The 121267-nt window shown below is 37.4% G+C and overlaps 11 protein-coding genes and 2 long non-coding RNA genes across 32 annotated transcripts; 6 read left to right on the forward strand and 7 right to left on the reverse strand.

The window, feature by feature from the left end:
* Window positions 1-13603: 13603 nt before the first annotated feature.
* On the reverse strand, window positions 13604-15850 carry danr (distal antenna-related). The gene has a single exon (XM_001352344.4). It carries the CDS (start codon window positions 15629-15631, stop codon window positions 14333-14335), a length of 1299 nt encoding a protein of 432 aa, XP_001352380.3. The 5' UTR covers window positions 15632-15850; the 3' UTR covers window positions 13604-14332.
* A 6325-nt stretch (window positions 15851-22175) lies between these two features.
* On the reverse strand, window positions 22176-29860 carry Bili (FERM domain-containing protein 8 Bili). Of its 2 annotated transcripts, none has more exons than XM_001382169.4 (11): window positions 29515-29860; window positions 27643-28007; window positions 26957-27585; window positions 25287-25453; window positions 24875-25221; window positions 24647-24808; window positions 24407-24595; window positions 23807-23936; window positions 23610-23708; window positions 23395-23545; window positions 22176-22530 (listed from the first exon to the last, which is right to left on the reverse strand). In XM_001382169.4, exons 1-11 carry the CDS (start codon window positions 29536-29538, stop codon window positions 22400-22402), a joined length of 2394 nt encoding a protein of 797 aa, XP_001382205.4. In that variant the 5' UTR covers window positions 29539-29860; the 3' UTR covers window positions 22176-22399. The 2 variants fall into 2 exon arrangements, with proteins under 2 accessions (XP_001382205.4, XP_033235647.1); XM_033379756.1 differs by having other exon boundaries at window positions 29448-29860.
* Window positions 29861-29998: 138 nt separating this feature from the next.
* On the reverse strand, window positions 29999-37667 carry Clbn (Nuclear export mediator factor NEMF homolog Clbn). Its single transcript, XM_033379754.1, has 5 exons — window positions 37612-37667; window positions 36800-37541; window positions 34182-35053; window positions 33032-34123; window positions 29999-30291 (listed from the first exon to the last, which is right to left on the reverse strand). The coding sequence occupies exons 1-5, from the start codon at window positions 37665-37667 to the stop codon at window positions 30093-30095; spliced, it is 2961 nt and encodes a 986-aa protein (XP_033235645.1). The 3' UTR covers window positions 29999-30092.
* Window positions 37668-40034: 2367 nt separating this feature from the next.
* Window positions 40035-40474, forward strand: Mocs2A (Molybdenum cofactor synthesis 2A). Its single transcript, XM_003736621.3, has one exon. It carries the CDS (start codon window positions 40060-40062, stop codon window positions 40348-40350), a length of 291 nt encoding a protein of 96 aa, XP_003736669.2. The 5' UTR covers window positions 40035-40059; the 3' UTR covers window positions 40351-40474.
* On the forward strand, window positions 40325-41816 carry Mocs2B (Molybdenum cofactor synthesis 2B). The gene is made up of 5 exons (XM_001359062.4): window positions 40325-40489; window positions 40583-40889; window positions 40967-41248; window positions 41328-41584; window positions 41651-41816. The coding sequence occupies exons 1-5, from the start codon at window positions 40361-40363 to the stop codon at window positions 41759-41761; spliced, it is 1086 nt and encodes a 361-aa protein (XP_001359099.2). The 5' UTR covers window positions 40325-40360; the 3' UTR covers window positions 41762-41816.
* A 2123-nt stretch (window positions 41817-43939) lies between these two features.
* Window positions 43940-46182, reverse strand: vig2. 3 transcript variants are annotated; one of them, XM_015182138.2, is made up of 3 exons: window positions 46056-46182; window positions 45528-45989; window positions 43940-44628 (listed from the first exon to the last, which is right to left on the reverse strand). In XM_015182138.2, exons 2-3 carry the CDS (start codon window positions 45955-45957, stop codon window positions 44057-44059), a joined length of 1002 nt encoding a protein of 333 aa, XP_015037624.2. In that variant the 5' UTR covers window positions 45958-45989; window positions 46056-46182; the 3' UTR covers window positions 43940-44056. The 3 variants fall into 3 exon arrangements, with proteins under 3 accessions (XP_015037624.2, XP_001359100.3, XP_033232516.1); XM_001359063.4 differs by having other exon boundaries at window positions 45528-45984; window positions 46056-46179; XM_033376625.1 differs by lacking the exon at window positions 46056-46182 and having other exon boundaries at window positions 45528-46044.
* Window positions 46183-46939: 757 nt separating this feature from the next.
* On the forward strand, window positions 46940-55159 carry LOC117183270 (uncharacterized). The gene is made up of 2 exons (XM_033376604.1): window positions 46940-47078; window positions 51420-55159. The coding sequence occupies exon 2, from the start codon at window positions 51541-51543 to the stop codon at window positions 54931-54933; it is 3393 nt and encodes a 1130-aa protein (XP_033232495.1). The 5' UTR covers window positions 46940-47078; window positions 51420-51540; the 3' UTR covers window positions 54934-55159.
* Window positions 46940-66990, forward strand: TTLL5 (Tubulin tyrosine ligase-like 5). Its single transcript, XM_033376619.1, has 5 exons — window positions 46940-47078; window positions 60783-60828; window positions 63882-64664; window positions 64731-64944; window positions 65016-66990. The coding sequence occupies exons 2-5, from the start codon at window positions 60791-60793 to the stop codon at window positions 66768-66770; spliced, it is 2790 nt and encodes a 929-aa protein (XP_033232510.1). The 5' UTR covers window positions 46940-47078; window positions 60783-60790; the 3' UTR covers window positions 66771-66990.
* Window positions 66991-72183: 5193 nt separating this feature from the next.
* Nepl16 (Neprilysin-like 16) lies at window positions 72184-77837 on the forward strand. Its single transcript, XM_033376620.1, has 11 exons — window positions 72184-72386; window positions 72460-72767; window positions 73166-73562; window positions 73615-73907; window positions 74384-74551; window positions 74773-74856; window positions 75818-76093; window positions 76157-76413; window positions 76473-76528; window positions 76598-76982; window positions 77711-77837. The coding sequence occupies exons 2-11, from the start codon at window positions 72528-72530 to the stop codon at window positions 77808-77810; spliced, it is 2256 nt and encodes a 751-aa protein (XP_033232511.1). The 5' UTR covers window positions 72184-72386; window positions 72460-72527; the 3' UTR covers window positions 77811-77837.
* Window positions 77838-77932: 95 nt separating this feature from the next.
* Window positions 77933-96108, forward strand: LOC26532036 (uncharacterized). 14 transcript variants are annotated; one of them, XM_033376606.1, is made up of 13 exons: window positions 83226-83979; window positions 84038-84155; window positions 85031-85210; window positions 85278-85459; window positions 86481-86548; window positions 87412-87485; window positions 88027-88552; window positions 89211-89330; window positions 90083-90495; window positions 91226-91537; window positions 92986-93366; window positions 94174-94430; window positions 95784-96108. In XM_033376606.1, exons 1-13 carry the CDS (start codon window positions 83656-83658, stop codon window positions 95991-95993), a joined length of 3165 nt encoding a protein of 1054 aa, XP_033232497.1. In that variant the 5' UTR covers window positions 83226-83655; the 3' UTR covers window positions 95994-96108. The 14 variants fall into 14 exon arrangements, with proteins under 14 accessions (XP_033232499.1, XP_033232500.1, XP_033232507.1 ...); XM_033376605.1 differs by having other exon boundaries at window positions 83228-83979; window positions 84029-84155; XM_033376607.1 differs by having other exon boundaries at window positions 83229-83979; window positions 84029-84155; window positions 87424-87485.
* On the reverse strand, window positions 94172-95790 carry LOC117183272 (uncharacterized). Its single transcript, XR_004468412.1, has 2 exons — window positions 95039-95790; window positions 94172-94984 (listed from the first exon to the last, which is right to left on the reverse strand). It is a non-coding gene; the product is annotated as an uncharacterized lncRNA (long non-coding RNA).
* An 895-nt stretch (window positions 96109-97003) lies between the features above and the next one.
* LOC6903676 (alpha/beta hydrolase domain-containing protein 17B-like) lies at window positions 97004-104200 on the reverse strand. Of its 4 annotated transcripts, XM_033376623.1 has the most exons (6): window positions 104065-104200; window positions 103362-103889; window positions 103115-103294; window positions 102924-103056; window positions 100926-101193; window positions 99041-99195 (listed from the first exon to the last, which is right to left on the reverse strand). In XM_033376623.1, exons 2-5 carry the CDS (start codon window positions 103823-103825, stop codon window positions 101110-101112), a joined length of 861 nt encoding a protein of 286 aa, XP_033232514.1. In that variant the 5' UTR covers window positions 103826-103889; window positions 104065-104200; the 3' UTR covers window positions 99041-99195; window positions 100926-101109. The 4 variants fall into 4 exon arrangements, with proteins under 4 accessions (XP_033232513.1, XP_033232512.1, XP_033232514.1 ...); XM_033376624.1 differs by lacking the exon at window positions 104065-104200 and having other exon boundaries at window positions 103362-104051; XM_033376622.1 differs by lacking the exons at window positions 102924-103056; window positions 103115-103294; window positions 103362-103889 and adding an exon at window positions 97004-98891 and having other exon boundaries at window positions 99007-99195; window positions 104065-104085.
* A 292-nt stretch (window positions 104201-104492) lies between these two features.
* On the reverse strand, window positions 104493-106156 carry LOC117183271 (uncharacterized). The gene is made up of 2 exons (XR_004468411.1): window positions 104916-106156; window positions 104493-104837 (listed from the first exon to the last, which is right to left on the reverse strand). It is a non-coding gene; the product is annotated as an uncharacterized lncRNA (long non-coding RNA).
* Between the last annotated feature and the right edge of the window lie 15111 nt (window positions 106157-121267).

The raw sequence follows: 121267 nt of genomic DNA on the forward strand, positions 1-121267 counted from the left end.
CTTGACATTTGAATGACAAATTAAAAGCTACTGTAAGATGTTGGAAATATAATTTCCACAATACTTGAGCTATAATTAGTTCTACAAAGAAAAACAATTGTCAGAATAGTTACAAAAATAACGGCCGTAGCAAACAATGGATTGAATTAGGCGAAAATTAAAATTAACAAAGTAAAATTGTTGTACTCGAAAAATTGCGTGTTGAGCGAGTCTTGTATAAATTTAGAAGGGGAATAGTTAGGCACATACATACGTACATGGTATACGAAAAATTTGCGTAGTCTAAGCTACATTTTGATATTTTATACATACCTGAAGGCAGAAGCATTTACTTATTTATGTGAATCCAACTTTCCCACAAGCAAACCCACATGCATAAGCACATATGTACATACATGTATGTATGTATGTTTTTATGTACATGCATGTATGAGTGTGAGCTTATCTATGTACGAGTGTGTTTGAGCATAGGCACTTACTAATGTACAAACGAATACATACACCAAAATTCTTAAATGTATGTGTTTGTATCCCAGTAAACGTCTAATTCTCTAAAATGTGAAATTTTACAATCGCCTAGCGTACATCTTTGGGTCCACTCACCAAACATCCACCCACTCCCACAACGCAGCTCGAGAGCCATAGCCGTTGCTCTAGCAAACCTCTACTCTACTCTACTCAACCTTCATTCGAACCAGCAAGTCGTCTATTCCAGTATACTATACGCCAGCGGAGCGTTGCTTGACCAAAGCCCACACTCCACAATCCACACTCCACACTCCACACTCCTACAATGGCCGTGGCAATTGCCCACGACGAGTCCGATGGTCCCCAAACGCGCCGAACTCCCACTCACGTATTTGCTGGCAACGTCCGCTTTCCTATCCGTACTCTTAACTTCACATACATACATATATACACCCCCTACCATATCCATGCCCAGATCTGTACCAGAACACGCATACATTCACTCTTATCCTTTTCACATGTCGCAAGTCGTATGCAAACAACATTTTGCAGAAACAGTTCGTTCCTTGGTCTTCGTTTTATCTTCATACCAGACCCTTACTTTTTGTGGGCTGACCAGCACCGTTGCCATTGCCATTGCTGTTGCTGTTGCCGATGCCGTCCTTCGTCCACCGTCCCCCCGTCCACCATCCCACCGTCCACCGTTCCACCGTCCCACAGTCCACCGTCCCCCGTCACCATTTCCAACTCACTCCCCCCTCCCGCCGCCCATCTCAGCCGACGTTTGTGCTGGCCAGGGCCGACGTCGTCATTGACGTAGATGCTGTGTATGCTGCTACTGCTTCCCAAGCTTGATTCTGGCTCGACGGCAACGACGGCTTCGTGTGTGTCGTCGCTGTAATGTCTAAGAGTGAGCGCAGTGTTCTTGTGTGTGTGTAAGAGTGTCTGTAGGGCGGTGGTGGGGGATTGGGAACAGGTTAAAGGATGGCTCCTTCGTTTGCTTGTGTTTGTGTAGATGTCCGCTTCAAAATTCGCATACACAGCAGTGGTCAACTATGGAAATTATCGATCGACTTGCCTTTGGCGCCAGGTGGTTGGGTGCTATGATGGAAAAGTGGTGACGAAGGCGACGGCAACGGCAACGGCAACGGCAACGGCAACAACGGCAGAAGCCATCTCCACAACTCTGGGCCGCAAGTTGCTGTGCCGTCGTCGTGCGATTTGTGGCGTAACTGGTAGAGCCAGCAGGGGAATGTACTCACATTCAAGCTAAATGGCAAGAACGCAGCGGCAGCTAAGAGATTCCCAAAAAGAAATTGCGGACATTTACATTATGTGTCCATGTATGCCCACCAACTCTAAGTGTGTTCGGGCGATGCTTGGACCGTGTATGTGCAAGGGAACACATACATGCATACTCGTACAGCAGAAAATACGTGAGCTTAGAAGCTGTCGTCGTCGTCGAGATGTCCTCTGTCCTCTGGTTGCTAGTCCAGACGTCGGTGTCCGAGCTGCCCCACCCCTGTTCTGGCCCTTAGTCCGTCCTAGGAGTTGGAAGCGGAGGTTTCTACTTCTGCATCAAAGTGAACAGGCTAATGGAACGAGCCCAAATTCATAGGACGGTGGGAGCCATAACAACAGGGCAGATGTGAGGAAACGAATGACTAACGAAGGAAATTGCTGATATTGTATGGAGCGAAAGTTGGGCATGTCTGGGTCTAGCAACGGCGCGTTTTAGTTTTGACAGGACCTGGAATAGCAAGTCTTGTACGTAGATGAAGCCAAATACAGAGTCACCCCCACCCCCCTCTCCCTCGTCATACAGATGTGATATGTGTATGTACATACATATACGGTGCACAACCAAGAGAAAATTCAAATATATACGCATACAAAATGCGAACAATGCCAGATGTCCCGCAGTGTCCAGCTTCTTTCCTTACTTCAAATTTATATTTCCAATAAGAGCCCTATTCCTTCGTAAACCCTGTACTGGTAGATATTAGACATATGTATGTATTTAGCGGTTTAAAATATGGTAAATGGAAAATCTTAGTTTAATTAAAAAATAACGACTGGAAAAGTTTTTACGAAGTCATGACTTAAAAGCCGCTCGGTGCTTAAGTTAGTCATTCATAATCATTGAATACAATCAATTTAAATTTGAAGAATGCATGATAGAACTTCCATGTAGTCGTACAAATGTATAGTCCTATAGTCTAGTTATGTAGTCTTATAGTCCATGTATAGTCCAACAATTGGATCTTAATACTTAATCTCCAAGTCTCAAATACATTTTCGTACCATGGTCATACCATCCACTACTAGCTCCCTTTTTCTTCTAACCTACCTATACCGCAAATACCTCTCTATATATAACTTAACTTAACTTAAGTATCTTACGCCTGGTTGTACTGAGCTTTACAAATCTGATAAATGCAGCTATAAATCGGACACGAACACTTTGTATCTTCAGCTTACCATATACAAATATTAGGCATTCGAAATCAAAGTTGATCATTTTTTGCAGTACATTATTGACTTCGAAAAGTCAGAAAAAGTCGAAATAGATTAATTTCATGCGTCTTAATTTTTTTTTTTTTTGTATTGTTAGATTGATTGGGCGTCGTTTAGGGTTTCGTTTGTAAAAGTCCATGAATAAACCATGAATAAGCCATTTGACCAAAACTCTGAATTCTGCATTCTATTTCTCGAAATGCAAACGGTTTTTTTTACAAAAATTACCACAATTTTGTATTTGTAACAGTTTTTAACGGTAAAATGGTATTTGGGAAGGAACTCAATGTAATTTAACGGTAAACCTCGGCATTCAGAGGGTGGTTGCTTCGTAAATATAGGGCGGCAAATAGCTCTCTTTACCCAGATATTCTTTTACGCGCCTGTCACGAACACAATCTGAGCTGTTAAGCGTACAGTTGTGCTGCTGTGCGGGCTGCGTCAGCTGTTAGCACGAAATCAGCTGACCAATTATTTCAGAGTCAAATTTATGTTAATGCATCAATAAGCCACCTATTTTTTCGTTTTAGCGATTAAGATTCGTTTCGTTGTATAAGACGAAGAGGGCGAAGAAAATGTTTTCGTTTTAAAGATTTTATACAATATCTATCTACAAGATTGTCGCATCTGGATCAGGTCGGGTTTTTACTTTAGCCAGAAGGAACAAATGAAATTTTAGTGAGCAACCCCATTCCACGCACTCACTTTTCCTCGTCCTGTGTGCGCCGCCTGGCGGAGGTGACCGAAATATTTATGGTAACATCTATTTTATATGTTACATAAATCATCAGAATGCATACATATGTATATAATGATTGAGTACCGGGTATACAAGTAATAGAGGGACCCATGCCGCCGCTCACAACGTTCCCGCTCGATTGTTTTATATTGTAATGTACAAAACTAATATATGAGCTAAGAGTAAATAAATTCTGATATTAACCAGCATATGCAATTTTGCATTTATCAAATTTCAGTTCATATTCGAATAAATATATAATTTCCAAAGCCGTTTACTTGATTTGATTGAGTTTTGTATTCTCCCCACTTAAAATCGGTCCTGCAAGGATTAAGGATTAAGCATTTTACAATAATTTGACTGAAATGGTTGCATCAGTATTTTCACTGATATATGTATGAATGTATACAGAATCAGCAACCGTGAAGCGTGCCAGCTTGTAATTACCACAAATAAACGGAATCTCTGCCTCTCTGAGATTATGCTAGGGCACCCGGATTTTATGTTCCAAATTAAGAATTAAATCTCCTAATACTTTTATCAGATCACCACCAATCCAACCCTATTGCATATAGCTAGCCATTTACCAATTGATATAGACTGATATCGATATTAAATATGGAGTACATGAAGTCAGAAACGCTTCTTTCTGGTTGTTAATATATATACTTATACAACTTATAAGACACTTCTAATAAATAATTAATGAAAATACAAATATTTTTAAAATAAAAGAAACAAATTCGCTCGACAAAAATCGATCTGTAAACACTCGTATAATCTGCATGCGAAATATTATTGCATTTGACTTGATCAGGCGGGCCTAATCAGGCAGAGACTACACAAGTCTATTAGGATGGATCTGAAGCCTGATCTGATACTTTTCTTTCACCTGACGATTTCATCTTTAAAAGATCCTACTATTAATTTGTATACCCGATCCTCAAAATGAGTATAGAGGTATATTAGATTTGTGGTGAAGGTGGGGGTCGTAGCAGAGTCGATTGAGCCATGTCTGTCCATCCGTCTGTCCGTTCCTATGAGCGCCTAGTGTTCAGAGACCATAAGAGCTAGAGCAACGATATTATGTATCCAGACTTCTGTGATATGTAACTGTTACAAGTGTATTTCAAAACTTCGCCCCGCCCTCTTCCGCCCCCGCAAATGACGAAAATCTGTGGCATCCACAATTTTATAGATACGAAAAAACCAAAATCGCCGAATCGTAGAGAATGACTGTATCTGCTAGACGGTAGAATCTGAACCAGATCGTATCATTACTAGAGCTAGACTGAAGAGAACAATTTCATTTTCTCTTGCTCTGTCTCTCTCTAACACACACGTTTCATGGGCGGTTTTACCTATCGGAAAAGAGAGCGCCTAGATCTCAGACTATAAAATCTAGAGAAACCAAACTTTGTATCCACACTCCTCTGATACCGAACCTGCAGAAGTGTATTTCAAAATTTCTCCCCACCCCTTTCCATATGACCATATCCACCAGATTTCCTAATATGGATCAGATCGGATGGCCAAGCAGCGCCCGACGAAACGTTCTGTCTCTCCCGCACTCTTTGTTGCTCAATGTAGCCATCCTGACTAAGTATCGGGTATAAATGTAGAGTTGAGGTCGCAGCAGCAACTCACAACGTTCCCCCTCGTTTAATGCAATTAATGTTTAATGTTCGATTAAAATTTGACATTTGCCAGAATTTTATGAAGCTTAGGAGCTGCTTCTTTTCAGTATATTTTTCCAATAACAGCTTGAGGGTATTTATTTGTTCTTTGCAGTTTAAAATATTCAAAATGACACCCAATCTTTTGATAATGTCAATATCCACCCCAGTTATTTCTGCAACTATTTCGTTTTTTTCAAAGAATGTCCGTGATAAGTTTCCATCGTTTGTCTTTCCAAATCCTTGTTTGGCGCAGTCCACTTTCAGTGATAGTTTGCCGAAGAATTGTTCTTGAATATATTCAATAATTCTTTCCTTTGCTGGCAACATAATTGAGGTAGCGCGAAACGAAAAAGTATTCTAATATTGAATATACCTGTGCATATGGATTCATTAGAACCTAACATTTCATCAGTTTTTCAATTAAGGACTGCACTTTACAAAAATATATCTCGTTTTTGGTGCGAGGTTGTGGCAGGTAAATCGGTATAGAAGCTAAACGAAGCGCAGAAAGGGCTTTTGAACTATACTTTATAATAAATAGTTCAAAGAAAATATACAACAAAAATCTCGGAAAAATTTGGGCACAGTCAAAGTTGAAAAACAGCCTAAATTTGAGATGGTTTGCAAAACAAGATTTTCTAAACAACTTCCTATGCAACTGACCATATCTTTAAAAAGTCCCCCAAAGAATAAAGGAAACTAATAAAAGATACAAAAATGCAGTATTTAAATAAAATTTTTTAAAAATTTGCGACTTGAAGCAACTTTATGTGATCATATCTTCTAAACTACAAATCTGATTAGTTTGAAAAATTTTTATATCAGGAAACGTAATCATTATAAGTTATATAATAAAAATTACTTGGTAGAGATTGTATTTAAATTTTTTACGTTTTTCTTCACTGATAATCATTATTTTTGAGTAATTAATTTTGAATATCAATTTGATATTGATGAACATAATTTGTATATTGATATACTTCTTTTATTTTATAATACATACACACAAATGTACATACATATGTATACACAAATAAAAAAAGCAGCATATTCATTTTTTGCAGTGTGACAATGTGTCCTTGTTTTTTCTCCCCTTGCTTTGTATATTTCTTTTGTCCTGCGAACATCAAAGTCAGATCAGAGTCTTTGTTATCAGCATTCTCTTTACAGTTGTGTTTTACACTTTCTGATTTGCTTTTTATGGCGTATTCTTGCCAAATTTAGTTTTCTTCACCAAAAATCGGTATAACTTTAATATAAAAGCAACATTTTAAACCTGTTCCCTAAAATAGACAACTTCTAGTACCCCCTACTAAATATGCTTTTTTTTGGCTTAGTAAGATAATACATCTATATCTTTCAAACAGGATATTAGACTGACAGCAGGTCTCCCAACGCTACCCATCCAATCATTTATACTTGTTCAATCCTACCAAATCCACCTATGCGATCTAATTCGATCTGGTTAAGATTCTGCAGTCTAGAAGGTTTAGTAATATTTTATAATTCGAGCTTTTGATTTTCTCCTGACTTCAAAAATGTGGATGTTACAGATTTTCCGTCTTTGTGGAGGTGGAAGGGGGTGGGGCATACAAAATGTCATTGCTCTAGTTCTTATAGTCTCTGAGATTTCCTTCTGGACCTTACACACATTAATTTTACCCACAAATCTAATTTACCCCTATATTCATTTTGAGTATCGGGTATACAAATTTATATTACTTTTTCCAATACTAGTTTCCCAGTAAACATCATAGCATGCCTTCATTGCATTCTCTTTCTACTGCGGTTTGCTCACACTAGCAGAGGGAAGCGGGATGAAACAATTGGTGTTGGAGTGCGAATAGAGACAGATATTAATAAAAAATGTATATAAAACTTAAACAGATAAACTCTAATATATTATATAAAAACCTCCCAAATGGTTCCAATAAGTTATGACTTATAAGCCCACATATATACTGACTAAGTACTGGGTATAAAGTATAACCGCGGCCCTTGCCGCTGCTTACAATGCAAGTCAGTAAGATATTGTCTGAATCGAACAATTATACAACTATACTAACTGTTGCTGAAAGAGTAGGAGAGTAGTATAAACTGACAGAGAGATATCCACTCGCCTAGTCTTACATTATTAACAACATATGGGTATTTCAGTCTAAAGGTCCACCATTCCAAAAAACATTAAAAGTTAATAGAAACTGCTTTCCATATAGTTCTGTCTGTAAATTATTTTCAAAATTTATTGAAAGTTAACTTATTTACCCACTTGAAATACATATATGTAATACCATTAACTTTGATCTGAAAACCTATTAAAATAAGCAAAAGTTCTCTTTTTCGGTACATTTTTTGTTAATTTTACAGTCATGTTTTTCTTTACTATTACTATTACTATTACTCAAACAGTATTAAAAGTTCTGTCGCACAAAGAAAATACTTTTCAGAAGAATCTGTTTTGTTTCTGATGACAATCCATCCAAGATGTACAGATATATGGCTAACCCAAAAAGATCGGATATCTAGTCGATATTGCCCTGTTCGTCGTTTCGCTCTTCTGTTTCTATCCAATCAAGTCGCTCAGTTTTGCGAGTGTAACCTTAAAATACCCTTTTTGTTGAAAGATGGGTTAGAGAAATATCCCCTGCTATCATCGGATGTATGCGCCCTACATAATATCCTTCTTTCAGGATATTCATAAGTCTAGCAGGCCAACACAAACCTGATGACCACTACCAACACCAACAAACATATGCATGTACATACATACGTACACATAGGTATATTTTTAATATGTATATAGTTTAGAATATCTAAAATTTACATATCTATACAAGTAAATGGCCCATGTATGTATACCTACATATATATATGTATGTGTATGTACGCATAATATATTCGTGGCAACATTTACCAAAGCCCGCGTAAGCATTTTTCAGCCATTTCATCCCTTTTCTGGACACTTAGGGGTTAAGGATGCAAAAGGTCCATGGTGTGCGGTGCCGTGTCCACTCTATCCAGATCTCTGTGTGTGTGTGTGTGTGTGTGTGTAACACTTAGCGCGCCAGAGTCCAGCCTCCGCAAACCGCATCTATCAGAAATTTCAAATGTCAGAAAACGGGCCAGGCGGCCGGTCCGTTACGGGCCGGGCCGGACCGGACCGGACCGGACCGAAGTTGACCGGTACGACTACGGACTACCCGGACTGACAGGCCTAGCGACACGGCTGATGGTCGAACGACCCAACCCAAGGACCAGGCCGTTTTCCCAAACCACACGCACTTTGAGCAATTATTAAACGAGTCTGTAGAACGTTAAATTCTGTCCACTTTCGAGTTAGAACCATCTGCGCGCTTCTAAATAGTACGAGTATGTGAGTCCATGCTTGTTATGAGAAATAGAAATCGCAGGAGTTTGTTTAACAACAACTGAAGGGGTTTATTTTTTATGGTCCTGTCCTGCCTTTTGCACATGGACGAACCGTAAGCTTATAGACCTTCCATGTTCACAAATACATACATACATATTCGTATATGTATCCGTATAAAACAAGCTAAGGTGGTCTACGCATAAAATTGTAAATATATTTACATACATATATATACTTAAACACATACGCATACACGCATACACGCATATGTATGTGTTTTATGCCACTGATTATAAAATGAGTGAAGAAAAAAGAAAAAATATAGAAGGTAGTTAAAAGACCTCAACACTCATTAGATATGTATGTTAGTTGTACACAAAAATTAAAAAATTAAACTAGCCGTTGAAGATTAAAGACTATTAAATTGGAAGAGGTTCTGAAACTTAATCCACTTTAGTTGTATTTTCCAGATACATAATGTATTTAGCTGTGGCTGACAGTCACACATACGATTGTAAGACCATGTGTATCATTTAAGATTCAGTGACATCCAGTTCCTTCAGCCAGCAGTACTATCTACTTTGTGTTCGCTTCTGAGGTTATATTTACTACCAATACTCCACCTGGCGTCCAGGCTACACCGGAATTCTCCTTCTTCACCTAAGAATGGTCAGCAGCATCTAAATCCAACGTTCTGAATCTATTTAAGTGTATTTCAATCTCCTGATAAGTTATGTCGGAATATTAAGTATGTATGATCTCAGCTGAATTAGGAGTATTCAATATCCAAACTTGGTTAATACGTGTGAAAGTTTTTTTAGAGTTATATTTAAATGATTTCTTGCTTTTTGGTTGATATAAATACTGGTCGGCTTATTTCATTTTTCATTGTCGCTAAGTAGCTAAACGTTTTATGCTTAAATTGATAAAGTTCTTAGGGCCTAAAAATATTAAGTTTCAGTCTGATTCGACAACGTTTAGAGGTGGCGACTCGAGATCAAAGTTCAAAAATACGATATTTAGCCAATGGTTCCTATGGTTCTACTACATTTTTCGGTCGCTTTTATATTGATATATTATATTATATATGTATATATTATATTATATTGATTTTTTAACGACCTTTCAGAATGGCATAGGGGCAGGATTGTATTTTAAAGTTCTAAATCACAAAAAAAAAATGCAATCCGATCAGAGCAATATATAGTATAGCCTCTACACCTCTAAACGTTGTCTAATCGGGCTGAAACTTTATATTTTATTGTTTTATAACAAAAGGACAATTTGTAGACCCTGAGACTTTTGATTGCGACCCATTTTTTTTTCGCCCGTACAAATAAGCGCAAGCCTGATGTACATATGTACATCGATTCATTTGTAATGGTAAAATAAACGCTCTTATATGTAGCTACTCAGCATTCAAATCCAAATACATGTACTTATGTGCATATATAAACATATATGTACATACTGAAACCCGTTTCTATCTTAGTTAAAGTTTTTACACTTTCGAAATAAGAATGAAAACACAACTGGTATTTCACTTATGTATGTTCCCTTGAATCCCACCAGCCAATAAATTGAAAGTTATAGAAATCCCTCGCATAAGAAGAATAGTGAATGTTTTGTGAATTTATCTGTAGAAACAAAGTGAATGGCAGACCTCCAGCTTGTCGTTTCTTTGTTCCCATTGATATGCACATTAAGGTTATGTCAATTTGTACCTTATGAATGAATACAGCTCGTGAAATGTAAACTTCCAAAATGATTAAGGGAGATACACATATGTATCCAGACACATTGGTAGCACACGCAAATACACCGGCGGTGTCGACGACCTAAAAAACAACTGCATCCATGGCAGACCTCCAGAAAGTTGGATGCCTCTTAGTTGGATGCCAGCATTGATCTGCACGATAAGTTTATTTCGTTTGTGAGAATAAAAGAAGAAAGAAACCTACACATTCGTGATTAAGTGCCACATTTTCATTGTCTCATTAATTTTCCATGTACTTACGAGTATGTACATATGTATGTACATACATCTGTATGTATGTACACTAAGTTATTTGAGTTTTATGTAATTTTCTATAAATATTCTTCATATCCGTCAAAGCATTCATTCAGTCTAACAATTCGATGGGAATCTTCGTACCTCAAAATTGTAAATGCCATTGGTTTGGTTTCTCCAGCTCTTATAGTCTCTGAGATATAGGCGCTCCCTTTTAGCGATACGCAAAGATAGAGAGCGAGATAGAATGAAATTGATCTCTTCATTCTGGTTCAGGTTCTGCCGTCTAGAAGATATAATCATTCAGTACGATTTCTGCATTTTGGATGCCACAGATATTCGTTTTTGTGGGGGCGGAAAGGGGCGGGGCGAAGTTTTGATACTGTGACATATCACAGAAGTCTGGATACTGTCGTTGCTCCTTCATCAGGAGCTCATAGGGACGGACGGACGGACGTGGCTTTATAGACTTGGCTATTAATGCTGATATGAAGTATATATACTTTATAGGAACGGAAACGCTGCCTTCTGTGTGTTACACACATTGAGTATCGGGCATAATCATGTCCTGATGTTAAGAGTCTCGGTACACTTGTCGAATTATGTAATTGTTACAATATTTACCTGCTTTCCGTTCATTTATATACCTAGTGATAAATATTCTAGCTGTTACCCGAACGAGTGAATGAGGAAGATTTACATATACATATCTCGAAGACGAGGAAGAAATATGGAGCGGCAGCTTGGAACGGGAGCTTGGAGTGGTAACATTTGTTTTCTTTCTTTTGGTTGAAATAATAAGTCGATTTAATCCAAATTTGGATTGTAATATGTCAAATTGTAAAATTGTAATATGGTAAATGATATCGTTCTCTAACGTTTTATATTTCGATTATCTCGTTTAATCAAAAGTCGCCATGGAAAGTTTCGGTAGAAGTGTGGAAAAACTGGTAGACACACAATACAGTGGATTTAAAAGAGCCTATAAACCCCTATAGAAATACATTTTTCATTTAGGATAGGTAGTTTTGTTATAAAACAGATAAACAAAGCTAAGATCTAAGGACTCCTAATAAATCTACCATAAATGAAAATAACCTTCAACATTTTGCGTGTTCCCAAAGCATCCATGAGCATGAATCAATTAAAATCAGGTTGCATGTCCGCTGAAACCCTTAAATGGACCGCGTTAATTAGACCGCGGAAAGAATAAGTTGAATGACCAGACATTTATACCACTAAATATATTTTTATATTAAGAATGAAAAAAGTATTACCAGTTAAAAGTGGCCCCCTCCGAATTCTTCAACCTTGATAACACGATTTCTATACCCGATACTCAAAATTCGATTTGTGGTGAAAATGGAATGTGTGTAACGTCCAGAAGGAATCGTTTCCGACCCCATAAAGTATATAAACTTTGCCCCGCCCCTTTCCGGTCCGCTCCGCTTCTCTCCCTCCTCCTCCTCCCTCTCGCACGCACTCTTTGTCGTGTCCGGCGTCTGCCATACTGACTAAGTATCGGGTATAAATGTAGAGTTGCAGTCTCCGCAGCAAATCACAACGTTCCCCCTCGTTTTATTGGTTTTTTAAATCATCATAATTTTTCCTGACTGTTGACTGTGGGATAAGTTGCTCCAAAAGTAATAGCAAATAACAAATTGTATTCTTAAATAAAAAGTTATAAGTTGAATTATATAAACAGTTTACTTTGAAGACCAAGCATAGAAAGGATGGTACAGTCGTGCTTTTGATACTACGTAAATATATCATTCAGCTGTCATAAGAACAGTTGGCCTAAAATCAAGTATTTGTGAGGTTTTTTAAAGAGATTTTAGAAAAAATTAGCAGCTTAAAATCTGAATTGAGTGAATCGATCTGCTGCGGTATCAATGGCATCGTCGTCCGAAGCTAGCCTTCGATAATTCTCGTACCAAGCTAAAAGTTGAAAGAAATTTACCTATAGATTGGATTAGATTTCTTGATACTTTCTTTTACCCATAACATTCGCCGTGATGATGTGGTTTTAATACAATACGTGTTTAAACGTTTCTACCGCGTTCTGTTCCGATCATGCTGTTTGGATGCGACACAATATTGACAGCGGCTGACCTGTCCATATGCCCAGAGGTTCAGACTTTTGTAATTTAATTCTCGCCCAGAACCAGAAAGACACGAAGATATCCAAAACACTGCAGAGAACACATGCAATGTGCCCACATGCATACAGATCACGGTTGGCATGCCGGATGGTCGACATGGATGCCTGGAAGCAGTGTCAGTCTCCTAATCATCGTAATAATTCGCCTCAACTTCAGTCGTTGGGAGCGACAACGAGAAGCCAAGCGGAAATTACCAACACGCGATATTTAATTTTTTGCAAAAGGCGAACCAATAATTCGTCTTCATGCCGTTGCTTTGGCAGTTGATATTGGTATTTTTGTACCCTTGAAGAGTGTACTATGATTTTTAGCAGATGTTTGCAACGCCGTCCGCATAGCTATGTTCATCCGCTATCAATGTACATACATTTAATTATAAAATATTATAAATAAGCAGTACAGAAAGGCTAGCGGAGGGAGTGACAGCTGATGTTTGATGTGTCAAATATATCTTGGCTTATTACTTGTTGGTGGAGTATCTTCAGCGATAAAAAACCACAAGCTATAGTCCGTAGGGCTTGTCGTTTAAAAAAACAACAAAAAGCTTGGAGATTAGGAGATTGGAGATTCTCAATTAGGAGTAGTTTTTGAATGATTGTTCCAGTCCCAGCTATCAGATATCTGAACTCGAGATACCCTGAGAAATAAAAAGAAAACTTTATCCTTCAAAATTACACATTTATTGGAGAGAAAATTCTTTATCGATATGTCATCGGCCTTCAACACTTCCGTTAAGATTTACAGACACTCATCACGTTTGAATATGATTCCAGCAGATTGGTTAGTTTTTATGATAAGTTTGAGTGGATTTATGAAAAACACTTGACAAATAAGTCTGCTTGGTTCAATCATAATTTTTTATTCATTATAATAATTTTGTATTCATTTTTGAGGGCCCCGAAGCTACGACTTGTATTCCTATTTTTATTTATTTTGTTTATATGTATGTTTATGTTAGATATATTTATTAAAATTAATTGAGAATACAGCACTTGCAAAACAAATATTGTTTAATTTAATTGTTTACCGAATACTCAAAATGATTAGGCTATTTAACACAATTAATTACATTTTATTTATTATGTAATATAGATTAATTTAATTTGTTACTCGTACTAAAAGTTTTCACACAGTCGATATTTCTACATAATACTATCGGGTATGAAGCTTTATTAAAACCAGTTTCTCTTATATTAATAGTTTTATTTCTCAATAAGCATAAATCATGATAGGGCTTGAATAAACTCGTAAAAAAAATACAAATTTTTATGTATGGCTAGGAATAAATACATATTTGTGTTAATATAACATATAGCTATTGATAATTAACTAAAAACATATTATACTATGTACAAACAAATATTTGTATTAGAGATTGCAAATTTATTACTGCTCTCCGTCGCTCAAGCAGGCTATGCTTGTCGCCGTGCTTTTATCGGGAGTTTGAGATCTACTATTGTTACGGCTGGAGACTGAGGCACAGGAGCGCACAGAAAGATCTTCTGGCTCACTGTCAAAGTAACTTTCATTCGAGGCGTCACTATGTGCCAATGGGCTGAGTCGTTTTACAAGATTATTATTAAATGGATATGTTTCGTCAGCTTCAGTGGCTGGAAGCTGTGTCGTTGTAGACTTCGGGATAGTTCCTCCGGCAGGCTGCATTGAAGCGGCGGCCGCAGCGAATGCCAAAAAATTAAGGCTGGCATTAAATAGTTTGCACCAATCCAGCAGAGCAGCCCCCTGACAATCATTATCCGTCGTAGGAGTTGATGCCGCAGAAGCTAAGTCCGAATAAGTGGAAAATGGTGGTGGTGGTATCGCGGAAACCGTCGTTTCGGGATAAATTGACTTCACTGGCTCCATTATTAGAGGGTATTTCATCGTGGTCAAGTTCGAATAGGATGGGTCAACCGCGTTGTTGTTCTTATCATTATTTGTGTTTAATTGTGTTGCCTGATTGAAATGCGCACGTTTTGCTGGATCTTTTGCCCAATTTTTAACGGTGAGTAGGGGGCAGCTGGTTTTTGTTGAATTTTCTTCTCTTGCTGTATCGGTAATGTCTGTGGTGCTTTGGGAGCTTTTAATATCTGTATCTGCTGATTCGCCCATCTGGTACGATAGTTTTGAGTTTAGCTGCGCTAAAAGGGTTAGCTGATTTATCATGTTGTTTGTTGAATAATCCACACCTGATACGGCATTCGCTGCTGCATTCAGCGAGTGTGTGTCTCCCAATTCTCGAATGGCGCTTGGATGGAGTCCATTTTTTTTCACAAATTCCACCAAACTTAATTTTTCGAATAATGATTCCTTTTGGGTTGGAAATTCAGTTGCCGAAAACAAAAAGTTACTTAAACCAAGATCGTCGTAATTGGGGAGCGTGGCGAGTTTTGGGGGCAGCAACTGTAAATCGAATTTGGCACGTTTCTCGGGAGGTGTGTGTGTGTCAATTCCCAAATGATCTGGACCCAATTGGCGGCACATAAATCTTAATTTTTGTTCGTTCTTACACCAGCCACGCAAGGTTGATTCAGGAACTCCCAAATCTCTGGATACACTTGCTTTTGTTTCACCGTTATGAATGCGTTGAATGGCTCTAACCTTGTCATTTGGTGTGAGATTACGCAACGGTCGCTTTCCACGCGTACTCATTCTGATATTCATGTGCTGGTAGGCTGAGATATCCATTTCAAAACAACAAACTTCCAACAACAAAACTTAGGGACTTCAAGTGTGATATCGTATCGAGTCAACACGACTTAGACGCGGGTGTCTATTTTTGATCCGAGCTCTGCTGTCGCCGTTGTTTACTCCTCAAACTAACAGAAGGATATGATTTTAATACGGCAAACCGTGCCGCATCGGAGCTTCTCATAGCCTGTCCGAAGCCGCTCAGGCCGAAGCCAAGATAACTGCGGCGAAGAGAACTTTAAACATAAGCGTAAACATAGCGAGAAGGCAAACAAACACACAAATACATCTACAACCAATAGAGAATCAGGCTTCGCTCTCTGAGATGCTGTAAGAGGACCTAGGGAGAATAACACAAACAACACTGCCACACCACTTCAACAACTTGTTACTCATGAAAACCCGCTTTGCGCAAACTCTAGGCGAGAGCGAACAACAATAGAAAGGACACGAAGCTCTCATTGACACACGAGTCGTTTCTCTTCGCAGTCTCTCCTAACGAACGGAGAACCCGAGCTTACACTTTTTTTGTTCTCTATTTCCACCAACTATCTTTATACGCAGGTGGATGCAAATTCGAAAATTATATTTTGTAGGCATATTCACTTGTTCATACTACTATGTACATATGTACATGCATGCACATACTACTATGAGCATAAAATACTTAATTATCCAAGTACACATATACATACATATACATACATACATATGTACAAAACATTGTCAATATATATATTTAAACATTTTATATTTAGTTTTTAAAACTTGAATTAGGTATCCATCCTGATTGATTCTCGCCGCCCGTTTACAAAAAAATCGCACATAATTTTGAGAATTGACTAATTGTACATGGGAGTATATACTTACTATATATTACTACTACTACATATAAAAGAGAAGTAGGCCGATCTTGGAAATGCAACCAAAGCAAAAACAAATGCTTATTAGAGAGCCCCCGCCAAAGGAACGGCGAATATATATAGCTACTTCGGAGCGTATTCATTGACATAGACGATGAAATTTTAAAATTTAAACTAAATTCGTGTAAATATATGTAACAGCAAAAAGAAAGTATTTCTGACCCCTTAAAGGTTATACATATCTTGATCAGTGTCAATAGCCGAGTATATATAGCCGTGTCCGTCCGCTTGACTCAGATCCAAGAGTTAGAGCAACCGTAAAGCAACTATAATGTGCAGACTCCTGTGACTCCACTGAATTTATTTAAAAATTTGGGATAACGACTTATCTTCGCGCGGAATTATGTCTCTAAACATTTAAACGCTCCAATCCGGCCTCTCAATTTGCAAAATCTTGTGATATCCACATTATTCGCTTTTTATTATGCCCAGAATAAATTTCCGACTTGTTTAAGTTCTTACTGTCGTTTAAAGGATTCAGATATAGATTTTGCATAATGCAATTAGGGAAAAGAAATCTGACTACTAAATTAATGTATTTTAAGTATCTTGAAGAAATCTTTCAAATTTTTATTAGCATTCATAAGCAAATATTAAGAAATCGATCCCGATTACGATCATATACTGTTTAATGCACGCTCAAATAATTTCGATAATCTTCACGATAAAGTTTTTATTTATAAAATATATTTTATATTTCGTTTGCTGTAGCTGTTCGCAAAGGGACTAATTGATTTATTGATTTATCTCTATTTTTCTTCTCACACAAACACCGTCAGAGGACGTACACTGCATGAGGAAGAGTGGCTGAGAGAGAAAGAGAATCTTCCAAATTGTGGATGCCGCAGGTTTTTGTCCAAAAATTTTGAAGTACACTTCTGACAGTGTGTTATCATAGGACTCTGGATACCAAATTTGGTTGGTTAGCTCTTAGGGCTCGCGCACACTTTAGCTGAAATCGGAGCTGAAAGCGGAGCTTAAAGCGGAGCTTAAAGCGGAGCTGATAGCTCATTTATAAGCTCTGAAAAAACAAACACACGGCACCGGTGCAAGTGCGCACATTGCAGACTGAGCTGAGCTGAAAGCTTAAAAGGCTCCCAGAAATCAGCTCAGCTTAGTTTGATCGATCAAGCATGTTTGCTTTTTTAGCAAGCTGATTGCTGATTATTGGTTCATTAGTGTAAGAAAATGGGCTGCGAAATATTGCTAAGCGAAATTACGGTTAATCCAGCGCTGGGGAATAAGCGGGAATCTTAAAAATCATTCAAATCGTGGGCAAAAAGGTTTTATTATTTACCATTTTCATATGTCAATAATAAATATAATATACTATGTCCCCAAGTACAGTAAATGCTCGAAAGACATCACAAGGTTTTTTATTATACAAAATATTTCATAATTGAAAAATATAATAATTCGTAAAATAAAAGTAATACGAATACAATACACAACGGAAATGTGCTGCCCACTTTTCATCAAATAAAAAACGCGTAAATAATGGTGTTTATACACGGAGCGTTTTCCGCATTAATGTTAATGTATGAAAGTGAAAAGTCGATTGATCCAGTTGAGCATTAGGCAATAACTATTTATTACAAATCTTAGTGCTTGAGCACTAGGCATAAGAGAGAGAATACAGTGGTGAATTTAGTACAATAATGGTGAGAGTAAATACAAAAAGTGAACGTAGGCTCTCTATTTTACGAGGGTCATTTGAGTACTTTGTTCCTTAAAGGAGTTTTACCGAACAAATGGTGTTAACAATTTTGTGTTAAATTAATAAATTAAACTCATCCAGCTCTGAGCGGCTAGCTCTGATTCGCAATCTTACGACATTCATAATTTTTTCCCCCCTTGGTCTACAAAAAAAGGGAGAAAAGAACAAAAGAAAAGAGCGTAGTCGGCAGCACTGTAGGCAATGGCTTTCAGCAATCAGATCAGCAGACAATGTACGCACCTGCAAGCTGATTCTGCAGGAAAAAGGCTCTCAGATAAGCTCAGCTTTCCGCTACAGTGGGCGCGAGCCCTTATGGTTTCTGAGAACTAGGACTCAGACGGACGGTCAGATGGACAGAAAGATATAGCTAAATCGACTCGGCTAATGTTGCTGATCAAGAATATACTGTATAAAATGTTTGGGTTCGGAATCGCATCCCTCTAGTACTGGCGGTGGCGATTGACCGCCCGAACTACTGATTTGGCTGGTTCCTACATGGGTACTTTCCGGACTAACCCTATGGTAAACGAACGCCGAACCCCTCAAAGAAGAGCCAACGCATTTTGCTCTGCATACTCCACAACCCACCGCACACCACCCACCGAACTAGTTCGGTTGGGATGCAGCGTCTCACCAGTAGACGAGGAAACGAAAAAGCATGAGGAGAAAATGAAGAGAGCAGGTAGCTAAAAATGATGCTGATCTGCTCTTCTCCTTCCCTTTTCTGTTGACGGTCATTGCATTGCTGGAATGTTCTTTGCGTTTGGCGTTTGTGCAAATCAAGTGATTATAAGTCAAAGCAAAAAACCCGTGTATACACTTACATACATATATGTTTGTATATCTCTAAGAAGAAACTCAAAAGAAGATATTTACAAGTGTGATAACAAGAAGAAAAAAGAGATGTAGGACTTAATTTCGAATGCAAATTTAACCTTCACAAATGTACACCAGCGGTCGGTAAGGCCCTATCTTATGTTAATGGTATACGTGTATAAAAGTGGTTGGCACCAATTTCGTAATGCCTGAGTATAAAAGTAAAAGTGTGCGTACATACATCATAGAAAACACCAAGTCCAGAGCTCGTATAGTCCATGAGATCTGGGCTTTAAATAATTCAGACGAGTAGACAGACTTGCCTATACGGGCTCGGCTAATCAAGAATTCAAGTTTATGTGGATTTATTATTAATGCAAGTTCGTGGGATAACAGCGAGGACCCGCCTGCCCAAGATCCGGCTTTCGGTAGGCTAAAAGGATCCACCCCACAGACCTGGTTGAGTAAGCCGTGCTAATAAGCCTTTCGGTCCAGGATCGTCACAGACCTAATAAGACAAGCAAAGTCAATTAAAACACTAACCACTTAGCAACAGCCATAATTACAAGACGGTTATATTTTAGTCGAAATCATATGAAATCGATAGCTAAGAACTGTTTGTTAATTGCGGGAATCTGATGATCGTTGCTTAAGTTAATCGTGCATAATCATTGAATGATAGTTCAGTTTTTATAGTCTTATAGTCCTTCTTGCGTACTCATGTACGCGGATAGTGTTCAGCTTTGTGTATATGTAGTATGGGGGCATCTCTAATATAACTATACCGCAAATAATATTAAAATCTGTCGTTTGTATTTTTAGCTCTTTTAGTTAAATTAAATTATAATTTTCCTCGATTATAAGTCTGCCCTCTGTCCTTTCGAGACCTTGACCTCACTTGATCGGTTCGGCTATAAGCGTCACGCGTCAAAAATACCAAAAATTTAAAAAACAATTCCTTATCTTAGCCCTACGCGGACTTAATTGGGACTCTACTAGACATCTTCCTTCTTATGAGAATCCGAACCGTCTCTTTCTCCATAAACTTCTCTCTGGTGAGGTCGAATCCAGGTGAAATCCACGTCCTAGGCCGCCAGTTCTTACTAAATTTAAAACAAAGCTTCTGGTATTCAGTTTAGCTTATTGTACGATAACCTATAAGATCTTTGAATCAGCCATTTCAAGGCAGCTTTCGTGTATTACATTGTCACAGAGCCAGCAGTACTGTAAGATAATATTGCAAATATTTTTGTCTTTTTTTTAACCAAAGTGCTATTAAGGAATAATATTCTGAAACAGTAAAGCGTTATTAACAAGAAGTTAGAATTTATATACAGATAGGTGTTCCAATGTGGCACGAGGGTCAAGTAAATAGTCAATAATAATAATACGTATAAACGAGGGGGAACGTTGTGAGTTGCTGCGGACACCGCAACTCTACGGTTATACCCGATACTAAGTCAGTATGGCTCTCCTCCGGCAGACGCCGCGAATATTAAACGACACGACAAAGAGTGCGTGCGAGAGAGACAGAAAATCAGTCTGAGGGTGACGTCGGGCGCTGCGTAGCCACTGCAAATTGATTTGGTCCTTTTGGCTATAATCTGATCCAGATTCAGAAATCTGATAGATATGGTCATATTGGGTCTACTTACGGTTTTTCCTGGGTCCTTGACTCCGAGAATTAAATATTTTTTTGATAGAGTAATGGTCCTTACTCCCTACTCATCGGACTCAATTTTGTTTTCAGAAATAAAACTTTACGAAACTTTTTCAATCGGCTGCACATTTGCGTGAGCCTGATCTCATGCCTGATCTGATTCTGGGCTTAGCTGTTCTGTGTATTTCTTTCGGTCCGCATCCTCCTCGAGCACCGCACATGGGCGGACTTTGGGAGGCCAGTGTAAAGTCTGCAAAGGGCAGACGGCAGCGCTCTCCTCACCGAAGTGGAGCTGGAGACCGTGCTGGTCGGAAACGAGGCGGTCCGGAAGTCGCGCCCGCTAGGACCTCTAAGCCCAGACCCAAACGACGGAGGCGTGCTGACTACCGGGCACCTGCTGACTTGATTCTTTTTTTCCCTTGACCAGGGTTCAAGGAAATGGCCTGGTTTGGGATACTGGCAGGGTGTGTGGATGGTAGGAGATCGGAAATCTTCTCTCAAAACGGAGTCGAAGAGCACAATGCTTCTATGGTGTTTTGGCTATCGATGTCTTCGCATTCAAAAACATAGACCATACAATTTTTTTTATGTAGACTTTCTACATTTGATACGAGTAAAATATTTAAATCTCTTTTTATAGTCGATAGCTTATACAAAAAATTTGTTATTATTGCACATAAAACGCACACAAAAAAGAAGGGTTTTTTAGAATCTCTCTTAAATTTTCAATGTGTACCTAGTTGTTTCGAAAAACGCATAGCTAATGGTATTTTTCATTGACGACGAAGCTTCGTTATGTGATGTTTTGAGCGACTATACATTCTGGAATTTTATAATTAATGGCGACTTTTGCTGCAAATCCCCATTCCAAAGTCCAGGCGATTTGTATTTGGTGGCAGTCGAAGCCATTGCGTTATCCAATCGACCATTGACACATTGTATTTAAACCATTCTCTACTGCCGCCCGGTTTTTTTCAACACTTTCTCTCACCAATGTGTTCCGGTCGAATCGAATCGAATTCGAATTTGTTGTAACACATTCTCGCTCATCTTGACGCAAAGATCCAGAAACACCAACGGAGAACAAGCACAGCAGCCCAAGCAGTCAGATATAACATATAGATATACACAAATACAGACAGTATTCACGACGGCCGGACAACTTCATGTATAAGTATAGATAATGTATAGTTCTTGGCGACATATGTATACCTATGTTTATACAAAAGTATAGGTAGACTATGGAATCGGGAACGCTTTATTCGTGGTGGCGCTTGCACAAATAATATAATACCGATAAACATGCCAAGCGGATAGAAGATGTTAAAAGAAACTAATATTTTTAAAATTGTTTCGCATTCAGTAAATGCAGTTAATTCAGACTGTTTATCTATTTACTCTTAATAAGAATTCAAAACAAATGTATTAAATTGGAATTTAAGGTAATATATTGATTTGTTTTGCTTAATTTAGATGTATGAGTAATCTTATATGAGTATCCTTATGGATAATTTCAACAGGTTCTCAAAGAACCTGGCAGCCGTCTCTACGTAACGTTCTTATATGAGTTATTAACAATCATGAATATCCTCGTATGCATGAAATTTTATTTAACATTCTTAATGTAATTTGTTTAATAACTATGAATTTTAATAGCTTATAGATAATGATCCCATTTGTCCAATACATCGTCCCCCCTCTTCATCAAAGGTGGCCAAAGTCAATCGAGAAAGCTTATTGCATAACACTCCATTTCCATTACTTTGAATAGGATTTGGCTCTGAAAATAAAAATTGAATTTGAAATTTGGCATATGTTTTGTATATAATCAAGAAAATTTACAATACCAGTAGCAAAACTATATTGCCCAAAGATCAATCCACTATCAATTTCACTAGGTAAATTTTTTTTAAAGGTATAAACTTTCAGCTATGCGAAACTGTTTTCTTCATTTTGGTCCGATCTGATATATGATTTTTTCATAAGATATAAATTGATATGAATAGAAAATGTGATATCTCACAAGACTCTGGTTGCTCCGGCTATCATTAAGGACGAACAGACAGACACGGTCATATCGAATCGATAAAGAATATATATTTACATACCTTACATATATATATCTATGTATATCTACATGTACCTAATATAACTCAATACCCCAAAATATCGCCTATTCCTATATTCATTTCTCTATATTCATTTCTTAGGAGCGACTTTCTGCAAGACCTTGCATCATGATCCGTATTTATAATAGGAAATGATAATATAAATGAGGAAAAAGTCCGAAAAACTGAACTTTGGCTAATTTTAAGATGTTTTCACATAAAATATGCAATATTGTTCCTCAGTTTTCAAGCTACTTTCAGAAATACTTCAAAACAGAATTATCTCATTTCTTGTGAAAAAATATCTACCTATATATTAGGAATATTATATGAATGAATAGTCCGTCTGTATGATACAGATATTAAAATTTTGACCAGAATATCACATAACTGCCATACGAACATCAAATTGAAAAATGTATTTGTAAAAAACACGCACAAGCCCTTTTTCATAGATATTTGTACATCAAACTTTAAATATGACATATGAACGAGTTGCAAACAATCTTTCTTGTTTTACATTGAAATATTCTTACCATCGTGAAATGGCTCTGTTAAGTTTCCCTCTTGTTTTTTATTCCTTATTTGATCCGTAAAATGTGAAATAAGTGCATCAATCATGGCTGCTTGCTTTGAGAACACCTGCACAAGTTTCGATACTTGTATTCCGTTTTCGACAGCATCAAACTGAATAGTGATATATATTAATATGAATGTTCTTATAATTTATAATTGGGGAAAAGCTGTGTACCTGCAAAAATATGCAAGTGAGACATTCCGCATCATCACTGGCACTTGGCTTCGCATAATCCCAAGATAAGTCCTCATATCGCAGACCCAGCAATAACGTCTATAAGATAAAACATTTCGAATTAATATTAGTTATAGTCAGCCCTCATTGACGGTTTGACTTTTTCTTGTTCTTTAATTTCTTAATAGTTTACTTACACTTTCGTATGGGTCTATTATATAAACTCCTCTTTCATTAACAGCAATCAGAACCTTCATATCTTTTTGGTTGACCAACGCCATAATACCTCTTACAGGTTGCTCCATTTGTCCGTGGAAAAATGCAGCCCTGCGAAAAATGTTTATCTTTTAGTGAAGCTGCGAGTCTGATTCAATCCAGTAAAATACGAAATCACGGTTGAAACATACATATGTTAGTAGGCAGAATACCACAAGATCTATAAACCAATGCTTTAATATACTTCAATTATAATTTCACCATTTTTGCGAAACACCTAAACTTTGTTTAGGAAATAGATAGATACTGAAAACTCTTTTGCAACATGAGAACGCTAAGGTATACTAAAAGCTTAGGCAAGAGTGAGATATGACTAGAGTCCGAAAACAAAATCTGGTTACTCTATCTCTCTACGTTAATATGTTTTGAATAAAATTGTATAGCTTTTTACACATTAAGAACTGTAAATCAACCAAAAACTGTTATAAGTATGATCTATAAATGATGACAAAGTGATGTTCGAAGTTAAAAGTTATGGTATCCAGGCTATCCATAATAGAGTACGAAAATATTTAACTTACCCATAAAATGGAAGTGCCCAGCAAAATTCTAAATATTTACGCATCAATTTTCGAGTTGTTGCTGTCTGGGGGACTCGTTTAAATTGTTCTAAAAGTTTAACCTCCGCGGAATTCTTTTGGCTGATTGGTAGCCACAACCAATTCGAATTTTTGGCAACAAGTGCTGGTAAAAACCGAGCTTGGTTCTCGCTAAAATATAAGAGTCAATTTAAGCTGAATTTTTAATGACATTTAACTTACCGAAAAAATCCTACAGTGTGGGTGTGAGAATTGTATGGCCCAAGTTCAATTCGGGCCTGAATACCACCTAACATGAGTGAATGCACTGGCTCCATAATATATCTTCCGGTCAGCACATTATTCCTTGCCTCCTCATAAAGAAGTTCCAAAATTCTATAATCCCTACAAATGATGTATAGATAATATTAGTTTGTTCGGATCCTTTTAAATATTATTAATTCAAATTACTTAATTTTTTCTTCATCTCGTTTAGAAAAGAATACATTTCGCTTTAATACAATCATGGGTTCATCGTATTTTTGATCACTTGGGCTACCGTTACTAAATTTCTGAAGCAGGTTTGGCCATGCCACACGTACAATATAAGGACAGTGATGTGCTTTTAGTTGCATTTCCAATAGAGTACTTGTCATCCACAATCCAAAAACGCTTTGTGCCAGTAATTTATTAGATATTCCTAATTCTTCGCATCCCAAGGCAGCTGCCAGCATCACCTGAGACGGACATTGGGCTGTACCCTCAATCTCCATGTGTACAGCAACTCGGGACATAAGATATACACATGTTGGAATTACCTAGAGTGTGAAAATTTAATTAATTCTGTGAATTATAGTAAAAGGTGGAAAGACCAATCTCTTACGTTTTGTAAGGCACGACCCAAACTTGATGAAGGCTTTCCAGCATTTGATAAATTAGAAGTTGAACTGGTTCCCAGAACTCGTTTTGAAAGTGCAGTCATTGGTTGGGCGTCATTACCATTGTTACATTTTTGGTGTGCTTGTAAAAATGACGAATTGTTAAGCACTCCTGAAAAGTATATTAAATAAAGACATTCAATTTAGGTCGTTAAGTTTTTAGGTCGTTCTCCCACGCATACAAAAACGAGGGGGCTTTTGATGCTGATCAAGAAAATGCCAAATAAGTTTTCAATTTATAGAAATGGTTTTTTTAACTCTGCCATAGGGCCTAAAAGGAAGTACGGGTAGTAATATTCTACTCCTTAGTCCTTCAATGAAGACACACATTCGCTTACAAACAGGCATCACCTAGCCCCACGGGAACGACCTTATACGATGTAGGTTATTACGCCGAACCTAATAGGCACCCAACAGGGGACGGAGACTGCCTTCCTGAGGTCGATCATAAAGAGACTAGCCTGGAGAGCATCCGATGGCACTCCTGCGACAGTTGAAAGTGACGCATCGGAACTGAGGACTTGGAGTTCTTTGCAAATCGTATATATCTTCAGCTCAGCGTGGATTTATAAGGCAAAGATCAACTACCAAAAATATATTAGAGTTCACCGCTTCCATCATAGACCGTATATAATCATCGTATATAGTCCAGAACGGAAGTTAATTAGGATGCAAGTGTTTTTGTCTTTTGGGACACTTAATGGTGAAGTCATTGCATATCAACGTCCTAAGACGTTGGATGGTTAAAAGATGGTCAGAACTAGCTACCAGATGTACCCCCAAATGGTTAAAAGATGGTCAGAACTAGCTACCAGATGAACCCCCAAGACTATACGTTTCTTGGGTCTCATCTACAAAAGTTACAAGCTCCGGCGGTTGGTCTAATCTTTAACCGAACAGATACTAAGATTTATGGTTTTATGTATGCGCCGCCTTCGCATTGGCTTCATCCTTTCTCGGCCACTAAACTTTTCTATGCATAAGCGCTCTCTCTCTGAGTATTTGCTTCTGCAACTTCTCTCATCATTCACTTTCACTGCTAACACTTTGTTTCGAAATAAAAACGATCGGGCATTCAGACAGCATGTATGTTCCTATCTCCTCTCGTCCGCCAGAGCGCGCACACTGGATGAGGAAGAGGTTATGTGATGGTGAGGAGAGGGAGAGGGAGGGTAGGCGCGTGGAAGGCATAGTGCCACTGCAATATCATTTTTTCCTTGTGGCTATAAAAATTATCCGATCTGATCCAGATTCGTCAATCTCTGTAATTCTGTGCTTTCGGTATTCTTAAAAAATTGTGGATGTCCCAGATTTTCGCCATTTGTGAGGGGCGGACTCTGTGTGACCGGAGCCTGCACACAAAATTTTGTTGAAATAGGCGTCAAACAAACAGAAGCACATAGTTATATCGACTCGGCTATTTATATTGAAAACGGAAACGCTTCCTTCTGGGTGTTACACCCATCCACTTCTACCAAAAATCTAATATGCCCTTGATAGCCTATACTTTTTAAGTATCGGGTATAAAAATAATGAAAAATAGAGTTTTTGGGAGAAAAATAACTTCCAAGAGCACAATATTAAGAACGAAATTTGAATCGAACACAATTCTTACCTGAGGGGCTTCGAACATCTGGCATAGGACAAAGAGCACTTGCATTATTGAGTATATTAGCTCCCATGTCAGTTAGCCCACTATGACAAGGACCATGAGATGATGAAGTCATCGCTGAAGCCAGCTGCGCTGATTGCAAACATTCTGTTTCATTTTTTCCTGTGCTTACAACACTTGATACACTTGCAGATGATGCAAATGAACCTCCTATAGCTGTCTGAATTTGAGCTGTAGTCACCACACGATGCACTGTGTACATAATAGGAGGAGCAGGCACATTGACAGAGCCCAAGGACGTTGATGCTTGCGACATTCCCTGCTCGCACATTGCTACACTTGGCTTATTTTGATGACTCTCTGTTGAAGGCGGAAGCAGCCCACAACTATCAAAGTCATTAATTGGGTTTGCTGTCGACGTCGAGAGTGGTGGCAATTGATGAATAGGTTGAGTATGACTTAGGTGATGATTTTGTGCTAAAGCATGCTGTATGTGGAGGCAGTTGGGCTGTTGTGGCTGCTGATTTTGATGATGGGGTATTGTTGACCCGGTGTTTAAGTGTCCAGCATTGTTAGTATTGTAGTAGTTATCACGACACTTAAAATCCGTACTGTTATAATATAAATGCGATCTGGAAAATACAGTTATGATTCAAGATTATGAAATTGTTCTTTTACAGCGTACTTACTCATAGTCCTGAGAAGAAAGCTTTTTTCTGTTATACTGTAATGTTCCCAACGGAACTGTCATTATATTAATATAATTTCCAGCGTTAGCAGCGTTCTTGTTACATTGGCCACCATTGTTACAGCCAGACCCAAAGGGACTTCCCATGCCGCTATTTCCACTAAGTGATTTATTGTGATTGTTTGCATTTCGTTGTGTATCCTTGAAGTTATAACCAGATTGCGATTGATAAGGGCTGCATGCTGTATATTCCTGTCCAGAATTCATTCCATAATTGATTTTGTTTGATGAATTATGTGGAATTGCCGAAGTGGATGGATCCTGCTGCATAGCACTCCGGCAGTAATAATGATTCGGCTCCATATTCTTATAATATAAAGAACATTATATATTATTATTTCCCTTCGGTTAAAACTAATTTAAATTCTTCGTCAGCCGATTCTTTGCACTCTTTGAGTGGAGCCGGTTTGCCCCACTGTTGATTTTGAACAACGGGTAAGTATGTGCCGGCATACAGTATGCGCATATTCTGCTCGTATTTTAGATGTATGATATAGTCCGAAATTTAACAAAGAAAAATAAAAAACAAGATGTCGAAAAAGTTTAATAAAAAAAGATATAAGATGATGACTATTTCCCCTTATATATCAAGACGGTTGTGCGCCGTAATTACTGCCAACTTTGCATTGAAGCAAACCGAAGCACCGAAATACATGGCTATAGCGAGTCGATAGTTATTCCTTATCAAGAATATTCCTTTTAGTATTAGAGCTGCGTATTTCGTGCGTTTCAACCATCGCTTTAAGTTCAAATGCAATGAAATAATAAACAAGAGTGACAGAGAGGAATTTGCTCATGAATATACTTATGGGGCCGGAAACGCTTTCGTCTGGCTATTACATTAATTTCGACGAACTTAATATGCTCCTTTAAAATGTGAGTACGGGTTTAGAAATAATTTGCATCATTAGATCATTTAATCTATCCCAAAATATAGTTTCGTTAATATGGAAAAGAAATTGACTTTTGGAGAGATCCTTATATAGGAGAGATCGGTTCAAAAAACGCCAAAACATACGTACGACGGAGGTAACTTATTTGCTAAGTTTACGGCTAGTTCAGATAAAATTTAAATAAAGGCCGGTTTATTAATCCTCATTAATTCAGGCGTCCTATTTTATCACAAATAGCTACCCACTATATTTATATACATATATATAATATACAAAAGCAACTTATAAAAAACACAATATTAGTGGACATGGGACTGTCGGTGGGAGGGCAAACCTAACGCGGGGCGCGTTATTCGGTACGGCTGCATATATATTTACATATGTGTTTGTGTGTTATGTACATTGGTGTTTGGATTTGTACTGAAAAATTAGGTATTTTTTGACGATTCCGTGTTGAAAATATTGACATGAATTTGCATGTCAATTCCGCCACTGAAAAGCGATTTAATATATTTACCAACTAAATACACATACATAAATATGTACATATATATATACGTTTTGATGTATTTATTTGTTGTGTATGTTTTCATACACTTTTTATGTATACGGAAATAGTTAAAATACCCATATGCATTTAGAATTATTTACATGTTACTACTGCGAATCGAAATAAATAATTGTATTTACAGGCATACAGTGCAATCAAATCAATTCAAGCCTGCAAAAGTAAGCACACATACATATGTACATATGTATATATATTTTTTTGCACACGCACTTTCAAATAATATATATATGTATATTGATATATACAGAGAAATCGTAACTGGGTGGAACTTTGGTGACTAACTTTTGTTGTTTATTCTGATGAACACTTTTACTGTATATTGTTACTGTAATTTACATGTTTTACGTACATAAATGGGTATCTTTGAAAACATGTGTTATATGGATTTCATTCGGAAGATACATTTTTCGCTGACTTGCGCGCTAAAGCTTCTGTAACTTTTTTTCTAAAATTTTCTTTGGAATTTGAGGCTTTATTCATGGAAGACTTTAACTGAAGAAACTAATGTGACGATGACATGAACTTTATAAGCCTTTTTATACACAAAATGCCAACTAAGGCAACTTAGCACCCAAATATCTATGTACTTATACAATTCCTGCCTTAAAGCAGACAAACGAGGTAAACAAACACATGCAAACTTCAGTCTATATTAAGCGCATGCGCACAATTTTCTGTATATATGTATGTTTTTGCTTTGGTCAGAGACTGACTATCGATAATGGTGGGACTCAACAGTTACCAAAATCAATATTACCCCTCTGTATAGCTCTTTGATAATATAGATAGATAGATTTCGCTATTGTGCTTCATGCAATATATATATTTGAAGCTATGAATATTTAAATGTCTGTTTTTAAAACAGACGAGCCCGTTTATTTTTTTTTTTTTACTGTATTAACAAAGTTATATAAATATGTACATATTTTATTTTTTCAACTTTTGTAGTTGTGGAGCCGATATTTTAACTTTTCCTGGAATATTTCTGGCCAGGGACTCCTCCTTTATACTTTTCAGTAAATCTCTTTCCCGACTATTGCAAGTCTTCTCCTTTGCAAAGATATTGAGTGCCAATTTCGCAGCTTTTCCTCGTTTTCCGGTACCTGGTGTGAGCTTCACTTTGAATCTGCAACAAAGAACAAAATGAATTGCCCATTACCGTCAGTTCGCGCACAAATTTGATTAAATATACATATATATGTACTATAATAAAAAAGAAATGGGGCCAACGTCGACAAGAAAAAGTCCAGGATAACTCAGAATCAAATTATCCAAAAGGGAGACCTAATTGGACAGTGTCAAGAGGCTGCGATGGTTGTAGACTGCGAAACAAATGAATCTCAAATGAATACTTATCGTATGGAACCTGAGCCTTTAGAAAAGATTACAGATACAAAATTGGGTTTATCTACTATCAAAACCTCAAAAGATAAAAGCTTCTTCCTTGTTGTTCAAATTTTTACACTTAATAAGGTAGCAGGAAGGACTACTTCGGTTAGGCATAACATTGACACTGAAACTACAGGACCAATTTGGCAGCTACCAAGTAGGGTTCCACTAGCCAAGAGGGAAGAAGCAGGAGAGTAAAATTCAGAAATGGGTCGTAATGGAATAATAAAACCGTCTATTAGCCCATGGAGTTCTATAGTGTACTACTTAAAAAAGAAAGATGGCAGTACACGATTTTGCGTAGATTATCGGAAGTTAAATGATGTATTCATTCAAGAATAGACGATTCCCTGGATTCCCCATCTGTCGCGATATGGCTCCCGACCTTGCACTTACGAAGCGGCTATTGGCAAACGGGGATGGAAGAGAAGAGAGAAAACTGCGTTCAACGCTAAACGGATCGAGAAAGCTGGGCTACAACTAAATCCGAAGAAATGCTCATTTCTCCAAGCGGAAGTTAAATATTTGGGTGACCAAGTAGCTAGAGAAGGAGTCCACATTGGTAGAAATAAAGTAGCGGCAGGTACAAACAGGCATTGTCCACAAAACTTACAAGAGCTTAAAGATTTTTAGGGGCTGTGCACCTATTATCGTAGGGTTGTTCCTGGGTTCGCAAATGTGGCATGCAGCCTACATGAACTGACTAAAAAAAATCAATGCAACAAATGCACAAAGAAGGAAGAAAAAGCTTTTCAACAATTAAAAGTTCTCCTGTGTTCAGCGCAGTTCATATTGGAACTCAAGTAATTGGAGGCCAAGAGAGATTGATGGCCTATCAATCGTGATGAGCGTAAACAAATTCCACAAGTATTTATACGGGCAACAATTTTATCTGTGAATTGATCACGCAGCGTTTTTATGGCTTCTATAGTTCAACGATCCAGAAGGACAGCTCGCTCGATGGATAGAGCGGTTGCAAAACTTTGACTTCACTATCCAGCACAGAAAAGGAGGATTATACGGATATGCTGTCGCACTATCACGTCGTCCTTGTATATCTTAAATATGCTTGAATTTAGACAATATTTACGGTCTGAAGTTAAAGAAAACCTAATTGACATAAAACTAAAGAATGTTCTTCCCATCTTCCCCATCTTCAAAAAGATGATGAGGACGTTGATGATGTTAAAAGGCAGAACATGGTAAAGTGAGGATGGGAAAACCATAAACTATTTTTTGGTATTACCAAAGAAACGAATCATAGAAGGCATACAAAAGTACCATAATGGATTTGGTGGCAGACACCTGGGTATCAACAGAACAATCGAGAAGATAAAAAAATTATTCTTTTGGATTGGTTGCCAGGAGTCAGTAACTGAGTGGATGATTACAATTTAGTGGAAATAGCAGGCCCATTCCCAACCAGCGACAGTGAAAATAAATATGTGCTCGTGGTAATTAATTAATAATGGACGGATGGACTATCGACTCGGCTATTGACGCTGATCAAGAATATACATATATACTTTATGGGGTCGGAAAGTCTTTCTTCTGGACGTTACACAAATCCAATATACCCCTACACTAATTGGAATGCGCTTATTCCAATGTTTTTAATGGCATATCGCTCCGGAAAACATGATACAACAGCGACCACGCCGGTGACAGCAATATTTGAAACGATTTAAGGCTTCTGGTTGATTTGAAATTCGGCATAACCCCAACTTTTAATGGAACAACCAATAAAGGTGATGGAAGGAACAAGTTTAACGAGATTCACAAATTCATAAGCCCCGATATTATCTAAAGGCGAACACTGAAGCGTTTCATGATGGAGATTTGGTGCTGTTTTATAATCCACAAAGGAAGGATTATCCTCGAAGCTACAGACAAATTGGGAGGTTCCCTATACAATCATAAAACGGATCAATGATGTGGTTTGTCGCATTCAAAAGAAAGTCAGCCGAAGATAAAAGTGATACATCTCGATAGACTGGCACTTTACCATGGAGGAGACTAGGAACTTATTCGAGATGAACTAGCTTAGGTGGAGGGCCGTGTAACGAATGAGAAAATCCAGCCGTGTTATTTCAAAACCGTGTAAAAAAAGGAATTAGGTGTAATTCGGAAACTGCCCCTCACTCAACTAATTCAATTCGTGACAAGTCGTTTAAATATTGTATGATGATTTATACTTCATCGTACTCATTTACACAAATTCTATCGCGTATCGTTGGAATTTGTTTATTTCTTGCGCAGGTTAAATTCGAATATTTTTCGGTTAGGAATTCGGTTTTTTCCTATTCATGCAGACCTCTAATACGTTGGAGTTGGGAACATCTCCAACTTTCTTCTACATATGCATGTACATCGAGTACTGAGTATTCTAAAATTTAATTTTTACGTAGTCTTATTCTACGATTGGTAAATTGCAAGGTTTATGCTTTCAAACCTTTGTAAAATATGGACCAACTTACTTATAGTGTTGCAATGCCTGGTATGGAGCAACGACTGGAATGGCAAAGAGTAACTCATCGCCTTCAATCGGCTGTCCAGTTAGACTGTTCAGTATATCCATGTCAACTCCAGCAGGCATATCATCATTTTCGTCCAATTCCATTTGGTTTTTAGGATTGGGAACGACAATTTTCTTAGGCTTTTCTTCTTCATTTGCGGAAACAGATTTTGCAACGTCTTTGCTAGTATTGATGCACACTTTTCCTTTCCCTGACGAGTTAAGTATCATCATACGGATTTCACGTTCCTCGTCATCTTGATCTTTATATTTTGATTTCATCTTTTTTAATTTTCCCTTCTGACCTCGCTTAACTTGGGATGAGACACTTGGTTCTGCATCTAAGGATCCTTTATCTGATAGCTTTATTTCTGGGTGGGACGATCGGGCTTTATTTTCTTTATTTTTTTTGGCATTTTGTTGCTTTTTGCGACTTGGTCCAGCTAATATAATGGATGTTTCCTCATCGGTAAATGGTTTGTCCTCTACATTTAATGAATTCGGTTTTACTGTTATTCGACCAGTGTCATGCTCAATCTTTACTTCAGTATTGGGAAAGTCAGAGTTATCATTTCTGTGATCTTCTTCAGGTATGCTCACAACCTGCGGCGTTTCCAAATCTTCGTTAACTTCATTTAATAACATATCCGTTAAATCGTTTTGTTTGAAACTATTTTCGAAGGGAGCATCATCTATGCTTCGAACCTTACGCTCTCCCAAATGGCGTGTTACAAAACTTTCTTCTAGTTTAAAAAGTAAACTAAGTCCCATCGTGAGGTGGCAAGAGGGTAAGAAGTTCTTTTTGCCTCTGATCATAAAGCTGCCCGTTGCCAAATACTCTCCCGTTGGAGCAGTTTTACTAACTTGGTCGCTGGTTACCCAATAAGAATTTGTAACCACTTTGGCATCCCAAGCAACGCTGTATGAAATGGCCATAGAACCGGCTTCTACTAAAGTTTTAGGAGGTATATCTTCTCCAGTTGAATTCCGTATAACAACGCTGGAAGCGCCTTGAATTTCGGCATGCACATATATGTCTTTCGGACGCATGTATCTAAAATGAAAAGTACACTTAAAAAGTCTGTGTAGAACACTGCCCAGAATCTACTTACCTTTTCACAATCAGTTCATTTTGCTGCGCATCTCTTCCTCCAATTACTAAGAAATTTTCCGAACTTATAAACCAATAAAACTTTTCAAACCAGAACACTTTTCGTGCCTTAACTATGTTCGATATAGTTCTTACTTCTTTAAGCGTTTGTTGCGTTTTACGCTCGGCAGATTTGAGCGCCTTTTGAGAAGCATCAACAGTTTTCTGTTCTTTTTGAGCTGCTGAACGTTTCAAGTCGTAGTAGCGGCGAGCATTAGCCCAGGCTGACAAAGCTAAGTCCACGTCCACAACGGTCAACTCTTGACAGTCTTTTTCGTTTTGACTAACATATGGATCACTGAGGATCAAAGATATATGATTTATTTCTAATTTTAACTGTTTTATCGAACTAGCAACAACATCACCATTTGTCTGAGCCTCTTTGACCAGCTCATGGATATCTGGCCAAGTTAATTGACTTGCAATGGCAGACTGGACGGCCCGAATCGCATTATCTACCAAGCTTTGATTAGAAGTAATTAGTTCGGCTTTCTTTTTGTCATCATCTTGCACCTTAGTTAGCTCCTCCAGTCGCTTTGCATGATCCTTTTTTACATTGGAAAGCTTTTTTAAGGCTTCACGTTCCTGTTGCAGCGTTTTCATATCAATCTTTTGCGATTCTTGAGTCGAATAAAACTCATCGACAGCTTCCAAAAAGGATTCGAACATTGTAAATTCATTATCTTTGAATTGAGCGAAGAGGAACGGTTGAAATTCGATATTTCTTAAAAAATATTCAATTTTTCCGTCTTCTATTGGTTTTTCCTCTTTTACATGAATAATATATCCCTTGGATTCACCATTGTTTCCATCTTTAATAAGATTCAACGCACTCTGTAAATAGATTGAAATGATTAACTTTTATTATGGCACTGAACATATTCGGTTGAGCTAGAATAAAAGGCATTTTTTGTAATGTTCTTGAAAAAATTAATAAATAGCTTTAAAAACGTGTCCTGGAAGCCACAAACTTTGTTGCTTTATTAACAATGAATCAATCTATGCAAAAAAAAATGCATACATACGTATGTAACATTTTCGACCTACTAAATATTTATACTATGAACGAAAATGTATAATTTTAGCCAAATAAAAAATGACTGCAGTGTTCTGGACTCTAAATCTTATTTCTGCCACTTAAACTATTATATTTTCCAGTTATTAGCTTCAACTAAAAAGTGGCGCATCGGATTTGGGGGCCGATAACGAAAACACAGGTTGCACCGTCTCGTATCTTCAAAATTGTAGATGCCACAGATTTTCGTCCTTTGTGGGAACGGAAGGGGGCGAGCAAAATTTTGAAATACACTTGTAAATGTGCGATATTACAGGATTTCGGATACAAAATTTGGTTATAGACATTATGGTTGTACTCATTTTGAATATCGGGTATAAAAAGTTCAACTTGCACTGAGCCGTCTCCTCACACACACGACGAGGCCAAGACCAAAACAAGCTCGCACGTGGAAAATAAGAAGTGAGTTGGTACATCATTTTATAGCGACAGCCGCATTATTTGAGGCTGAGGCAAAACGCAAATTTTTTCATCATCATTAGACAAGTGTTCCTTGCTTCAAAACAAAAATGGATCTACAAAAGCCTGATGAACCATTTAAATAGCCTCCGCAAACAGGAGAAAAAGGCTCTACATCCAAAAAACCTAGGGGCAAAACAAAACCAGGTGAATATAGATGGGTTCACGAACGAAAAAATATTACACAGTAAGCAAGACCATAACGCGGAATACGCTCATGTTCATCGTCATCGTTCATTTACTTTGGGTGTGCTATCCAGATTCGAAAATAGCAAAAGACATTAAAATTGGTCGATCCAAGGTGCCCAAATCCACAGGAAATTGGCACAATATCCCGGAACGGGATTCGTTTTTTCCATATCCGGTTCGTTCTTTTTAACAAATTGAATGCCATTAAAATAGTTACTTGCAACTGACGGCGGAAACACAATAGTTTAAATCAAGCTAAGTGGGGACACAAGCCTATTTCACTAAAAATTTACATGCTATTCCTTGCACCTAATTAGACATAATGTTCCAAGAGAACGCAGGTATTTAAAGAATTCCAGGAAATCTACGAAGTAAAACCTCATGCATTTTAGGGAATAGCCATGACTACATTAAGGTTGTAGCCACCGTAATGATACTCGATGCTCAAAGAGAGTATATGAGAATATGAAATTTGTGGGGATAGTTGATGTAAAAAAGTGTAAGTCCCATAAGGAAACGTTATCGAGCCCATAAACTTTATACTATGCAAATCAATTTGCAGTGGCTACGCAGCGACTGGCTATACTCCATGATACTCCAATTTGAATTATTATTAAATCAGGCAGGCTTCGTTTTTCATTTACTTTTTTAATGCATCAATAGGTCATCTATTTTTTTCCTTTTGCAAAAGGTTCGTTTCGTTGTATAAAAAGTTGTTTACCTTTCATTTTGCCAACTTCCGTTGGGAGCCCCAATTTATGTGTATTCAGAAGTAAATCGAAAAATAAGCTATTGAAAAAGCTCAACTAAACAAACATCAATCCCGCCATTCAGTAGAAAAACCCAAGTGTGCTTACCTTTACAGCCATTTTTAGAGTTGGTAGATCATTTACCAAGTCAAAAACCTTTACTTCCGATTTAGCATTTTGTAGGTTTCGCTCCTTTCGTTGTTTTTTTGTGTTTTGGGCCTTTTTTAAAGGCTCTTCTGGTCTATCTTCGTTTGAAGTGGTCCCCTGCGGCATTACACGATTTTCTAAATCATGTAAAAGAAGAACATGCTCAACGACGGCAGGGCCACAATTTAAAACCGGCATTAATATTTGTCGCAAATGTACGCCAGGAGGGGCTTTTTCCAGTAGGTCTGCCAAAAGGTCCAGTGAAAATTCGTCATCTTGATGCTTAGCACGTTCAACGGGATATTTTTCACGGACAGCAAAGCGTATATTCTCCCCTTCAGTGTGTGGCCGAAGGATGTAAAGTGTTGTTAATTCAAAATCCGTCAAAATCAAATTTCCGCGATCGTATAGTTCAAGTAAAACATGATAGGCTGCATCGCCACTTCCAAATTGAAAATCTACTATTCGATCCACACCCAATTGACTAACTTTTTCCAGGCGCTTATTTTTTAGGTGTTTCCTTAACTTCATACTGAAGCCAGAAGGAGCCACATTTTTGGGCCACTCAAACTTGGTTGTGTGAAAGCGAATACCAGACTCGATCAAAAGCGTGATCTTCTGAACTGCTCCATTTCCTTGCAGGCGGAAAAGGTACGTTTTGTTATCAATGTCGTATATTTGATTTATTCGCCAGCCGACCAACCTATGATAAAAAAATTTAAATTAATAAAATAAAAATAAACATAACGTGTGTACGTTAGTTGTATGCCTACTTTTGAAGTTCAGCGACTCCGCAAATTATATCATAAGTACTGAAACGGGTCTTCATAGCTCCAGAAATGGCTCAGATGTCATATGAATCGAAATATGAATTCTTCGTGAATTTAGGGATTGAATTAAGTGTATTTAATACGGGTAATTCAACAATTTTGACCAAATTCGGTCCCCTATATGATAACAGAGAACACTTTTTCTTTAATGATATTTTACGTGTATTTAGTGACGAACCTATTTTTAATAAATATCGATAGCTGAGACAAGTAACAAAATTGATAACAAGCTAAGAATGTGTTAAATAGCAGATAAAACGTGGAGTGGTAGGAACTTCGGACAGAAGTGAAACAGCTGACAATAACAATAACGAAGTTCTAGTCTGAATTCTAAAATTTTACGAGTTTAGATGAATGAATTGCCGATTTTATTATCTATACAAGAACTAAAAATATCTGTACTCAGAACAGAAAAAAATATGTTTATTCTCCTTTTTAAATTTATTATATATTAATAATTTGAGTATCGATTACTAGATAAGTAAATTCGTATTAATACTAGAAAAACAATCATTGGTATTTCGCGTCACAAGAAGGAAATCAGTCATATTCAATCTTTCGCTGTAGAACAAGCAGGACAGGCACAACAAATATGGAAGGAGGTCAGCGATCAAGCGTAATAGGCTCTGCACACTGAGCCCATCCCGGGGGAATGGTGAGATTTTTTAGACAGATGTGAAACTCCGTTTCACACTGGCACCATCCACCATAGGTCAAAAACAGCTGATAACAATAACAAGTGCAATAAATGCGCGGAAGATTTATTAATTTTTGGTTCTTATACTGGATGATGAAGATGTAGCAATTATTTCGGCCGTGATTAGCAACAAAATATGCGAACAGCCCGATAGCAGCATTAGGTCTGGTGATTTTAATCAGTCAGCAGAACAGATACGATCTGCAATCGCAAAATATTGTGTATTAAGGTCGTCGACCATCTTTTCCTGCCTCATTTCATGTTCTTCCTGTAAAGGTCCTTCAGCGATTCCAGTCGCCCTTTGGCGACCCCTTGTCAGAAAAGGTGCTGGAGCTATACAATCCGTCCAGATCCACCTCGACAATGTCCGAAAAATTCATTATTAAAGAATAAATTATGCATAACATAAAGCATTTAAAGAGCATAGAAATATTTGTTCTATGTTGTCAGTCGTCTGCTATTTATTCGCCACACAATTGCAACTTCAGCCTGGCAGACTCGGCCATGCCGCATTCAATCTCATCGCCAGCCTTGAATGCATCCGAGCCATTGGGCATGATTGTTGTTGTTTTTTTTTAATTTTGTCACAATCATTATTTACGTCTTCGCAGTGAATACCATATTTTCGTTGTGAACGAAAATTATTCATAGTTGAAAACCATCGGATAACTATCTCATAGAAACGTGCGGTTTAGGAACATCCAAATGGTGGACTAACTGGGAAATTTTCGGAACGGCAAAACTTTACGGAGATATTTATACAGATGTGAAACCGCGATACTGGTATCATCATCTAATAATCATCACAAAAACAGTTGATGACAAGAACAATAACGAAGTTTTTTTTGTGAAATAGCGCCACAAAGCAAAAAACAGGAGGAGCACCAAGAAACAAAAACGAGAGATACTCGAGCAATTGCGAGCAGCCAAGGCCAAACCAACTTTCAAACAGAGTCCAAAGAGTAACGTTTATTGTAAATATATGTACATATGTATTGTTTGAATATAGCCAATAAAATTGCCAATTTATTCTGTTTAATTTGTGAAATATCAAAATTCAGGCAAAAACTCTGTCATTGTTATTGTTATCAGCTGTTTTTTGATGGAGTGTAGATATTGGGCGGTGCAAGTGGGAATCGAGGTTTCACATCTGGCGAAAAATCCTAGCGTTCTGCGTAGATGTATTGTGTGGGAGAATGCTAATAGGAACATCCTAGATGTCCAAGATTCATGCCCCCGGTGAATACTTTCGGCCCATGCCAGAAATGGATGGTTGATGGTGCCCTGTGGGAAGATGCTATTATGCATATTTCAGATGGATGGTAAAATTACAGAAATAGGCGATTGCTAAATTTTTTTTTAATTTCATTCCCGCAGGTATGTATTGGCGGCGCTTCGTCTGTTCATCGTTCTCCTTAAGAGCCACAGTAAAAGCCGCCACAATGATTACTTTTATTCTTGCTCTCATAAAAAATACATTTTACCTGCAAAATAATTGACATTTCTGCTTGCATATTTTATCTTTTTAAAAATTGTTCGCTGATGTGGACATAAAAAATTTTTTTAATACGATTTGTGTTAATGGAATAATCTAAAGTAAAGAAATCGTTGTAGTCGGAGGCCTTTAATGTTTCAATCGAAATATACCAGAAGGCATGTAATAATCGGTATTATCCCCTTCCACCAAAAATATTATGGTATTTGTCAACATGAATACGAGCAGACCGGTATCTGTTGATATACACGTGCTGTTTTTTGCTAAGTGCCGTGAATTATCTCAAACTACTCGCTCAGTATTTACAGTCCCATCTGAAATTAGAGCCTCTGATTTACTAGACAAGATCGTTATACAATTTGGCCTAACGACCATACGGCATAATTTGATTATTGCTCATAACGAATCGTTTGTCGAAAACTTAAATGACAGTATATTTTTGAAAGACGGTGACGAATTAGCTGTAATACCGCCTCTAAGTGGAGGCTAAGCCAGTCGAAATGAACCACATTAAATTGATTGACTGCCCAATCGACGTCACTTATGCAATAAATTTAATAAGTGATCCGAGTTGCGGAGCCTCTTCAATTTTTATAGGAACCACACGGGATAGCTTTCAAGGAAAAAAAGTAAGATTTTGAACTGAAACTATTCTACACACGTGCTGTGGACATATGTACATGTATGGTCAAGTAAATTTGTATGTAATCCTAACGTTACAGGTGGTATCATTGGCATATGAAGCATACGAAAATATGGCCCTTAAAGAAATGGATAAAATATGCTCAGACCTCCGTGCAACTTGGCCCGACTTAAAACACATTTTAATATATCACCGATTAGGAACAGTTCCCGAAAACGAGGCAAGCGTAGTTATAGCGGCTTCAGCCCCACATCGTTCCGCAGCATTGAAAGCAGTTACATTTGCTATAGACCAACTAAAATCGCGCGTACCCATATGGAAAAAAGAAATATACGAAGGTAACCACGATGCTGAATGGAAAGAAAATTCCGAGTCAATCAGGCCTAGTAAGACATAAAAAATAACGTTAATCCAGATTATAAATAAAATATAAATATTATATTTCTTGTTATGTAATTTACAGAGAAATCTTTAAGTAGTTTTAATTATTCTGTTTGTAAAGTCGATGAGTCGCGCGTCGTATCTCGAAATTTAGTACAAATTAGAGCTAATGACTGCGAGCTAAAAAATCGTGTAGAATGTTTTTTTAAAAGAAAGAGAGCAGAAATAAATTCTTGTAATGTAATAGACTTCAAGCAGTCAAATTTAAGCTCTAATATTAATTCCGACACAGAAGTAGACGTTTCTTGCGCTAGAACTCAAAGTACGATTTCAAAACAGGAACAGTCGAATTGTCATTTGAAAGGTGTGTATCAATTGCTAATTTTCATGTAATTAATTAATTATGTATGTACATGAATGTATATGAAATCATTTTATCGCAGTGCGGCGTGCTACAAATCGTTGTGGACCACAACAGATGCAGTTCCGGCCCGAATACAAACATGAACTAAGTAGGCTAACGGCATCACGTGTTAGCACTAATGAAGTAGGAGAATCGTTACAAAATTCACGTTTACATTCAATTGAAACATACATGGGCTTGACCAGCAAAAACAATGAAAATATTATTAATCGTATTAAAAATGTTGAGAACAGAATTTTACTATTGGAGTCCACCTCGCCAGAATACCAGCATTTTGTAAGTAACATGATAATCCTTAATTATTTTGATGTTTCCTTATCGAGCTTATTTTATTGTTTTTAGTTCGAGCAGTCGTGTATGGATCAACCGGAGAAAAAAATAAAAACAAATAAAACTTACTCCGCCCATGAGCTGCGTGTATATATCCATAGGAAAAATAAGGAATGTCCATAAACCTGATTAAAATAAATACAGATTTTCGATAAAATTATATTACTGCACATATTAACCCATCCATTTTGTTTTGTAAAAATATTTACCACGCCCGTGACATGTTACCCTGTTATAGTATTTTTCAACTGAAATTGGAAGCTAAGGAAGTACCAGCAATGATCCATTGCAATGCATTGGCAGTAATCAATGATTATAATCACTGAAGTAAGAGACATAATAATAAAGACAACTTTGTTAACTATAGCCAGATCTTTTCATTAGGATCATCCAGAGGTGAGCTAATGCATTAAGGTACGATGACTATTAAAGGAATTTAGTCAGGGCAACTTTGTTGTTCTGGAACCATTTCACCATTAAAGAGTGATTGGGGTCACTAACTTGCTGGAACTCCCCTTTAATGGCATCCAAACAAATTATTCTTAGTTTCATCTCACTACAACACATTTTCCGAATTTGCAAGTGAAAAATACACCTTCGCGAAATTGACTTGGTTTCTGAAATTTTTTTTCTGTTTTTATCGACATCGGGATCTCTGATGTTTCGTTCTTCCGCGTGAATATGGTTATTTTTTGTAGTGAATCGCAGGAAACACTTAAACATTTTAATATTGTGGCTATATCAGAAATTCGCCAGGTTCTGATTTTCCCTCTCACAAAAGTTTTCCGACTTACTTCTGAAATCATATAAATTGCTGTTCCCGTCTTCCCATTATGCAAGATTTCTTCGTTTTCAAACCGAAAACATTTTCCTCAACGAAATGAAAAGTAAACGGCTCTTTATACAACGATTTTATACATTAACATAAATTTGACACCATTACAAGGGCAATTTATCTTGTACCTTCTTTATACAAATTTATTCTTAACCTATCTTCAAATTTTGCTCGGAAATAATTGGTCGTTGCAACAACACTTTTCGTTTTCGTAAAAACAGCTGATTTAGTCCGATTAGGTTATCAGAACGTTGGCAAGAAATACATTTTTTCGCATAACAACACAGATTGTTCCCATAACATGCACGTAACAGAACATCTGGGTAAGGACAGCTGTTATGCAGCAAGCTTAGACGCGAGCGAGAGCGTGGGATTGCCCGAGAGCGTTAGAGCTGCTCGGGGACGCTGTTAAGCCGAGTACGAGAGATTGCGATATAAGGAGACGAAAGAATTCCGCTGCATACGCATACGCATACGCATACGCATTGGAAACGACAACACCAAAATGCATTTCCTTTGGGCCGCAACACTGGCAATAATTTAAAATATTTAAGCTGCTTGACCCGACATACTCCCCCCGTTAGAAGCCTGACTTTCAACAGCATCTTTAAGGGGCAGCAGGAACAGCTTGTTGACGGCGCGCTTGGTGATTCCAGATGACGTCTTCAGCACAGCAACTCGGGAAACGCCATCTCGTCCAGGCAAAAGCTCGACCACTCTCGCCAGTGGCCACTTCATGGGAGGAAGATTCTCATCCTTGACAAGAACCAAATCTGCGACTGATACACTAGGCTTCGCAGTGCGCCACTTTGAGCGCTGCTGCAGTGACGTTATGTACTCCTCCTTCCACCGGGACCAAAAGAGCTGCTGCAGGTACGAAAAAAACAAACCACTGTGAATTTCGCTTCGATCTAATTCCTCAAGCTCGCCGTGAAACATTTCAAATTTGCCGATCAACTTCTCGACTAGCTCTTGCTTTACCACGAGCATGTAGTCATAGTCCGACGACTATCAGATCGGGGAAATCCATACATACAAATATTAGAGGAGACACACGTACAAGAACCAGTACTGAGAACAGCACTAGCATAGATAGAAAAAATTTGCAAAATTCCCGACCCCTGACTTACGTGCCGTTGGAGAGTCCAGAAGCCGACGAACTTACACCGAATCACTTTCTGCAGCAAAGGGCGACAGCAGCGCATAGGAATTACGCATCGTAAGAGTACACAAAGTGCAATTTTTCTTTAGTCGGTATTCAAAAAATAAACTCAAAATTAAATAAATTATAATTTTAAATTCAAATTAATGAAAAGAATAACAAGCGTTCTTTTATTATATAAATCAACTAAAGTTATTTCAAAATTTTTAACTATTCTCAATAGTTCATTTAAATGAGTAAAAAAAAAAAAAATCGAAATTGTAAAAATATGTGGTTTAAACTAAGGAATACGAATAAGCGTGGATGTCGGGTATAAAACTTCAAAGATATCGCCTGATAGTCTAAAGGTTATTCATTATCCGTAGATGCCCAACTGTTGTTTTTGGTGCATTGTTGAAAGTTTATCTTCTCAGGATTTATTTTAAGACAGATTAGGAAATTCAATCTCATCGTCAACTTTCAAAGGTTTTTGATCAGGACGACGTTTTTCTCCAACATTATTTGTTCCAACCCTTTCAAAGCCATTGCCAGCAGCGGCTACAGGTCGAGAGGCTCCGCGTTGTGGGCCACGGAAGCCCACTCTGCGTGCATCATTAAAATTATATTGAATATCAACAACGTGCTGAAGACGGCCGACTCGTTGAGGATACATCGATGGGTCGTATTCAAAATGATCTTCACTGTTTATTTCCCTTTTCTTGCTTAAAATAATCATCTGTTTCCATTCAGAGTTATCAGAGCCTTCCCCAGCCTTTCGCAAATTAAAATTAGGCTTGACACGTTTGTCTCTTAAGGCTTTCCATTCATCAAGCGTCATTTGCTTTGACTCCTCCGCCTCCAGAGTGTTCACAGGTTTGGCCAATTGTTCAGTGCCCGAGTCGTCTTTGTCTTCAAGCAGTGGCAAGTCGCCCGTTTTAATATCCTCAATGTCTTGTTTTGGAGATCCCCAATTATGAGCACCAGCACCCTCGCGCTTATCCACTGACTTTATACCTAAAAAAATTATACAAAATTAATTTTGTCAATTAATAATTCATTTTTTAAACTCTTATCAAATGATCATTGAATAAATTTATATATCTTTAAAAACTCTCCCAAATAGGGAGGGAGAATGATCCTCCCGACGATATGATATTTCATTAGAAACGATAGAAAAACTATGACAAATCGACAAATAGCTTAATTTGTAGCTTTATCCCAGTCCTTCTATTTGATTCTGCGTTTTTGGTTTTCTCGTATTGTAGATGCCACAGATGTTCGTCCTTGGTGAGGGCAGAAGGACAGACCGGGCTCAATCGACTCTACTGATCAAGAATATATATACCTTATGGGGTCGGAAACTCTTCCTTCTGGACGTTACACACATCCATTTTCACCACAAATTTAATATACCCTTATACTCATTTTGAGTATCGGGTATAATGACCGAAACCATTTTTTTGTTAGAATGTTTTTGACCGCCGAAATCGGATTTCAATCCCCAGGAAGCCTCAGATTTTACTTTTAAATATACAAAACGGCACAATGTATTTTTACCAACCAGTGTTACAGATGTGTACATGGGCGGCAGCGAAGCAGCACAACAATATCTTATGAACTGCGCATTGGACACTGCCGGCCCTTTTCTCAGAGGGTACTAGTTAACTTCAGAGTGACAAAGTGGATTCAAAAATTGATTTGAACACTTACATATGTTAGAACCCGAGTTTCTTTGAGAATATTTAAAAAACTTTAAACAAATTTAATAACTTTCTATTATTTTAGCTACCCAATTTTAGCGGTAAGAAAAATTCGAAATTAGTTTTCTGTAAGTCAAAAAAACCCCAATTTATAGATTTCGTGCAAATAAATAAAAACTAATAGCTACATACATAAAAAAAAAATGTATTTACCGGTTTTGCCGGATCCTGACTGACGATCAAATTCACGCTTTGCATATTTTTCTCCGGTACGGAAACGTTGTGGTCCTCTATTATCACGATCCTTAAATTGACGTTGGGGAATATCGTTGCCAAAATCTACTCCACCAAAACGATTATTTTCATTCGAGGGAATGTGCACAATGTTTTTAGCATCACTTAGTCCTTTATTTTCCTTTTTGGTAACATTTCCTACGACTCGTTTTACAATTTTTTCTGTTTTACCAATATTGTTATTGTTTCCAGTCATTGGCTTATTTTCCTTTTCCGGTTTATTTAAGACTGTTTTTTTAATCTGTTTCTTATTGCTAAGGCCGACATTCATTTTTGTAGAGATAGCTTTTGCGACATCCTCGTCATATGTTGACAATAGTTCATAACGATTATATCCTGAATTGTCCATATTTTAAAAAGATTTCCAAAATGCAGTCTACTCTAATGATGGCGAAAATGTTTTAAGATTTAATACTTTGCTTCATTTCCTCCTACAGGGATACTTACAAAAATTCACTAAAGCGAATTAAAAATACTTTCGAAAATGCAAATATTAGTATTAATAAGAAATTAGCCAATATATTTATCGTTCCAATTCAAGGAAGAAACAGATGGTAAATTCCATAGATTTATATGTGTATCAAATTAATGGTACTCCTGCAGTACCAACAAAAAATTCCGATATTGATATAAATGAAAATTGTATAAGAGAATATTGTCTTTGTTGCTTCATATTGCATAAATTAGATTGTATTATCAATTACATATTATTTTACTAAATTCTTTTCAAAAATGTATCCAATTCTCTTAGTTATGGTGTGAAAAAATTGTCTTGCTTCGGCAGTACATATAATAACCTTTTTTCTCAATAGTTAGGCATGGTGCTTCGTTTGTAAAAATCTGACGGTAGTTGAGTGTCCTAATTAAAGTGAAACAAAGAATTTAAAATACGATCGTACAAGATAAAGTTTTATGTAATCCTTAAAGGCGTGAAAATTCCATAAATATAAAAGAATTTAAAGTGCGATTGTACAAGATAAAGTTTTATGTAATCCTTAAACACTTGAAAATTCCATAAATATAAATCAAAACGCTTTTGACTGTAATCAATCCATTTTCAGTAAATACGACTAAGGAATATGGAGTAAATTTGTTAAGATCCAATGTAACTTATCCGATTTCGATACTACTTTCAACTTTTACGGGAATGCCCTTAGTGCTTGTATGCTAATATAAAATATATCGCTTTTAGTCCATCCCTTAATATCAGACAATTATTTGGAATCTGTGAAGTCTAATGTGACATTGTTTTTTTGATGCCCTACCATCAAAATTTTCTGTCCATGTTTGGCCTAATAAAAGCTATAAATTTAAGTAAATCCACTTTTTGCTCATCACCATAAAGAAAATAGAAACGCTTCAATATATGCGTGTATTGAACACAAGTAATATAAAATTGGCGTAGGTTTGGACGTTGGAAAAGGAGGCACTGTTTGCTCTAAGCAATCTCACAGTAAAATTCATTCGCCGGTAAGTTTGAAATACTAAGAATTATTAGAACTAGACAAATTTGTAATTTTGGTCTATAAAATACGTAATATGTGTGCGTATGAATCAGACCCATTACGTTTACTATATGTCTAGAAATAATCAAAAATCAATAGTTATTTCGTGAATATGTTTTCAAATGGTATTTATTGTCCAGTTTTATTTTTGTGCCCTCATTTTTTGTTTCTCATGATACTGCTTTGACCACAAACATCTGTCCGATTTTGAGTCGTAATAACATTTTTCAAACAAATTGACGGTGATTATGCTTTTACTTTTTCGGTTGCTATGCTGCTGGTTATATTTTATAAATTTGATGGACAAATATTGAAGGTGTTTGTACGTTTAAAAACCATTGCTTTTAATAATTTTGAAGGTTGTCTGAGGTTGTATTTTCTTGAGTATTTAATAAAAATAGGAATGTGCATATGTATAGGTCTAAAGTTTTGTTCTCACTCACAAAACTATACTTCTTACCGATCGCTTCTATGGCAGCTATGTTTAACAGTCTTATCCGGCCGATGATATACCTGTTCGTACATATGAATGTACATAGTTACATACATAAACACGCAAATGGATATGGCTAGATCGATTCGGCTTACCATGGTGATAAGGAATAAAACGACATATAGTGGCCGAAAAAAAGTCTACGAAAGCCCCCATTTCTACCTGGCGAGACCAAGAACACGATTCAATAAATGTATAAAACGATGTGTTTCTTTTTATATGACTGTATTTAATGTCTTGTCTATAAAAATGAGTTTTGGATCGTGAACTGCAAAGATTTCTATCTAATAGTGGTAAAGCATTCCACAGAATTCTGACCAAAAATGGTCTAGATATTGCTAACTTGAATCTTTTCCGAAGCCAATAAGTTCTTTTTATATCCTCTTTGGTATCTGAAGATGTGTGAAACGTATTCATGTAGTCTAGCGTTAGTTGGGATACAAACTAAATAGAAATTTGTTTCATTTGATCTTTTCATTTGACCCAGATTGAAAAATGAATATGTTGATTTGAGTGGCAGGTCAAAGCGCTATTGTTGGATGTTTGCCATGGTGACGGCACACGTTTCCCGGTGGAAGAAGTTGTCATATGTTTGACTCGGGGCAAGAATATTTGTGGAAAATGTTTATTTACCAGAAAGTATTGATTGCTCTGGAGACCAAAACCAATTCAAATGTTGATCATTTCTTGCAGAGTTGATTATCTGAATTCTAAGATGCATACAAAATATTTGTACAAAGACGGAGGTAGTTCAGCTTTCGCAATATATAAATATTTTAACTCGCCAGATCACTTCGTTAGTGAACCATGGTGCAAAAGTGTTGGGTAAACATTGCTCATTTTGGTGAACATGTTCACTTGTTCATTTTTATTAAGTGAGTCAACTCACTCATATTGCTCACTTGCTCTCTTAGATTGCTCAGTTACTCACTTGCTCACTTGCTCAGTTGCTCACTCAGTTGTTCACTATTCATGCACAGATGGTTCCAAATTTCAATATACTTTCGAATTAGCGACATACTGAATTTTTGAAAGAGTAAACAGCTTTGCCGGTAATACAAAAAGTGTGAAGTAAACGCAAATATGAGCAACAGCTGCCAGATCGCAATATGCCCTTTGAGGAGCAAAATTGCGCAAAAAGTGAGTAAAGAACAAGTGAACAACAAAGAATAAGTGAGTAAAAAAAAACAAGTGAACAACAAAGAACAGCTTGGAAGGAACATGTTCAGTTGCTCACTTAAGTGAACAACTCTTTTTTGTTCACTCACTCATGAGCAACACAACACTAGAATGGACGTTCTTCTACTGGTCTAGTCGTCAACAGCGTTAAATTCACCAATTCCTCCTTGTTTTTTTTTACAGCTGTTTCCTATTTTTTCTATTCTCAGACTAACATTTGCAGTTTTATCTCGTCAAAGGGCGAACACTGCACGACGAAGAGTGTGTGAGAAAGAGACAGAGAATGAGTAAGCACGTGGAATGCATTGCGTAGCCACTGCAATTAAATTTGTTCCTTCTGTCTAATATTTATGGGGGCGTAGGGGCTCGTGGCAAAATGTTTAAACAAACTTGATCCATTGTGATGTCACAGAAGCCCACACACAAAATTTTGTTGTTCTGGCTCTTGTAGTCTCTTATATCCACTTCATTTTCTCTTGCAGCTTGTTTTTTATGTATAACTGCGCAGATATATGTATTTTAGGCCTTTTTCGTTTGTTAAACTTAGTATTAATTACTTACCTGTCAGTAACAATCACATGTTTTTGGCTTTTCGACTGTTATGTGTTCACCCAGATGGAGAGGATTCCGAGATATTTCGGGAGTGTTTGGCGATAAAAAATAAAATGGCTCGTGCGTATAAATAAGGTGAAATACGAAGTCGCATCCGACATAGTAAAGATAGCAGTACGAGCTTCGTTCAGTCCGTTTAGGGCGAGCGTTCAAGCAGGGCTCTAACAGTCAGTTTAGTTACAGCCTTTTTGCACAGATGCGTCTTTTGGGTTATTGGGTAAGACGTTATTAAAACAACTGTTATGTGTTTTTATGCCAATTTGGGAAGCAAGAAATCAACAAAATTATTAAAAAAAATGTTATCTCAATTTTATAATCGGTTTCGGAATGGAACTGTGCGAATTCTTTTAAGTTTTCTGCTATTTCATTGTATGTTTGTGAGTTCTTCGGCGGAACATGAAAACTATCGTTGTTTTCATCCCATAAATCCTTACAGGTATCCAAAAAAATGTTTAAAAGGTTATATGTTATCTATACCTCCATTTCTTCCCGCGAGAATAGATGTTATTGTTGTTTCTAGTTGTGACAGTTCACATGATAGGCAGAAAAAACATACGTATTAAGAAAAACAAATTAACGCAACTAAAACGTAAGACTTACTTACCTTTTGCCACCACTGCTTACACCTGCGTTTTCGGCACCATGCATCAACTCAAACCTAGTGTAAAAAGCCAATTAAAAAACACTTGTCTTAAAATTGTATGCCAGGCGCTTGGCCATACAGTGGTATTTTACATGCTATAAATTAACTTAGTTTGATTTGTAAAGCTGAGCGTGTTGGCGAGTCCACCAACCATCAAAACCAATTGATGGTTGTCTCTAAACCAATGCTTTCAAATAAGTCTCAAGCCATTTTTGCAACGAGTACTGCTCCCTGAAAAAAAAAAACGAGAGGAACGTTGCGAGTCGCAGCTACGGCCTGGACTCTATTTATACCCGGTACTCAGTCAGTATGGCTCCCCTCCGCCAGAGGGCGTATACTTCACGATAAGAGTTTGTGTGAAAGAGAGGGAATGAGTAAACGCGTGGAATGCGTTGCGTAGTCACTGCAGTTTCATTTGTTCCTTCCAGATATAATAATGATCATATCCTGATTTGGCAATCTGTTAGACACGGTCATTTTTTATAATTCCGGGTGTTAAGCTTTCTCTTATCTTCAAAATTGTGGATGCCACAGATTTTCGTCCTTGTGGGGGCGGAGGTGGTTACACTTGTAACAGTGTAATATCACATGAGTCTGGATACAAAAAGTTGTTACTCTAGCTCTTATAGATTTTGAGATCTAGGCGCTCATCCGGACGGATGGGCAGACAGAGATGGCTCAATCGACTCGGCTATTGATGGTGCGCAAGAATATATTTAGGGATCTGAAGCGCCTTCTTTTGGGTCCACTTTCAACGGAAATCTAATATATATCTAATATACCATATACTTATTCTGAGTATCGGGTATAAAAACCAAGCACAGCCTGTCTCTCGCTGACCCGAACACTCTTTACTCTTTGCTTGGGTTATTGGTTTGAGCCGAGCACACGAATCGGTCTCACAATGAAAAATGTAAGCTTACCAAGAGAAAAAAAACGGTCTGAAAATGAGCAAAGCACAAAAAGGTCGTTTATGTTCGTTGTGTTGCTTTGTGCGAGAGAGATAGAGAGACAAAACTAGAGAGAAATAGCCTATATCATGATCACACTATATCTTGATATATATCTAAGTTCTCGTAGTGGCCAAAGTGAAAATATCACGGCCATCAGTTATTCGCTCATTGTAAATGTTATTGGGCTACTTCATACCCTGTTTAATTAAAACAAATCTTATAAGAAGCGAAAATGAAGAAAGGTACATTACGAGTACTCTTAAAAATCGCAAGTAGTAGTTACAGATTTTGTTGTTACTGAAATATTTATTCTATATTAAATAAATAGATTTATGAACCGAATGAAATATTAATATATAGAAGTTTAAGATTGGTTGTTTATTGTTTAAATTTGATATAAAAGTATTTTTTCCTTCAATTTTATAGCAAATCAATAACTGAAATCTAAGCTGAAGTTAATATCAATAGATATAAAATAAAAAAAAAAACTTGAAAAAAATTTCAACCTTGCTTTGAGCCATATGCAGAAGATCACTTTGTGGTGAAGATGAATACCAATAACATTCGAACACAAAAGCCCATCGATGGGGCAAAATTTCTGGAGATGTTGTCAACCATATCATTGGAAGAAGTATTGATTTTTGAGTTTCGGCGAAGTACAACTGATAAATGGGAAGTCATGGTAGTATGTCCGAACCCATTAAAGAAGATGTATCTCTGCAATGTTTGCAACGTTGTTCAGTACGGGGACAAAAATTTATTCAGTCATCTGTGTGGTAAAAAGCACAACTTACTCCTGACCAACATAAAACAACTCCAAATACGCAATAGATTTTCTACTCAAGAGAAATCAAGCTCTCCGAATTCACTGAATGCAGCAAGCGTCATCGCAAATAACACAGGAAGTGGTAAAGGCTATTCTGCTGCAAACAAAAATCTTCCGACTCGAAACCCTGGCACCCCCACTACTATTAGTCAAAAAATGGCAACAGCGACAGTAAAACCCCAATCTTTTCCAAAAAAAGCCAGTTCCAGCGCGCGGACTTGTTCACAACAACCCGGTCCAAATGAAGAATTAATAAAAATCCCGAGCAATGGCTCTAAAAATGATGCAAACGCCAGAAGTATTCCATGCGAAAATGAAGACCGTACGGATTCATCCAAAGAAATAAAATCTAAAACAAGTCTAATTATAAATGACAATCAAAAAAATAAAAAGGATTCGGGAACGGTAGTAGATACTTTGAAAAAAGTCACAACAGCAAACTCGCCCGCGACTTCATTAAACTCGACAATATTTTGTGATGGGCTGAAACATAAAAACAAGGTAGAAAATTCTGCACTCAAGTCCGTGTCCAAATCCATTTTTGAAGAACTACCACATTTTCAAGGGAGTGCTGAAGTCGAACCCTGTCCGAAAACCACGAGAATGGTGCAAAATATGGTGGTGTCCCAAAATAATCAGGATACTCAAAATATAGTAAAAAATCCGTTATCTACGAAAATTTCATGTGTTCCGCTTGCAAAGCTTCTTGGTTCTGCCGAGTCTAACGAGAGAAGCAAGGGTAACAGCGATGTCATTATTATAGACGAGAAGGAACGCAACCAGAGTAATAAAAGAGAAAATTCAAACAATAATATCAGACAAGTTCAGAACACAAATCCATTCTTTTCGAATATTGAAAGAATGGGAAACAAAAACATTTTGGATAAGACTGATGAAATAATACCGGTTATAGGTGTCGCTTCTCGCGTTAACGAGTCAAAAACATCATCAGGGTCAAGTATTTTTACCTTTGAATCTAAGAAAAATCCAAATAAAATTGTGGGACTTGTAGGCGTCGAATACGTTATAAAAGTAGTAAGAAATATAAACGATAAGAATCCCAGATATCAATGCAGCTTCTGTGACATTACTTCTGACGAGGCTGCGATGCATACACACCTACTTGGCTACAATCACCGTCTTAAATATTTTGAGAAGCATTTTCCTACGGCCATGCGACAGTACCGACAATATATGTCGGAAGTTACAGAAAGTGATGTATGCAAAGTAATGATTCCCATTTTAGATAAACTGGCAATGGCTGTTGAGAAGCATTATGGTCGGGAATCTGCCTACCTTTGCTATGATAACTTTTATAAAAAAAATCGTTCAGCCGTAGTTGCAAAAGTTTATAATAGACGTCATTTTTCTGAAAAAACAGGACCGACGTTTACGCATATCGTTGATTCGAAAGATGTCGAAAAACTATTGGAAAATACTCGTATAAAAAGTAACCAGCCAGTAAATGATGGAAGCTCCATTGTCAATTTATGTGAATCTCAAAACATAAATATATCTCAGGCTGTAAGCTATACAACGAACACCTATTTTAGCTACCCGAAGTTAGCTGAAGCACCTTTTACGGAGACCGTTGATGATGAAACACACAAGCGATTGGTTGAAAACTTTTTAAGAGATACCAGGAAATCTTCGGTCTCATCGAAACCGCCATTTCGAAATTTGAAAAGAGCTCGATCGCGGTCACGCTCATCCGAACGATGGAAGAATCTGCCTAGCCCGGAATTGAAAAAGCAATACAATACAGAACGCAGATCATTATCACTGTCCCCGTTAAGAGATGGTGATATTTGGCAAGCGTACCGGCATATGGTTGATCAAAAAGTGCGCGAGTTGAACGTATCTTTTGAGGTGTACAAATCTGATCCGGAACAGCATCCTCTTTATCAAGTAGAGTGGCAAACCTTCTGGAAGCGACGCAAAGATGAACTTATAATGGCGGGAATTAACCATCGCTCTTATAATTTTCAAAATGAATGGATTATTTTCTTTAACGCGCGACTTGAAGAATTGTACAATCACGATCTGGAGAATATTAAGCTAAAATGTAGAGATAGGTTGTGTTTGCCGCTGACAAATGACAAGTTAATGAATAAAAACTATCATGTTCGTACACCTGAGAAAATTAATATTAATATGGAGCCAATGGGGACTCCGAAGAGCTCTCTGGGAAATGATGTTCATGATGACACCACAAATATTATTCACGTTCTTCGTCTTTTAACTGCACTAGAGGAATTTTTGGGAAGTTTGGGACCCTTTATTACAGAAATGCTAACCAAAGCATTACAGGCGCAGAAGGTTGATCCAGATAATATCCACAATCTATTGCTAACATCGGAGAATTGTGCCATATTAGAAACGACAAAAGAGAAATTTACAGGAATTTTAATTTCCAAAATATATGATCCTGCCAAGGAACGGGCCATTAAAAAAGCGATTAATGACACCGAAGCATTACTTAAAAACGTAGAGAAATCGATAAGCACTATCAACTCCAATTCAAAGGGTAACTCAGCTCATCAAATAACGGAAAAAATGGATAATCAAATGGGTAACAAGGATCTGTTTAATGTTCAAACGCCCATTGATAAGAGAGAACTAGCGGCAAAGCTAGCCTCTTCATTAATTTCTCAAGGCAAAACGTCGATAAACAGGGATGAACTTCAAAAAATCCTGCATGTGTATTCCCTGATTGAGAAAAAGAAACGTTTGGAAGAATTCGAGAACTTGGAAACTGGCCAAATGAACAATACAGCGGAGCCATTTCAACCAGATAATTTAAGTTATAGCTCAAGTCATGATACCGTGTTGACGCAACGCTCTATAAGAAATTTTAATACAATGAATGATTGGAACAGTATGAATACTGGTCAAAGCTCTTTTGCAAGTGCAGCTCACATGAATAATAAAAACTCTAACCCTCCTAACACCAACAACACATTTTCGTTTCGACATGGATTTGGACTGGACGGATACCAGAATAGTCAGTTTGACAGTGCTGCAGTAACGAGGAATCAGAGCAACACTATGCAAAATTCTATGAACTGCTCTTCTTTTTTCCCAAGCGATCTAAATCAGAGGAATAACAGATAGTCTTAAAACGATAGTAATTAATAAACAAACGAGATTTTTCTAAACGAAGCTGATTTAAATCTGTGCATTGTGGAAGTACTACTTAAACTACTTAATAATCAAAAACATGTTATGTATATAATGTAAATACAAATATTAAATGTAAAAAAAAAATAGTTTTTCACTTATGCAGGTGTCGCATAATATGTAAAAGCTTCATTTAAATAATAAAAATATATCTAAAGTACTACTAGTTGTTATGCTTACATATATTGGGATATATACAAAAATGCAGCTGTGCCACTTGCCACTGTTTTTGTTGATATAAAAGTTATTTTGTTAAATTACAGTTACAGTAACAGACTTTCCCCCACTTGCCTAAAGGTCTCCTTTTATATTTTAATATGTTTTATATATACTAGTATAGTATATATAGTACACAAACAACAAGTTTGTGGCTATTTAATGATCATTAAACCCAGGTTGAAGAAAGAAGAATGTCTTTATTTTACCAGGTCAGAAAGCGAATGTTGCTAATTTGGCGCGTCTTTACAGTGAGACTCCAACTGCTCGAAAGAGTCTGACAAATGGAGCTGGGGTTTATACTCGATTCGACTAGAGTGTGCCCGCTGTAAATAGATCGATACATATATTTAGATATATTTATAACCTGCATTTTCAAGACAAAGCTAATAGCAGATAACAGGTCAAATGAATTTACATGTAAACAACTGAATCAAAAAAGTGTTTATTGTCGTTACCTACAACGTAATATATTATTATTAATATATTAATTTATTATTATTATTATATATTAAGCGGTGTAATATCGGTGACCACTAGACCAGCAAGAAAGAGAGAGAGGTTTTTTGAAAAGGAATGCCCTTCAAGGCCTCTCCATGATATTTATCTTATTAATCTTTATCTTGTGAGCAAGTGTGAGATCCATCGCCTCATTGTGGTTTGGATTGCGAAGGTAGGGTACCCCGGTTTGAAATTATCGCCTAACTCATCAGTAAGAAACTGATAAGGTGCTCACACCGTGGCTTTCCATAATTAATCCGATGTCTTTGTTCAATCTGCGATGAGCGCTCGCAGAAGCACGTCCGGTGGAGGGTCTTGTTGGTCGTGACCCACACAATTCTTTCTTTGCTGGAATGCAGGTATGTACTTGTTTTACCTACAATTTTTGGCAAAAAGTTGAAAAATTGAAGTTTTGAGTTAAATGCGGTACAGTTGATCACAATGGCAGCAGAGAAACGATTAATGTATACTGAGAAAAAAATTATTCCGAATTTGAATCTCGTTGGTGAATCAACAAACCACCCATCCTAACAAATATGTATCGTTGTTCTTGTGCTACTGGTGTTGAGAGTAGCGGAATAAGACCATAACCGCCGACCGGTTATAGCTGACTTACTTACACATTCGTAAACAATGTCCTGGTGAGCGCGCCATTTGACTATTTTACTTGCACAACACGAAATGAAAGCTTAAGTAAACGAGCGAGAACTTTGTCAGTGGCAGGTACGACCGCGACTCTACATTTATAAGCGTGTGGAAGACTTTGCTTAACCACTACAAATGGATTTATCAGATCTGATAAAGATTTGTAAATTTGTCAACATGGTCATTTACTAAAAATGTTGTAGTTTTGTAGGTCATACTCAAAGGGAATCTTTTGCCATTCTTCCAGTATGAATTCTTTCAGTTGATTGCGGTTTTTGGGCTGGCCCCTGACCTCACATCTAATGATGTAATTGCTTTTATTCAAAGCAAAATAAAAGCCGTGGGTTTAAAGGTGGAGAAATTCAACTTCTCTTATGCCAGGGAGATAGCCTCGTTTAAGATAAGCATCTCCCCAACTCAATTTGACACCATTTGCTCCGCCAAATTTTGGCCGGAGCATTTGGTGGTGAAGGAGTTTAAGGCTAAGAAGAAGAATAGGCCCCCCATATCCCTTACAAATCTTTCCAGTGTGCCACCCTCAACCTCAACTTCCTCTTCCTCAACTTCCCGTCTTGCTTCCACATTTCCAAAAAACTAACTTCTCTTTTAGTAACCTATCAGAATGTAAGAGGCTTCTGTTGCATTTGCTTCCCACGTTATTGTGTTTACTGAAATCTAATTAAAGCCGGACATTCTTAGTTCCGAGGTTTTGGCAGGTCGGTACACAACTTTTAGAAAGGACCGTTCGTCTCGACGTGCAGGGGGGGTTCTAATTGCAGTGGAATCTTATTTCACGTCGGAACACTTCACAGTCCAAGTTCAACAGGAACTGGAATTCCTGTATGTAAAACTGATTCTTCCCACTTTCGCTATATTCATTACTTGCTCGTATATCCTACCTTCTTCGGATATTTCAATTTATGAGCAGCACTTGTCCGCTTTAACCGCTGTTTCTTCCTCGCTATCTGATAAATATCGTATGATAGTTCTTGGTGACTTCAACTTGCCAGGAACTATTTGGTCTTCGGTAAACGAGTCTAGTATCCTAGTGCCCATGTCACGATACGACTTTGTTGACGGCTTGCTGGAATTGTCCCTGTCTCAAGTCAATCATGTGAAAAATTCCTTGGGTCGATTGCTTGATCTGTGCTTTGTATCGGATCCGACCATAGTGTTGTTAACCCGAGCCCTTCCGCTCACTATACCTGAAGACGCCTACCACTCACTTTCGAGGTGTCGCTAGATATAGGACCAACTGTATTGGATCGGTCGAGTAGGCTACCTGAACGTGTCCGCTGCTTTCGAAAAGCCGAGTTTGCGAAGCTTAATAACCTCATTAGGGATATTGATTGGTCCGCTTTATACTTGTGCACTGATGTCACTGTGGTGAGACGGGCCGTTCCATTCTGTGGCTTGGATTTATTTGGAAAAGAGCCCTGAGTTGCTTTTGAATAGGTCCGGTATATCCGTGACGAATGAGACCCCACGAAGTGGGGCCGAGCATAAGATATGGGAACCGACTCTGTCTCGTCCCAAGAGGTGTCGAGAGGTGATCACCTGAGATACAGTAATCTGTTTATTTGGTAATTGCAGAAGGCTCGTCAAGATTCCCGAGTGTCCAATCGCGGATGTTTTCCATAGTCTGGCTTCTCTCATTCTGAGAGCGGACTGTGAGCAAACCTTCTAGTGAGTTTTCCGGGAAGAGATACTGTATGATATCCGCCAGATATTCATAGCTTTGCGATTCGTTGAACTCGGGTGATACCACCTCTCTACAGAGCATGATTAGTCGTAAGAAGGTGGTGTAGAGCTAACAGTGCAGGTACAGAGGGTAACTTTGGCCTTCTTTACCCTACCTATATGCTTAGTTTGTAATCGAGCTTTCTGTTGAGGTTCTGACAACGATAGATAGTCGGAGTATATGCACTCACATTGGATTTCTGGAAATCTACCAGAGAATGCTTTTGCAACATCATCCATTTACGCTACCACGCGGCAACTACTCCCTACTACTACTTAAGGATTTTTGTGAGACCTATGCCGGGAGCGTCCTCCCGTTTGGCTTTTGGGTAAACCTCTTTTAGCGCCGCCACCGCTTTCTGTAGAGGGCCATCGTGATAGCAGATTGGCAGGCGATGGATTTCACTCTACCTTGATGCCACCCGGCCCTCCTTTTTCCTCGTTGGAACTCGTTGGACCAGGTGCAACTTGTGCCGAGAAATCTGTCCTTCATTAGTGCCCGTCTAGAGGGCCAAGAGGGTTCTGACCCTCTTGGCCCATTGCCTCAGTTCGATCCTCGATAGGAGTGTTGGGTCGTCTTTAGCTAGGATTAGTCAGGAAGGCGGTAGTCACCCGAGGCATAGCCCGCTTTCCCGGGAAGCCCTTTGGCCAGGCATTCCTAGAAAAAAAAACAGTTTCAGCTTTGGATTCGGGTAATTTTACTGAGAGTTTTCTTCTCTCCACCAGACTACCGATAGCCAGCAATGGCAGAGACAAGACCGTACCAGGACTGGTTTCCAGCACCCTCACGGGGGTAGTATAGTCGTACCTACACCGGTGTTTGCACAGTTACGGCTAGTTCGGATCCCCCTGTATCTGGGGGCAAATGGCAGACCCCCTTCGGGTCGAGGAAAGCCCTTGGCCGAAGCATTTACACTCCAGTAGCGACGGTCGCGTGCCCCATAAGTGATGGGGTTGCCCAGTTGGATTTTTTACGATAGTGCAATAAAGGTAGGTCCATGAGTTTTAGCCTAGATCGGTAAGTTGGCAATGTTCTACCAGAGCACTAGGATCGTCATTGAGCAGATGACATGTTACAGGGTTTCGGTTGCCCCAGGTTCATCACATTTCCTGCAACTGTCTCTGTTGGTGATGCCTAGCTTTGTTGCATGTGCCGCAGCAAGACAATGACCTGTTAATATTCCCACCAACAATCTGCAGTCCTTCCGTGGTATGTGCAGCAGGTAGTGGCTGATTTTCTCATTGCGTTCTTTGCACATGATTTTCGAGGTTCTGCAGGTGGTGGTACACCTCCTCCTACTTTCGGTTTGTGATCTGGCCTGCTTTTCTTGATCGCTTTGACTTTGTCGTGCTTAGGGTGTCTAGTGCCTCCCTGCTCGCCAAGACAATTCTGGAACTGACCGCGGGCGACTGCATGGATCTAGGTTGACCGCATCGTGTGCTCGTTCTGTGAGAAGAGCGACCTCTGCTGCTTTCCTGATGGCAAAAACCTCTGCCTGGAATATGCTGCATTGGTCCGGTAGCTTATATGACAGCATTATCTGAGGGTCTGTACAGTATAGACCTCCGTCGAGTTTGGTCCCTTCCAATTTTCCAGTCTTCAGGTCCCAAAGATGAGGTTGTTTTGACGTCGAGACAAGTTTGGGGCGTCATGTTCCCTGCCGATTGAACAATGTCCGAGTTGGTCGTACCACCGAGATGTAAATCCAGTGCATCAGAGCCGGAGACAGGCCCCATGTGCTGCTGTGCATCTTCTTGGACGCGTTCAGCGCAACGGGGGCCTTCTTCACCCTTTCCAATAAATTGGGTTTCCATGCCCGTTCCCTTAAGGAGCTGAGGGTTGATGGACCTGTAATAAGTATTCCTGTCATCCGCATAAGCTGTTATTATTGGGGCCTTCCTTTCGTATCTCTTGATGAGGTCGTATACCCCCTCGTTCGTTGAGCATGGTTCTTATGTGTAGATCCATTAGGCTTTCCATCGTTTTTAACAAAAATCTGCACAGGCAATAGTGGTTCTATAGTCCTTGGGTAAAATGTCTTTCCTTTGTCTTTCCCCGTTTGGGGTTAAATGACATCCTTTGAAGATTGTCTGCTGTCAGGGCAGTAGGTGTGAACATCCTATTATTCTAGTATAATCGAGTCTGGTGCACAAGATCGCACAAGATGCTAGCACGAAAACGCAATGACCAACGCAAAACGAACTGACCAATTATCTAAAAGCCAAATTTGAGTTTGATTAAATACAAAAAATATTTAAAAAGATAAATTTTCCTGGTTATGGTATCAAATGTATGTTAATAAATTAACAAAATATATATATTTTTCTTTTGCGATTACAATTCGTTTAAATGTATAAAATTCCTTTTTTTATTTCGGCGGATAAATGTTTTCTTTTAGAAAACGGAAAAACTTCCATTTTGTGAAAACGGTAGCAAAAGTTTTTGTGTTTTCAAAATAAAACTGGAACATTTTTGAACATCCAAAGATCCAAGAATGAGCTCCAAGCAATTTCGTCTTTAATTAGTCAGATTGCGAAGAAACAACATCTTGGATCCCAGTATATCTGTTTTGGATTTAATCTTGTAATAGCTTCGGTTCGCCGAATTTATCGACATATGCAGATTACAATTTGAAACTTAAACTCTTTACATTTTAAATATTTGTATTTAAATATTTCAGAATTCATTATGCCTTCTTCACTGTGTGAAACGATTAAAAATTCCGCGTAAGTTGTAAATTAATCTAAATACCATCTAAATATACAATAATTTACGAAATATATATGTAGCGGCGGTGCAGCGATATGCGGGCGGTTGATTATGATTTTTTTTCCTACTAACTTCCACTCCACAAAAGAAGTCGAGCCATACAAATTTTGGTCCTTCGAGCCGGATCATACGAGTCTGATTTTATTTTATATATTGAGTGATATCGTTGACCGCTGTTCGCCATGAAGGCCGTAGTGCATCGTGTAATTCAACAACGTGGGGCCTGCAAATCCCAGATAACTCGCGTGGGTGCGGAGGCGAAAGAGTTTGTACAGTCATGTACTTCTGTGCAAACATTAGAGCACATGTTGGACCGACTGGTTTCAACTTTCAACCGCTTTATGGAGCTCTCTGAAGAGCTGGACCAATATAGTGAACAAGATGAATACGTGGATCCGTATTCTCAACTTCTGGAGAAGATTCGGGACTCATCGGGAACCACAGAGCTGCATTTCGAAAAAATACGCATTCCGATGTTTTCGGGCAGATACGAGGATTGGTGTCAATCCTTGTGACTTGTTTTTGGGCTCAGTCGACAAGAAGAGTAGTCTTCCCAAGTGTCAACAGTTTCATTATTTGAAATCCTATCTGGATGGTGAAGCGTTGTCTCTGATAAAACATATTCCCATTTCGGATGCCAATTCCCAGGACGCATAGGAGAGGTTCGAAAATCGTTATAACAAAAAATCACGGATTGCTTGTTCGGTTATTCAAAACATTCTTTCGTTGCCAACCGCAAAGGGTTCAAACATCGCTGAGTTGCGTAAAATAGTCGACACCGTCGACGAAAGTATACGTGGCCTGCTTGCACCGAGCTGCGACATCCGCGATGTGTGGCTGATCCTTATCTTGCTCTCAAAGCTAGACCCTGGAAGCAAGGAAGCTTGGGCAACCTCCAGTGAATCGTGCAAAGAATACCTGTTCGGCTTTTTTTTCGACCGTTTTCGACCGTACACACACGGTGCTGAATAAAATTGTGCAGTTTCTTATCATGTTGACTTGCCAAATACGCCTGTTCGTGACTGCGTATATTGTCACGAGCAACACAGTCTTTATGCGTGCCGCAAGTTCGCAATGGATGTCTAAGCCGATCTACACAATTCCGATGAAGGAAAAGATCTTGATTGTATGATCAACATGTGACCTCCTGGTCACATCTCTTGCGGATAATTAGCTATTGATTTCGCTTTGTACATCGACTTCGTTGCAAGGACCGCTTGTCATCGTTTTTATCGTCATGGCAGTTCCAATACGCCCGCTCTAGGGTAATCAAACATGTCCAGATGGAGCTCTTCCAAGTAAACAAGCACTTTCTCAAAAATCCAAGTTAAGTCGCTACACTCCATCTGTTGACGACCAAGGAACTCTGCGCGTAGGACGACGCATTAGCAATTCGATGGCAACCTATGATGCAAACCATCCCATACTTCTTCCAAAGGAATCCCCAGTCGCTGTTTTACTAGCTAGACACCAGCACATCGCATCGCTAGTCGAAATTACGTTCCACACGTTAAGACAGCAGTATTGGATCCTTGGAGCCCGTAACATAGCCCGCAAAATTGTATTCAACTGCAAGATTTGTTTCCTCCAGCGTAAAGGTACGAGCACACATCTCATGACTGATCTTCCCGCCTTTCGCGTTCAGCCCACCCGCTGCTTTCTATATTCTGAATTGGATTATGCTGGACCAGTTACCATTAAGACATCAGCAGGTAAGACACCGAAGTTTGGCAAAGCTTGGTTCGCCATCTTTGTTTGTCATATCAAGCTCGTCAGTGATTTGACGACTCCTGAATTTATCGCCACTTTCAAACGGTTCTGGCCCTATATCCGATTTGTACTCAGACAATGTCACAACATTCCATGGAGCCAGAAAGGAAATATCGGAGATGGAACGGATAGCTGTATCTCAAAGTCAGGATGAGGAATTGCTAATTTTTTTGACGAGTCAGGAAAGCAACTGGCCCTTCATTCCGCCGTCTGCCCCGCATTTTGGAGGTATTTGGGAGACTGGAGTACGATCTATCAAGCTCCTGCGCCGAGTAATTGGTAGCAGTGTGTTGACTTTCGAGGAATATTCAACAATTTTAGCCCAGATTGAAGGTTTACTCAACTCTCGCCCAACTTGGATCCCTTTACCCCAGCTCATTTTCTTACAGTTTAACTTGACATGTCAGTGCCTGTGTCGGTCACCGAGGAGTTTACAAGAGACCTATTACCAAAGTTCCTGTGTTTCCCTTGTTCTGAACAGTCGTTCAGGGGGGCCGGTATGTTGAGAAATAAGACGCGTAGTTTTAGTTCAATGTTAATTTATATTACAACTGCCCTATTCATATGCTCATTATTGTATTGCACCGTTTAAGTAACTACGCGCATAGCTGTTTTGTTATCCATACATCGATGTGTACCGTTTTGCATTGGACCGTCGCATCTCATGATCTTTCCATTCCCTTTTGGCTCGACTTCTTTTGCGGAGTGGAAGTTAGTAGAAAAATAGTAATAGAAATAGTAGAAAAAATGAATCACCGATATTATAAAATCATCAAATATATTAAATAAAACCTAGTAAAATTTATACAGTGTCCACTCATTCATAACGATATATATGTATTTTTTAAATTTTTTTTTCGTGAAAAGCAAAACGAAAATGTTCGTTTGCCAATTTTGCAAATAAATATACATATTACAATACAAAAGACCAAAAGAACCTTCCGGAGTCTTGCGGCCTCCGACGTTTCCTCGATTTCGGAGCAAAATTTTTGCCAGGAGGCTCTTTTGGCCTTCCTGGTTTGTTTTTTGTATAGTGCTAGACTGGTTTTATAGTCTGCCCAGTTAGTCTGCCCCCCTCGTTAGCTTTTGTGGCTCTAGTCCTGCAGAGAGAGTCCTGCAGCTTCTGCAAAGAATGTCTAATTGTTTTGACCACCAAGGGGATTTTTAGTTCCTTAGCTTCGACCAATATTGACTTTTATATATATTTACATATTTTTCGCTTTATGCTATTTTATTGTAGAGACAATTTAGAAAGTCCAAAACATAATGATTGGATTACAAGTGGAAAAATGGGTTCACGGGAAGCCGTTCTGGTGTTTCGAACAAACATACTCAATCCAAAAACTAGAAAGAATTTATCGGAAACCAACTCGTCGCCAGTACTGCCAGAGAGCAGATCTAATATGGAGGCAACTCTTTTGTGCCGAAATGGTGAAAATGACATAAGTTCTTTATCCCTACCACTATGCAGTAACGAAGACTTGAGTGGTTCAAAACAGCGAAAAATCTATGTATCAATTAGAAATTCGGTCAATATTAATCAAACTGAAAATTCAGACTTTCAAAGCACTGCAAAAAAGATGAATAAGCAGTATTCCTCAAGCGATACGTCTATGTCAAGCGAAGGAGAAGAACCTACACGAAATATAAAAAATAAATTTCGAACCCTAAAAAAGAATCCGAATGATATACACACTAACTTAGTAGAAGATGTATCAAAGGAAAGTGGCTACGATTCCACAACACCTGCCAAATCAACAACGAACATCAGCGCAAGTGAGGAAGATGAATGTGTTACAGAGGACGACGAAGAATGTGGTATTGCTATGCCGGCATATAAGCTGAAAATCACCTATAAGTTTATTCAAACTGAAACAAAATTGCTCAGAAAGATATTTGATGTGCATGGCCTTAGAGAAGTTGAGGGTGATAATAATTTTAATTTACTATGGACTGGGGTTCATATGAAATTGGATATACTGAGAAATTTAGCACCGTATCAAAGAGTCAATCATTTTCCTAGGTAATTATAAAAATGGAGCAACTAATTATAGTATAATTGAAAACAGTATGATTTTTTTTTACTTAGGTCCTACGAGTTAACCCGAAAAGATAGACTCTATAAAAATATCGAGCGTATGCAACATCTTCGTGGAATGAAACATTTTGACATTGTACCCCAATCGTTTATTCTTCCCTTGGAATCACGAGACCTAATAATAGCACATAACAAACATCGTGGCCCATGGATAGTAAAACCAGCAGCATCAAGTAGAGGAAGAGGAATATTCATTGTAAATTCGGTAAAATTAATATATTAGGTCAATATTTACAACACACACTTATACTGTTTCTATTTGTTTTATTTTTTCAGCCAGATCAAATTCCTCAGGATGAACAAGTTCTTGTATCAAAGTATATTGTTGACCCGCTTTGTATTGATGGACACAAGTGTGATTTACGAGTATATGTATTAGTTACATCTTTTGATCCTCTTATAATTTACCTTTACAAAGAGGGAATAGTAAGATTAGCCACAGTCAGATACGATAGAAATGCTGATAATCTATGGAACCCGTGTATGCATCTTTGCAATTACAGCATCAACAAATACCATTCCGACTACATCAGATCCTCAGATGCCCAAGATGAGGATGTGGGCCATAAATGGACATTATCGGCTCTCTTAAGGCACCTGAAAATTCAGGGCTGTGATACTCATCAGTTAATGCTGAATATAGAAGATTTAATAATAAAAGCTATTCTGGCCTGTGCTCAAACCATTATTTCCGCATGTAGAATGTTCGTTCCAAATGGAAATAACTGTTTTGAGTTATATGGATTTGATATTCTAATCGACAATTCACTTAAGCCTTGGTTACTAGAAGTGAATCTTTCGCCATCTATGGGAGTAGATAGTCCCTTAGATACTAAAGTAAAGGCATGCCTAATTGCTGATTTATTGACTTGCGTTGGTATACCAGCATATAGTCCAGAAGTGAGATCACATTACGATAGCAAATGGTCGCGATTCCGCAGCTCTAGTTGCCAAAGGAGTATTAATGTTACAAGTGTCTCATATAAAATCAAAAAGAATAAGAAAAAAGGGTCCGTCAGCACTGATCATCTGACTGGTGAAGAACAGCGCATATTACGAAATGCTCGTTTACAATATTCCCGTCGAGGAGGATTTGAACGCATATTTCCTACAGCTGACTCAATGCAGCGGTATGGTAACTTTTTAGATTCTACAAATGGTATTCCGATCTCTACCCCAAACGTACAAGGCCAGACATTCCAAACATTAATTATGCAGCATAACTATAACCAAATGCTTCACTCAAATTTATACTGCCAGGATACGAGTTATACTATAGATGATAGTTTAGAAAAAAATCGTATTAAACAATACGAACGAGCTTTGGAGAATGGATCTGAAATTCCATTTGCAAAGAAGCCTGCAGTGGAAAAATCCGAAGAAGAAGGTAGAAGGCAACGAAAACTGATGCTTAAAAAAATTGGAACTGGCTCTGAACTAACTCAGTTTCAAGCGCGGCAAACTTTCAGCTTGTACCTGGAATCTGTTTTAAAACGAATAACACAAGATCCCAGAGACAATCATGAAAAAATTATACTAAAGTTTTTAAACAAATTTGGAGGATCCGTTAAACCGCCAGTATTATTTCGAAATACTCAAAGCATAAAAGTTATAAGTAAAGCCCGTTCAGCAATGGTAGCAAAGCTCCTTGGAGATTTTCTGGAAAATTATAAAAGAGACACAGAAGCATATGTGGACTCATTTGATCATTTTGGAATGATACCATCTAGTGCTTATCATCAATTTTTGACGCACGCTCAAGAGTCCGATTTAGAAGCAGTCCTCACTCTTCATACTAATGTTACTGGAATTATGCCCTTTCTGTATAATCGCTGTGGATTATCAGTGCCACCTACGCCACCGATTCCGTCCGGCTTGCATGGGTTTTTGAGAGCTCTTCCATCGATGGTATCATCTTCTGGTGTAGCTAGAGAAGTTAGCAAATATGATGGATATTTCAAAAACAATGATAAAGATTATGAAAATGTACAAGATGCATCTATAAGACCCAAGAGTTCAAGGCGATTTTGAAAAAGTTTCTGTTTAATATACTAATCAATGGTTCTAATCCAGTCAAAATTATTTAAGGATCCAAATGATTAAACTAAGAAAACTTTTAAATTAAATTAAAAACAATCCACAAAGATATATAATCATATTTACCTCTTTGCTTAAGCCATACTTTGTACGCCAAAGATAAATGAAATCAAAAGTTCAAAAATAAATGCGAAACGCACCAACTAATTCTCAATAGGAAAGGATTTTTTCTCTTTAATTATGTTAAAGATACATTAATAATACCTGCGTAATGTTTTATTTGCAGCTGTCAAGTTCATTGCAATTTTTCACTCGCTCCCTAAAGTCCACAGACGACTGAATGAGTTTATAGTTTTCTCTTTTAACATATTGACAAGTTTATTACCATCATCCATGCACTGTCTGAAGTCTAAAAATGCAGAATTACAGAGAATTACTATATGTACCATATTACCACTAGCCATACAGTATATAGATGTGCCAGTTCATACAACGAGCTTGTCGCACGGCGAACACAGAACGCAGTCTTTGGCTCTTGCGTTCGGCTATCGTCGCGTCATCAAAAGCCAGTGTTTGCATGTGGTAGAATAACACACACAATAAGTTCGCATAAAAATATGAGATTCTATGCTTTTTTCGTTCTAAGAAATTTGATGCTGTTTTTTCGATCTCTGTTCCCTGCAGTACGGGCCTTCGATTCCTCACCTTCTGACACGTCGATGACCGCCTCACTACTCCCGATGACATAGTGGACGATATTATCATCGAGCATTGACGAAAAATCATGCATTTAATAAGCGATTTTATATGTGATGTCAACAAGTCAGTGTATGGACGCAAATAAGGGTCAATTTTGGTTGCTATTTTTGTTGTTTGTTTTAAAGCTGGACTACTTTCAAATTGAAATTTCGTGCCCACCGCATATCATAACACTTTAATGCGCTAATACGGACTTACATTCTATGTCTTTATTCTCCTTTTATTTTATGTGAATGCAATAAAACATTAATATAATTGTAACACAGTTTTTATACCCGATACTCCAAATGAGTATTGGGGTATATTAGATTTGTGGTAAAAGTGGATGTGTGTAACGTCCAGAAGGAATCGTTGCCGATCCCATAAAGTATATATATTCTTGATCAGCATCAATAGCCGAGTCGATTGAGCCATGTCTGTCTGTCCGTCTGTCTGTCCCCTTCAGCGCCTAGTGCTCAAAGACTATAAGAGCAACGATGTTTTGGATCCAGACTTCTGTGATATGTCACTGCTACAAGAATATTTCAAAACTGTGCACCGCCCACTTCCGCCCCCACAAAGGGCGAAAAAACTAAAAACGCGGAATCGTAGAAGATGACTATATCTTCTAGAGTGCAAAATCTGAACCAGATTGTATAATTATTTTAGCCAGAATCAGTTACCCAGTAGGGGCAGCTCATTGCCGGTTACGCGCCTCGGTGGCTCGTCTTCACCCTGAAGGGCGAGGTTCCGGAGCCGTCGGGGCATTGCTTCGCCCAGACTGCTGTCGCTGATCCGTAGCAGAGTGGTGTCGTCCTCTCCTATGAGCTGTACCTCGTCACCGCTTGCTGTGTCGTTGTCCGACGCAGGGATGATCTCCCTCCCGGGCCTGGGTGGGGTGAGGGGTCGCGGATGGGCAAGCAGCCGTTGCAGGGTCTTGTCGGCGTCCTTCCAGGTGGTCCAGGGTGCCACGTCAACCGCGATGTTGGCTGGAGCGATCTTCTGGCAATCGGCCGGCCCATCTTCGTCCTCGCTCACGTCCGAATATGGGCCCGTCGTGGCCCGCTCGGCCTCCAGTTGGCGGATTAGGACCAGAATGGAGTGCTTGACCCATGGGCGGCCACCTGCTTTTCCGAAAAGTCGGTCGTGCAAGACCTCTTCGTCGGTGCTTGCCAGGTGGGTCGGCTCCCAGTGCTTGTCGGCCTCCATCGTCGGGCTGGTGAACCCCTCGTCCGAGCTGCTGTCGTAGCTCGGCCGTGGGGTCTGCGGGTTTCCCATGCGGTACAGGTAATAGGGCGGTGGTGGTGGGGACCGCAGCCGCAGTTTGTGCGCGACTGGGGAGCTGTTCTGCCCTTCGGAGTTGGGGTCCAGGTTGACGTGTCCTAGCTCGACGCGTCTTGGAGTCGCGCGTGGGGTGACGGCGGTGCCTGTTCCTTGGCCTGGATGCTTGCGGTGGCGTGGGCGTCTGGGGGGCTCCTGCTGGGCCCGGCCTGCTTGGACCTCCTCGTCTGAGTCCGATGATCGCATCGCCTCCACTGTGATGATCCCAGACGGGTTGTTTCGCGACGTGCTCGGATGGACGATGTCGTTGAGCCATGCCCAGGTCATGGTTGCCGCCCGACGGGGCGACGGTGGGCCTTCGGGGCGGGCCCGACGTCGGAATGGCCTGGGTGGTTGTGGTATCGCTCCAGTTGATGGGCCATGCTGCGTGGTGTGGCCCGGTTCTGCTTGCGGGGTCGGGGAGTGGTGTCTTGTTTGTGTTTGGCTGGTCGTGGACCGTGGTTGCCTTGAGCTGGGCGGCGACGCACCCCTAGGATGCCCCTCCGTAACATCCTCTGCCTCTATAGGCTGTGCGTCGCTCGCCCTTGAGTTGTCCATGTCGGATCTGGTGGGGGGAAGAAACCTTGTTTGGTTAGAACCTGACCTGTGCCACTGGTGTGCCCTGGGCCCTGGGTTTCCCTGATCGGTGCGTTTTCTAGTTTCTGGTTATTTCTTACTCTAATCCCTTAAGGGGAGTTAAGCTATCTTACTGCGTGTGTACGCGGTTGCCCCTTGTAGGACGAGGACATTATGGCAGCGCACTACCATAAGTGGCCCTCATGCACTCGCGGTTTTCCTGGTGCTGGGGTCGTCATCATCGTTGCCTTCGTTGTCTTCTTCGTCTTCGCTGGTGTGGGTGGGCTCGTTGTCGTCGCTGGTGGTCGGCTTGAGGTCGGCTAGTCCGGCCGTTCGTCGTTGTCTTCCCGGATGCTTCTGGAGTCGTGCTATGGTGGGGGAAATAAATTTAAATACTTTGTATGGACCCTCATATTTGGGTGCCAGCTTGGCAGCGAAGTTGTCCGCCGCTTTGGACAGGTGATGTTGGCGTAGCATCACGAGCGTCCCGATCGTGGGTTTCCCTTCGCGTCGACGTAGGCTGTAGGTCCTGCTCTGCGTCTGTGATTCCTGCTGGGTATTTTTCTGTACGATGGCGAAGATTTCCTTGAGTCGGTTGGGATCTCTGTCACTTCGCCTAGTCCTGGGGTCGCCTCTTCGTACAAGGCTCCAGGCAACCGAGGTTCCCGGCCGAGTACGATGAATGCTGGGCTGAAGCCTGTGGTGTCCGATGTGCTGCTGTTGATGGCTAGGCTGAGTTCGGGCAGCAGCTCGTCCATGGTCCATCGATGTACTGGGCGATCATGGTTTTGATCGTCCTGTTGGCTCGTTCCGTGCGGTTTTGTTGTGGGGTATAGGGCGCCGTATACTCCAATTCCATGCCTGCTAGTTTGCAAAACTTTCGGAAAGAGCGACTTGTGAATTGGGTCCCGTTGTCGCATACGTTGTCACATAGTTTTCATTTGATAAGGTCTTCTTCGCTAGTTCTGCTGCTGGCTCGTTTGTATGTTTGGTCGCTCTCGATGATGAACTCCGGATGCCCTTACGGCTGTTCCTGGATCCGCTTGCGGAGCTTCTGCAGCAAGGGGCAGGGGTCCCGGTCCTCGTCCACTCGCTGCAGGGTTTCTACTGGCTGTCGTGAGAGGGTGTCAGCCACAACGTTCTGGATTCCTCGACGGTAGTGGATGTCAAACCGATATTGCTGGAGCTCCAAGGCCCAGCGGGCGATGCGTCCCGTTGGATTATCGATGAAGTTCAACCACTTCAAGGCGAGGTGATACGTGATTACATCGAAGTGGTATCCTTCCAGGAAGTATCGGAGCTTCCGGATTGCCCAGACTATGGCAAGGCACTCTTTCTCGGTGGCCGAGTAGTTTTCCTCTGCCTTGAGTAGTCGACGGCTTGCGTAGGCGATGACTCTTTCTGCTCCGTCGATCTGTTGTGTCAACACTGCTCCGAGGTCATACGAACTGGCGTCCGTTTGGAGTACGAATCGCTCGTTGAAGTCGGGGCATGCCAGGACTGGTGCTTGCGTGAGTCTTTCCTTGAGAGTCTCGAATGCCTAATGTTGTTCGTCTGTCCACTCCCACTTTTCCTTTTCCTTTTTGAGCAGGTTGGTCATGGGCTGGACCACCGTGGCGAAGTTGGGGACGAAACGTCGGTGCCAGGATGCCACCCCGATGCAGCGTCGCAGTTCTTACAGTGTGGTGGGCGGTGCTACTTTCTGGACTGCGCTGACCTTGTCTGGGTCCGTGTGGATGCCTTGTTCGCTGATGACATGGCCGAGGTAGACTAAACTCTTCCTGAAGAAACTACACTTGTTCGGATACGCCACCTGTGCGTTGATGATTTTCTGCATGGCCGGGTTCTTCGGGAAATGGCGCTGCTTCACGGGCCTGTTGTCTGGCATTGTTATCGTGTGTTCGGCGATGGGGGAGACTCCAGCTAGTCCGTCGAATTTCGCCAATTCTTCTTCCAGAAACTTGCCTGCCCACGGCGTGGGGGCTGGTTCGGGGTCTGGGTCTTGCTGCCACGGCGATAGGTCCTCCAGTTCCAGGGCGGTAATGGCGGCCAAGATCGCGTTCTCGTAGTCATCCGAGTCGGCTGGGCGAAACGGGTTGCGTTCCTGAGCTATCTCGGCGTCGGTTAATGGCTCCAGTTGGTAGTCCCTCGTCGGGGTTTCTGAGATCTCGTCCTGTGGTATCGGGATTGTGGTATATATTCAAAATTATTGTTTTGTAAATTTGTATTTAAAGTGTAATAAAAGTTTTCCCAAATTCAACAGCACGAAATTAGATTTTTGCACCCCCTCAAATTAAAAATCTTTATATCATCTACAATTTTGAAGATACACAAGACTTAGCAGTACAAAACAATTATTTCTTCTACTAGATTATAGAATTTGGTAGACTCCTGTCGCTGCCTCTCTGGTCCAGAGTGACGTCAGGTGACGGAGGGGAAATACCTATATATGTAGTACGGTACAGAAGAAAAAATAGTTAAATGAACTAAATGAAAATGAAAGTTTAAATAAAATGTTGTTGGCTACTTTAGAAGTTTTGCATTATTTTCGACTTTTCGATTTGAAAATGAAGCAATATTTTTAAAAAACATATACATATGTATATGTATGTATACAACGTTTATATATTCTTGTATTTTGTTATATATTTTTCTTTTCATTTTGTTAAAATTGGTTTTTGTTGAAATGTAAATGCTTCTATATGTACATATTAACACAGCCATGTAAAATGGTCATATTTAACTAAGCTTTTTACATCCCGTAAAGCTATTCGAAAAAGCTTTTAGGAATATACTTATTTGTTGTCAGTGCTTGTTACCTTTGATCGACATAAAACAAAACAAATTTTCTAGATAAATTGTAAATAGTTAAAAATTTCGTAAATAATCTTGTTCCTATACATATGCACCCGAACTATTAGGGGAAGTGTAGTCAACATGTTTGTATATATGTAACATTCAGGAACCCAATGCGTGGTAAGTAATTGACCAGTATTGATTATTTCACACTCAATATGAAATTATACATATTTTTTGGAATGTCTTGCAGCGTCAACCTTGAAAAACATTGCAAAAGCTATACAAATAGGAGGAAATAAAATAGCAGCAATCTAAACCATGACAGCTGATTCTAGCGCACGTAATGTATTTCGAAAGAATGGTGTTGCCAGCTTGGGGAGTACTCACGGTCGAAATCTTATTACGACGGCAAATCCATCCGGTGGAAGTAGCGCATCTTTACTGCAAAAACAGTTATCATTTAAAACACCAGTTGGTTCGAAACAAATCGGCAAGTCCGATGAAATTGAAATAGTTGATAGCTCCAACATCGAAAACTTTAATGCAGGATATAACAAGGTACATTAAACAATTTACTTAATTTAATTTAATTGAATTGGAGCGCGGATGTGTTTATATTCTTGCAACTCAGGAGCCAGTGAAAGTTTATTTTCTTTAGTTTAACAAAATATTCTCTTTCAGGAGAAGGCACTCACACTCACTTCCCAGAATTTTAAAATTATATCAATCAAAAGCCCTTACGTATCGAACAATAATTTTTATGAACGATGACTAGTACTCACTATGATATTTCCGATTATGATACATTTTACGAAACGAAGCATAGATGGACGTGAATGTATTTAATTAAATATATACTATTATAAATGCTGAGCATGAGAACTGGTCCATATTATAAAGATTCTGAAATAGCTTTCAAATGTTTTTAAATTGAAATACATTTTATTTTATTTTAGAACAGCATTATTGGATGGATTTGCTGTGCTCCATGTATATGGTTTCGAACTTCTGCGGCTGTTCATAAAATGGCCATAACATCTGCAACCTTATTGGTGACTACTTTGCTTGTAGCGTCACCCATACTATTTTTGATTAGTACGGCACCGTCTCCCTTACCTCGAGACTGCTATATGGAAGGCGACCGTTGCTCATCACCCATCTCTTCACCACCCGAATGCATGGATGTAATTTGTGAATCAGTAGCTTCCAGTATTCAAGCCAGACTAAATTGGAACAAGGACCCATGCACAGAATTCAAGAAGTTTAGTTGTTGGCGGAATTCCCGAAACAAAAATATAACAAACCTAATTGAAATGGGAAACTCTCAAAAAAGTGTTGATACTCAAATGCTGTGTAAGAATATTTTCCAAAACAAAATACATTTTTGTTAATCTTTTTGCTACAGCCTTTTTCCAGAATAAAGCTATGGACGAAAGATTCAAAATATTACATCATTTATATGAAAGCTGTTTACAACAGACCACTAACTCAACTGAAATGCACCGCATGTTTGATAGTTTGGGCGGATATCTACCAGTTGGCTCAACTGGACCTTCAAGTATTGCACCTTTGATAGCTAAAATTTATGAACTCGGCCCAAGCCCATTAGTTGATTTGTATTATGATCTAAGCTATGGAAGAAGACCTCACATTCTTCTTATAATAAGTGGTCCAAGCACATCGTCAACTATCTTAGAGGTGCGTACGTTTATGTTAAGCTTATTTAGAATTAACAAGTATGCACACAACAATAGGTGACTTCATATTTATATATTATATAGAATGCCTAACAAGAGAGTGTTATGATATTGACCAGATATATGGAATCACATGTCTGATTTTAATTGCAGTTATTTATATAATTTATATGTATATTAAATCTATGTAAAGTGTATATATTATTGAATAGCATCAATAGCCGAGTCGATATACCCTTGTTCGTCTATCCGCCCGTCCAGAATTATTTAGTTAAAATAAGGTAATACAATATTCTTTTCACACGTTTTCTGCCTCTCCCGCACGCACTCTTTGTCGCTCAATATAGCCATCGGTTATAAATGTAGAGTTGCGGTCGCAGAAGTAACACACATCGTTCCCCGCGGTTTCCTTTCGCGTTTCCCTTTGCGACGGTTAACTTTATTTATTGTTTTTAAACTAATAAACTATATTTGTAGCACAAAATACGTTGGATCAGCCCAAAAGCACCCCCAAGCCGTATACGACAAGGACTCCCTAAGCTTTTATCCGATTTGGTTGACAATTTTCTACCATTTTTTGTATCATATGATCAAAGAATATCAGAAAAAGATACAATTTTCGAATTTGTGAAGGATCTTAACAAGGTAAGTTTTACAGAAAAGTTTTTTAGCTATCTAAACAAAAAAGTTAACGTCCAATTTTTTGCCTACAAAATCGCTCTTTCTGCCAGCCAATTATGATTTTCATATTGTGTGTGTACGTCGGGAGATATGTAACCGATGAGAGTATGCATTACACATTATGCAAAATGCATTACACTTATTTGTGATCTTATTATTATTTTGTCCTCTAAATTTTATTCTAGCTTCAAGTCGAATATTCACGTCGGGGATTTTGGGATAGTTCTGTACTGTATAATATATCGATTCTACAGGACATGTACCCAGTTGTAAGTATAATAGATATGTATTTTTTCATAGTTTTATTTTAATAGGTTAATAGGTTTGAACCTTAAAACTAGAGGATATACAAAATTTGTAGAAAAAGGGCTACAAATCCTAGTACGTTTTTAGTGTTGTCAATCAGTCTGGACCAACCATTCAAGGAACATGTTGAGCTACTGAGATTCTTCAGCAGCGTAGATTCAATCGCGAACTTTTTGAAATGAGTTGGATTATATTCAGGCAGGCTCCGTTTTTTACTTACTTTTGTGGATTACGCTTTCAGCCAAAACGTTTCGTTCTCGTTTTAATGTGGTCCAGTTTTCACATATTTTTGTTATCGATATGTTTCATTTTTCATCGTTTCTGGCAAACAAAAACAGCTGACCTGGCTGCTTTGTAAAAATTCACCGTGATTAAAATTCGTTTGAAAAGTAAGAAATCTTGCGGATTGTGAAAAAGGGATCCCCAATTTATGTGATTTCAAAAGTAAATCGAAAAACTTTTGTGAAAGTGAAAAACGGAGCCTGGCTGATTATACATATAGGTTTTGCTGCGCAAGGCGATTGGGGTGATTTAGATGCGAGAATTATAACGGTCGGACCCGAATTGGCGCGTGTTTAAACGGTACCCACGACGGCAACGGTTCGGATTATTTGGCAGCCAGGTCACTGTTCCAACGAAAACGAACGAACGATGAGAAAAAGCGATACACCAATTAAGAGCGTAGGGGGGGAACCAAACGACAACAGTAACAAGTTGCGGTACGCTTAGATATATGTTCTCTGTACCCCTACTTATTCTGCCATGGGCTTAGCCCACAGAATATACATATTACACATTTTTAAAAAATTAAATTACAATATAAAAATATACAATATATGTACATACTATCAATAAAGTGCATGAAGGTATTAGATACTATTTTAATATACTTTTTCGTAAAAACTACTTTCTATGACTTTTTAGCTTAATTGGACACTATTAATCCCAAAAAACTGGAGTGGTCCCATAATTGTCAGAAATGGTGATTATCTCAAAGCTTTGAAACATTTTCTCACAAAATATCCGACTAGAGTTGCACATAATTCATTGCTTTTGCTAAGTGCTCTAGAAATATTGCCAAGGGATTATCCAAGTCCTGAAGTGTGTACTCGGTCCACAATGTGGGCGTTGCCTGAATTAGCCTCAGCTTTATACATTGCACAACATGCATCCAACGATTTAAAGGACATTACAAAACGGGTAATTATGATGGTACATATGTACGTACAGACAAACACTGAATTTAATTTGACATATTTTCAGGCGGAATTAATATTTAAATCATTGAAAGCTCATTTGAAAAGAGCTCCTTCATTAAAAGGAGCTGCTCTTGTAAAGCTATCCGCGTTGAAAATACAATCACAGACGTGGGAAGGATTTTCAAATGTAACCGACTTAGTAAAGTCCCTAGAAAGCTTGAATATAAATGCCGAATGTTGGTTTCAAAATATTTTAGAGATTTATAAAAAAAACAAATTAGTTCCCAACGAAATTAATATGCGTGAAGGCTCACATGAAGCGTAGGTTCAACGTGCTGTTAAAAGTATATGCAACAAATTTTGATTTAGATTTCTTACAGATGGGCATATCCTATTGTATCAACTACATTTTACGATACACTTAGTCATTCAATCGGTATGTATATTTAAATATACATACATATATACATTTAGATACCTATAATATTTTCGTACATTTTTGCAGTGGTTCCACTTTCAGTCATACTCATACCGTATTTTGATGCAGCGTTGCCGCCCTACCTACATTATGCTTCTGTTGGCGTTTCCATAGCCAAAGAAATTTTGAGGTCCATAACAAAATCTTTTGACGAAAAGGCAATGCGTTGCGTTCCACATTCTGTAAATATATTTTCGAACTATAGTCGAATGGACATTCTGATACATTCAGGAGGAATGCAGATATCATACCACTCAATGCTTTCATTGACTGGTCCTATTAAAGGAATGGCGCGACTACCTGGTCTAAGCTTAACACCAACACAAATATTCTTTCTAGTTTCCGGTCAGGAACTATGTGCTGAATCGAATTACTTGGGAATCGATATAAGCGCTCCAGAATTCGATAATATGTAAGTTTAACATATGTCTATATAGTCTATATCCGCTGTATTAGCTTTTTTTTTTAAACTGGTAATTTTTTAATGTTTCTTTCAAAATTTGTGTTTCTTTTTTTCGCATAATTTACATCTTACATCTATGTAATTCTATTGAACTTTGAAATTAGCTATATAGCTATAAGTCACACCCAAGCACTTTGTAGCTTCAGCTTACCGTCTCGAAAATTTTAAGCTTTGAAATTGAAAATTAATCAGTTTTAGCGGTATTTGTTTTTCAAAATTTTCAACTACAATCTCAAGAAAAATCGAAAACAATTATCTTGGGCTTTTCGATTAAGCCCTGTCTGTCTGTCCGTCTGTCGGTCCGTCCATCCCTATTAGCGCCTAGTGCTCAAAGACTATAAGAGCTAGAGCAACGATGTTTTGGATCCAGACTTCTGTGATATGTCACTGCTACAAGAATATTCTTGTACACTCTTTGTCGTGTCTTTTAATATTAGCGGCGTCTGCCGGAGAAGAGCCATACTGACTAAGTAGAGGAGGATATAGCCGGATAAAAACAGACATTTTCAAAAGTTGATTATCCTATTCTTGCATGTAAGCGACGTCTCTCAAAGCTTTCTATGATTTATAATCTATGATTTATTAATAATAAAGGGGTTACCGTGTTACAAAATAAGTCATATACCAAAATTTCTATGAGTTTGTAGCTAAAATTAAACATTGTTTCTTTTTTCTAGTTTGGGTTGGCTCGTAGCCCAAGGTGGAAGCGCAACGGAAGTTTTCAAGTGTCCATCTGGATCTATGATTAATATACAAAAAACATGCAATGTGCTTTAAATATTATATGGTTACCATATAGACTATCGGATTAGAGTTAAAAAACATTAATTTTAGGGAATCAACTGTTAATAGTGATTACATTTAGATTATTAGTTTGGCGAAACACTTTATTAATCTGTTGTCATGTTTAAGAAATCAAATCGTGTTTTCCCATGATTATACCCGATACTCAAAGAGAATAGGGAATACTCAAAAAGAATATAATTTTTGTCTAAATGTATGTACCGGCCAGAAGGAAGCATTTCCGACACCATGGTGAGTATATTTTATTGATCAGCATCAATAGCCGGGACCACGTATGTATGTGGGTATTTCTGTCCGATTCTCCGTCCCGTTTGACGTCTTGTTCTATAGACTATACAGACTCACAGTAAATTAAGTTTGTTTCGAAATTTCGCCAAACACCTTACCGCTCCTTAAAAAGGATAAGAGGATATGAGGATAAGAGAACACGGAAAACTCAGAATCATAAAATGATTCTCTTATACTTTCTCGTATAGGTAGTTTGATGGTGGAACAAGAGAGGGAGAGAAATGTAATGGAAGCTTAGGTGCAAAGAGGTTAAACAAATTAAAGAACTACTACTCGTACTATCACTATTCTGCACGCTCTCCAAACAATTGCTCGCAAAATTTAGATTACATATAAACTAACGGAGTACCGGGTACTATAGTGTCGCAATTAACTTCAAGGCTTTTTTTTATTTGGTTACATGTATTTTTTTACATAAAAAGATAAACAAATAAGTTAATAAATTAAACAAATTACTTGTATTATAAAATCTTCTAGTCTAGTTCCTGAATACGGCCGTCCGTATGTAGGTTGTTGTCGGTAAGTTTCAGCTTTCTCTGGTTTTTCAGCTTTTTGATACAAATATTTAAATTGAGTGTTTGCATTCGTTGAATTATAATTTTTTGTCAACACTTCGGTTTTCTCTAAGGCTAGCATTAGTGCAGTAGTGGGTCTTCCAGCTCTTATATATGTATATAATATATAACAAATAATAAAGGTACCTAACCTCAACATCACGGTGTAGTTATAAGATTCTGTGGAACGTTCTGCTATTCGTAATGAAACTATGTGATAATAATAGTGTCCTATCTAAAAATTAAAAAATCCCAGGTCTATCAAAAGTACCAGAAAACCAGCTGTCTATCTGTCTTTGCTGAATATTTTTATTATACCCGATACTCAAAATGAGTATAGGGGTACATTAGATCTGTGGTGAAAGTGGATGTGTGTAACGTCCAGAAGAAAGCGTTTCCGACCCCATAAAGTGTATATATTCTTGATCAGGATCAATCGCGGAGTCGAGTCGATACAAGAAAACCACAAAGGCAGAATCGTGAAAAATGACTATATCTTATAGTCTTCAGAATCTGAACTAGGCCGTACCATTATTAAAGCCAGAACGAAGAGCTCAATTTCATTCTCTCTCGGTAACACACACGGTTCATGGCCGGCTTTTCCTATCGCTAAAAGTGGGCGCCTGAAGACTAAAAGAGCCAAAACAACCAAATTTGGCATCCACACTCCTGTGATATCGTACCTTCCGCCCCCGCAAAGGCATCCCCAGATCTCAGAGATTATTAAGGCTTCAGCCACCAGATTTGTTATCCACACTCCTGTTAGATCTATTACCATTTTGCCATTTCAAAATTTCGCCACACCTCTTTCCGCCCCCACAAAGAACGAAATTCTGTGGCATCCACAGACGGAGCCATACTGACTAGTAAATGTAAATAGAGAGTTGCGGTCGCAGCAGTCGTTTTCGCTCTTAATTTCTGACCGTTGTTCGACTGATATTTCTTTTTTAAGCATTTTGACATTTTGAGCCCTATGACAACCTTTGACCTTCCTTTTTAATCTTTCTTTGGAGCGTTCTTGTCTCCCAGTGATTTTGATCGAAATATATATCATTTCTCTTCACAATAAAGGCTCAAGCTCAAATATCGAAATCTATCTCGGTATTGCTGCTTGAGCACATAATTATTAGTCAATTGCAACACGTATGCTGTAGTTTTTCATTCCCATCATCCCACTATCTCAACATGGTTTTTTTATACATCGCGCAAACCTGCTTGAAAAAACTTCTTGCAAACGGACTTGTTCAGTCACAGACATATAGTTAATTAATATTACAGAATATACAGTGCAATCTCATACACAAATACTCATAAATACAATTGTCCATGTCACTTCATGTGAATGAATGTGACGACACGAAAATTATATAGCAACTAAGAATAGACAATAGCACTTGTAAACTCGAACCCACCAAAAGGGATCAATCAATAAACTATTCACTTAATTGCTGTCAAGTACCTAAGTAAATGCACTGAAATATAACACCCGCACAGAGTAAGTGCACCCTATCTAAAAATACACTCACAAGGAACCTGTGCGTTCAATAAGAGTACCACTGCTAGCTATATAAGGACATGCATTTTTTCAATAAAACTCTGTATCAGAAACAGTACCACAACTGCCTGTCACTCATTTTCCCATCGCAATCATCAGAGGCTGTCGCCGTGTCTTCAGACCCTCCCATGCGCACCGTAGTATACCCACTCCGCAGTCCAACTGGTTCAAGTTCTAGTTGCGACGACCAACCCAGCTTCCTACACACACATACACACTAACAGAACTCATACACTACTTTACGTGCAATGTGTAGTCCCAAATTTATCAGAGAAAGTGGCAAAAGTTGAAAAAGTTCCCATCTTATGTGCACAGAAATTATGCTGATGCGCTACCACTCACGTACACGTGTATTACAGTGGTAGGTACCATATTGCCGTTTTGCCGGCTGTCTACGCACACAAAAGCACTTAAAACATATGTTTCACATATGTGAAAATTGCGTGCCGAACCCTGCCTTATGGGCTTGTGAAATTTTGTTCTATTTTGAAACCCAAAATCTTGTAAGCTACACTTAACTTAATTTCTGATCTCGTAAATTTATTTTAAAAAACCATTGCATTTGAAATACTAAGATATTGCAAATTTGCACACATGTGTTAATAAATAGAGAGAGAGAGAGAAAGAAAAGGTGGCATAAATTTATGCTACAAAGAGAGTCGCACTGCCTCACATTGTACATACCTTGCGTACTCACACTCCACTTGTTCACTTACTTGTGTGCACCCTAATATGTTGTCAAAAGTAAAATTAAATGTACAACAAACTTCAATCAGGCTTTTGTTTTTAATCCGTTTGTCAAAATCAAGATAAATCCATTTCTACTTTGGTTGAACTTTCCAATATATATACCCTTGAAGAGGGTTTTGTGAAACTGAGCAGACGTTTGTATTTCTTCTTTCTAGCAGATCTAGTTATTTTTGTATGTAATTAATTACATTTCAAATTATCTGAACGAAATTAACATCAGGTCACCATATGTACTCAGAAAAGTTATTGTTTCTAAATTGTACTTACTTTCACATTTGTAATGTGGGATTTTAATAAATATGGATTTATTCGTATAAGGGTATATAAAATTCGGCGCGCAAAATGAAGTTCGATGATATAATGAGAAATAGTTTCTAAGCTTTTTACAAAGTGCTGAAAAAATGTATAAATGTTCAGCACACATAAAAGAAAGTCAGTTTGTTCCGTGCAACAAAAAAAAACATACATATTTAACATTATTTTAAAAATGTTAGGTATAAGAGTGTTAATTTCTGGTTATATTATTATTGTTGGAGCGCTACAAGGAGATGCACTGAAAGATAATCAATTTCGTCCTGCTGACAGTTCTGTAGAAAAATATCCCGAGTTCTATTCACTTTTTCCACCGCAATCAATGGGGAGAATTGTGAACCGCAAAAATCATATATGTGCCGATCATAATCATGAGACATTGACCATCAATATTAGAAATGAATTTGTACAAGCTATTCGCGATAAAACACATAAAGAAATAAATACAGACAACCGACAATATCAGTATAATCACGGAATATCGGAATTACCACAAAAGACCGATGATAAATTTGGGCTCTATACTATTGCAAGCCATTCCACAAAGCTAAATGGTTTTGGCTCCATCGACCAACCATCCTCATCCAACAACGTCAATTTGATGCATCTACAAAATATGAAACCGGAATTACATCTGCAACAGCCTTACACATTTTTCCCCAAAGATCCCATCAATGCGACCATAGCTCCTTCATCTCAATCGGTACCGTCTTTATATAATGAAAGTCAAGTAATCAACACTCTTTTTAATTTTGAAAATCAAGATAAAAGTCCTTATTCGCCACAAGGCCATAATCAGAATATTCAGAATTTTGTTAAAGAAGCATTGAACGGAGCACCGTGTGGTCCATCAGTACAAGAGAATACGAGTACTTACTCTTATAACAATTATATCGAAAAGAATAGTGATAAACTTCGATCCCAAAACACGCCGAATCAGTACATGGACATACAGGAGGAATCTTTGGGCCAAAACAGCAGTAGTTTTTTAGATATCAGGTCATTTGTTAATAAAAGTAGTTTCATGGGTACTGCGACATCTGTTAATGAGTCCTCTAATAAGCATTCTTCGTACGACGTACCACTTAATTGAAATATTGTTTGTTGTCTAAATAAATGTTTATTTTTCTATTTTATATATATATATATATATTCTGGACTACTCATTTTCGGATAAATATGTGTAGTACTTAATATCTTAAAAAAAAATTAGTTATGAGACATAAGTAAATCATATAAAATACTCTAATTTATTTATAACTAATATAGCCAAAAATATAGAGAAAATCTTATGAGTTTTGTAATCTATGCAATATGTTTTTTGTGTAATTATCGATGATTGCATTTTCTCTCCCTTTTGGTATCCCTATTCGTGAAAAGAACGTAATGATTGGGTAATCTGGTCAGATGAGCTTGTAAGGCGGGTCAGGGGGGTCTAGCTTAGACCACAGAACGGGTAGCGAGTGGATTTCCTCGATAGGTATGTACATGCATACATAGGTCAGCAGCGGTTAAAGGAATTTGACGACCCCTATATAACAAAGACTCTCTATACCTCGCTAGTTCGTCCGATCTTAGAATACGGCTCCTGTTTATGGTGCCCTCATTACAAAGTATACCAGGACCGTACAGAATCAGTACAGAAAAACTTTTTACTCTTTGCTCTGCGGTGCCTTAACCGAGATGCGGGTGTGAGACTCCCATCTTACTGCATAAACCGTTTATGATCGAAATATAATTCCCTCTACCATATTATATCCACCACTAATTCTCTTCCTCTTATTAAGTTACTAATCCTCCCACACCTTTCTAGTAATTAGTAATTGTAGTGGTATTTGTATTTTGAAGAAATAATTAGTTTCTTAGTAGTTTAGTGCTAATTTTCCTCAAATATTAGTCTGACAGATATTAGGCTACGCGCCGCGCGTCTTGCCGCAGCGCCCCTCGGTCGGTTGGACGGGAGATGGGCTGCGTTTTGCCTGGGATCCACGTGTAGCGGGCCGCTTGACGGTGCAGTAAGCATCGCTTTTTGTAAGATGCAGTTATTAGAAGAAAAAGTCATCATATCGGACATCGCGAAAACATTTCAAAGATTAAATCTGGAGCTACAGAAATTGGAAAAAATTGGATTGGATTGAAAAATCAACAAATCTTACGACGACCGATCTCACTACTGTATCCACTAGGGATAAAATCAGTCTTTGTCCGCGCCGATGATGTACAAAACCTCCAAATATCTTCCAAAAATACAGAAATACGTTGTATTACATATAATTTAAAATGATTTGAGATTTTAATCAAATCGAACTGTAAAATATTTTGAGAATATATAAGAAAAGAAATAAGTCAAATAATTAAAATGAAACGGGAAATCTCTGTGATTGTTATATACGCATTATATACAGTTGTGTTAAAACATGCTTTTGCTAAGTGTGTTAAAGATTCTCAACCGTCAGATTACATAAATGCAATTTTATATAAAAAAGACGGATCATGCGAATCGGAACTAATTGTCAATATGCACATTAGTCCGAGTTTTGATAAGGAAAATTTGGAAAAGTTTTGGGTACTCGATGAGACGTATGAGATCACAAAACGGTCCAATGTAAAAATGCTATCTCCATATTTGATTGCAATAAGTCGAGGCGTGCCGATTAGTATGTATCCACTACAATTTGTCAAAGTAAGTACGTGATTTTTTAATTCGAAACAAAATGATAATGTGGTTTTAGTCAATTAAGAAAAAAGACATCGATATGGAGCCTAACAAAGATGTCAATTATACCATGAATCATGATGATCATGACTCGCAACTACCCATAATCTTGAACAGATTTAGAAACGAAAAACTTTTACGATGTGAGTAATTTTAGACAGTTTAAATATTTATCAATTGCAGAGAACAAGTTTTTTTGGCGACACGCACCCTAATAGAGTGTGGAATGGTTCGGAGGGGTTTACTTAAAGCTAAATCTCTATAAAAGACAATTTTCTGAATCTTCTGTGTATTTTGGAATTTGTTTGCTTTTGATATCGGATTATTTGGTTTGTCTAACGACTGCAATTTACATTTGGGGATTTAAAAATTCCCCCACACAAATTCGCTTGCATTGTTTATAGTAGTACTTGGGGCAAAGGAATTTGTGTTACTGATCCGCGTGGGAGTTCAGAAATCACTCTCGAGTCTCGCTCCCGCTGGACCAAGCCAGGCTTCATTCTTATCTTTTTCGTCAGCTTCTCTGCCGCTTCGCTGCTTCGCAGCTTTCGGCTGCCGGCCTCTGCTCGGGGATGGTTTTAGGCGTATTGCCGTCGGCTCTTCGGCAGCATGGGTGTGAGATCGATCGGCTCTCTCTGTTTCCCTCTATTGTGTGCCATTTCTCTTGGTGTTCGTGGCGCTGCTGTTGTGTTGGCCGTTGGTAATCTGGCTTTGGATGCGTGGGTGTGAGAGTGGGAGCGATCGTTGGCTCTCTCTCCGTTTCCCTCTCTTTTGTGCTTTTCTTTTCGTTTCCATGGTGCGCTGCTGCTGTGTTGCGGTAGGGCCACCGCTGGTGATGCTCTGGTTGGTTCTTGGTACTGGTTCCGTGTTCTTTTACCCTATAGAAATTTTTTTTTTAAATCGGATATAAGGACTGAGCCTGCAGTATTTGAATTTTCAGGCGCATACGTGTATACACATAACAAATTCCCGCTGGCTTTTATTTCAATTAACTTATTTATGATTATATATATTATAGTGAAAAGAAACAGCCCGCAAGCCTTTGTGAAAAGTAAATCCGGTATGCCAAAAAAAAAATTAATTCGAAAAAAAAGGGAAAAGGACACAAAAGCATCTTTCCAGCATATATCTGGTTTTAATCAGAATTATAATGGGAATCTGGGACTAGTTCGAATTATTAAAACACCCGATGGAAATGGTAATATTTATTTTATATATTCTATATATATTTGAAAGATGGAAAATATTAATAAAAAATTTCATAGATCTACCAGAGGCTTATACGGACATACCAGACTCTGACTTTAATCAAAGAGATCTAAATATGTTGGATAATTCACAAATCCATGAAATGGAAAACAAATGTTCTCAAAAAGGTTACATGGAAAAGAATCAAAAAACTAACAGACATACAATTTTAGAAGGATATACAGATCCTTATGATAAGGTAATTTTAACAAGATTTCACAGGGCTTAACGTATTGATTGCAGCATGTATACGCAATGCGCAGAATATGATCTGCATAGCCAGCTGAGTTGATACTACATACGTCTGTCTGAATAAAAACAAGAATGTATAAATAGAAAAAACAGTTGAACATTTATGTGCACAAGTGGCTTGATAGATATAAATCAAAGGTTATGTCAGTTAGCTGAATATGTTATACAATAGAAGATGCTTTACCCAATAAATTGTTCATCATTTAAGCAAAGAAAGACATTTCTACTATAGCTAATCTAGAAAAATCAGCTCAAGACTTAGGAATCTACGAAAATTTCGTAAGAATCACGAACACCAAAGGAACGTAAATAGCAATCGTAGGAATGTTGGAACTTATTACCCTCGTTATAGTTGGAATGATTCTAACAATCAAAACCGAAGTACTTCTAGAAATTATTCTAGGATTATTTAACGAATTTAGAAATTCCCTAACCCAGGGCAGAGCACTGAATCCCACTAACTATCAAACCAATCAGACTCAGGCAGGTAGCAGTGCACCGAATCAGCCGGTCAAACGATCAAGGGAATGTCAAAGTAGACAAATGAAAATGGATGTAAATTTTCAGCAGAGTGCCTCGGAAGACCATATATAGAAATAATAGTAAATAATACAAAATTAAGATGTATCGCGGACTCGGGATCTTCAATATAATAAAGGAAAAAATTATACAGATTCTAAAGTCAATAGCGACAACCTCACTGTCCATACCTTCAATGGACCCGTCCGTCTGACTAACTAACTGAAAAACTAGTTAATTGGCGGATATATGTTGGCCGACTATTGTGTTGTCATGCCATTATACTAGAACTAGTCAGTCTTGACTCAGCGTTGCTTAGAAAATCACATAAAACAAAGTCAATCCAGAGTAAGAATCGTAGAAAAATAACAGTATTATATATATTCGAAACATTCGACTTATTTTCTGCTCATTCTTGTTATTTATTTTAAAAAATCTAAATTTTACAGGAGTATATTGCAGATTACCAATCAAACGACGACTATGATGAGAAAAATTTCGGACCCGCTATTTCAGAGTAAGATATATATTTTTTTGCCATTTGTTCTTAGTTCTTGGAGAGAGTATTTTTTTTTTGACCAGACGCTTACAATCCAGAAAAAACTAAAATGGTAGGTTCCATATGAAGAACACACATGAATTCTATATCAATAGAGTAAATATGGCCATGTCGTTCAGGTTGCCTGTCTGCGTGTCAAAACATGTTCTTCAATCTGATGATCACGTTCTATCTCCCTCGCACACTCTCTCTCGTGCAGTATTCGCCTTCTTGTGCATGGAAGCGAGATATCAACATACATTCTATTCTGACTGAGTATCGGGTGTAAATGTAGGGACGCGGCATTTCCGCGGCTCACAACGCTCGTTTTTAGATATTTTTCGAAGTTTCGAATTTAATAGGCCAGGTAAAGTCATAATAAATTAATGAGCACGGTTTGAAAGTCAACAAATTTAAATTTTGTATAGGATTTTATTCTATTTAGCACGGGTCAAAATAACACAACACAAATAAACAAGAAAGAATTTGTTTTTTTTCCAACGTTTCCTAATTTGTTTTCATAATTTAAATTGGTTTTAGAGATAAGGAACCAATCACCTATTTTGCATATGATCAATGCCTTTTTATACCCGATACTCAAAATGAGTATTGGGGTATAATAGATTTGTGGTGAAAGTGGAATGTGTGTAACGTCCAGAAGGAATCGTTTCCGACCCCATAAAGTATATATATTCTTGATCAGCATCAATAGTTAGGTGTACATTACTGTGTACTATGTACTTTATAGATACTTTTCTCTATGCATTATATGTAATACCCTCTCCAAGAGTGGAACAAAAAATTGTTTTTGGTTGTGTAGGTTCAATAAATATGAAATGCAGTTTTCCCTTTAGGAAGAAAATACAAAAGACTATGCCACTGCCGACTAAGGAGAATGTCGATGGATTTTCAGCAGGTAAGTGATTGATTGTGCCAAAAAAAATGGTAATGTAAAAAGAATTATTTACGAATACTCTGCCTAGGTATTTTACTTGTGATTGTGGGGTTAGCCTAGTTTGGTAAGTTTTTAGGGTGTTCATATCTGTACATTGTACCCTTTGGTAAAGAGGATGAGGTCCTTCTTCCGCCCAGTCACGTATATCCCTGAGTGAGCTAGGAGGAGCTAAGGGTCCATTAGGAGCTAAGGGTCGATTTACCTACAACCGTAATAAGAATGCTTAAGTCATCTGCATACATCTGCTTAATGGTAGAGCAATTTTGAAACTTAGATTTATAGTAACTACGCTTAGCAGATCTTATACTTTTATACTTTATACTTATTCTATTCTGTCTAAATTTAGGACAATTGTATTCTCAAATTCGTGGTAACGGTAGCATCCGGGCACGTCAAAAAACGTAGATCAACTATTTATTTGTGGCTAACCCACCAGTACCTCATCATACTATTGTGTATATTGTTTTAATAAATATGTATATTAAACATAATTTTTTTACAGATAACTTAAATGATGTTAAATATTCAAGTAATAAAGAAAACCATAGTATTCAAAATGAAATTCTTTTAAAATATTATATACCCGATCGTAATCTTATAAAGAATGTTATGACAAAGCCCTTATCAAGAAGCTCAATTGACCATTATTCTAAATCGATTAATTTTCCACAGTCTGAAGATATGAAAATAAACAAGCGAAACGCACATTTCATACCAAATCTACAAAACCACAAATGTTTAGCAAATAATGAAAACTATAACTTTGAAAACTTAGATGACAATGATGAAATTCCCTGCGATACTTGTGGCGGAAAAAATAAAAACTCACGAGGTAAATCACAAAATAAATATGATGGAAACTTAACTGTATCAAAAAACCAGTACTACTTTAATCCCTGTCATATTAACTCGCAACATGAGGATCGATCTAACGGAAAGCCAATTCGTCAATCATGCGGTTGCCTTCGTAATCCAAATGATTGCAATTGTGAAAAGTCAAAGCTAACCCGTGATCTAAGTACCACATGGTAAGCTATACTTTTAGACTTTATTTGTAAACACCTAGGAAAATGTCTTTTGTAGTTGAAAGTACATATACTTATACCATTCTCTGCGTGCCGAAATACGTAACAGAGTATAGGACAAGCCCTACTTGGAAATTATCAGCGTTCATTACTCATAATCGATTAATCAATTTTCTATAAGATTGGCTGATTTTTAAAAGCATAGTATTACGGCATTATATTTTAAAATCTCAGAATCTCCGAAGAAAATCATTCTGCAGTTTCCCAACCAAGGCCAATGGCAAGCTGAATGTGTGGAAATTACAAATAGAGGTACCGTCTTTCATTCGGATCATCGTTCAATGGTTCCAAAGAGCTTAAAAACTATAAAGAACGAAACCCACATGCTAATCTGTTTTTCTGTATCGTGAGAAAGAGTGTGTTTGTCAGAGCAGCTACGGATGTTTGGCTCTGCTCGTGAGTCGGGCAGAAATCGAGATCGACGATCTGACGGACATATGTAGCTACTTTCTAAGTACTTCTTATGTAAACAAAAAATAGCTAATTTAGTATATAGTGTTATCAAACAAAGAAAGAGTAATCTTACAGTCAAACAATTGTTTATACTATCTTAATTGTAACTTCGTTGTTCTATATCATATGTTTTGTTTTCTATTTGCAGGGAAACAAGCGGCAGTTACTCCGTTTACGATATGAGTACCCCTTTACCTTTCGTTGCAACTAAAATTGATATTTTTAGAAAGCGTCATAATAGGTGGTGGAAGGTTGTCCCAACTGTATTGTAAGTATACCAGTAATCATCGACTCATTATACTGATAATAAAATAAGAGAAGTCTTTAGAATATACGTAATACTCAAAGAGTATACAAGTAAATATATTAAATTCGTGCCAACAATAGACAGATTAATTGTTAATGGCACCAGAAAGCTTTTGGTCCCCAGGAAACGTATTTAAGATTGTTTTTCAGATACATTAAAAAGAAGTGGTAACGTTGTGAGTTGTGAAAGTTTTGAAATATTCTTGTAACAGTGACATATCACAGAAGTCCGTATATAAAATGTCGTTGCTCTAAATCTCTAAATCGTAATGGTGTTATTTGCTTACTTTTCTGCGAAAAGAGAGACTGAATGACAGACGAAACTCAACATTATTATTTGTAGGCGTCTCCAGACCTCCAGAAGGGGTGTACCTCTGTCAGGAGAAAGACTTTCTATCTAGAGTCGAGTAGCAAACGACTAATCTTGAATCAATTTTTTGTTTTTGTGGCACAGTGGCGGAAAAAAAAAGATTAAAAAGTCGTATTCTAAAATACTGATCTGATGAAAAAATCCACACCAAACAAAATCAATAATTAAAACATTCTAAAATAGTATCCCTATTATGTATGTACGTGTAGTCTCTGTTTAAATTCCTATACATACCCAGAACGAACAAAACAATTTCTAGTGGCTGATTCCTCTGCCTAGAGAATTACATTACGTACTACAATTTTCATATCTAATCAATAAATTTATCTTTATACAATCGACAGATTAAATAGCTTAACTGGAATATATGCAAACGAAAATCTTTCAATTCTATTTACTACAAATATAGATGTACTACAGATGGAAAAGTCAACACGGCTACATGGTCACAAACTTGTTATTCAAAAAGCAAAATCGATAAATAAAACAGATTCTAAAAGAAGGACACCTATTGAAAACGGTTATATTAATAATTTCAGAAACGATGTAATTTTTGATGGCGTCAAAAATGTTATACCTAAACATGAACTCAAAAACTTTATACAAGCTAATATGAGAACGGAGTCAGAAAAATCAAAAGATTCAATTAAAAGCATAGAAAACCTTAGAGACTATCCGGCTTCGATAACTAAGTTGAAGAAATTTCCAAATAATGAGAAACCCTTGTACTTTAAAATGCTTGAAGGACAATCACCAGGTAATAAGTGTAAATATATGAACACAAAAAGCATTACAAAGAGCAGATCTCTGAACGTAGCGCAGCATGTTGTTCTTGTTATTGCTTGGTTGCTTCTAACTACGCTCATAATCGCTGTATCCCACTTTTCTCATATAAATCTTTGTTTTCTCTGTGATTATTTGAATCAATCGAGTTACGCCTCTGAGTTACGCTCAACACAGGGCTTTAATAATTTTTAATGAATTATGGTTATTATTTGTTCTATTATATATTTATTTTATTTATAAATATATATTTTATTAATAAATATGTAGGTATGTAAGTAAGATTACATATGTATACATTTGTAGTTAAGAGTAATCATATAATGTTACAAATTTTGATAAGGTGTGGCCCTTGATAAGGCATTCTGTATTGACCGGATGGGCAAATGCGCAGTTATCTTTTTGGTCTTTTTTGGTCTTTTTGGTCATGTGGCAGTAGCAGAACTGATTGGATCAGTAGCTGAAGTTTTATTTCTGTTACTAGTCTTTGAAATTTTGTACTTGAATATTACATTTCAATGTGAAGGTTTCAATTTACTCTCTCTTTTATTGAATAATAGTATTACACAATAACACACGAGTAAGAGTCGGATCTGAAAAAATATAAAATGTACACTTTATTATACTTCCCTATGAAATTAGCCATGATATACTATGATACTGATGATATTTTATATTTATTTTTCATATTAACATGCAAATAGCAATTAGCATGAAAATCAAAATGCCCTTCCGAGAGAATACGCCTTTATTACAAAATCTTTATAAAGTGAAAATATCTAGAATTATTACTGATACCACGACAAAAGATGCTCTTCAAATTATAGTCGAAATTATTAACAAAGGATTTGAAGCGAAGGAATTTGTTATATATATTGGTAACTGTCAACAATCAATTGGGATATTAAGTACAATGACTGCTAAGAAAGTACTATTGCCATCTGTTGGTGAATCTGTATCATTTATGTTGCCTTTAATCATTGGCTTAAAGAAAAACATTAAATTTAGTTGCGATGGTAAGCTATTCTATTTTTAATATTAATCATTTATTTTCTATTAAAATCTAATTTTTGTACACGGTTTTGCTCCATTTAACATGGTTTAAAATAACACAACACAAATTAAAAAAAAACGAGGGGGAACGTTGTGAGTTGCTGCGGACACCGCAACTCTACGGTTATACCCGATACTAAGTCAGTATGGCTCTCCTCCGGCAGACGCCGCTAATATTTAACGACACGACAAAGAGTGCGTGCGAGAGAGACAGAAAATCAGTCTGAGCGTGACGTCGGGCGCTGCGTAGCCACTGCAAATTGATTTGTTCCTTTTGGCTATAAAAATGATCTGATCTGATCCAGATTGAGCAATCTAATAGATATGGTCATTATCTATGATTCTGCGTTTTTAGTTTTCTCGAATGTGCAATATTGTGGATGCAACAGATTTTCGTCCTTTGTGGGGGCGGATGGGGGTATGGCGAAATTCTGAGATATACGTTTTATAGTGACACTTTAAAGGAGTGTGTGTACCAAATTTGGTTACTCTAGCCTTAATAGTCTCTGAGATTTGTGGTTGCCTCAGATTTTCGTCCTTTGCGGGGGCGGAAGGGGGTGTGGCGAAATTTGGACATGAAACGGTCAAGGTCCGATATCACAGGAGTGTGGATACCAAATTTGGTTGCTCTGGCTCTTATAGGTTCTGAGATCCTTGAACTCATATTTTGCAATTGGCAAAACCGACCATGAATCCTGTGTGTTAGAGTGAGACAGAGCGAGAAAGAGTGAAATTGTTTTCGTGATTCTGGCTGTAATAATTATACGATCTGGTTCAGATTTTGCACTCTAGAAGATATAGTCATCTTCTACGATTCTGCGTTTTTAGGTTTCTCGTATCTTTAAAATTGTGCATGCCACAGATTTTCGCCCTTTGTGGGGGCGGAAGTGGGCGGGGCAAAGCTTTGAAATATTTTTGGAGCAGTGACATATCACAGAAGTCTGGATCCAAAACATCGTTGCTCTAGCTCTTATAGTCTTTGAGCATTAGGCGCTGAAGGGGACGGACAGACGGACAGACGGACGGACGGACAGACGGACAGACGGACAGACGGACGGACGGACAGACAGACAGGGCTCAATCGACTCGGCTATTGATGCTGATCAAGAATATATATACTTTATAGGGTCGGAAACGATTCCTTCTGGACGTTACACACATCCATTTTCACCACAAATCTAATATACCCCAATACTCATTTTGAGTATCGGGTATAAAAAAAACGAAACCAAGAAAGAGCATAAGGAGAATATGTACATATTTGTTTCTCCTTCGTTTTTTTGCGAATTCGATCAATGTCCTTTTTTACACGGTTTTTTTACATGGTTTTTCTAGGAACCAATCTACCGTGTAAAAACAGAATTAGGTGTATTCGCAAAATTGTGAACTAATTTAATTGTTTACTTTTCAGTTGTTGTTAAGACCAATATGGTAAGCGACACTGCGGGGATCCGTCTAAAAACCGTAAAACAGCCCAATGCAAATATGGCCAATGTAGCAAAGAGGTCAATGGATATTAAAATACATTCAAGATGTTTTTGTGTCTGGAGATGTCGCTGCCATTGCCTTGAAAAATTGGAAACTTATATAAATTTCAATGTTTGTGAAAAAATGAACCATAACTCAGAAAATGAGGCCGGGCTTCTCTTGAGTTGCCCACCTGCAGAGGAGCGAAATGATATGTGCATCCTGGAGAGCAGTAATGCCAACAATAATTTAAGATTCTACCATTCTTTTTTTGTTACAATTCTACGTTTAGCTCTTTTTATATTGATACTGCTGTTTTTATTAGGTAAGTCAAACATAAAAAAGCTGTACGATCATATCATTGTCTTTTCTGGTTAAAATCCTCTAGCAGATCCAGAGGCTGCCCGCTTGTCAATGACACTACTGTACCCCGAACAACGGGTAATGCATTTTGTCCGAGGTAATGAAATGTCTATCTAAAGGAATTGTCCGGTTCCTTCCGGATTGTCTGTCTGATAGGCACAGAACGATAGGGGGTGGTTCCAAATCGCAGAATCCCAAATATGCAAAAAATTGCATCAACTCAACCCGGAATGGGATATCAACCAAATGGCAGATGTTGGTAGGCGTCCAGTAAAGCGTTGGATAGAGTACCTAGAGAGTTCTCTATGTCCTCTGCAGATTTTACTGAGCCCGGACTCGCGAGCTTCGAAGTAACTGTCTTTTTAAACTTTTCCCAGTTTGCATTCCGGGGCTTCTATAGACTGTTACCTTCGAAGAGTATTTGAAATCGCACTTAAACGCACTCCTGTGATATCGGACCTTGACCGTTTCGTGTCAAAATTTCGCCACACCCCCATCCGCCTCCGCAAAGGATGAAAATCTGGGGCATCTACAAATCTCAGAAACTTTTAAAGCTAGAGTAACCAAATTTGGTAACATACGCGATAAGTTGGTATACATAAGAAAATAAATTGTGAATTATATACAACCTCTCGACTTTCATTAAATTCAAAATAGCAACAGCTATTAAAAACGCTTAATAGCTTAACAGAGTTTATTTATTCCTTAACATTTTAACTGCTCTTTATTACTTAATGATGTATAATAAAATATAATTTTTTGTTCACAGGCTTTTTAAAAGGTATTTTCGGCTTATGTGTTCAATCAATAAATCAATTCGGATTTAATACCATTCAGCCGGGAATTATTTTTGAATGCACTTCTAAAACAAGAATTTTTATAGTAAACTGTTTCTTCTTTATATGTATACCATTTGTATTTTGGTGCAAGTGCTTTAGACCAAAGGTTGAAGATTTGATGGCAGCTAGTACCGAATGGTTTTGTAGTCCTCAAGATACCGATGAGAGCTCGAAAAGAAGTCAAAAAGTAAGTTAGAAATTGTATTATAAATAAATAAAGTTTGTATTATTATTTATATTATTCTCAACAAAATAACTCCAGTTATATATATCTACATATACCTACTAGTATAAACATTACTGAAAGGAAGGGGAAATGGTACAGTGGACATTCGGCCTTTTCAGCTTGATAAATAAATAACTTATGAACGAATAAAGACAACTTCATGAAACAAACTGAATTTTAAAGAAAAATTGTATCTGCTTAAGTAAATTATGCTACAATGTATAAAAGCTTCACAATAATGTGTTAAAGTTTAACCGTGTTACCGGTGCATATTTTCCTATATAAAATTCTCAATTTGTATTAATTTTTGTATCGATAAAGTACTTTATTTTACTATTTATTTCATTTTAAACTAAACCTAAATTATAAAAAACTTAAATAACAACATTTTTTTTCTGAAAGTTGGTTGGATTTTTTTGTTTCTGCAAGACGCACGTTTTCATATTCCTGTATTTTTTTAATCTTTGTTTCTCGCTTCCTGGGCTTCCTCTGACATCTCTCCAATTTTTCCATCACTGCAATCACAAACTAATATAGTATTTAAAGGTCTAAATTAATTGCCATCTCACCCAGTGTCATCGACCACATAAGTTATCCATACATATATAGACCGGCCTCGCCTGCATATTCGGTGCACATAGCTGTTGGCATGCGCTTCTCTTTTCGGTCATCTTCCCGCTAGAGACGTTGGTCGCTGCTAACGATTTTCCAATATGACCAGTTAGCAAAACAGGGTGTCTTTTTTGAAGCTTAAGTCAACGGAATTATGTTACCATAGAATTTTTCAAAAGGCAAATGGCTATTCGACGTTATTTTTTATGCCTGTCAGTATTTCCGAAAGCGAAATCATCCCTTTCTTAATATATTGTATGGGATCAGTTTAACAACATTAATCACACATACCCCTACGTGGTAAGCCCCTTACGTGCGTTTATCTCACAGGTACAAACTCTAAACTTCAAATTTTGCTTTGAAATAATTGGTCAGAGCAACAACAACTTGCGTTTTCGCGCAAAAAGCTGACGCAGCGCGATTTTGGTATCGATACTTCGGATGTTAAGCCTAAGCCTTTCTTCCGCGAACTACACTGAATTGTGCCATCCGCACTACATTTTGACAAAAAATTGGGAACAATTTTTCCACCTAACAATGAAAAGGGAACGTTTGGGCTGAAAACGCAAAAGTAAATGAAAACCGGAGCCTGCCTGGCTGAAAACTTTGACCTTCACGAACATTTAACTGATATTGGACAAATAAAAATTTACTCTAATATAGATTGAACTTAAATATTACTTCTCTTTCTTTATATTTCAGGATTATGAATGTAATTGCAAACGCCGTATTTATGCTGGCTATGACGAACCTGACTATAACAATACCATAAATGTTCTGCGTGCACTAATGCCAGTACACGAAAATTTTTTATTTAAAGATGAAAAACAAGACGATGATGAGAGTACAGCATATATCTTAGAGGTATTGGAAGAGAGCAAAAATTCTTTGAGTAAATTAGTACGATTATAAATAAAATGGAATTCTTCCGAATAAAATAATCTTTAATTCTGAACTATTGCAAAATAAAAAGAGAAAACAAGAAGACAGCGGAGTCTGGTGATGACATGACGAGGATCCAATTGCATCCCCACCTTGTTTTTATTATGATTGTCATTAATTTTTGAAATGTATGTTGTCTGAGATAAGTAATTGATATGGCCATCTTTATGAATGTAATTTACTGTTGAGTAAAACCTTTGTATAACGAAACTTTTGAAATTTGTTTAATAGAACGCTTAAGAAACATTTTTGAATAAACACTAACTTTGAATAAATAGGCACATTTCTTTCTAAATGCATAATGCCAATGATACATGAGTGTGTTACGTTAGAAGCCATGTCAAAATCGTTTCATTGCCGAAGGTAGGGCGGGTATAGAGGAACTCGTGATAATCTTTAACTATTATCCCGAGCCCAGAGCACATTATAGTGGATTAACCCCGATTATCTTTTCTGCCGAGGCTGTGACAAAACAGTATTACGGTAGCCGTGCCATTACATTACGAGAGTGGCCTGAGATTTACTTTAGAGTTGTTCATTCTTTTAGACGGCTACTATCAAAATTTCAGACGAATCGGAACCGTAGTTTTTTTGGGAAGTCGCGCAGCGAAATCAAAGATTTTCAAGAAGTATCCTTCGGATAACACCGTTATCGAAGAAACTTTGAACTTCTTCAGGGCGAGCAAGATGAGGCGGAGGGCAATTAAGTAGGCCGACAATTGCTGTCATGCCAGATTATACTAGAAATAGCCAGTCGGATCTCACGGCTTGTTCGAAACGGAACCTAAATTCTCTCGAAAATAAAGCCTTCCAAAATAATAAAAAACAGTTATCTGTCTTGTCTCCGTTTCTCAATCCGGAATACGAAACATTCGAGATGTTAGTTTCGATAGATATTATTTCAGTATAAAAACAGTTTGCGTACTAATCAAATATTAAAGATAAAGAAAACTCGAGATTAACTCAGCTTAATTTGGTTTGTTTTTTACTTAGATCTTTATAAAGATTTTATTACTATAAAATGTATTACAACAGTATTAAAATAACATTAATATGAAATAAATTATTATTTCAAATAATACATTAGTACACATATGAATATGTTTGCGAATGTAGTTATGTAAGTCTATAACACAAAACCCCATGCTAAAGGGTAATTTTCGTGTTACCTTATATAAATGCAAGACTACCGTAAAAATGTTAAGCTTATATTATATGTAAATTACTACTACAAATCGTTCTTGAATTCTTGTTTATTTGTATTTGGATTCAATTAATTCACTTTAACTTTTTGATGATCTATGTATACATACATGAAATCGAAATGAGCTTATGAAGATACTCTTTAAAATTGGCTTGTAATTCATTACTACATTTTTTTAACAGGTGGTTTCTAGCAAAGTATCGGGCTTATGAGTACTTGAAAAGATTTTTACTTGTTTGGGCGAAAGTTTTAAAGATATTAAGTCTTTATGGCAACTCGCATGTTGCTCCGAAATATGTTTCTTCCCGTAAAATATTTCTGGCGTGTTTATTTCAATTGGAAGGTTTTCTTGATCAAACACTTTTTCAGAAACAGGGATATTACGTATGTCAAAATCGCTAATTGACAACGGAACCATTGCTTGTAATGACGGCTTACAAATTTGTTCTGATAGTCTACGAATATTTAAGGGTAACTCTTCTTTAAATTTGGTAGAGATTGATGAAAAGCTATGTCTAGATTGCAAATTTTCTGCGTGAATTTTTAATTTTTCTTGATTATTTCGACAACAAAAATTAACATAATTTTCATTTATAGTTTTACTGGGGTTGTTTGATAGCGGATTCGAAATATCCGTTAATTTATTCAGAATAAAACTTCTAGATTTTGTGCGAGAATTTGTATTTAATTTATATGAAGGTTGACCGTTTTGTGAAGAAAATGTGGCAAACAGCAGCCCAGACTTATCTAAAACAATGTGATTATCATTAGCGTTTTTAATATAATTCAATGTTTGTTGCATACAATGTTTTTTTTTAATTGTTTCCGAAAAAGGTTTGTTTTTAGTGTTATCTTGACAGATATATTCTGGTTGAAACCGTGAAAATTCTATTGGGCAGTCCGTTTGACGTTTGACCCAAGGATCGATATTTTGAAATACGTGCAAATGTTTTTCTTCCGTAGAGGAAATGGTATGGTTGATTTCGCTTTTTCTAATCCATGGATTTGAAGGATACAGCAAACAGCCAGTACTTCTTTGCTTGGTATGTTGATCATGATACAAATCATATACAAAATTAGCTTTGTCCATTTCTATATTATTTGGAGAAGTTTGCTCGGATTTGCTAATTTTTCGAGAAACATGACGTTTTAATTGATTGTCTGGCTTTACTAAAAATGGGGTTATCACTTGAGAGCCTCCGTACTTAAAGGAATTGATATCGTTTTCCTCAGAAATTATCACGGCATGTTGAAAGTTATTTTTTTTATTAGACTGCGTTTTGGAATTTAGTCCTGATTTTTCCTTTCCAAGCCCACTTTTTGATTGATAACATACCTGTGTTGACTCATCCGTAGCTTTTTTTATGATATTATATTTCGTGGGACATATTTGGGATACATTAGAGTCTTGAAATTTGGCACTGCTTGCACCGAGATTTTCTGCAGTATAAGGTTCTAAATTGGTTTTAAAAATGTCTCCTTCTTTTGATTCGGACCCATTTGAATTAACTGATTTCTCACAGCTGCACATTACGGATGATATAGATGAAACTTGATTGACTGCGTAGAGGGATCCGCTTGAAATAGCTCCCTTCACGTCATTGGTATCGATTTTTTGGGACACTTTGTTATTTAAATATCGATCGGATAGTTGAGTATGTTGACTATTTATATATAAATTTGCATTCATCGGTAAATGTGGAAATGGAACAGGAAGTGTCGGAGAAATATTTGATTGTTGTTTTAATCGAGAAATCAAAATTCCATTTGATTTCATACCGTTAATTGGCTGACTGTCATCTTTTTTAGATTGTTTTTGGTATCCATTTACGCATGATTCAGTTGAAAATTCGGTCTTCGATAGCTCGGGTGACAATGTTTGGGCTGCATGTGAAGAGCCCGACTGTTTTTGCTAAAGAAACTTTTGTTGATGAGCTTTAACAGAACTCTGGCTGGAATTTGGGGCACCTATAAATAAAACCGAACATACTTATTAAATACATACTGCATATGCGCATACATACATATACTCAGAAAGATCTTAATCTACAATTAGTACATTATCGCAATAGAAGTACTATAAATATTTACCAATTGTAAAATACATTTTTTAGGAACAAAAATTCACTCTATTGAGTTGCCATCTCTTAAATAACGATATTTCCACTAATGAAAAATATTAGACGTTTTGTAAAATGTTTTAAGTTACTTTGTTCATTTTTGAACACTATTTTTAAAACATCTAAATTATTTATAAAGATCACAACGTTCCTTAAATTTTTTGTATACCATTTGATGATACGTTTTGGGTTTTCCCATGATTTAATGCCAATTTTCATAAAAAGATTCTTTTTATAAAAAACTAACCATTAACATTTTTTAGGTGTCTTTCGAACAAGCCAAGACTTAGAAGACTCTTCAATAAAATTTAAGCACATTTAAAAAAAAAAAAAGTTACTTGTCAAAAAAGTGAAGCTCGATTTTGATCTTAGACCTCTGGCTTGGATATGGTCATTCGATTGTGCGTTTTTAGTTTTCTCGTATCTTCAATATTGCGGATGCCACAGATTTTCGTCCTTTGTGGGAGCGGAAGGCGGTGGGGCGAAATATTGAAACAAACTTGACAAGGTCCGATATCACAGGAGTGTGGATACCAAATTTGGTTGCTCTAGCTCTTATAGTCTCTGAGATCTAGGAACTCACTTTTTGCAATAGGCAAAGCCGACCTGTGTGTTAGATAAAGACAGAGCGACAGAGAATGAAATTGTTTTCTTGATTCTGGCTATAATAATGATACGATCTGGTTCAGACCCTGCAGTCTAGAAGATATGTATAGTCATTTTATACGATTCTGCGTTTTTTTTCTTTTCTCGTATCTTTAAAATTGTGTTTGTCACAGATTTTCGTCTTTTGTGGGGCCGGAAGTGGGGGGGGGGGGGGGGAAGTTTTTAAATATACTTGTAACAGTGACACAGAGGTCAGGATATAAAATGTCGTTGCTCTAGCTCTTATAGTCTTTGAGCACTAGGCGCTCATAGGGACGGAAGGACAGACAGACATGGCTCTATCGACTGGGCTAAATCAGCTGTCTTATAGGTACGTGTTTCAGATATCCTCATCAGCTCGTGTTTTTTTCCTTTGGGAACAAACCAAATCTGTTGCTAAAGAGTGCACCCTCAAGTCTTACTGCTCGCTCTACGTTACGAATCTGGATTGTGCTAATTCTCTCCACTGTCGTACGGCTACCCACTATGCCTCAGTCATACTCAAAAGCCGTCTTGGCGCTCCTTCTGTGTGGCGACCGACTCTATTTTAGTCAGTCGGCATACTTGATCTCCCAAGTTCGATACATATGTATGCTGGTAACCAATTGACGCTTCAAAAGTACGTTTTCTCGAAGCTGTGGGTATGTTACTGACGCGAAAAATATACGAGTATAAACCAATGTTTGCGGCAGACTGTATATTGTGTCAAAATTTGATCTCAATCCAACATAACATTTGTATATGTTTCAATAAAATTGAACTTTTGAATTAAGACGTTTCATTCCTTTTCAGTGAACAAAATACATTTAGTTGAACTCAATTTGTTCGGACGGACATCAATATTTTGTTGTCTTTGTAAGCTTTGTACAATTTATATTATACCCCATATAATGGATTAATTAATAATTTAAGCATTTATTTTGTATTACAAACCATCATTTTCTATCCGTATTGTATTTGTTGCCAATGATTTTCTAGTTGATTCTTTTTCTGTAGCAGCTAAGGTATTAAGGTCTTTTGGACTTGGGGACAAACTTGCTTCGACTGGATTTAAATTAGATACAACTGCTGTAGTGTCGCCAACAACAACACCTCCATCGACATTGCTCTTTAATTGTCATTTGATAAGTTCCACCGAAAGAAATTTCCTTAGTCGTTCGTAGTATTGAGGATGCAATTCAACATCATTATGTCCAGCGCCCTGAAATGAAGAAATATTATATTAAAACAATCGTCAATGAGACAAATTTTTGTTGTTTTGTTTTTAAGTTAAGATTACTTTTTTGATTACACTACTAATAATTGATTAAAGTGTCCGAGTTAAACAAAGTTCAATTTGTTATAGATATATCAATACGACATATTATTTCCTTGACTATAAATTTAATTTACAAAGTTTTCACGACTGATGGCGTATCTCGAGTCGCCTTGATCAGGATGGCTACAGGTGTTAGCCGAAGGGCACTTGCAAAATTATGCCTATTGCCTGTAAGAGATGAGCTGAAAGCACGGATCCTTCCAAGGGAGAAGAATGTTCGGGCGAAGCCCGAATGTAAATTTAGTACCATCTTTCTACTGCTTATCAATTCACCAATGACCATTTTGGTCATTGTATTAAGCTAAGGTAACGTAAGCTTATCTTTGCCTTTGCTCGCTCAGCGCCATGCTCTCATCTCATCATCTCTTCTTTTTATCTTTTTATTCCTATGCTGTCGCTACGCCGTCTATATTTTAATACACTGCCCTTGAATTGCACGTTAATCATTAACCATTCGAGTTGACATTTTAGGGGATGAGCTATACTTTTATATTCTAAGTAACAGCACAAATTCAATCCGATCAGAGCGATATAAAGTATAGCTGCCATTGGAACCATTGGCCAAATATCTTATTTTTCAACTTTAAGCTCACGTCGACACCTCTAAACGTTGTCGAATCGGTCTAAGACTTTATAATTTATTGTTGTAAATCAAAAGGAAATTTTTTAGACCCTGGGGCGTTTGAAAACTTTACTTTTATAAATAAACGGAACCCTAATGTACATATTATATACTAAAAATATACTATATAAATTTACCCTTATCTTTCATTGACAATATACATAGTTTTAATGGGCCAATGAAGTGGGAAAATCTAGCGGAATATAAGCAAGTCACCCGATACTCAGTCAGAATGGCTCCCCTCCGACAGAGGACGCATACGAGGGTGTGAGTCTTGCAATCGTAAGTAACGCAGTCAGCAAATACAAATTGTATATATAATTTAGTGTAAAAATAAACTTTTTTTATAAAAAATGAATTTTTGCCCAGTGTGCAATAGGACCACGCCAGAAAGGTCCGCACACTGTTGCCGAAAGCATATCAGAAAAAAACAAACGCTGCACCGGTGCAAGTGCGCAGGGGACATTACTGACATACATATGTAGCGGGGCTGAAAACTTTAAAATCACGGACAGATCAGCTCAGCTTTGTTTGATCGACCAAGCATACTTGCATTTATCAACAAACTGATTGCTGATATCATATGATATAGTATTCCGATTTTCACAAACTGTTTTAGGTAATTACACAAAGGGGAATTTTTTTGAAAGAATACAGATACATACAGATGTCCGATTTAAATGATTGGAAAAATCATGAAGGAAACCTATGCTACAGTGCTAGAGTACGCATCTTATGCGATGGGTGCCCCAATTACTCAAAATCGACATGAGAAAATGTATTAAATATTTGGAAGGGGAATTAAAATCGGAAAAATGTTGGACCAAAAAAATTGGGACACAAAAAGTTAAAAAAAAATTAAGATTTGTGTCTAAGCAGTCAAACTAGAAAAGTGTATTCACTTATCGATGTAAAACCATGGACAGATAGATATATATTTATTAATATTGCAGCTGAACCGAATTTAAATAAATATTTATTAATAAATTACCTCAACCCAAAATGGTTCCACAGTCTTTGGGCAACGCTCGTAGATACCGATTCCATGAGAAAAGTCAATGACCTCGTCATCAGTTCCATGAATAACAAGAACGGGAGCCTTAACTTTAGCAACTTTATCAATACTGTTTAAAAATGAGATACGATCATTTTGAATTTCAAAAGTCAATTTAAAGTTCTTACCTAGGGAAAGCGTCAAAAAACCATGTTCTCTTTGTGTTTCTAAAGACGACTCTCAGGCCAGACATTAATGGCGAATGAAGTATCACAGCCCCAACTTCGTGCCGCGAAGCCAAATCAACAGTTGGAACAGTTCCTATGCTTTGACCATATAAAATTATTGTCTCTGGGCTAATATTGAACCTTTAAATACATAACCGTAGTTGACGTCAATATGTACCAATTATGGTTCGGCAAGGTAAGAACTTACCTATTTCGCATTGCTTGCCAAGCAGCTTCGATATCTGCATATAAATTCTTTTCAGAGGGCTTTCCTCCACTCATGCCATAGCCCGAATAGTCGTACCCAAATATATTGCAATTAATTTGTGACCCAAGGGTGAGATAAAAGCTACTCATCTGCCCCAAATCAACCGCGTTTCCATGCGAAAACAATAAAGTGTATTTTGCATTCTTGCTACACCGGACATATATGCATGTAATCAAGTTGCCACGCGACGTCCGAGTAAAAAAAGCTTCTACTTTCGATTTTTCTCGTTCAGAATATTGCCATTCGGCGCGGTCAAAGAGTTGTAAATTGTATCTAATATTTGTGTCATCAGCTGGAGTTAATTTATAAGTCGGTTCCGGAGGCTGGAAAGCAAGTTTGGCCGCTATCGGTCCAGGACAGGGTGGACAGCAGAACATGCAGCACAGCTCACTTATACTGAACATGCTAAAAACCTAATGCCTCTCAATGGAATGCAACTGTTGTTTTTTTTTTAATAATGCACGGTTACTATCAACAAAAGGCAAACGAAAAAAATACAAATATAGTTAGATTTTTCTGTTGGCAAGTTTTAAAATCACTACAGAAAAATTTACGCCACAAAGATTAAATTTAAATTTCGAGTGCAAGATTCACCATAATAAAAAATAAAGTATTATCAATCGCTAAAACGCTACACACTCACATTTACAAAATGCCAATAGAGACAAGAACGCAACCACAACTATAATGTGAACAAAACATCATAGAAAATACTCTCTTAGTATTTAAAGTGTGACCGCATATCTTACGGGAGAATAAGTATAAAAAAACTCTTTTGGGTATTCCTTACGAAGGTTTAGATTTGCTTTAGATAAGCATTGGATTTTATTAATCAGGGGTTTTAAGCTGTTGCATGCACTTATTCAATCTCACCAGTCAGTGAAGAATAGCATACGAAAGTGGCAACTTTTAGTGATTTTCATGCATGAATTCAGGCATTAGATGGAGCGTAATAGCCCTTTCCCACACAACACATCTATGGGGTAAGGAAAGCTTATTTGACAGGTGGGAAACCTCTATTCCCACTGGCACCACCCACAATATACCATCATTTCAAAAAAATTGCTGATATTTGAAATACATAAATTGGATATTTTATTGGCTATAATAAAACTATATATATGAGTAACCTATATCATTACGCTTTGGACTCCCTTAAAAATTGCAGCAGATCTGTTTGGAAGTTGGTTTGGCCTGTCTGCTCGCAATTTACTGGGAATGTCTTAATTGGTTTTCTGCTGCTCCTTCTGGACTTCCAGCATTTTCCGACCAATCTACAGAAGGTTGTCCAGTTTTGTTTGATTTGGTGGGGCGCCTTGGCCGCAGAAAGCATGCTAGGGCTTCATTGCTTCATTACAGGCTCCCCGCAAATCCGACTTGTTATGCAAAATTTTCCATTTCCGCACTCCCTTCAACCTGCGTGTATTTGTTTTTTATATGGATCCAAAATAATAAAAAAGTACGGAAATACATACATTTATCTATTAAACTCACCATAACCAGTTTTTGTTCTCCATTTTATATTGTTTATGGTGAATTTTTGCCTTGAACGATCTGAAATTTAAAATGTCTAAGCGCGAATTAGTTTTTATTGACATATATTTTTTTTCAGCGTTGCATTTAAAAACTACATATATGCTATTTATCGCATATAAACGTGCGGTATAGGAATATCCTCGATGGATAGTGGCAATCTTTTTCTAAACGTTAAAACCTTTCGGACCATTACAAAAATTCATGATGGATGGTCGCCAGTGAGAATAGGCTATAAGAATAGTACACTCCATATGATACATTGCTTTTGGTTTGTATAGATATGACGTAGAATTTAAGCATGAATAACCATTGGCACTAGTTATTTGTTATAGGCTGTTCACACTGCTGCTACTTTATGCGTTTTTGCGCCTTGCAGCAGACGCAAGATTTTTTTATCCATATGAAAATCATAGGGACCATGTTGGTACAAAGAGTGCCGTTTTTTCGAACGCAGGTGCATCTACTCAAAATATTCGAATACCATGCAATCCTGCGGCTGCTCTACCTGCTGGTGAGGTGTCGGGAGATAAGTTGGCATCGACTAGCACCCTAGCCAAAACATACACATACGCCGAAAGCAGTAGTGCTGGTGATGTCGAACCTCGGCTCAGACGCGCCGAAGAAGAAGAAAGAAAGAAGAGCCCTTCAGCTAAAGATACAACACTCGCAGGAGCTTCCTGGGCCACTAGACCAAGGGCGAGAGTCTGGGTGTCCGCCTCTATAAATGAGCCTGATCGCATCCTAAAAATGCTGCAGCGATGTAACCCCCACCTTCCAACATCGGACTGGAAGGTGATCAAAGTGGCCCTTCAAACCAGGCGACCAGTGGTCGTCCTCAATTAGGAGTCGCTGGCCTCGATTGAAGCTGCCAAAGGCGTGCTTAACTTCAGGTTCAGCTCTGTGACCACAAAGGTCTATACGTTGGGCGTTGCCTCGGAAATCGAAACACCCGACGATGAGACGGAGACAGACCTGGAAGGTTACTCCACCGTCAGCACGATTAAACGTGAGTCCGAGGCGATGTGTCACGACGAGGAAGTAGAAGACGACCCAGACGCCAACATTACAGTGGTAGAGAACTTTAAGGATGTTTATAATGTCCAGAATATCGACTGCACAGAATATCGAGGGCACAGTATATCGAAGGCACAGTATATCGAGGGCACAGAATATCGATTGAGTCGATTGAGCCCTGTCTGTCTGTCCGTCCCTATCAGCTCCTAGTGCTCAAAGACTATAAGAGGTAGAGCAACGACGTTTTTATCCGGACTTCTGTGATATGTAACTGCTATAAGAATATTTCAAAACTTTGCCCCCTCTGTGGCATCCACAAATTCGACGATACGAGAAAACTAAAAACGCAGAATCGTAGAGGATGACTATATGTTTTAGAGTGTAAAATCTGAACCAGATCGTATAATTTATATAGCCAGAATCAAAAAAACAATTTCATTCTCTCTCGCTCTGTCTCTCTCTAACATACAGGTTTCATGGTCGGTTTTGCCAATTGCAAAATATGAGTTCAAGGATCTCAGAACCTATAAGAGCCAGAGCAACCAAATTTGGTATCCACACTCCTGTGATATCGGACCTTGACCGTTTTGGGCCAAAATTTCGCCACACTCCCTTCCGCCCCCGCAAAGGACGAAAATCTGGGGCATCCACAAATCTCAGAGACTATTAAGGCTAGAGTAACCAAATTTGGTATCCCCCTCCTTTTAGATCTCACTATAAAACGTATATCTCAAAATTTCTCCCCACCCCTTTCCGCCCTCTCAAAGAACAAAAATCTGTTGCATCCACAATATTTCAGATTCGAGAATACTAAAAAAGCAGAATCATAGATAATTACCATATCTATCAGGTTGACGAATCTGCATCAGATCGGATCATTTTTTTAGCCAAAAGGAACAAATTAGTTTGCAGTGGCTATACGCTCAGACTGATTTAGAGTTAGAGTTAGAGTTAGTTAGAGTTAGATTTAGAGTTGAAGTCTCCGCAGCGTTGGAACTTAACTTAGCCTACGTACTTTCACTGTACCACATCCATCAAAATCAAGCCCAACGTACTTGTGAGGATCAAGATGCACTTCAATTAAATATTCTTTAATATTGGCGGCTATAGTTTCTGCATTCAAAGCAGCACGTCTATAAAGAAACCATTTTAACATTTTATTGTATGAATGTATCGTGCCATAATTATAACTCCCTCTGTCATTCCTTATCCCCTCATCTGTCGCTTAGACTAAATACATGCAATATTTTTAATCACTTAAATTCCACTAACGTTTAACTTCTCTTTTTTCCTCCTTTTTTCATAAAAATATATTGACAAATATTCTGCATCCATATTCAGGGAAAAACATGCCCCTGAGATGTGTGGGTCTTTCAACAGGACAATGACCCATAGCAACTCAAAACTAGTCAAGTCTTGGTATACGAAGAACAGGGTAAACGGTATGAATTGGCCAAGTCAGTCGCCAGCCCAATTAAGAACCTATGGTGAGACTTGAAACGTCAAATTGGTACGTTTTCGATACGTTTCGAAATGCCTAGGAGTTGTGGGGAATTTGTAGAAAAAACGTGGTATGAGATTCCAGTAGAAACTTGCTGCAAACTTATTGCTACTACACCAAAAAGAAACGCGACAGTGAAACAAAATAAGCGTGACTTTACCGGATACTATCAGAGGATTGCCAATAATAAGAGAAAATGGTTTTTTTTTTAATGAAAAATGCTCATGTTAAATATTTGTATAATCTACTCTAGGTTACAAAATTAAGAGTGAATTGAATTTTTTTTTTATGTTTATTAAAAAAGTTGTACGAGACGTGATCGAAAGCTCATAAGCGTTTACTTGTTATTTTGACCAGTGATGTATATAGAAATTAGTGTTTTTAGCATAGCTCTGGTTCCGCTCTGGCGGTCCTCAATTTGGACAGACATGTGTTAAGGACTGTTGACGCTGATCAATGCACCGATCACAGAACAATGGCATTTCGTTTTGAGAAAATGTATTTCAATTACATATAAAAAACTAGACTACATTTAATAATTGTTTTATTTTCTATTATAAGAGCATTTATTCAGTCCCTGAGCGGATCCTTATTATTAATAGGATACATAATTTAGTGATAACGGATATACAATAAAAAATATCTTAATCCGAGTTTTCTATTAGTAATTTAATGTCATATGTTTTAAATTCTATACGATACTTGAAATATAGGATGATTTTTGTATCAAAATGCTGTTAAGGAGCCATAATAATACTCTAAAAATGTGACTGCGCATAACAAGATATTCTTCCATATTGGCCATTATGTAAATTGATTTTCATGTAGAAATTACACTCTGCTGTTGGTACATTTAAACTATAAAAATATGGATTTATTAGCTTTGTCTTGTTCAATGGTTCTTTGAAATATTCATTCTCTCTGTAGTCAATGGGAACACAATTTTTACGTAGCGTACAAGTAGAATCTGGAGATATAAGATTTTCAATGGTGAATGCACGTTTAGGACGAATGGGTACTTTAGGTACACCTAACGGAGGCAGCGGTGAGGAGATATTATAGTTAAAAAAATCAGCAACTTTCATATGACTATGCATAGACGGTTCAGTAAAGTCGATTCGAAGACATTTGTCATCTAAATGGGGACCAGCTTCATTAATCCACGGTACAGATATATTGCAATTTGACATATCGTTTTTAAGATTCTTAACTTGAAAACGTTTTCGTCTTCTTAAAAGGCTACCACTTTCAAACATATTGAATGCCATAGGATGTAGTGTCCAGTATGATCCTTTGCCGCCGTTCTTAGCATTGCGAGGTATTTTTATAAAACAATCGTTAAAGCTCAAGTTGTGACGCAATGAATTTTGCCATTTCTGAGTATTTTTCTGATAGTAAGGAAACTGTTCCATAATAAATCGATATATATCACTCAGCGGTAACAATTTTTGCGGTGAGTGTATTATGGCCATGGCGGTTAATGATATGTACGAATATGGCGGCTTCTGATCACCGTAAGTCATTTTCAACGGGCGTGGCATTGTGACCTCGTTTAAATTTTCACAAAGCTCGTAAGCTCCTTTCTCAACGTCACGGCACAAAATAAGTAGAATCTTCAGCTTGCAACCGCGCGCCTTCAAACTCTGCTTTAGGGATTTTTAATATATATTGATATTTAAATATGTATTGTTATCATAAATATAACTATTTTTGTATATTATATTTTTTTATTTTTTTGTACGATAATATATATTTGTGGGATGTATCAATTAATTTTTTAAATTTGTAAAAAAGCTCGACATTTCTTCAGAGTTTCCTTGTCCGCGGCCGAGATGTATTTGTGAGACATTTTACACGTTTCCAATCCAACCACTTTGCTGTTGCCCAAATGTTGCTGGTAATCCTCATGTTGACCGCATGTTGCCCATTTCTGAATGTTGCTAGAAAACATTTTTCAAGGAATGGAATGAAATGTAAAAAAGGTATGGACAGCATGGGCAAACGCCCTTGCACCACATTTCAAGTCCAATCTAGTCTTCAGGACAAAGTTAGCATGAGAAATAACGATATTTTTTTGTTGCTAATAACATATCCTTTATATTTATAAGATCTCATATTATATATATGCATATACATTATATATACATATGCACTACATTACCCTAAGATGTCGTGGATTACGAACATAAGCACCTCGAAGACTCCACCTTATTTAAAAAATGCCTTGAATGCCCATAAAGCAACATTCTCGTTCCTTCGCCTATGGTTTGGCTCTCGCGAGAGCCGCTCTTCGTATCAAAATTCAGTTTTAAGTGAAAAGAGACTACGAACTGAGAGCGGCGCGGCGCACTCATACTCAAGTAAGGGAGATAGCAAACGTGTCATTCATACCGTTCACATATGAGCTAGTTGTCCCTTTCTTTACTTTGCACCAATAAAAACAGAAGGCTTAACTTAGAGGCAATTTTCGAATGTTTTGTGAAATTCTGACCAATTGAAAGACATACATGACATACAGATAAAATATTTACAAAGTAGTGGGCTTGGCTCTCTTTTTCCTCCTTATTTGTTGTTGATATTATTGCGTATTGTAATTATTTAAACACTACAATGTAAATACATATGGATGGAATTATGAACATATGTATAAACATGTTTATAAGTAAATTGTGGGCGGGCCAAACAACTAAACTAAGTGAAAATTATCTGATATATTTCTTCGCTGAAAGCCCTAGTTTTATTATCAATTTCGTTAAACGAGTGGAGGTTTTATGTAATTTTTGTAAATAATTAATTTTACAATATCAAATAAAGGGGCTAGTCTAAATTTGTTAGGTCTTAAAAAATTCTTTACAATATTTTAACTAAAAAAAACTTTGAATGAAATCAAACAAACGAATGAATCAAATTCACTTCTGATAATGTACATTTGCATGTATATATATAAATATATGTATATATGTACATATGTAAATATGCACGTATTAATGGTACATTATCAGCTATATGATATATATATGTAAATGTTCGAGCTCAATTTACAACTAATTTGAAAACACATAGACCTACATCGCTTGTCTTCCTGAACACGAATATATGTGTACATATGTACATAATTATGTATGTATACATTTGAAACGATCGTAGATTCTTTCTTATGTGCATAACAAACATCTGACTGTTTCTATAGCACCCTTTTCAAGGAAATACAACAAATACTAGCTTCGGAGCCAATCTTCTATTACCTTTACAACTCGGTTACTCCTATGTCAGCTACATATGTATAGGATGTAGTCAATCGAATTCGGGATAGTTATGCTAATTAAAAACATCTTGTAACACCTTGTTGGGAGTTATAAGTCATCCAAGCTTGGCGATTCCATATGGGGCCAATCTCTAAGAATATTACTTATTAGGGACCGTAGTTATTTAAAGTTATATTATAAAAAAAAATTACATGGCAAAAATAATATTTTAAGTCCTTACGCTTTTCTTCAATAATAACACTATACAAAACCACATTTCCGCTCTGAACTAAACCGACTTTTTCTCACAGGTTTCGGGCCATTTATACAAACGATACCTCAAACGATTCCCTAGAATAAAATAATGAAAAAATTTGTAAATTTGAGAGTAAAATATTTTCCAGATGTTAAGCTTAAGCTTCAAATTGTTTGGGTCTGATCTATTGATGAACTTTTCAGCTTTTCAGAATTGTAGAGTTTGATACAACCAGGAGATATTTACGTCATGTCAATAATTGAACAAAATTTAAAGTAAAAAAAAACAAACCAGAAAAAAGTCATTCATAATTTGTAAAGCCCCAAATCTATCAGAAAAAGTAGGTTTTGATCACAGCGTAAATAAAAAGTTAAGAGGCCCGTAAAAAATCAAACCAAAAGATTTTGGTGTGAATCATTTATTTGTAGGTTCATTTTGAAATCAATTTATTAAAAATATAAATCATTATTTACGGCCCGTGATAGTTTCTTGTCATATAGTATTTACATAAGAAAAACTATCCTAAGGTTTTAACTGGTTTTTTGGTGTTAAAACATATATTGTGCGGAGCGGAATATAATTAACTTCCATCGCACCTTCTCAAAATTGTTTCTTAATCTACCGCCAGAATAACGCCACACTGTCTCGCAAGTCAAAGGCGGCTTTTTTAAATTGGTAGCCAGTTCTCAGTTTCTCGGTTCGTAGAAAGGAGCTCATGCCATTATGGCTTCCATCGAAGTGATTTTTATTTTACGCTGCTTGCGCGCGGCCTGTTTGTTAGTCTGATGTCTGAGCACACCTCTTATTATACGTACAACACACACTTTTACGAATTATAAATGCCAGAGTAAGGAAACTAGCGGCTGTTAAAATTGCAAAATATACAATGCGTTCCTCCTTCGTTCACGCGCGCACACACACACACACACACAAACACACACACGCAAGAAAAGAAACACCACTAAGTTTAATTTGATTTCGATTCAACGTGAAATAAGACCTTCAAAATGTGCCAGCCTCACTGCTTTATCATTCACCAACGTTGAATGCTGTATACTCGACAACATGCAAAAACAACCTTGTTGGCTGTCGTGAGCAACGGAATGATCACTCCTGAGAAAGGAGGTGTGAATGATGCAAGCTAAAAAAAGAGTTGCCGATGTTCATTCTCACCTCGTCGACAGTTAAGCGTTCAATATGGACAGTAGGAAATAATCCACAGCACAGCACTGAATCGTTATAAGTACAAATATTTACTATATTTACTATAGAAAGAAAATGCTCGATTTGAAAACTTGTCAAAGTAATATTATATTACATTTTTAATAATAACCACCACAATATTGGCACGTATGGATGTGTAAATAATATTTCACTACTACCATCATGCACACATATATACATACATATGGCTGCAAAATTCCAACTGGGTAACATGTTTTAGCCTTCTTATATTGCAGGTAGAACCAAGAAAATTGTAAGCTTTGGCGGGATACATTTATATGGGTATATGTACGTATTTATGTATGTCTGTCTGTACATTCATACATGCATGCATACATCCTCGGGGTAAACACAACTCAACTCCTCAAATTAGTGTGTTAGCCTTCAATAAATTGGCGGCCTGTTGCCTTCAAACATTTATTTCATAAGAGTATAAAGCAATACAATACAAGCCACACAAAACTCCAACACATTGAAATAATAAATACTGATGGTTATTAGCCTCGGCTCAAACAAAGATCTTGTCTTTCTTTCAAAATTTTTAGACCGTACAGTATTTTAACTCGAGATAGGGCTGCTAAACATGTTATTACTTCACACCATTTATTTTATACGTGGTTATTTAAAACATGAGAAATGACTTATCCGCTCAACTTTAGCCGAAGACGACCCGTATATATTTATAATATTTTCATGCATACTCCGTACTTGGAGGAGAGTAGTTTTTATCGTTTATTTTATTCACAGTACATCGAGTATTTCATATCATAATAATGTTACCCAATGTTACCAAAAAAAGGTATCCAAATATTTGAATAGCAACTCATGCTACTGGTTCCTTCTACGAGAATTGTTATATTTGATGTGGCCTTTCAGAGTATTAAAGTAAGGAAGCTAAGGAACGTATCTGAAAATATCTCTCCAACAAACAACTTTTTTCTTGTCCATTTCGATGAATCATCTGAACTTTACTTTACAAACTTCCGCCCAATTTTACAATTAATTTTTCACATTAATAACTGATTATCATGATAAACTCCAAAATCACTGAAACGATATAAATGAAATTATGCACAGTTTATGCACAGAAATTATGCAAAGATAGTTTTTATCTCTATTTATTTTTATAGTCGCAATATTTTGTATTGGTAACTTTTTTTTATCTGCCGGATTTGGTACTGTTGGACCGATGACAACATATAGAAAGTCCGCACGTTTTATTTATGGTTCAATCTTCTCAAAAGTACAAAAATATGTAAATTTACAGTCACTTAGCAACAAAAGCTAAGCTTTAGTATCTACTATTTAATATTATATGAAATATTATGATACAAAAATGTAAAATAAATAACGCTTAGCCACAAGAATATTAACAGATAGATTGCGCCATAAACAATTACTTATAGTTTTCATAAAACTATGTCTCTTAGAACTCTCATTGTAATCGAGACCACTGCTCCTAAGACAGACCCTTTGATTTTGTTTAAATTTAATTTGGTTCGTTTGTTTCATCGATTTAGATATCTAATCGACAAAAGACTTAGTTTAGTCACTAAACCCATTGGATCTTCCATTCCATAAAAAAATTATACATATCTTCCCACCCAAAGCCACCTTTATGCATATGTACACTATTAAAGTCACTACTTTTGTATTCCTAGTCAACTATACATTATAATTCCCACATTTCTATCACTATGCATACTACATAGAACTCAGCACAACTCTGTTAAATGGTTCTGAAAACCGTATGATTTTCTTTTGAATTCGATAACTCCAAAACTGTTTCTAAAGATTGGTTGCTCCGCCTAAACGAAAAACATAAATAATCAAATTGTTATTTAATTGTTGTTGGAATTTTCTCCATGCATTAAGCCAAGTTTACACCTTCGACTTTTACTTGATGCAATAAGCATTTAGAGACACTGCCTTGGTTTCTTTAAATGTAAATTCCCAGCTTAATACATTTAATTACGGTATAAATTTAAGTATTTTATAGCTTTTCTTAACAAAAGTCTTCGTAATTTACTTCTGAGCTTACGTGGCTACGACTCTTGTTCCGACTGGATCATTGAAATCAAGTACGAAAGGTCTAGAGATGGCTCAGATCTAAAATTGATCCATAACCATCAATTCATGAGAATTCTTACTAGACTATCTATTCCGTCTAAGAACTATAGTCAAATAATTTTGTATAGTTAACTTTTGTAAATGTTACGTTTCGTACGTCCTTTGAATAGTCAGAGCGGCCATTGACCTCCTTAATCTAGGCTAACATATATACATAAATATTGTTTTCAACGTAATCGAGAATTCCGGCATTGCACGCATTTACGCCGGTGCGGTGTCACATTTTTCTTGTTTTTTTAATTGAATTTCCTAATTTGTTTTTTCCTATTACGTTTATTTTATTGAATAAAAAACAAAAATTGATAAGTTGTTAAATAAGCAAAGAATATTATAAAACAAGAATTGTTGCCCAAAATTGCCTTATAGTGAATATATTACTTACACAAATTATTACCTAATCATTGGTCAAAACAAAAGCAAAAATAGGACAAAATTATAGTCATCCGCCTAAGAATAAACATTTATTCACAACCTAATATGCATCCACATCTGGGTCTATACGAGTATAACAATGTTCAAAAAGCCATCTCAAAGATTATGGAATGTTTTGTGAGATAAACAAATCAAATATTTTCAAAGGTTTGCCACGTTTGTAATGCTATTATCTACGGCTAATTCGACTTATCTACGACTTCATAATTAGATTCGTTTTATGCATATATGTATGGGAAAACTAGGTTCGAGGCAACGTTCAGTCTTTTTCTACAATTAGGGATGCACTAGGTATAGGCTAGAAAAAGGCCGCCCCCACAATAACACCACCAAGTCTGCTATGCAGTCTATATAAATGATAGGTTATTCGAGGAGGTAAATACGTATAATGAACAAAGCCTTCCACATTTAATTTTTTAGTCAGAAAACACCACATGATGCCAATCCACAGTCCAGGTCACATAACGCGATGCATAATTGATAGACTTTCCTTTTCTTTACCACATTTTTCCCGTATTTTCGGCAACTGCATTATGCGTGCAGATCTATATCTATAGGTCAATATCCCACTTAAAACTTCTCGCTTTTATATTATATAATATTTTGTTGTTTATATTAATTTTTCACGAAGATGGGCGAAATCCACGCACTTCATGGTAACTTATTTGAAATTTGGAATGCAAAATTGCAATCCACAAAAAATAAATGTTCTTCAATCGTAAGGGCACGTGACACTTGCACTAAATTATATGGCGATGGACGAATGCTCAAGTGCTACTATTGCGGATCATTAACTTTCTATGGCAATTGGTCGCCGAGAAAATCACGAGTAGCACCCCCATCGAAGGGTTTCGAGCATCCCTCATTGTAAATATCGCAGTTATATTGTATTGTTATTGTTGCCTACTACACCATGACGCTACTTTGAAGAAGTGATGTTGCACGTTCTGTTTTGATTAATTGTGGCATTAGGCTTATGTGTGTCCGAGTCGACACGATTGACGATGATTTTGCAAAACCTATTTACCTACATATAATAAATATATTTGATTTTTATTACTCTAATAAAATGTATGTTATTCCTTATAGGGCCACTTTACAATAAATAGGGACACATAATAATACATTATTCGGGTGCTGTCAATTTAGCAAGATGCTCAAAAGAAAACCAAGAATTAAACGTAACAAAAAGCTATGTTTGATTGTCAAATGTCATGGAATATCTATGCACAGAAGGAAGATCTACGACCGCATAAAGTAAGTATAATTTTACATACATCTTTATGCAGATATGGCTATTACCATCTATCCGTATCCCCATCTTTCTGTCGATTTATTTCTGTGAAAACTTGCCCGCCAATTTCGAAAATATCGACCAGTAAACTGTTGTTCTAGTTCAGGGGGTTACGTTACTATATGCCCTGAGAATTTTCAGGGCCTTTCTGTCAGGCTGCCAGCCTATTTACGAACCATCAACTCTTCACACGAGGATGTAACATATACAACATAGACAACAAGAAACATATTTTGACGAAAGAGTCTTAGAGCACTCTCCTCGCTTAATAATTTCCATATTTTTTTTTTTTTTTTACATGAAAAATCTAGTCAAAACGGGTAATTTCTTTCCAAAGGCCGATATTTTTGTGGGAGCTCAAATAATGGGAATATTATGCTGGCATTTTGTACAGTTGATCAGTAGTTGTATTAATATTAGCTTGTTAAAATTTCGGAACTAACCATCCCCCCTCCTCCCTTACTCCACCAAAAATTTGGTTTTTCAAATTCAATTCGATAAAGAGTTTTTTTTTCTTTTAGCTCTAGATAGAGTCCAGATAGATTTGAACAATAAATATAAGGAAATCTCAAAAACTAAAGATTATTGATTAGACGTACCTATGATAATGTCTTTTTACATAGGATTAAAGCCAGAAATACAAACATTTGCGAGGTTTGCAATGCTCTCGATGGTACTGTACACGAACTCTTCTCCTGCCAAGAAATACTTATCTTAAAGAAATATAAAATCTTCAATCGTTTTCACAACGTAAGGTGTTTTCCGTTCACGAAAAAGCCTCTTATCTTAAAAGAATTTTCCAAATTCATTAATGAAGCCAATTTTGATTTTTGAATCAAATAAAAAGGAAAGTCATGAACATTAGACCATCCGGGTCAAGCAACTGGGTGCCATCGTCGTCTTGAGGAACAACCTTCTATTATTCTCACTTTCTGGGGAAGCCTTCTGTTGATTCCTTTTCAAGTGAGCCTTCTGTTTCCCTAACTTCCCACATCTCCTTCTGTGATACTCGACATACAATTATACACTAAACTATTTAAAATCAAAAGCGAATAAGTTTAATAAGTACTTAGCCACATCGCCTGAAGCGGCCGGGAAAAAGACCAATATCGGTCGGTGATTCGTTTCTTATTTTTGGAAGGATAATCGTGCAGCGAAATCAAAGAGCGCTTGGATGCTATATACCGTGACTCGTCTCCTTTGATGGCGATCGTCAAAAATTGGTTTAGGGAGTTTCAGCATGGGAGCATGGTTTTCGATGAGCACAGCCGTTTCAATTAATAAAATCTAGTACATTTTCCACTCCATTTTTATACCCGATACTCAAAATGAATTTCGGGATATATTAGGTTTGTGTTGAAAACGGATGTGTGTAACGTCCAGAAGGAATCGTTTCCGACCCCATTAAGTATATATATTCCTGATCAGCATCAATAGCCGAGTCGATTGAGCCAAGTCAGTCTGTCCGTCCGTCTCACAGTGGGTCAAACGGTCAATCCAGCTTGTATAACTCAATTTTCGGAATCCGTAAAGCTTATTATTAATAGTTTTTTATATTTTTAGCATCGATATCGCTTTCAAAGTACACATAAGTTTTCCCAGGCGCAACAACGAATTTTGATGCCCATTCGTCAGTCAATAATTACGAATTTGAAGTCAGTTTTCAAAAAATTCAAAATGGCGTATCCAATATGGCCTGATTCAATTAAAGGGGAATAACCCGGCCTTCATCTACTTCTACATTCATCTACATCTTTCCCCTTTCCCGGGTATGTGTTATCTGTCCAGGTGGAGGTCCTCTTAGATCATCCTGTTGGGCAGGTCGACTGGGTGTATTCTGGCCAGCCTTCGCCGGTATCTGGTTCTCGCAAGACGTCTCGCCAATACATTAGGGTAGTTTCTGAGCTTACAAATATGGCTCTTCCCTTGATTGTTGATAGCATCACCAGGAAGAGGTACGTTAAGGTTCTTGGCGATGTCCCAGTAACGGATATACTACTCAGCTCCGGAGATCCTGCGTCATGATCCTCCTCCTCGTACACCTGAATGCTCTACTTCGAGGTATGGGCTAGTATGGTTTTGTAGATCAGGACTTTGTTTTTTAAAATTGAGCTTTTTGCTTTGTTTCAGTAGCCAGAACATTTTCTGGGCCTTACCCACCAACTTGATCCTCACGCTCCGGGTGTGACTGTCGAAAGTTAAACGTGCATCCAGTGTAACTCCGAGATATGTGTGATTCCTACGCGGATCTACGATACTCCCAAGCAGGAAGACACTAGGCCTGGAGCCCATTCTTAAAGTGTGCGTCACCACTGATGATGTTCCATCGGCCCAGTTTTCTAATAGCTTGAGGTATTGCTGTAGATTGTCTGGTGCATCATAGACACAGCTAGCCCTCGAGCGTACTGTTGCCACCTCGAGGTTCTGTCTAGGTCGCATTCGGACCGTAGTGGGTCCATTTGGACCACAAATGGCGTGGCATCCACAATTTTCAAAATACGACAAACCCGAAATCATAAAAAATTACGATATCTACATACAAGATACCCAAAGCGTAGGAAACGTTTCCGACCCCATCAAGTACTTTATCAGCATCAATAGTCGAGTCGATATAGGCTAGTCTATTGGTCCATTCGTTCGTTTGGCCATCTCGATCGCCTAGACCTCCGAAAGTCCCGGAGTCTTCTGTGATCACGCTGAAAGAAGTTTCTTTGAAAACTCACGCCGCCTAACCCCCGGTCAATGGCGAATTTCTCTAGTATCCACATCTTTGAAGTTAGGAGAAAACCAAAAAAGCAGAGCCACTAAGATTATCATACGAGTATCTACTGTACTACTGTTCTGTACGGAATCTAGATCAGATCTGATCATTATTAAAACCTGCACGAAAACATCGTGGCTGACGCCGTGCAACGCTCTCACTTTTCCTTGTCTAGTGAGGGGACAACTACGGGACGCTTTTAAATGTGGAAGAATATTGAATAAAGACTAAAAATAGATGGAAATATTTTTTCAGAAACTAAACATAATCAACTAATTTTTATTGAATTTTATTGAACGAAAAATAAAAATAATAACAAATATTGAATTATGTGAAATGAATTAAGTTAATCAAAAACAGATTTGAAAAGAATAGATTTAATTTTGTTTTGAAGTTTTCGCTGCCCAGTTAAAAATGGATCCGAGCTCAACAATAATCTGTTAAACAAATCTGTATTTGTTGCTACACGTGAGATCTTCCGAGTGTGATGGAGTCGATACATTTTTGTATCCTTATTCCTAGACTCAGCAGTTTCTTCGGAGAGCTCTCCAATGGATACTAAAGCATGTTTAATGACGTCTTTAAACTGCTGTTGTAGATCTTCAAAAACTTTGTTAGCTTTATCAGGAAATTAGCCATTATTTAAGCACCACTTATCAAAAAATGAATGCGAGAAAGCATACATTGATTTGTATATTGTGCCTACAAATAAATATTTATAGGCCAAGCGTTTAAAAAAATTAACAATAATTAGCTATAAGATAAATACATTGAGAAACAAGAAAACAAAACAAATAAAATTCGCAAAGCATACACAAAAAAACAAAAAAATTAACATAAAACTGCCACGAAAAAGCGGTAAAAAGTCAAATAGGCCGCCTTAGTTAAATGCATATAGCCCAAACACTGGCAAAAACGGGCAGCTGATATTCATAGCTAATAATATTAAAACAATAACAAATTTGTATACATAAGTCTGAACTTAGGCAGAGAAGGGGGTCCCAACTTTTACTTTAGCTAAAGTAACAATATTAAGGTAACAAAAACACAGACAATAACACTGGGAACAGCTAATTATTAAAACAAAACTACAGCACATTATATCGTAAACACAGTTGAATTGCATAGTAAATACCTCCCTCAATATTTATTTTAAATTGCAATATTACTAGTCGCTTATATATAATTTTTTTATATTTTCAAATCGAGAGCTCACTCTGTAATAAATTCAACTGCACAGTCCACATGCATTGTTGGTCTCTCTTTTGGAGCTTTTCATTACCGATTAATAACATATGCCCATATGAATTCAACTAATTGTAAATATTTTGATTTCTCATGAGGTACAAATGCGATCGTGACAAATTTTCGACTACAATTTGTTCCGCTTACTTACCTTTCAAAGTCTTCTTTGATCTGCCGCTAATAAGAAAAGCATTAGCATCGAGATGGTTTTATTGATGGATTTTCACAAAAGTTTTCAACTATTAACACTCAATTTGAAAATCACCTGTGGCGATAATTAAAGGGCACGGTTTAAGCCTGTATATCTTTTATACCGAGTACAAAATGAGTACAAGGGTATATTGTATTTGAGAATGGGTACGGTACGTAACAGCGACGGCTTTCATATATGCGCTTTTGATCCGATAAATTCATGATCAGCATCAACAGACATCAATCAATCAATAGCTTAGTCGATATTGTCATTATTTTCAGAGCAAACAAGTCTCTGAGCTTTGAAGGTAGCTAAAACTCTACAATGATATTCATCATATATGTATGTATGACTCGATTCTAACTTTCCGACGGACTTTATTGCATAAATAAGACGATTTTAGATTCGACCACGAAGATAACCCTCGTCTTCAGTCCATACTCATAGTTCGTCCCACTGTCAGCTAAAATATCATATACAACAATTTTATTAGACATATATACATATGTATTATGTAGTGTTTTCAATTAAAGCAGTTTTGGGAAAATACATATGTATGTACATATATTAGGTTTGCGCTTATTTATAAAAGTGTTCCTTTTGTTGTAAAACAAAAAAATGAAAAGTTTCACTACGATTAGACAACGTTTAGAGGTGCTATCTAGGTTCCTATCTAGAATATTAAAATATAATCCATCCCCTAAAATTTCAGCTGGATTGCTTAACATTTAACATTATATTATGGCATTTGTATTACTATGGGGATATTGAATATGACATTCTATTTTTTGCTTAGTATTTGGTTATAGTATTGCATAAGTTTAACAGAACGTTCGGTTCTATCATTAACCACTTTTTATTATACCCGATACTCAAAATGGGTAGATTAGATTTGTGGTGAAAATTATCAATCGTTTCCGACCCCATAAAGTATATATATTCTTGATCAGCATCAATAGCCGAGTCGATTGAGCGCTGTCTATCTGTCCGTCCCTATCAGCGTCCCTATCAGTGG

Source organism: Drosophila pseudoobscura, chromosome 2, assembly GCF_009870125.1.
Source record: "Drosophila pseudoobscura strain MV-25-SWS-2005 chromosome 2, UCI_Dpse_MV25, whole genome shotgun sequence".
NCBI lineage: Eukaryota > Metazoa > Arthropoda > Insecta > Diptera > Drosophilidae > Drosophila > Drosophila pseudoobscura.

Coding starts and splice junctions, on each gene's coding strand:
- danr (XM_001352344.4), bottom strand. CDS start 15,631: ATGGATATCTCAGCCTACCAGCACATGAATATCAGAATGAGTACGCGT.
- Bili (XM_001382169.4), bottom strand. CDS start 29,538: ATGTTTTCAAAGATACCCATTTAT. Junction 23,937..24,406: donor TGGGCACTTCCATTTTATGG/GTAAGTTAAATA, acceptor CATTTTTCGCAG/GGCTGCATTTTTCCACGGAC. Junction 23,709..23,806: donor TAATAGACCCATACGAAAGT/GTAAGTAAACTA, acceptor TTTATCTTATAG/ACGTTATTGCTGGGTCTGCG.
- Clbn (XM_033379754.1), bottom strand. CDS start 37,667: ATGAAGACCCGTTTCAGTACTTATGATATAATTTGCGGAGTCGCTGAA. Junction 35,054..36,799: donor CTCTAAAAATGGCTGTAAAG/GTAAGCACACTT, acceptor ATCTATTTACAG/AGTGCGTTGAATCTTATTAA. Junction 30,292..33,031: donor CAGGCATTGCAACACTATAA/GTAAGTTGGTCC, acceptor TCTTTGTTGCAG/ATTCAAAGTGAAGCTCACAC.
- Mocs2A (XM_003736621.3), top strand. CDS start 40,060: ATGGTATTTGTCAACATGAATACGAGCAGACCGGTATCTGTTGATATA.
- Mocs2B (XM_001359062.4), top strand. CDS start 40,361: ATGAACCACATTAAATTGATTGACTGCCCAATCGACGTCACTTATGCA. Junction 41,249..41,327: donor GTCGAATTGTCATTTGAAAG/GTGTGTATCAAT, acceptor ATTTTATCGCAG/TGCGGCGTGCTACAAATCGT. Junction 41,585..41,650: donor CGCCAGAATACCAGCATTTT/GTAAGTAACATG, acceptor TATTGTTTTTAG/TTCGAGCAGTCGTGTATGGA.
- vig2 (XM_015182138.2), bottom strand. CDS start 45,957: ATGGACAATTCAGGATATAATCGTTATGAACTATTGTCAACATATGAC. Junction 44,629..45,527: donor GTCAGGATCCGGCAAAACCG/GTAAATACATTT, acceptor TAATTTTTTTAG/GTATAAAGTCAGTGGATAAG.
- LOC117183270 (XM_033376604.1), top strand. CDS start 51,541: ATGAATACCAATAACATTCGAACACAAAAGCCCATCGATGGGGCAAAA.
- TTLL5 (XM_033376619.1), top strand. CDS start 60,791: ATGCCTTCTTCACTGTGTGAAACGATTAAAAATTCCGC. Junction 60,829..63,881: donor GAAACGATTAAAAATTCCGC/GTAAGTTGTAAA, acceptor ATTTTATTGTAG/AGACAATTTAGAAAGTCCAA. Junction 64,665..64,730: donor AGAGTCAATCATTTTCCTAG/GTAATTATAAAA, acceptor TTTTTTACTTAG/GTCCTACGAGTTAACCCGAA.
- Nepl16 (XM_033376620.1), top strand. CDS start 72,528: ATGACAGCTGATTCTAGCGCACGTAATGTATTTCGAAAGAATGGTGTT. Junction 73,908..74,383: donor CATCGTCAACTATCTTAGAG/GTGCGTACGTTT, acceptor CTATATTTGTAG/CACAAAATACGTTGGATCAG. Junction 74,552..74,772: donor TTGTGAAGGATCTTAACAAG/GTAAGTTTTACA, acceptor ATTTTATTCTAG/CTTCAAGTCGAATATTCACG.
- LOC26532036 (XM_033376605.1), top strand. CDS start 83,656: ATGAAACGGGAAATCTCTGTGATTGTTATATACGCATTATATACAGTT. Junction 85,460..86,480: donor ATACAGATCCTTATGATAAG/GTAATTTTAACA, acceptor TAAATTTTACAG/GAGTATATTGCAGATTACCA. Junction 91,538..92,985: donor CATTAAATTTAGTTGCGATG/GTAAGCTATTCT, acceptor TTTACTTTTCAG/TTGTTGTTAAGACCAATATG.
- LOC6903676 (XM_033376621.1), bottom strand. CDS start 99,004: ATGAAATCAAATGGAATTTTGATTTCTCGATTAAAACAACAATCAAAT.